This window comes from Diadema antillarum, unplaced genomic scaffold (assembly GCF_040938485.1).
Source record: "Diadema antillarum isolate AM-2024a unplaced genomic scaffold, OU_Dant_1.0 seq00000103_RagTag, whole genome shotgun sequence".
Lineage (NCBI taxonomy): Eukaryota > Metazoa > Echinodermata > Echinoidea > Diadematoida > Diadematidae > Diadema > Diadema antillarum.
The window spans coordinates 1,523,038-1,648,111 of NW_027271190.1; the positions used below are offsets into that span (position 1 = coordinate 1,523,038).

A 125,074-nucleotide genomic window follows, 5' to 3' on the forward strand; every position below is an offset into this window, starting at 1 on the left:
GAACAATATAATATGATGAATACATGATTTCCAGGGGATTCAAAGTATTCATCGATAAATCTATAACACATGCTTAATATCCATAAATGCCCACGCAAGTGCATTGCAAACTTACAACATAATTCTGAAAGTGTATTCTGTTACATAGTCTTGTCATCCAGACGAATGTTATCATTTTAAAACTAACAGACTAATAAAAGATTCTTCGTGATCATTTAAAACAGACAGAAACACTGTCATTCTGTGTAAAAGTGCAATCTCAAGAGTAAAACTTTGCCTTGTCATGGGTAAGTACATCAATCACAGACACAGGAAAACACGGCTTAGACAAAACACATCACGCTCTACAGCAGACATCTGGAGGGTGTACGCAACATAGGGTATGTCCACAAAAAAAAAAAAAAAATGGTCTTGAAGGAAGGAAACGATGCAAAAAAACAACAACAAACCACACACTCTAGAGGAATATGGAACACGTCTGTTCTTTAAAGCAGGTCCCAGAATTTGGTAGGATTCAAAAGGGAAGGGACCAATTCCACAGACTATGTACTCACTACCTCACTTCATTTTCTTTATATTCATCCGATGATACAGATATTGCAATGCAGACATCATATGTTGGCAAGACAGTAATGCCGCCACACTTGGATAGACTAAAATAGTTTTGATCTTGCGAGAACACTGGGAGTGTGAACAAAGCTTTATACCATGTTAATGAAGACTCCAACATCAAGACATGCTAACATCAGTTTTAACATCCTGTTAGACCATCTCAAAGGAAACGTTACTTTGATGTTTTACATTCTGGGTTGTTAATGTACCTCATGTAAGTTTTGCTTTTCTAAAAAACACCAATTTCTTACTCCTTATCCTATCAGAGTTCAGGTTCACATAGGGCATCAAGTTTACATACTTTTTGTCCAATGTGTAGGCTCCACTATAAATGAGAGGACAACATGGAGCAGAAAGGCACCTGGAGTGGAGATAAACTTGGAATCTCGTCTTCACAATCAGTGTAGTTGACAAACAAGTTGTCTTTCTTATCTCGTTGTGCCGAATACACCTACCATTTTGAAGTCTGACCAGTAAATTTTGCCAGTATACATCTCAAGAGTTATGAAGCATGAAAGGGACTCAAAAAGAAATGCTCTGGTGTTCACATGACAGTCAACCAGTGGCAAATGTCTGTGTCTCAAGCAAATAAAAGGGCAGTAGCGACCGATAAGAGAATGATATCTAAGACCATACGAAATTCCTAACGCAATCAAGATATTACATCACCTGCAAGGCAAATTAAATAATCACATTCCAAATACACACATTTGAAACATTCATTCTCATCCATGCATTATACCAATAAGACTTGAAAAAAAAAAAGAGAAAGATCATGAAGTTATGCTTCTAAATCGGTGCATGATGAACAAAGTTTCATGTATTATACCAACCACAAACAATGGCTTACTAACAATGAAGAGATTAAAGACTAGTCAATTGCACTCTACACATGTGTACGATGCTTACTACGCTGCACTGAATTATCAGCTAAAGCATACCACAGGACAGCTCCTACTGGGCAACGTTGTCTACATAAATGTCTTGATGACCTTGACAAAAGCATTTACGATTCTGATGTTGCTCGCATAAGGCATAACCAGACAAGCAAGAAACAATATGGAGCATCATGAGCATCTTGTAACCAATATCACACAAGTATGAATACATCAAAGGACCCACTAGTGCATTATCCCCTCATCAGAATTACCTGCAACTAGTAACACTATAACAAAGAAACAAAATAGAAATAATCACATCAAGCTTCCATCGATTGGGAAGGCTAGTACTCATGGATTCAATCTGTTATCTTTAATCCTTGGATGATCTCCATGCAGAATGCAGAATAATTCTTTATCTTCTTTTTTTGCATAGGCTCGCAAAATTTCATTTACATTGTCGATCATAATACCACAAATCAGGCAATCATTTTTAATTCTGTTTCATTTCAGTTGCATGGCAAAAAGGACTATGGAGTCGCTAGGTTTGGGTTTTGGGCCAGGAACTCTCGTTCCCACTTTGATGTTCTAGGCTTGCTATTGGGTGTGGTGTCAGAGAACAGTTTCATCTTCTCTTTGAATGACATCTTGTTCATGTCTGGAGTCGGAGGCTTCTGCTGGAGCTGCTGCTGGGCAAGTCGCCTATCCCGAGGATCGTTGTAGACTTCCTGCGCCCCGATCACTCCAGGGGTGTCCCCAGTGCGGTACACTGGGGCTGGAGCAGCATTCTGCGGTGTGAAGGAGCTCTGGGAGTTAGGCACAGAAGTTGGTGGAGTGTGGTTGTACATGCTGTAGTTGTTGGTCGGCTGAGCCTGGTAAGAGTTGGAGTGCCCATTGCCATAGCTTGCTGGTGGTGTCTGGTACTGCTGCTTAGGTGGAGGGGCACCCCCAGAGTTGTTGGAGCCCACACTATGCTGGGAGCTGATGGAACCACGGTCTCCCACCAGATCTCGCTCATTCAGGTAGTTGAGGGGCTCCGAAGTGGAGCTGGGCCGCTGTCCTGGCCTGAAGGACACTCGCTTTGGAGCAATGGGAGGTGGGGCCTTCTTGAAGGGTTTGGGTTTGTTAAGGGAAGCAGAGTCGGTGATGCTGAACCCATCTGTAGGTGGTCTCTCCTCTGACGCATTCCTCACTTCTGGTTTGTCTGGCCCAGGGACATAGCCGGCACTGACTGTTGTATGCAGCATAGGTGAGGTGCGGAAGGCATGCATGTTGTTCACCTGAGGCTGTGGTGGACCACCGAGGGACAGTCCCTGCTCGAAGCGGCGGCGCTCTTGTTCTAGTTCAGCTTCACGGCGCTCGTATTCGAGGCGCTGCTGGTGGTGCCTTCGTTGCATCTCTTCCTCCTGCTCTCTCAGTGCCTTCATCTCTTCATATTTTCTGCGCTCCTCTTCTGCCTTGCGCCTCATCTCTTCTTGCTCTGCAATCCACCTGGCACGTTCCTCTTGCAGTTTCTTCAGCTCAAACTGCGCACTACGCTCTTCTTGCTGCCGGGACTCCTCCAGTTCCCTCTTTCTGTTCTCTTCCTGTTTCTGGCGCTCCAGCTGTTGTTGCCGCTCCCGTTCCCTCTGCAGTTCTTGCACCCGTTGCTGCTCTTCCTGTTGCTTGAGCTCCTGCTGTCGCTGGATCTCCTGCTGGCGCTGAATTTCCTGCTGTCGATGGAGCTCTTGTTGCCTCTGAACTTCCTGCTGTCGTTGCAACTCCTGTCTCCTTTGATATTCTTGTTGGCGCTGCAATTCCTGTTGCCTTTGGATCTCTTCCTGCCTCCTCTGCTCTTCCATCCTTCTCTGTTCTTCCGCCCGCCTCTGTTCTTCCGCCCGCCTCTGTTCTTCCGCCCTTCTCTGTTCTTCTGCCCTCCTCTGTTCTTCTGCCCTCCTCTGTTCTTCTGCCCTCCTCTGTTCTTCCATCCTCCTTTGCTCTTCCATCCTCCTTTGTTCTTCCTGTCTCCTCTGTTCTTCCTGCCTCTGCATCTCTTGTCGCTTCATCTCCTGTTGACGTTCCATTTCTTGCCGGCGCTCCAGTTCCTCCTGCCTTTGCATTTCCCTTTGACGCTCCATCTGCCGCTGCATCTGAAGTTCTTGAACCCTCCTCTCTTGCCTCTGCCTCATCTCCATCTCTTGTGCCCTTTCTTGTCCCATTTGTTCTCTTGTTCTCTGAACAGCAAGCTCTGCACTGAGATTGGCCATCATCATCTGTTCCCTGTATTCTGGCTTTCTGGTGATATCCTCCTCTTCATCCTCCTCATCCTCCATCATTGACTCCTCCAGTCGCTGCTGGAACATCTCATCAAGCTGCAGCTTACTCAGCTTATCCTGCTGGGCAGGTGTCAGGGATGGAAGGGAAGACAGGTACTCAATTTCATCACTGCGCATCTTTTTCACATGTTCTTCTAACTGCTTCTCCTGTCGCTCTTTCTCATCTCGATCCCAGGGAGAAGATTTTGATGAGGGGACTGAAGTAGAATTTGTGATGGAAGTTGTACCAGGCATGGCCCTCCCTGGTGGTTCCATACCTGCTCTCTGGGGGTTGAATCTATCACTGGCTGGGCCTACTGGTTTGTCCATTGTGCGCCTGTCAAGGGAGCTGCGTGCTGCTTCTGCTGACGCTGCAGTCCTTTCAGGAGGCATTGGCGGAGGAACTGGCTTTGGTCCCAATGGAGGCTTTTGCGGGAGGGCTGGGCGCTGACTCTCGCCTGCAACTGGAGTCAAGGATGATGATCTATTGATGCGTCCTTGGCGAGGCAAGGAAGCAAAGCCGGAATTTGGTGTCTGTCTGTTTTCCTCCTCAAGCTGTTTGGCCTTCTTTTCCTGCCACTGCTTGTACTCTTCATCTTCACTCAGATGCTGGGGTGGTGGTGGAGGAGGCAGTTCATCGATGCTACCACTGTTTGATCCCCGACTGCCAGCCATTTCAGGAGGTGGTGGTGGGAGCACATCTGCATTTTGCGGCCCATTCATGCCATATTGCTTAGCTTGATTCTCCATAGCATGGATTCGTGGTTGCTGAACGTCATCTCTCACCATCCGCGGGGCAGGCTGAGGACTGTTTGTGCGATTCTCAAACCTTCTGTCTGCAGGACTCTCTGGACCCCTCAAAACATTCCCTTCACTGTACACTCTGCCTCTTGGTTCGGGGAGATCATCAATCATATCCCCCTGGCTGTAGTTCCTCTGTCTGGGTGGCATGCCTGGATTTTCTCTAGGATCTCTTGGACTCTGTCTCCCCTGCGGTGCCATTCTGTAACCTTCTGGTGCACCATAGCGATTAGGCGGTGGCTGCTGCATGATACCATCTACCATATGCTGGTTGGGTGGCATACCCCTTGGACCCCAGCCCTGCTGTGGTCCTGGTGGACCCCGAGGATGAGGGATTGGCATCCTTTGTGGTGGACCCCTTGGATCCTGCCCGGGACCCATCGGCCCACGAGGGTACTGCCCTGGGTGCTGGGGTGATGGTCCCCTTTGCCTCTGCTGCATGTGCATCATTTGTTGCTGCACCTGTCGGGGCTGAGGGGCGGGCCTCATCTGGTTGGGTAGGTCTCTCTGTTGGGGCACTGGTCTTTGGACTGGTGACTCTCGTCTTGGATCCACAGGTCTTGGACCTGGTTGGCGCCGGTGAAACGGCTCCTCATCGTAATTCTCCAGAGGCGGTCGGTCCCCTGGCCTGTACTGGGATTCCTCCTCTCTTCTGAAGGGTGGCTCCTCCCTTGGGGCGTGTCCTCGGTAAGGTTGCTCATCTCGCTTACTGGATAGATCCATGGTAGACTTAGCTGACCTCTGGATCTCATTTTCGCTGGCATCTGGCTCTAAGTTGGACACAGACTTGGATCTTTGAGAAATTGGTGGTGTTGGTGTGGATTCCATGCGGCTGCAGAAAAACAAGAAACCAATATTACTTGCATCATAAACACTTTTGACACATTCTAATTTTTCTTTTTTTTTCTAGGCTAAAACAAAGAATTATGAACACATACATACAAAACGGTTGGTTTTGATAATGCATATACACTTGTATATCGAACTGCAAAACACTTATTCCGAGAGGTTTGCCATGAAACTAATAGAGTAATTCATTAAATGTTCACAGAACTAAAATCCTGCAAGTATGGTAGGTCTAAACACATGCAGGAGCATGGTGGATAAGGACCAGGAAACCAAGTTTGTTGTTGTTCAGGGAGAAATTGGAAGGGTATGGGATTGGTTTTGAAAACCTGGCATTCACCTTGCCTTTGGTATCATCAAAGTCCTCCTTTCTCTTCGGAGTGCACCATATATCAAACACACTAAGCCTTTCAAGAAGCTATCAAGATTTTATCTTATGGATATGAGCTGAAACAAAGTTGCAAAATGAGATGACAACACCACTTCCCATGACACCCACGGCAGGCCTAAGTTGGGATTACAGGCGCCCTTCTCAAAGAATTGACATACCTTCGTGGGTCAGGTCTCATTCCCACTGACCCATGTCGTCCGTAGTCCTCCCTGCTGTTCATCGGCATGTAGTTTCCACGTTCTGGTGGCCTCTCATCAGCTACAAAGGAGACAGGAGTCGACATAAAGAAGGCATGAACATGAATTTGAAATCATGCCAAGAATGGATGCAAAAATTAAACAAGAAACTTCAGAGCAAATCTTGTGCCTTACTAGTTGACTTCTTGCAGGACTGGACCTCTTGCCAATGTCAAATATGTAAGCATTACTTACCACTTTTTATACCGTCAGAATGTAGATATTTCCCACCCACCTAGAAAACAAAACCAGGAACAATTTTTGACATTTCCTTTTCACTGGAAATGATTTAATATCGTATGTTCAAATAAAAGTACCGGAAATGTATGTCAAGTGTCACTGGCATTAGCCATGATAGCATATAGAATAATAACTTGAGTTACAAACACGCACTGATAATAACTTGCAGAAGGTTGGTTGATGGGTTAAACACGTTATGGGGCCCGCAACAAGAAGCATGCTGCACAAACAGAATGAGGATAGGTAGCAGTACACCACAGCAAACATTAAAGGGACTGTACAGTACTGGTTGAGGTGAGGGATTCATGGTTTGAACATTCCTAAGTGAGATAATGAGAAACCTCTTATGAAATATGAAAGAGCATGTAATTTTAAGAAGGATTCAACGTTTATTTGATGAAAATTGGTTTTCAAATGGCTCAGATATCCAAAAAAGTGATAATAATAAGGTGATAGGCCACAACTTTATTAGGTTCTCTTTGTTTCACCTTGTTTTGGGATATCTCAGCCATTTCAAAATGGATTTTCATAAAAAAAAACTTTTGATACCCCTTACAATTGAATGTTCTTAGACATCTCATAGAGTGGTTTCTGAATATCTCGCAAAACGATAAAGCTAAATCCTTGCCTCGACCAGAAATGTACACACCCTTTAAAATGAAAAACACAGAAAGGATAAAGAAGTAAAATAGACAAACATAAGAGCAGAAGGTTCATACATGCCTTTTCAAGAAAAGTGACAAAAATTGGAGAATATCACAGGATAGAACCGAACTTTCCGAAAATGAACATTGCAACAATGAACCATAGATGAGGAAGCAACCAATTGTATTTACTGACAACATATTCCTGATTTATCAAGAGCATGACTTAAAATATATATTTTGAATAGATAGCACACTGCATAAATGCAGTGGTTGTGTAAAAACAGTGATATCACAGCATACATTGACTCTGTCTTTAAAACATTGAGCCTCAAAATCAATGCTGTCAGACTGTTAATGCTGGCAGAAGTGAATTCATACACCAATTCTCTTGCACAAATCCCTAATGGCAAAACAATCCTTTTTGGACTTGTTCATCATTAAGAATTTAATTACAAAACAAAATAAAACACAACAAAATACAACAAAACTAAACTAAACATGCATATACTAAACTAAACATGCATATACACACACAAATAATCAATGTTGGTTTTTTTCTTTTTCTGATACAGAGTAGCTTTGTGGGACAAATGAATTAAAGACACAGTTCAACAATGTGGTGGATCAACATTCACAAAGCCCAAAGTTTTGCTGGCTGAGCTATTATGATAATGCTCATATGCATGAAGAAAAATCTAGCACCCATAAACAGATGATAATCATGCTGTCACAGTGAAGAGATCTAAAGACAAATGTCACGATGCAAATAAATAAAACATTTATTGTACGGTTTATACTGAACACTACTATCTACAGCATACAGAGAGTATGGCAAATCTGGTCACTGAGACATTTTCAACTTTTTGAAGCATTTACCTGCATTTATATTCAATCCATGTTTCTCATAGCTTCATATTTACATAATTTGAGATGCTTTGGTTTATGCAGATCAGCTTTCAACCTCTAAATGTTGTTAACCTAATCCATACTGAATTCTGAAATCCCCATACATGTAGACTTAATACACAGGCCACCAGGTTCCCATTGGGAAGGGGTTACACAAAGCTTAGAATAAATATGAAATGTAGTAGCTATAGGAAGGGCACCCATGATTGAGCACTGTAAGACAATCCCACGAAACATTCACTCTGCTGTATGAAGGATTTTCTTTAAAGGCAAATGCTTTGCAGAGACATGCATGCTGGCAAACCACAATGCAAAAAAACAAAAACAAACACAAACACATATGCACACACCCACACATATTTACAAAAAAAAAACCCAAAACAAAAAAAAACCAACAAATTTTACTTACAAACACTGCAGCTAACTACTGAAAATTTAACTTTATGAGGGACATAATGACATTCCATAACTGACGTGATAAATCTTTCCATTCAATCTCTCACATCACTCCTGTGCTTCACATTTGATATATGAAACCTGACTGAGGTCTCACTTCAAATCAGGAATGACGACGAACTGACATTTAAAATACAATTTACTTTAAAAGCAGTTGTGCGCAGTTTAGCATTTATGGTAGAACTTTTTGCGATGAGCTTGAATGACTGCTTTTGTTTGTTTTTTCTCCCCGAAATCCCAGCATGGTCAAGAAATAATGGAACATTGCAAAGACATTTGGAAGATGTAGAGAACAATGAAATGTTGCACACACAAAAAAAAGTAATAGAATGACACCAAGTTAGTTATCAAGAGGGAAAAACTCCAGTGGAAAAAGTGAATATGGAGATGTCAAGAAAAAGGAAACTGCCACAGCACGCATGAGAGAAAAGACAAACTGACAAGACAACACAACAACTCTTCTCACCAAGATTTGGGGAGGATCGGGCCTTATCCGCCTCTCTCAGGCCCACCAGGGGCACGCCAATCACCCCCCGGGGGAGCGTGGCGGTGTCGCGGGGGTCAACTGACTCCCTGGGGGGAGCGGTGTTGTGGGGGAGGGTGGCAGAGCGCCCAGAAAGGTCCTCGCTAACGGGTCGGGGCTGCCGCTCTCCCTTGTTGGCTGGTGGGGGTTTTGATGAAGGGAGTTACAAAAGGGGGGGGGGGGAGAGGAATAGATTGGGAGGGAATTCGTCATAAGTAATCCGTAAAAGATACTGATGGTAAAAGTTATTTTTTGACAAACTAAACAATGCCCCTTATTTTATAAAAATCATTCTAAACAGGGTAAGGGCTATCACACACACAATTTTAATAGGCATTTCCTAACAAACAATTCAGTGTAACATTTTAGGAGCTTGATTTCCACCCCAGTCTCAAAAACAGACTCTCATTTGCACAGTGTGATGGCGTATTTGAAATTAAAGGTCTCGTTGTGATAAGAGAGCAAAAAAAAAAAAAAAAAAATCTACATGACCTGAGAGCCCAGGTCTTCAGATTCTAGACTAACTGATAGATTATCCACTTGTGGCTAAAACTTAGTAAGATTAGGGAAAGACAACGTCATTCCTATTTTTCTATCTTTCCTACACAGTGCTCATAGCTGTAAAATGCTATTGATTTTCAAGGGCTTACAAATTTGATCACATACTCTCATCTGCTGGGGCAAGACTACAGATTGTCTTAATCAGCCAACATTCCTTTTGATGCCCCTAGCCATTGCTGTAACTATTTAAAATGGCCTTGGTACATATTCATATCTTTGCATGAAAACATATTTCGAATCATGTGAATGATTTTTCCCTTTTGATCTACGATTACTTATCTTTTGAATATACTGTGTAAGCAATTGCACACTTATCAAGACTGAAAACTTGCTCAATCAGAACTTTAAAGAGCAAACTTTGACTTGAAGGTCTCCTGTGACTTAATCATAAAGCAATCACTCAATCAAACACCAAACCAATTGGCAACGATCAAGACCAAATCAATCAAGTCTTTCCCATTTGTCAAGACGTTTGCGTGAAAGAACCACGTGCACGCAACCTCCCAACTTTCAAACATGCACACGACCATACCACCTCTTGGCATGCATCCATCCTCATAAAACCAATACAAAACACCCATACAGTCATCACCCATGCACCATGCAGATGATTCTGATGAGGGAATTCCCAATCTTCAATGACAGGGGGGAATCCCCAATCATAGCGGAGAGGGAAATTCCCTGCATTCCTTACCTCTCTGCTGAGGGGGTGTGGTCTGGCTAAGGATCTGGGCTAGCCCGTGGAAGATGGCCCCCTGCTTGGCGATGGTCATTTCTACCACTTGGCCGGACTTGACCAGGAACTGGGCAGCTCTGTGTCAGGACAATGAGAGAAAATGATACATCTCTATAGTCTTTTCTTCAATGTTTCTCAAAACATACAAGCGAAGAGTTAACAGTTTACTCTACAGTGCATTACATCTGGATTATGGTGATATCGGTTATTTGCTCTGCGGTTTTATTGTCTTCCTACATGGTTAAAGATAATATAAAGTTTTGGTACCTCAAAAGTTCCCTGAATTTTTGTGTTTCAGGTTAAAGTACCTTTCATATAACTGTCACTGTGAGACTTACTCGCCCCAAAGTGCTTTCATGTCTCAGTAATCATGCAATTGACTGCGACCAGCAGCCCCATACGCACAGCGTATTAATGGGACTTCGCATTTTAGCATTCAGGATCATGACAGATTTAGTATCGCGGATAAATATCAACTTAAAATCCAAAAATTTCTTCAATTTGAAGACTTACCAATTAAGTTGAAGTATTGAAAACAGGCTTCGGGCAACGTTTGATTCTGCCAATAGTCCCTTTCTGTCCGAATTGATGACTGAATGTGACTCGGTCGAGAGGACCTTGGGAGAGCTACATACACTGAATACTATGGCCGGCGCATGCGCACACAAACATCTTATCCGTTCATGGATTTGAAATTTGTGCCCACGTGATGTGTGTGCATGCACTGGCTGTAGTATTCAGTGTATGTAGCTCTCCCAAGGTCCTCTCGACCGAGTCACATTCAGTCATCAATTTGAACAGAAAGGGACTATTGGCAGAACCAAACGTTGCCCGAAGCCTGTTCTCAATACTTCGACTTAATTGGTAAGTCTTCAAATTGAAGAAATTTTTGGATTTTAAGTTGATATTTACCCGCGACACTAAATCTGTCATGATCCTAGATGCTACAATGCGAAGCCCCATTACGCTATGCGTATGGGGCTGCTGGTCACAGTTAGCTATGCGTACACGTGTTTTGTATGGGGCTGCACGCTGCTGGTCGCAGTTATCATGCAATAATGGTTTCGTACAATACGTGTACTACCTCGCCGCCGTACGGCGGCGGCTCTGGTACGAAACCATTATTGCATGATTACTAAGACATGAGAGCATTTTGGGGCGAGTAAGTCTCACAGTGTTAGTTACATGAAAGGTACTTTAACCTGAAACACCAACAAAGACAAGGAAATTCAGGGAAACTTTTTAGGTACCAAAACTTTATATTATCTTATAACACTCATCTTCATTTTTTCATTCGAAACATGTTCCAATAATATGATGCATCAATGCTGGTGCATAGGCAAACACATGGAAATGTACAATATCTGCAAAATGTTACCAAGGACCTTTACAAGTTTGAGAAAACCAGCTAATATACTCTGCTTGTGTTTGTCAGATTGTATCATGTAATAAACATGTACCATCACGGACCTCATGAAACTCGTAACTCTGAGCACAGACAGCTCTGGTACAGACTTTTACACTGAAAAAATTCACTTTCTGAAATGTATACTCAGAGAAGTTCTGTACAAACATTCATGTAGCTTGGGCCCTGTTGCATTAAACTATGGTAACTCTGCAATCAATGATTTACTACAGCAATCCATAGCCAATAAAACCTAAGAAATCACAGTCTGTGTCCATTGTCTTCAGAGTTATCTATGCCACAGGGTCCTGGTGATTCCACTGCCAATTAAAAGCTAAGAAATCACTGATGGTTACTGCTGACTGTAAAGTTACCATAGTTTTTAGCAGTGGGGTCAAGATAATGAATGTGTGGGTGCTTGTGACAGAGAAAGAGGGAGGAAGGGGGGGGGGGGGGGTGGAAGAGAGAGAAAGAGATGTAAAGTATATCCTTACGCATCTTGGTCCAATCCAATGAGGCTGTTACCATCCACAGAGAGGATTTGATCACCTGCCTTCACTCGCCCATCCTGACGGTGACAAACAAATATGAAATGAATAAAGTACATTCCATTCATTGGTATACAATGTGATGTCAACCACAACCTTTACAACAACAACAACTATAACAACAACAACAACAACAACAACAACAACAACAACAACAACAACAACAACAACAACAACAACAACAACAACAACAACAACAACAACAAAAAAAAAAACCTGCAGCAGCAGCAACTGTAATAACAACTCACAAAAAACTACCCAACCTCCCTCCCCCCCCCCCCCGCAAAAAAAAGAAAAAAGAAAAAAAAGACACCTTCAAGAGAGACACAAATCAACATTTATCACAGCTCCTTTCGCATTTGATGCAATTGATACTGGTAAATATGCTCCTGAAGTTGCAACATCATTTGTCATCAAAATACTTTGCTGTGATAGGGACAGTAGCTAAGAACTACACACCAGGAGTACTGCTACATCAAATCTATACAAAAGCAACAACTATCTTTTAAACTCTTAAAATTTCCACAAGTTACATATGAACTGATCAAGAACCCCTTTCACTTTTCATGCATGCCAATTGGCACACAAAGCACTGTCAGGCTTTAACAGACCAGTGATCCAGGTATGAAATGATCCTGAGAAAGAAGAGTACTGTAAAAGCTTTTATTTTTGCGAGGCTTTAATTTTTCTGAATTTCACAAATTTTGAATTACTGTTGGCCTGCAAATTTAACACCATGTGAAACACTGCCAGGTTCAGTAAAGTACCTATGATGGACTTGCGTCAAATCGCGAAAACAACATCTCGCAAAAATGTCTGTGACCTCCTCAATCGCGAAAATAACAGCTTTTGCAGTAACTTTTCTACACTTTGATATACTATTCACGGCCAGTTTGTAAGATCTCGCCTGCCTTACCCTGTCAGCTGCAGAGTCAGGTACCACAGCCTTGACGTAGATACCAATCTGGTTCTGACCAACTCCCTGAAAAGATGACACGAAATATACTTTGCATTTGATTGGTTTTATGCCTTTCTTCCATTGCTTAATTAGTGTAACAGAACATCACACACATTGGTATACTTTGTGAAAGGCAGAATGGAATCTCTCTTTTTCTCTAACCCAAGCTAATTTGCACTGTTGTATGACTAGCAGTTCTACAATATTAAAAAATAAACCAAAAAATAATAAAACAAATGCACATTTTAACTCTTACCTAATTCATATCATAAAAGAGGTGTTCCACATGAATAACACTTTGGCTCTAATCTCTCCCTCTAAAAAAAAAAGTGAATTTCTAAACATTTTCAAAATATAATTTCACTTTCTGTAGAAGTCCAAGAATCTAAGTGTGCAGCATACTGCAGTAATTTGTCTTTGCAAGATCATTACTATAAGCTGAGACAAAATTCAGTTGCTGAGCAATTTCCGGTACCAGGCATATACATCAAATATACAAATAATCATCAAGTCTTCCTTTAACCTACCGTTGCAGCTACGATGCTCAGTCCCATGCCTGGCTTTCCATGTTTGTCCAGCTGGATGTGAATGATCTCTGGCTCTTTACCAGGTGGCTTGGCGTCTGGCTTCACCTGCGGCTGTGGAAGAAAGGAAACAACAAAATCAACAACAGTGACATTAATTAACAGCTAATTAATTATTAATCAATTATCATCTGTTTCCATTTTAGTCTCGGAAACTTAAGAACCAAAGATATACAGCATCATAGCGTCCGACATCCTTCATCCTCAAAGATCTTTTTTTTTTTTCCACATATGAATACTGAATGGCCTTAAAAGGTTGTTGTTTAATCATCTGTCAAGAAACATTCTGAAGAGACTGTTCAAACATTAAAATGTTCATTTATAGTTGCAGCACAGGGTCCACTTTGGGCCAGAGCATTGTTTTGGGAAACAACAGAAAAGATCACTTCTTAGAACAACTTCAAGTTTCCACATTTAAGTGGTCTAATCTTTCTTACAAGTCATTTGTAGAAGTTTACCAATATTAAAATTATTCTTGTGTCACCATCGTCATTCAGCAGGGCCCTGTTTTATGAAGAATTATAACGGATTACATAGTTGATTTCTATGGTAAGTCTAAGGCAGCCTGTGTGGTAAGGAAATTTATAATGGATTATATCTTTTGATAAAACGGGGCCCAGAACTTCTAAGTAGCAGCTGTGGGGTGACATGGAGCATCTAGTCACTAACTTTTCTGTCTTTACCTCTATGTGTGGCTTGGAAGGAGGTTGTGGAGACTCTGGTGACTGTGGTTCAAGAATGGAGGGCTGGTTGCCGTACATGTGGACAGTCCAAGTCCCATTGGCCTTGGGGTGCGGCGTCAGGCGAACTTGTGCTGGGTGGGATAAAAAGAAGCCACATTTATGCTGTTGGTACCTCTCTATCTTTGTGTGAATCTCACTCTCCCTCTTTTTCTCTTCATGAAAAGCAAGGAAGAAATAATCAAAATACACAGATAATGGATTTTAATGGCTGTAAAATCAGTGAGGGCTTAAAAGCAAGAGTACGAATGTTACTTGCTGATTCTAAACATGGGACTTTACCTTTATTATGAAAACAGTTAGAGTAATAATCTAACTCTTTTGTGCAGGCAGTTACTACTAACATTGGTTTGAAAATCGATGTAACAAAACATCATACTTATCAAGACATCTTCTTAAATCTGAGTACGCACAATGAACGATACAGGAGACATGAGTCAATATTTGTTTGTCTTTGGATAGTTTGCATTCTGTGTAACGACCTGTGGCCTGCATGAATGCAAATTTATAGGAAAGTTGTGGAAACCACAGATCGCATCAATACATTAATATCCCAAACACCCAGAAGCTCTGGGGGTTTCAGTACTTAGAGTGTGAATTGGCACAATAAAAAAGAAAAAAACAAAACAAAACTGAAGAAGTACTCTGAGTTCCCAATATAGAAACCTTTTGTTACGTCATCAATGCCAGCGCACGGCGCGCCTTGTCCTGGACAGAAACTACAGCACGCTCTCTATTGCGCGCATGACAACCTCAAAAATATGCAGCTTGAACTCCCAAGTTCATTGACCCTACCTGCCAAAATACGGAAATATCCTTCATTAAATCCACAAAAATTGCTTGATCACTACCAAAATTTCATCATCTGTTTCTTGTGTTATCCTCAACCTTTTCTGCAAGTTACATCCAAATCCATTCACAGCTTTTTGAGTTATTTTGCACACGGACAAACAAACCAACAGTAATGAAAACATAACCTCCTCCCTTGGCGGAGGTAAAAACACCCCATAGTATAGTCAATAGTCTCTGACATAGAAAAGTTTAAGAGACTCACCAGCCTGCACCAGTGGGTTGAGGAACTCCCTCAGTCCGTTAGGGATGCCCTTCACGATGTCACTGGAGTATCCGTCTTCGGGCAGGAAGGCCGCCACCCGCAGCTCCCGCTCCTCTTCCAGGAGAATGGGACGCCCCTCCTGCTGTGCCTGCACCTCCTCTGGGGATGCAGCATTGGCGGTTGCCTAGGAGACAAACAGGTTAAATCCATTTATCAAACTTGCGTGACATAGCAGCGAATGACCAGTGCACCCAAACTGTATTCCATGTATCTGCAAGTATCAACAAGAATGTGTGTAATGAGTACCACAGTACATCATTTGTATTGGGTTTTCCATATTCTTTGGTGCAAAACAGTTTATTATATAAACTCACAAAGTGATGCTATGCCGCATATTGCTTTAGGCAAATTACAAAATACCTCATTTGATAATGAAATCCATACAGCCGGGGGGGGGGGGGGGGGGGGGGGGGGGGGTATAATTGAACAATTATAGGGAACTGGATGCTGGTTTGCATGATATTACCTTAGCAATGGCTTCAGGGGGGATCTCGATGGCCCCCTTGGGAGGGATGTAGTTATCAAGGAGTGCTTTCAGCTGGCGTGTGTTCAGCTTCCAGCTGCCAGAGATGGCAGCGTTCAGCTGGGTGGAGTTCTCCTTGGGGGTGATCAAAAGCTCCAGGGCCTGTCATGGATTCAATGAATAAAAATATTCATGAATAAGAAAATATGTTGATGGATGGATAAACGAGAGAATGAAATAAGTGGAGAATGAATGAATATATTGACAAATCAAAAATAGTTTCACAATAGCAATGATAAAGAACTTCTGAACAAGCTACATGTATTATAAGTTGGATTCACCTACAACTGTAGTATCCATTATTTCTTGGGGAATTACTTCCCCACTGAGATCAATTCATGACAAAAATGAAGTAATGGTGCAATCATAATCTCTCCTTTAAGTGTGCAAGTTGAAATGCCCTTGTTCATGAAGCTTACAAAGGGGGCATTGGTCCTACACAGAACATTAGAGTATACTTGGTAAATTACTGAACAGCTCATCACATGAATACCAAGGAAGTACACTTTGCCTTACAGAGTCTGAAGAATTGACAGGCATGTTTTCAAAGTTCTGAAAATACTTATAACTCACTAGATTTTCACACCTCTGCAAATAACATACTCAATATGTGACCCTGCACCACAAAACCACCAATAAGTCACCAAACGTGGATTTTTAGTTAAAGGCAGATTCTGAAAGAGCAGATTCTAAGCTTTAAAATGATGTATAACTCATTTCAAATGGATTCTCCCAACCTATATAGATATTGGAAAGGAAGCGCACACTCTAGAAAGTGTGAACTGAGAAAAGAGGCTCTGAAGTACAGGGCCTACTCAAGTGCCTAATCTTATACTAAGCCGTGCTACCTGTGCCATGAATGGGACAAAAACATGATGTCAACCACTGTAGCACCAACAATCAAGGGATTATAAGATTAAGCTGTTATTGAGCATGGTCTATTACCCCATTCTGACCATTTTAAATGTCAACTTTCAGAGCAGTAGCATCATCCTTTCAAAAGTTATTACAGTTGAAAGTGAAGAGGGTGCAAAGGATTTTCAAGAAATGAAAGGGGCCTCTAAGAAAAACCTGATCACAATACTCTACCAAAAAAGGGTTGTAGAAAAACTGCTGAAAATCCACTTTCCCATTCAATTTATGATCCCAAACTCAAGAATAATGTAAAAGAAGAATAGCTCTTTCAGAAAATATGGAAAACTAGAAATTGACCAGGTTGACCCATTTCCATTTCAGCTTTCTTGAGTCCTCATGTAAAATCAAGGGGTGCGACTTTTTATTTGTTTTGTGATACACGGTCACATATGACCTCCCCCAATCTGTTGCCTCAAAAACTACAAGGGTTCTTTATGTTGTTATTCTAAGTTCTGATTGGAAATTTGCTCAAACTTTTCACTGTCCTGTTCCTGATTTTCTGCTTCTAGTCATACAAACTAATATTTAGGGTGGCCTTCTCCTCTTTGATGAAGAAAGAAAACACGGATAGACATAGGCACCTGCTTCAATTTCTCCAGGTGGGCCTCTGCGGCCAGCTCCAGGCCCTGCTTCTCGGCCCAGGCGTCCACGCGGGCCAGGCGGCGCATGAGGCGGCGGCCCCAGTCCTGGGTGCAGAGGCCGGCGTGGCGGGGCGAGGTCACCAGCCGGTTGAAGAGGCTGGCGCTGATGAAGTGGAAGAGCTGGGAGAAGAGCTGGATGGTGAGGGCGGCATTGACGCGGCAGACGCGCAGCAGCGTCATCGCTGACGACAGGATCTGGAGGACGTCGCCTGCAGAAAGCAAAAGGGATGAAAGGCAACGAATGATGTCATATTGAATACTGTAAACTATTAAAGAATTCATGGCAATAGGAAATTACAGTTGTACCATCCCCTTTCAGTACAGACATTTGTCATCACCTCTTAGCACAAGGAATCTACTGTCTCCCTATTTGAAAGAAAAAAAGGTATCATCTCACCATAACTATTACAACGAAAATTATGGGCTCATCCAGGTATAAAGAACTTGAAGTCTTTTGTTCTTGTTCTTCTTTCATCGAGTATTTTGTCACTATAAAATTTTTCATCTATACTATCTACAATGTATTTCTAAAAATGGTGACGTGCTAAAATTCTATTTTTGTCACAAACATGAGGAAGAAAGACATCATATGGCATATGTCCAGGTACGATCAAGAAAGGAAAATTACTGTAAGAGAAATATTGAACAATCAAAGTACTCAAACATTACCAGAAGAAATAAAGTCCCAGATGCCATATTTGTGATTACAGGACAGTATGCATCTTCTACATGTCTTGATACAAGTTTTACTCTCCTTTATCACATCAAAGTTCACTCATCCCCAAAATGTAGTTATCTATATTCCCATGTTCAATTTACATGAAGAAAAAATGCCTCCACAATAAAAAAAAAAAAAATGTCCTAACCTACATTACAGCAATGACCATCACTGGTATACATATCATTGTGTGAAAGACAGTGGAGAGCACCATAAAGAAAAATAAAGCATCTCCTTCTACTATGGAACCATATCTTTCCTTCAATTAAGCAACATCTTTCCTTCAAGCAACATGTCTTCCTGATATATCCAAGTATCTTTCTCTTGACAATGTGGGAGCAATGCACTTCTGACAGCTTTTTCAACCTTTTGTCTCTTGATAATGCATGTTGCAGTTCTTAAATACCAAAAAATGTATACTTTATAGTATGAGGAATCAGTGCATATCAGTGTCAAACTGTTTTCAAAGGCGACCAGGAAATATGCATCTTGTATACTCGCACATGGACCATTTGTAAAAACGAAAAACGAAAAGGTTTGGGTGAGACTTTTAAAATCTTCACTGGCAAAAGTCTGACTATATGTCACATGTTTCTTGTTTTTCCACTTAATTATTATAGTTTCATAAGCAAACTAAAATGATCTTTCCTTTTTTTTTCTCTAGTAGCAATTGCACTCAAGTATGAAGTGTCTGAAGCAGCCAAAGCGTAATTTTCCAACATGAAATGAGAGAGAGAGAAAAAAAAATAACACAGAACAAGAACATGGACTACAATGTATGTCCTTGTGATACAAAACCCAGGCCACTGCAAGGAGACAAGGATGATTTCAACCATCAAGTTTTTATTTTTATTGCGGAACTAAGAGAGATGGTTATTACTGGCACAAAGGGAAAACTACAGGTACATACTAATTACTACTGCATCTACAGAAAGGTGCATCTATAGAAATGTCTTACATGCATTAGCAGCAACTACATTTCATGCTGTGTCACCCATACAATAATTACTGGACAGGTCTGAGTAACAGACTACAAGAGAAGAACTCATTCTGTTAGAATATACCAACATTATATATACAGAAATCTAGTCTCCTTCACCATCCGTTGATAGCCACCAGTTCAAAATAGCATCGCAATCCTCTTCATCACCAGAAAATTTCAGTTAATCAAGACTACCACAGCATCTGAACAGCACTACTCTACTGGCAAAGGAACAATTCTGCCTGGATTGGCTGGGAGCATTTATCCTACATGCATAACTCTATCTGGGGCAGCATTCACAATTGCACCCAATTCTGTAGCCAGAGTGAAAACACAAAGCCTATGCAAAAGGCAATACTATAGTTAAAATAAAGCAAGCATTTCTACTGAAAGCACTTCTCTGAGTATTACACATCATTCTCTTTCAAAAAGATAAATATTCTAACATCAGTCACAGGCAAACAATAAGAATATAGGAGGTGCAATCTTATAGCTTGACTAAATCTACCTGTAAAGTTTAGCAACACTTGGCAACTACAAGTGTAGCTCATGTCAAATGCATGCATGGTTTAGTGAGAGTAAAAAAGGCAAGGTATTCAAGTGGAAACTAATAGAAGTACACATAGCACAGGTTTTGGCCATGGGGTCAGATTCGATCTACTCATGCCTGTCATTCTCATTCTTGCAGGAGGCAAAGTTAATTTAACACTGCATGACTACTGACATTAAATACCCAGGTATCACTAGACTATGTGTGTCATGGATGGCTTGTGACAAGTATGGGACAGAATAGACCCGAGACATTCCAGACAGTGGTGTACAGTTACAAGAATGAGGTTCCCTGTGGTTAGACTGTGTGGGCATGCATGAGTTCGGATGTTGAGAGGATGTGATGGGGATGGAGCTGTGTTGCCATGGATACAGGGAGATGAGTGAGTTGCTATGGATACTAAATGGGGTGGGGGTGGGGGTGGGGTTAATTGGTGCCTACCTATTGTTGGGCGTCCACTCATGGGGCTGCTCGACGGTGGTCTCATCCAGCGCCCACTCTCAACACTCTTTGAATCCTCGTCTGGACGGGTCAAACGGGAAGATTCAGTTGGACACTCAATGTCATATCTGGCCCGTGCTGCCTGTGCCCTCAATCCCAAAACTCTTACAAACACTTTCTATCATCAGTAACCAAAACAGGTTCACAAACCCGTGGCACTCTTGTCATACTGTTCTTTGTGATAGATATGCACTTAAGTGACGAAACGTTCCTTAAATGATCTCATCGCTTTTGACTTAAAAGAGAATAAAATTACACTCTGTCTTCATTATACATTGTAGGTCAAAAGAAGTAGACATGCTCAAAACATCATCACATTTTTATCTTGTATCATGTGCATTCCTTGAGCAAGTGCAGAGACTGAGTTCTTGGATAACCTATATGTTAGTTAGAGTTAGTAGAAAAACACTGTGATACACTCAAAGGGGCTTCGACAAAAACTGAAGAGAAATTTCCAGTAAACAAACTACCAGACTAACAACATTCCCAAATCAACCAGTTTATAAACTTATTTCCCTATCTTCCATGTGAATGGTAAATTGATAATGACTTTTGTTTGATACTCAACATTTTTTATATTAAACTGAATCCACTGCCACCCTCTCCCTGGGTTCCTTAGTATGTCCAAAAAAGTCCATTACATTTGGCAATTAGAAACATAACCCCTTATTCTTCATGTAGATATGATGTTAAATTAAAAACAAGTGATCTATACTCAGCATTTTCCCCATTAACTGAATTCCCCTCCCCTCCCCCTCCTCCAGCAGTTCTTTGGGTCAAGAATCAGTTCCAGAAAGTTTTCTAGACTGATATAAATCAGTGAGCAGACGAAAGGCGTCTATGATATACCATGCAATCAGGCATAACAGTAATCTAAACAGAATCTGATTTGTATGTAAAGTCACAGATTTTTGATGATCTCATATCATGCAGGATGCAATATGGCTGAATGATGTTCTTGTGTCAAAATGCTCATTGATACATGATAGATATTCATGTCAGACAGACTGTGGAGACTTTGCTTGAAAAAAGAACAACACAACAAAAAATGGCATTCTAGATTCTGAATTATCTCAAATCAAAGTCAATGATAGGATCAAGAATAAGGATCCATGACATTTTGACGATAAAACACACACACACACACACAAACAGATGGAAAATGAGTACTAAACCAAGTTGTCACAATGCAAATGACTTTTAAATGATGTGCAAGACAAGGTGACACAGAAAGTCATTTTCACAGTGAGGAAGATGGTTGTCTTGATGTGATGACATGAGTACTGTCATAATTTAAAGCAAAGGAGTAGAATGAGAGTGAGTCCTGGAGGCATGGACCACTGTGGCTTAGTGGTATATGTCTCGGATACATCGTACAAAGTATGTTTGTGTGGTTCAAAGCTTAGCCTTCCCGATACAAGTAGCGGAACATCCGTCATGTACTCATCATGTTAGTTTGTCTTAGCATTTCATTGCCAGAGAGTGTAAACAATCTACTACCAGGAGATTTTGAACTTCAGCAGAGATGTGGATGTTTAGTACAGTATTCTTTGCCTCATTGCAGTGCTGGTAAGAATTGATTTTACCAAATTTACCAGAGGATACCCAATTAAGAGAAATCGCAACAAATTTGATGAGAAATCCAACAAAAATGATGTACGATAGAAAAATGTATACAACGACCTCAAATTCTGAATCGTGTCTACAGTCTCTAGCCTTAGGAATCTCAAGATGATGAGGTGTCATGTAGTATATCAATAAATGAAAAAGAAAACTGCTTATATTATCAATATATCATGTAAGAGTAGCTAATTTATGAGCTCCTGACTTTCCCTTTGCCAGTAACACCAGTCTTGATTTTCCAGTTTTGTAGCAATGATCCTGCTCCAAATTACTCCCAATCAATACTATGTGTATTCATCAGAACAAGGAAACCTGACAAAAAACTTAAAGGTTCAGAGAATGTCTGCCTGATGACATTTCTCTTTAAGAAAAAAAAAATTGTGTTAGTAGATATCTTTTGCAATAACTGCTTTAAACCCATTGAGGATGAGTCCTAAGTATACTCGGCCAAGTGTCTGTGGGAAATGCGTGTTGAAGCAAGATCAGTCCATCCTCAAGGGTTAATGAATATCCCAAACTAAACATTCATCACTCTCCTTTTCAAACTAGTAGGGCAAAGTACAGCCCAGGGGGGTGTTTCATAAAGCTGTTCGTAAAGTTACGAACAACTTACCAGCGACTGGTGATCAGTTCTGATGTGCTATATTCATCAGAATTTCCATAATTCAGCACAAGAACTGATCACCAGTCGCTCGTAAGTTGTTAGTAACTTTACGAACAGCTTTATGAAACTACAGCCCAGGTGTCACATGACTTACCTGCTGAAAAGTCCCGCTCCATATCTGCCTCCTCGCTGGGATCCAGAAAGGCAGAAAGGTTCTTGTTCAGCTCAATCTGCATGGCACGCACAAGATGCCTGTTGGTGTGGAAAACAAAGACCATTTAGTGCATTTTGACAACGAGAGCGAGTACAATCATATTTTTAGGTCTCATGCAGAGGGACCTGTCTCCACACCTGATCATGTCAATGCGAACCAAAAGAGATAAAAATTACTAAACAATCTGCATGCATCTCAACACTATCACCATACCCAACAAATCCAACCCTCTTTCAAAGAGGCATTTCATAAACAATGGAAAGATATCCTCCTCCACATACACAGCTTAACAACCATCTTCAATATCACAGTCATCATCACCATCATCTTCATCACTTTCATCACTTTCATCACCATCACCATCATCACCTCTACCACCATCAAATCTTAAACAGTGCATATCAGAACGCAATGTCAACATCAACACACAATGACATATTTAGTGTGAAGACTGCACATATGCCAACTACATACAGAGAATCTGGTAACCATGACAACACTGGGCAACCCCTCATCCCTCCTCCCTCCTCCTCACCTGAAGGTGTTCTGGATGCACGACTGGAGGATGTCTTGGGCGTCGTGGGAGATGCCACCAATGTCACGGTCCTGCTGGATGAAGTGAAGGAGCTCCGAGACGTTGGCCAACCAGAACGTGAGGGCGCCAGCCACTTGGGACTCCTCCTGCAAACGCAGGTCACAAGCAATTTTGGGTACATTCTTCTTTTTAAAAAATTTTTTAATACTGGTACAGGATTCACCCCATTGCTGTAACAAAAGGACCAGGGGAAATTCCATACAATATTTCATGCCAAATGACTGCCTCTAAAGAATGGCCAGATGAAAGCATCAGTTGCGTGAATTTGGTGTGGTAGTGTAGAAGCATAGTGTCATAAATTGATCCAGTGAACTGAACTAATAATGGAGGGGAGTGGAAAACATTTAGAACAACTACCCAAAAAGTACGAATTAATCAACAAAGGATCTCTCTCTATCAATATCAAACACAAGAATAATTTGAATGAAATATTACATGGAAGCCGTGTCCACATCAAATGGTACACAAAGCAGACATTTGTATGGATATTGGAATGGTTTGCAAGAGAGGGGTACGAATTATGGTACAAAGACCTCATTTAATTTTCTTAACACCTTCCCCATATGTGATTAAGGGCAAAAAGGCACATGACTCGGAAGTGATGAAGGTGCTTGCCATACCTCAACCGTCCGGTCAATGATGTCGGCCATCTTGTTGAGGAAGGCAGAGAGGCGCTGGGCCCTCTCTGTTGGGCCCATTTCTGGGCGGTAGAGCTTGGAGAGGCGGTACCGACAGGCCAGGTAGAGGGCGTAGGTGGGAGCAAGCTTGAAGTACAGCTGGGCGCCATTTACATCGTGTACCACAGTCTTGAAGAAAATCTCCTCGGCTGATGGACACACAACAAATAAAAGGAAAAATGATTAGTACTTTGAATACAAATGCTAGAAACAATCCAGTCTATGTTACAGACTCTAAAACTTTTTTTAACCACGCATATCTCCTTCAGCTTGAACCCACCAACATTAAAAAGTCAGAGTTCTAACTTCATAGATGCTTTTCTCAAAATCATGTCGACTGCAAGGGGGAAATTCACACAATTCTATAGCGTCTTTTGCTAAAGGGGCAAAACTGGATTAATCCTACATGAAGGAGAAATCAAATAAATTGGACAGCCTAAGCAAACATATGTCTACAAGCCACTTGAGACACAGTGACAGAAAACTGGAAACTGCGTGCTAACAACCAAGACTTAAAAGGGAAAGCGGGAATGACAATTTTTGATAATCCTACTTAAGAAAATCATCACTTTATAATCAGCTGTCCACATAACAAGCACAATGGCACAATTACTTCCCTTTTTATGAAAAAAAAATCACCACCATTTTGGTTGGAAGCATACAAAAATTAGACATTAAGTGGGCAGAAAATTACTGGAAGGTTTGAATGTTGTATCACCCACCTGTATCTCTGAACTCTAGACTCAGTGGCAAAACTTCAGTGTTGGGATCACGTACCTGCAAAATGACAAGACAGGTTTGGGTATTGAGCATGAGCACAAATTTTAAAGACCTGGTAAAGTGGGGATTCATCTGTGGCCCGATTCATTCGCTGCCCACTGGGGTACATCATGGATAGCCCTGGTCAGCGAATGCATGCACTGAAGCATACGTGCATCAGTATTGTCCACTTCAGTCAAAATTCTTCAGATGGATGTTCCTAGACATAGATCAGTGGTAAAGCTGTACACAAGATGTTACGGGAATTCTCAAATATATCTGAGCCGGGCCAGCCTTTCTACTCCATGGTATCCCTACATCTGCAGGTGTTTATTCTGAATCCGAATTTATCACTCAGCACCCTCAATCTTTCCCCATAGAATTACTATAAAATACAATATTTTTGAGGCATGAAATTTTCGCGAATTGGAGCTGATGGCCTTTTTAGCGGCATGAAATTTTCGTGAGTGTCCACGAGCATTCAATGCGTAAAACGTAGACAACAACTTTCGTGTGCGTTTTAATTTCGCAAATCTTGGCTCTCGCGAAATTCGCGAAATTAAAATGCACATGAGCATTCTTCCTTTTACAGTAAACTGAAAATCTTAAATCATTTGATCATCACTTGTTTTCCAGTAGATCAGTGGACACCAACAATAGATGCAAAGTATACTCTTCAATTCATGTATATTCCCATACTGCAAATAAGAATATGGGGACAGAATAATGTAAATGACTGCATAACCTTTGTGTTCAAATGGTCTATCATAAACACACTGGGGGTATTGTAATGAGACTATTTGAACAGACATAGTGTGTATCACACAACATTATTGCTACAAGCGTGCGCTTGTGAGATTATATGGGAGTATATAAGTAGCATGGAGAGCACATGAAAACCTACTCATTCGCTTTGAAAGGTGTCAGCCTTACAAGAAGTTTGCCCCGACAGAAATAAGAAGATATTAACTGCAATTTGAGGTGCTGTGAGGTCAATTTTTGTACACCTGCCATGTGTGTGGATCAATAGAAGAAAGATTCATACTCTTTCTTTATTTTTCCTAGATATTCTTATTAATCTCTTACCCTTTGCCATCAAACAAAAAAGCTCAGCCATTTTTACCGACACTGACTTATCATTCCTACACCAAGGCACAATTTTGTTTTGGACAAAGAGCACACAATAGTTTCTACCTAGGCATCTTTCCGTCAGTTCATTTACAACATAAAGTTTAATACAAGTAGGGTAGATAATTATGCTGAGAGACTTAAGCGTGATTCTTGCAAAAATCAAAATGACAGTGTCAGTTTGTATGACATTTGCAAATCATAGTATTACCACTCAACTAGGTGGCATAACAAGAATGAAAGAAGAAAACAGGGGGGGGGGGGGAGAAGGAAAGAGAGGGAGGAAAAAGGGGAGAAGGGGAGAGAGACTTAAACAGTACGTTATCAACACTGAGGTGTGGGCTTGGTTCATGAATATCTTTTCCTCTATCAAAAGGTCCACACAAGAACTGAATCATCTTCTTAAATGAGCAGAATACAATGAGCTGCTGGATAAATACTGTGAGTAAACATGCACGGATGAGGCAAAATAAAACAGCTATCATAAATGAACTGTAGCAGAGAAAAGAAGAGATAATTACATAACATGCATCCTAACAGGTGAAAGTTATTCCCATATCTGAGAAGGACTGTGTAATCCTCTTTTCAGGACACAAAGAGATAAAGATAGATGAGAGACAGATGTGAGAAAGAGATAGATGAGAGATAGATGAGAGATAGATGAGAGATAGATGTGAGATATATAAGAGTAGATGAGAGATAGATGAGAGATAGATGTGAGATATATAAGAGATAGATGAGAAATAGATGTGAGATATATAAGAGTAGATGAGAGATAGATGTGAGATATATAAGAGATAGATGAGAGATAGATGAGAGATGGATAAGAGATAGATGAGAGATAGATATTAGAGGTAGATGAAATATATCTTGCAGATTTAGGAAGACTTGGATACTCTATATAATTCATCTAATACACCAATAACTGCAATAATTCTTGAGTAAGAATGTGCAGAGGTCAAGACAGCTCTGAATTAATTTTAAGAAAATGATAAAGAGGAAGTGCAGTTTGGTTCCCTCACTTCTACCAACCCCAATCCCCCTACCCCCCCCCCAACAAAAAAAAAAATGTACCCAGATGACTAGCAACAGTCAGCAAGTGATACCATACCAGTATCTAATATCTTTAGAGACAAATTCCTTTCACTTTTTTCCACATAAATGCGAGTATTAAATCAAGGCTATTGGTGACCATGCACTAAAGGGCATTATCAAATACTCTGCACTGCTAGATGCTTGTGTGCATGTTTTGAATATGAATGTGGACAAACGAGGGTGCGCTTGAATTCTCTTGCTCATAAGGTGAGGGAGGGTCAATGCAAGAGGCCAGATAATGCAGTGAAGTACAAACACACAGGTTGTCTAACTGTTACCATGCCAACCATGCAGTGACACATTCAAGACAGGAGCACAAGGCAATTAAGGATGATGATACTGGACTGTGCACTAGAGATGAGAATACTCGAGTCAATGATGGGATAATAGGGTGATCACAGAGCTATCCTTTTTGGATTCATCTTATTCATTTTGAGTGCATATTTTGAAAGATGGATGCAGGCAGTTGCCATGGTGACGCAAACCAGAAAAATACGTAGGAGACGGGGACCGAGTTGGGACCCGTCTCCACCTGATCCATGCTACCACTAACCTCCGCTGGGGGCGCTGAATGCGTCGCTATGTGACCGTTGGCACCAAAAGTGGTCTCAACAGTGTACGTAGTGCTTCGAGTGAATATCTGTGGACACACGTGTGTGTTAGGTCACAGATAGGGAGGGTTAGTGGGTTAGGTTGAAGTACTGTAGAATCTGAGGAGGAGGCTCATGTGATTAGAGGAAAACTGGTCTCGTGATCCTAAAATTGAGCAAGTGCATATGCATATATCATACTCTGCTTCTCCCTGTATTTTTCTTTTCTCTTTCAATTCTACGTTCTCAGATTCCCCCACCTTTCTGACTGCAAAATAGGGATGGTTTGGCTCAAAAGTAGGAAAGAAAGGCCAGTTTTATTTACAAGCGTGTGTAATAAAAGAAACTCCAATTGAAATAACAGCTGGGAATGGTCAAAATTCAGATTCTTTCCTCCAAATTCAGAAAGCTTGGGAGGTTTGCTTTATATCATTACATGCTTGAAGTTGGTTTTCTAAATAGAATATAGAAAGTTATAAATGGTGGACTGATTTGAAGTTAGCCAGAGGTACCTTGGAGGTTGTGGACTAATTGACGTGTATATGTATTCAGATTCTTTTCGACCACTCCTAGCTAGCAAGTCTTCCTATTTCATGCCTAGAACCTTCAATCTCAAAGTTAGGGTAGAATCCTCTTCTCCTGGGCTTTGTAGTTTGTATTTGATTTTATCTGACAACATCATTTAGCATTAGAAGGACCTATGTCAACTTTCTGCTCTGGTGATGACAGCCTTTAGTGATGTTGTATACAAGAATTCTTTTAATTTCCTTCCCCCCCCCCCATACGAAGACACCTTTGTAAAGTGTAATTAAGATTAAAGATTCCATCTCCCCTTGTCTTTACCACCAGGCCTATTAGTGAACTTTTTGTACACAATATCAGTATTATATCTGACATGTTCTTTGTCTTTCTATCAGGTTCTCTCTTCCGAAAAATTAAAAGAATAAAATTTTCAATTCTGCCTTCTGAGAAGAAATATTTAGGAGCTGTGTATATTTGTTGTTGTTTTGTCTATGTAGAACAATTTGGTGTCGGTATAAAAGTCCCATACATAACATAGTACAATATCCATTAAACACTATCCCACAACTCTTACACATGCAAACACTCATGAGGTTTAATGTCTGAATAAAAAAGTACTCAATATAGGGCCACTACAGGAGCACGAGTACACCGCATACAATAGGTTTAAAGCATGCACATTTTTCTCTGGGTCTAAATTAGTATAAAGCACTCAAGCATATTTTTCTGCCACAAAAAGCTATAACCTTGGGTCATAGGCTTTGCTGTTCATGATCATCTCCAAACACAGATGAATCCATGTATGTGGTTGAAATGCCCATAAGATGTCAAACTTTTTTGTGTGTGATAACTATTAAAATTTTTACAAATTTGCTCGCTGTTGCTAGGGTAGCTGCACTGATGAAACTTGCCAGAAAGTTCAAGGGAGAAAGGGATAAAAATGCAGGGTTACATATTTTGAGAAAATTTGGACTTGTAATACTGAGAAGTACGCTCCAGAATTTGATCAGTGCAAATGTAGTTACTAACCTTGAAATTAGGACAAAGATATATTTCACTGTAGATTCAGGCATCACTAGCCAAAGCTCCCCATTCAAATGTGCAAAAAAACTGTATATCAGGTGAGATACACATGTGATCATGCGGTATGGGATATCAGAGCCAGTAGTCTATTAATACCCAACAGCATTCAGCTACAACATATATCTCTTCACTCTTGTCACTATTTATAAACATCAGGAAACCGGATAATTCCTAAAAATGGACATACAACAAAGAAACCAGGTTAACTGCTTTAGCACACCCTTGGTTTGGACACAAATAACATAAACATGCTCTTGTACAACACAGTTCCAGTGCTCTAGATACGGATATAGAATAACACTCCTACATACAAAAGAACAAAACATTGACACATTTGGACTTATAACAATACTGATCTGAGTCATAAGTCACTTAGATAAAAATTCCTTGGTGTGATAATTTTGTTAATCTTCCTTTTTTTGTTGCTGTTTTCACACCCACTCTCTCTTCCTCTGGCTCTCTCCACCTATCTATCTATCAGTCTATCTATCTATCTATCTATCTATTAATCTATCTATCTATCTATCTATCTATCTATCTATCTATCTATCTATCTATCTATCTATCTATCTATCTACAGTATCTATCTAAACTAAGGAAAAATTAAACAAGTGCAAGGGTGCGTCACAAGAGAGAACTGAACAGACACAGACAAACAGACAGACAGGTAGATGGACAGACAAATAACATTGCCACGGTGAAGAGACCTTGTATCTCAAATTTTGGTGAAAATCACTTTATTGGAATGGATTAATTGTCACATTATCAATAATCAGTTAAGTGACATCCTATTCAAATCCTAGCTGTCTTACTCCAAAGAGTAAGTCACCACAGCACGTGAAATCAGAGGCTCTCCCATTTGTTATAGTGCTTTGGCTGCCACATATTCTCGCTCTCCAGAACACTTGATTTTTCTAGATATAAGGTTTTGTTGACCCACCAGCGATAAGCTTTCTAGACAATTAAATGGAGGGACAGATAAACACATTGCTTGAAAGATAGATGAAAGAGGATAAAGATATATAGATACACAGAATCTTGATTAATAGACGGATAGAAAGACAAATACGTATATAGAATTAGACAAAAGGGGAGGGGGGGGGGAATTACATGTACCTTCTCCTGTTTGCTATTGTATGTCTCGATGCTGCCATCGGCATCAAATGTTGTCTCCACGTGTGATGCATTCCTGTCCTCCCAGTCCTAAGCAGAGAAGAAACGGGACATGGATTAGTGAGAAGACACGGCAAATCAAACAAATGGGAGATTATGTAATCCATTGGGCCTGAGTATAATGATTCATTCTGAAGTAATCACATAATCAAGCTATAAATACATGTCTAGTTTAATGTCCTTTGTGCGCATTCACTCTGAAAAAGATGCCGGCGAGGGTTTGAGTCCAGTCGGGATGGGGGGAAGGGGGCAATTCCCTCACCCTCCCCCCCACCATACATTTATGAGATTTCCATTCAATTCATGCAAAGGATAGATTATGTAACAACGACAACGACAACAACAACAGCAGCAGCAACAACAACAACAACAGCAACAACAACAGCAGCAGCAACAACAACAGCAACATTAACAACAACAATAACAACAACAACAACAAATGCATGTCTGTCCTGTTCCCTGCATACTGATAGGCTCCAAAACATGATTTATGAAAAGCTGTATTTCTGTACACATTGTATTTTATAATCATACCTTCACTTGCACTATACCGAGATAAGATTAAAGCTCTCCAACACTCACGTCAGTGGGTCTTTGATGCAGGGCACACTAACATTTTACTCTGGTGGCCCGTCTGGGCAAATAAAATCATTATTATTTTGTTTTATTTATTCATTATCATTTTGATGGCCCGAAAAAGAAATTTAGTGGCTTGAAATATAAGGAAATATGAAATGTCATTTTCGATTTAAGCTGCCCAATTGGATCACCAAAGGATAGCCCTTTGGAAAGTTGGTGGCCTGACATCAATTTTTAGTGGCCCCAGGCCACCGAGCCACTGCAAATATAGAGCCCTGTTGATGGTAAAAGAACTATGACAAAGAAAGGAAGGTGACAACTCAATCTAAAGGACAACTCACAGGATCTTCCACTTGTGGGTCACAGAACCTGAAGGTGTACTGGCGACCAAACTGCACGACGGCTCCGTGCTGGAGGATGGTGGTCTCAAAGATGCGTTCCCCGCCGACATAGATCTCCGCCTCGGCACTGGATGGTGTCACCGTGACGATGCCCTCCATCTTCGCCACCACGCAGTGACGAGGGAGGATGTCTTGTGCCACAAGCTGAAGGAGTAATCAAGACTCTGGAGTTTACTTTCCACCCTGAGTATGTACAGATTCAATTTCTCCCAACTTCCGAAACCTGTTAACCCTTTCTGTGCCGATAAGTTGAATGTGCACAAATTTCACATACATACCCATGGACGGGAAATCAATGTAGCACACAAAAGGTTAATACATCTTTAGCTTCTAATATCAGATCATCTACTGACAGTCAAAAACAGCAAGAAATTCCTTTGATAATAACATCTTCAAAACCTAAATCGGAATCTGAAATAGACTCTCTACAGCATACAATCCCATACAGGCAATAATTTTCCGACGCAAATTTGATTAGCAATTTCAGCTGATGAACAATATTTCATATGGTATCCTGTACACTTCTATGGAAGAAAACTGCTACACAAAAGTTAGCTTGTGTAGCAGTGGTGTAAAAATGCATAGCAAACTGCGATGCGATACCAGGAAAATTATTCCCTGCCAAATTGTGCATAAACCACTAAATGTCTTGCTACATGCCAGTATACTATTCCCCATAGGAACTTTGTCACACAATAATGGTTGTTTATCATTCTGTTATCACTCTTCAGACAATAGAATTGACAAGGATGGTATATCTTGTTTTTTGTTTTGTTTTGTTTTGTTTTTTTGTTTTTGTTTTTTTTAATGGAAGAAGCACTTTGGTCATACTCCAGGTGCTTCAATGTTTGAAGTAAAGAAATATCACTGCATCACTGCAACGCTATACAAACCTGGAAATACTACAACCTAAAACAGGATCTCCTTTGCAATTGTAAAAATTTTGCAGTCCTTACTATATTCACGGCCATCCATTTCTTTCCAAAACTGAACTCTCAAGTCTAACTACCTACACGACGAGGCATTAGTACAGCTGAGTGCAATGTGTCATTTTGATGTCCTGGGAGGCATACCATTCTTTTCTTCTTCTTTTTTTCTACCTTGAAAAGGTCATGGTTTCTCGCCCAAATGGTTTGTGAATTTCAAACCAGATACCAGACATCTCTTGAACTTGTGACAATTGACCACCATGACAAGTATATTACTTGCATGTCAGAGCTACTGACACGACCAATGCTTGAATATAGGGCGAAGTATGATACTGGATCTCTATTGGCTCACCTGGAGGTAAGGTCCGCCCACATGTGGGTCTCGCTGGCTACCCACTTCTGTGACATCCATCTGGAGGCGATAGTGCTTGGGCTTGTAGTCAATGATGTCGGTTCCATCTGCAGATCAACCACCATGGTCAGTGGGTCAGTGGTAAGTGCGTTCAGCAATATTGTCACTCATAAAGGAGTGGCATTATGTCATCATGCATTGGTTTACAACTAGAAAGTGTCTGAAAATTCTTGAAAATGGAATTTCGGTGTACCTTTCCTATCACCTGCACTGTCTACAGGACGTATGCTTCCTTAGCAAGTGGCATCACTATAAATATGGCAGAGAAGCACATACACATACAACATACTGTAAAAGTGGATATTTTCGCGTGACTAATTTTTCGCGCTCTGCGGGGTTAGAAGAGTTTCACGTATTTCTAATTCCGCGGAATCAAGACATCATCTAATGGAACATATGGCAGTCAAAAATATTTGTGTGCTTTTATTTTTGCGCTAGTTTCTGGATGCGCGAAATGCGCAAAAATTTAAGCAACGCAAAAATTTCAACGCACAAATTTGCACTTTTATAATAGAAGTCTCTCAATGCAAACTTTTCTCTAATGCAGGTATATTCAAAAGTGCTTTTCAACTACATGTGATAGAACAATGAGGCCGTACATGCATACTCTACAAATTGAAGTGGCAAACATCCCCTTAGAACTGAATTATGACAGTAAAGGCACAGCCAAAAATGTGAAACATACATGTAGTTACATGTACATGTTGTGACTGCTTGGGTAGCTATTCAGAAACAATGACATCCATCAATAGTGTGTGTTCATGCTTAAAGGGATCGTGTAGTTTTGGTTGAGACCTTACTTATGGTTTCTAACATTTTTGTCGAGATAATGAGAAACCTCTTATGAACTATAAAAGAGCATGTAATTCCAAGAGGAATTCAATGTTTATTTACTGAAAATTGGTTTTGAAATGGCTGAGATACCCAAAACAGGGAAATCCTAATAGAAGATGTGGCCCACCTTTTATTATGTTGTTTTTGGATATCTAAGCCATTCCAAAACCAATTTTCATCAGATAAACTTTGAATTCTGCTTTGAATGGTAAGCTCTGTACTATGTCACAAGCAGTTTCTTGGTATCTTGCAAAAAGTTAAGAGACCAATCCTCACCTCCACCAATACTATACCATCCCTTTGACATGTGTACACTCCTGGAATGGTTTATGTCTAGCAGCACGGAGAAACATACTCCTAAAATCTTTTACAAATCCCTCCATCTGGTAATGCACAATGAAGCATTACTTGAATATGAGACCATTCTGAAGCAAATAATTTTCGCACCAGAATAGATATATAGTGTACTCTTAAATGAATCCCACAAGGATTGGAACAATCATCCTCCAGCATTCCCACTGATTCCCACTGATCAGTTACTAGCCATCCCCTTTAACATCTTTATAAATGCCTGTTTGTGTGAATGTCTTACTTCAGTTTTTGTTTTACATCTAAGTCAATGTCCTATTTATATTCTTTTATTCATGCTCTTGTGTTTGTTTTATTCTATTGGTCATAATTCATTTACTTATAATACACTTATGACTCACCATTATTGAGTTCCAGGAAGTAGGGGAGTCTGTCCGGTGGAAGGCTGTTGGGGCTCTGAGGGACACCATCTGCCTTTCTGTTTGGTCGCTTCAGGCGTGGCTGGTGGTCGCTCGACTTATGCTTCAGCTCAAAGCACAGTTCACCTGCAGAGGTCAAAGGTCAAAGGTTAAAGGATGATAACTCGTAAGACAAAAGATTCCAATCCACTTCAAAATCATTCAGTCTTGTGAAGCACATACATATGTACGTGCAGATGGCATTTTGTGTTTTTTTATTTGGGGGGTGGGGGGGACTGTCCACGTTAAGGTTTATTAATGGCCTTTCAAAGGTCTCCCGTTGAGTACGAGTCCTGAGTATACTCGGGCAAGCGTCTATGAGAAATATGTGTTGTAGCAGAATCAAACTGTCCTCAATGGGTTAAAATAAAGGATTTATATGTCTCCAGGAAGAAGCCACTGACCACTCAGCATGGATCTCTTACCCCTGTTCTCCGGCCATCTCAGGACAGCGTCCATCGGATATTCGTCTTCGTCCAGGAGGGCCTCCTGGAAGTTCTCCTTCCCGTAGTCCTCAATGCTGCGACCTGGTGGCACCACGACCTGACAGGGAATAAAGAGAATTGATTGGGATAATCAATGAAGGCTATTCTCATTACAAAAAAATTATGACTTGAAAACTAATGTAGTGTCTTACTTAATTCAATGTTATGTTAACAGTTTTAAAAACTTGTAATGTTTTACTTTGTGTGTCCTCATTACTCTGAAAAACACAGATTCATGGAGTGGTATAAAGGCTGGTCCGGTTGGGATATATTCAAGGCTCCCCATAATGAATTGTGCACAGCTTTATCTTGATTTTTATGAAGGTATAACCCAGTGCAGAAGAATCTTGAATAAAGTCGACTTAAATACCGATGGAGCATAATTATGCTTCAATGTACATATTCACTGACAGGTGCTATTCGTGGTATTTTGAATGCACCCGGTGGATGATAATAATTATAATAGTAGCCTCTTATAAAGGGCTGAAGTCCATCAAAAATGATGCTCACGGCGCTGTTACAAAACCAGCATGAACAGTACATTACAAGCATACCTTAATCAAACATGATAACTTATGGGAACAATGAAATACAAATTTATACACACAAAATGCTACTTATACAAAACAAAATTGATGTCAGAGCATAAGAGAAACTGAACATTAGCAAAGAAAGATTGATACACTCGGATCACCCATGTTCCCCACGCTACCGAGTCTTCAATGAAGTACCTTGGCAAGGCAGAAGTCGGCAGGGTTTGCCTTGACGGCACCAAATTTCTCGAGAGCCTCCCGGACGATCTCCGCGGCCATGGTGTTGACAGAGACAAGGAGAGTCTTGTAGGGAACCTCAGGGAAGGTAGAGTGGGCGTAGACCTTGAAGGTACCCCCTGTCAATAGGAGATCGCAAAAAATTTATTGGTGAAGGCAAACATTGTCACATGAATAACTTGGTATAAATGGGGCAATTAATGAATGAGACATGATTTAATACAATACACAACCTCTTATGATTCTGTGATTTATACTTCTGCAATCAACACGACTGGAAATACTTGATTAGCTTGACTAATCAGCGACATCATATAAAGCCAACAGTCTGATTCAAGTAACTACTGCTACCTAAAATCTTACAGACATTGCAGAATATATGCTTAAATTCAATGTACAGTGTATGAACATCCTGAAATTAATGAGCAGAACAGTATCTGGGAAAATATCTTGATCCTGTACAAATCTGCAATAACTATAAACAGAGATGCGATGTAGACAATTTGGCATTCGACTTGGTTTTTTAGACAGAGTTATCCCATTCTTAGGCTGAATCAGATCTGGGCTGAATGTTCAAATCGAGAATGGAAATTGACCTGGGGGGCATTTCATGAAGCATTTTGTCCGACAAAGTTGTCAGACCAATTTGCTCTCAGCCAATCAGATGCAAGGATTTCAGTAGCTTGTAACAGTTTGTCAGAAAAATATCCGACCAAAACACTTCATGAAATGCCCCCAGAATGCAGAATATACCTGTCCCTTGAAGTTTTCTTGTAATTGTTTTTTTTAAACCATTATGACTTATACTTTAATGTAGCTTACCAGAATAATATATATTTTTTTAAACAAAGGTATCCTATTCTTAGGCTGAATATTCAAATCAAGGATGGAAATAGACCAGTTTGCTTTACCCACCCCTCCCCCTAACTACCACAGTTTTTCACGAGGTATTTCACAAGGTATTTCATTCACAGTGTGAATGGCCCCATAGTACAGTGCTCTTACCAGACAGAGGACGGTTCTTGTATTTCTCAAGCTGGTCCTGTTTCTGCTGCCTCTTGCGTCGTAGAACATTCTCCGGGTTAGAGATGGTGCGTGTGAAGTTTGACTTTGCGAGGGCATCATATGCCTTGGTTTCACCCTTTCAGTATAAGACAGATCAAAAACGGTTTTCACTATTTACATGTGACAAAGACAGAAAATCATTCATGCAGAACTTTTTAATTTTCTCCCTTCTTGGATTAAAAAACAACAACGACATATTGTATAAAACGATGGATACAACGAACTGCAATGGCTACTTTATCCATGAAAGTTTAAATGCATGAGCAGAGAGAGAATTCACAGACAATATCAACATGACCAACAAGATACACTAAACCACAATTGAGACTTTATATTTGTCAATACTTCTATACTACAAAACTTGTATGTGCATTTCATTCCTTTGGTATAACATTCTCTACACATGTAGCATGTCTAATTCTTAAAATGCAGCAAAGCTGGCATCTGAAAAGTTTACATGGGCTCAAAGGTCATTTCCCAGTAGTTACGAATGTATCTCTGCTTAAAGAAATGGTATAGTTTTGGTCCAGATGGGGATTCAGGTTTTAACTCTTTGTGAGATAATTAGAAACCACTTAAATTGTAGATGTGATATTACTAGATATCATAGAGCGTACAATTCTAAAAGAAATTGAAAGTTTATTTGATGATAATCGGTTCTAAAATGGCTGAGATATCCAAAAACAGACAGGTCAATACAAAAGATGGGACTCATCTTCCCTAAGCACCACTTTGTTTTCCTTTGTTTTTGGATAGTAAATCTAAGCCATTTCAAAGCCGATTTTCATCTAATAAACTTCTAAATTTCTCTTTAGAATCATATGCTCTTTAATATGTCACACAAGTGGTTTCTAATTACCTCACAAAAAATGAAAATCTAAATTTAAATCTCCACCAAAACTATACCATTACTTTACACATTGTAAGTTAAAGATTCTGGCCACCTCCATGGGGCTAATACCAGTCACAGAACTCCAAATTCTATGTGACTTCTCACCTTCAGCTGAGCAGCTTTCCTCTCTTTCTTCAGTTCCCTCTTTTCTCGCTTGGAGAGACGCTTGGAGGAGTTCTTCTCAAAGTTCTGATCCACAGCATCTCTGTTGTAAAATTCCAACTGCAAGGGAGAACGAGATATAGAGAAAAAAAAAAGTAATATTGGCATTTTCACCTGACATTTGACCTCAAACCTCATGGCCCAAAACTTTTCGAGAGAATCTTTATCTGGTAATAAATCTTGTGGCACAGACATTTTGAAAGAAATAAAGACACAGACAGAGATACGAAGAGAATATTACACATTGATTTTCTTGACTTCTTTTTTTCTGTAGGCCACAAGTGTACATACATTGTACCTTGCTTGGTACTACATGCAGGCCTACACAAGTTTGTATTTGTGAGTCAAACCAGCTACCACCAATTGAAAAGAATTGTTGGTAGACCTTATCAGGTCTGTTTTGATAGAGAAAAGGCAAAGGGATAGGTGAAGAGAGATAGGCAGAAAAAGTAGAACTAATGGAGAGAGAGAGACAATGTTGACTAGCATCGCTATACAATCAGGCAATCCTTGGAAACATTTGATATTTTATGCTATATGGCTCTCATTTGGATAAGAATCTTCAATCAAGGAGATATAGTACAAAGAAATCTGAGCATGCATTTTTCTCATAGTTACTTCCTGCATAAAACAGTCACACACAAGTGCAAACACACATACACACACCCAAACACACATGATTACTCCAAACAGAATAATTCTACACAATATACATGTATGTGCAACTGCAGACTGAGGAATTTCACACAATGCAAAACTACAGACTGTACTTCAGTGTCAATTTGTGGGTCATGGCATGCAAGTACAATCGTCATCGATCACTCCAAACTCGGACTTGTGCGACTTGGAACGATCTCTCTTTCGACTGGCTGCTTCATCTACGCCAATGCACTTTGTCAAAAGATCAGTGCCTGGGATCACAAACCCTATGTGCTCTTGACAATAGCTGCCATATTTACTATTTTGTTTCCCATCTCGATGAAAACATCAGGCATGGGGAAAGAGAGAAACACAACTAGTGATACACAACAGCAGTATTGTACCTTGAGCTTTGGAAATCTGATTGCATTATGCTGCGTGGCTTTGACAAGCATTCACTGGCAGTGATATAGGGTCAAAGGTCAACAACGGGTGCACACCTGATGCAATGAACCTGTCTGTGTCACAAAGTCTTTTGTGTCCATGGATGGAGAGAAACCGAACAAAAATTGAGATAATAGAGTTTTACTGCCGTCAGCTGAACGATGATTACAGGAAAAGAATTCAAACATAGCATTGCAGAATCAGTGCCATGAGACATGCAGTTTCCACAACACAAAAACTACAAACTGTGCTTTGTCATTGACTGCCAGCTTTGATAATGGTATAATACTCTTTAACATGTAGGCCTACAAGTATGTTACAACATCTGCAACACTATGTACTTCAACAACACAAATGTGTACTGCTTTGTTCAGGTAGCTTATGAATGTCTATACAAGCAATGGATGAAAGTGAAATGCTTATTTCTGGTAGCACAGAACAGTAAGACTAACACATTTCCCTTCCTGATTTTCCAATGTTTCCATCCAAAATGCTAAGTTTACAATACACTACGATGCCAGTACCTGAAAACAATTCCTAACCAAGAGTGATGCTACAATCACAGAGCAGATGACCATCTGAATTAATGGAGACATGTGTGGGAGGACTGTAATTGTAACAGTCATCAAGCCCAAAATAAAACCAAAGCAACAGGTGACTAAGCCCCAGATTGCACCCCACCCATAATTACCTCTTCTTCAAGGTATGGAATACTTCTGCTGTGAACAAGCCAAGTCCTCTCAACTGATTAGTGTGTTATTTCTATTCATGTAAATTCAACATATAGAATGACATGGAATGGAAAATTGAAGAAAAGAAAAAGAAAAGAAAAGAACAAGGCCTTGTAAACTACAATACTTTGTTTTTCCTGATAATTATGTATCTACAGACTTCTTGAACGAGTAATAATGTACTGTGTCTGCCCTTTTCTATTTTGTAATTTCTGAATCTTAATACAGGTAAACAGGAAAAATTCACCACAAATCTAATGAAACTTGTTAAAATGAATTACTAAGTGCTATATCAGTGTAATACAAAGTAAGTACAGCAGGTGCATTACAATCCCACTTGCACATTAACTATAATCTTCCACCCTACATTTGGTATTTAAGCAATTAAAGTAGTCGCATTGGGAAAATATCTTTTCTGGTTTCTTGAAGAAAAAAATAAAAAGGGATTTTCTTTTTATTTCAAGAACTATTCACTATTGAAACAGAGTTTTATAGCATTCCTCACACGCAAACAAATAGGCAGATAAATTCAGTCTAAAATAGACAGAATGAAAAACAAATAAAACACAGATAAATTACACTCAACATGGTATTTTTCTACAATCAATCTTATGAAGGCTGGATTAGTCCATGGATTATGCCTCAGGCACTAACAAAGCAAAAACAAACTGTTTGAGATCGACAAGACTCTTTCTTTTGTTTTGCCTTACTTTATGTCAAAACCATTCAAAGTTTATCAAGTATTTCATATTATGTGGCTGATGATTATACTATGAGACAGAAGGGCCATTTATCTTTAAAATTCGTACGTAAACATTGTGTGTAGACAGTGACTGCTGCAAGGATAGTACACACACCCTTGCTCTGTCTCATTTGGACTTTGAACATAGTGTACTAAACACTGGGACAATTCTACACCCATCACCCATGACTCCGGCATAGGCAAACAGAAGCAAAAACGCAGGAATAAAGTCCACTTTCCTCGACAAATGTTTGGCTTAAAAACTATAAGAAGAAAATCTACCAGTCAACTTGTCCCTAGAATTCAAAAGTACTCTGTATATGGGGAAACTTGTACTTTGTTTTTGTTATATTGAAGACCATGACACATTGCTTTCATTTAACAGCATTTAATAAATAGGGTCTCGGTGTTTTTGTTTTGCTTGTTTTTGACCGTTTTTGGCATGATATTCTTGTAAAAACATGTGTGCCATTTTCTTTTGATGGAAAAAAAGACATTGTATGACTTGAAATACTTCTTATCTTTCAATAATCAATTCACCCTATTCCATGATATTCTTTGATTTCTACTTTACAGTGTACCAAAACTTTGTATACAAAAGTACTTTCGAAGACACATTTCCAAAACATGATTTGTGTGTGTGTGTGTGGGGGGGGGGGGGGGGGGCTGAAAAAAATGAAGACACTTTCATGATAACGAACTCTTATAAAGTGCTCATTCTACCTATCAAAAAAATGATACTCATGGTGCTGTGGAAATCAGATAGTTAAATAGGATATGTTATGTTTCAAAATAATATATCATAATAAGATCATAAAAAAGAACATAAAACAATAATTTTATATTTGAATATTATCAGTGCAAATTAAAGAGATAGATTTTTTTCGTTCAACTTGTAAACATCAATATTGAAGGTGCTTGTCCTGGAGATACAAGGTTATTCTAAAGTATTGGGCCCATGTATGAAAAGGCATGATCACCACAATTATGTTTGGTTTGAGATATCTGTAGAATTTAAAAGTGAGTTTATAGAAGAGAGGGGATTTGAACATGGTTCATAAAAATGAAGAGTATCTCGAAGGCACACACTTGTATTCCTATATTTAAAGCGCAAGTCCGTGCAATGCATGGCATGTACAAGGAGGTGTCTCGTGCAGTCTTCGAAAGTTAAACTGCATAAATGTTTGCCAAGTAATCAGTTCTTATTGCTCTACTAAGAGCAGAGGATGTACATGTTGTCATGTACATGTCAGTAGGGAAAAAATACAGATCACAATTTTTTTTTTTAACATCGAGAAGGCTTACAAAGGACCATTGATGGATTCAATACCAATCTGAATAGTAGCTTAGCTTTGTCCTGACATTCCTTGTGATCTGTAGCCATGCAGAAAAAGATGGGAGGGGTTAGGATGTGGTGGAAATTCGGCTGGGTGGGTGCTAATCCCCCAGCTGTCAAAGGGGTTTGGCTATTAGGAACAGACCTCCACCAAGCCACGGGAGCACAGGAATCGTTTCATCAAGTATTAAGTGGTTGATCATCGCTTGGATAGTTGGGTGTTCATTGGGGCATAATTGGCTCATTAAAACCAAATTATCCCACGTCATTAGACCTGTCATATGTCTAGAATGTTGGAGAGTAGTGTAGTACTGCAATGTCAGAAATGCACTGTTTGAAATACTGTGGTTGCGTAAACTACAGTTGTTTGATTATTCTGTATCACCAGAATTAGAAAACATGCGTTTGGCCCTTAGAAGTAACTTTATCGCTATTAAAAACAAAGATTCAGTGCAGCTTTCTAAGTTTCCTCTAATCCATTCCATACTTTTTTGTTTCTCCTGGATCACAAAAGGTGAAAAAAAAAGAACAAGTGTCACACATCTTGATGTAAAATTGCAATACTAAACTTGAAGACTGGATACATCAAGAGAACATTTGAAGCATGATAGTGCTTTTCTATGGCTGTTTTAGAATTTTGTACAGAAAGACACTAAATTACTATAAAGTTCTTCAATTAGTATAAAGATGAAATAAACTTCCTGTGGAGAGTCATGGGATGATGTGGCATTACGTTTTAAATCCTACTACACTTTAAATGCCGGTCATAATACGCCAAAAAAAAAAAAATAAATAATAAAGCTAACCAATCAAACTGACCAAACTAGGAATTCTAGTTGGCACTTGCAACATACACTGTATCTATTTCCAGCCTCCAGAGAACTTCTGATACCAAAGTGGTGGTATTTTACTCCACCCCCCCCCAATATTTACTTACTAGTGGCGTGTGTGTGTGTGTGTGTGTCATCCATTGTAGAATGAGCTGTCTGTTTGCCATACACCCACTCTAAGCAGTAAAGGCATTATTGACTAGAAGGTCATCAACTCACACCCCTATTGAATTCATATACATTTGTAGTGTAGGAAGTATTGGAGAGTCTTCCTACCGTAAGTACATGTACATATATCTTTAATCCTCCCCCTGAAACAGAAATATTATCATAAGAAGGTAGCTCTTCAGTACCTGTTTTGGCATTGTATGCACAGACAGATACAGTGAAGCTTAAAGGTCCTGTTTAGTGACCTTTGGGAGCAATGATTTAAAAAATGTTTGAATTATCACATTTGATGCATATGATATGCGTAGGTCAGTTGTATAACAAAACATCCTACCATAGTTTTTCTCTTTTTTTTTGCAATGAAGCCTAAAATATAAGGAGATATCACTATTTTTCTCACTAAACCATAACTGTAGACGGTTTAGTCTAGAGACAATATTATTATACCTATAGTTCACAATTTGTATATTTAACAATACTTAACACTGTTCATACTGATTAACTTTTCAGAACTATTCTGAACTATTCTGAAGCACTTAAGCTGCATTTTTGCTTCATCTGCAAATGATAAATAATGCCTTTAAATGTTCTAACAACATTTAGACAATAACAAGCTATTGTCTAAATGTTACTGCAGTAAGGGAAACAATAATATGGTGTTCTAGAGGACATCTGTCAGTGGTAGTAGAGTCAAGACTGTTTTTATTTGATTTGTGAGAACATCCATTTCCCACTTTTTGGCATGGTGTATTATAGGGAAACTTTTTCCTGAAAGAAAACTACACATGGATTGCACATGTACATGTAGGTGCCTACAATCATGTACAAGTTACTACAACAAAGAGTCCAGACTATCGTTAAACTGCATGATCACACTGAATCTCTGCAAAGACCTGGACTAAATAATTCCAGGCAAATTGTAGAGTGATTGATACCTTGAAAATTAGATACCACATTGCAAAGTGTGTTCAGGTCTATTGAAACATGAACTGCTGAACTCCATTTGATAAAGCCGACTGAAATAGACAAAAAAAAAAAAAGAGAAGATGAAAAATTCCAATAAACAAGACAGTCAAATTCTTAGCTTCTGGCCAGGCTGAAGGTGAAATATGGGTCAAAATGGCACTTATTTACAAATTTTGTATTGTGACTGGAAATCATCTGTCACAAGAATAATCCAGGTGTACACATGAATGCACTTATTGTTTTCTTGTAGTTTTCTATAGAGACATATGTCTGGCGTGCATTCCTAGGCCATCAGGGATTATATTGGAAATTTGCCCTATTTAACTGAATGGTGAACTTTTGCCCTCAATAATACGAAACAAACTAATCCACAGCATCTTTAAATACTCACATCTCTGTAAATATTCTGATTGTTCGTCTTTACTGCTCTATGAATGCATTTCCGGTGAACAGGCAATAGCAATTTTCAGTGTTATTTTTTTCGTCTTCTTTTTTTCCATGTAACAAATCACTGAAAAATGTATGATTCCAGCACGCATTCTGTGATTATAATTTGCAATTGGCTTGTAAAACACTGAAGATGTTTGAAGTGTTTTTGTTTTTGTTTTGATAGAGAAAGATGAGTACAGTGGAAACTCGATATAACGAGATGGTCGGGACCGAGTCATTTTCCTCGTTATAGCCGATATCTCGTTATATCAGTAGGCATAAAAGAAAGCATAACATAAAGACATTAATTTGCACATGTGGGACTACCCATCATCTTTCAATCAATACTGATAACTTGATAATGTGTGTGAGGGAATTACTCACCTTATGGGTAAGATGTTTTTCGCCAATGAAATCCAATATCAAGAATGTGTTTTTTATTAATTGTAGATGTTTGAATCTGTAAATTATATAGCTTGCGATTGTGTCAAGATCGTCTGTGGATTAGTATGTGGTTATGGTATGGGTGTGTGGAATATATATGGTATGGTCTGCACAATGCTGTGTGTGTATGTGACACATTCTGTATGTACATTATGACTGCGTGTGTGTGAAGATGGGGAATTCCCTACGTAGAAAGCCAATCACAGCATCAGATTGCCTCACACCTGCTAAACGTCATGATGATGTCATGTCATAATGTCATGTCATAATGGCCGTCCCACCTTTTCTGCATACAAGTGTGCGCGCACACACACACATACACGTACAACATGCGGTGCTAGCTGGAGTGCACCGAAGAAAATATGTGTATACAAGACAGTTTTTGGCGCATCGAGCTTTACAATCTCGGAAGGTGATAGCACAGGCGAAGTAAAGCTTTACCCGAGGACATTTTGCTTTACCTCGCTATAACAGGTTTGATTGGCTATGTTTTTCTTTGTTTGGAAGTCACAAAATTTATCTCGTTATAGCAGTTATTTCGTTATAGCCGATCTCGCTATAAGAGTAGCATTTTACATAGACTTGTGTGGAAGGAAATTTGGGACCGGGAAAATTTCCTCTTAATAACCGATATCTCGTTATAGCAGTGTTCGTTATACCGAGTTTCCCCTGTATTAAAAAAGACTTGATATCGAATAGCCAAAGTTACAAAGAAAAATAATCTACCAAGACTGAAATGAAATGAGTCTGCAAAAATGCCAACCATGTGGCTCAACAGATTGGAACTACACTGGAGCAAAATTATTAAAAAAAAAAAAATTTTGTCCATCTCTCATACTTTGAGAACAGACACTTAGAAAATAAGAACACAAGGTGAAATATTTTTTCTTTTTTTTTAATGGAAAGTATTTTTTTTCCCCTTTCAAAAACACACACCCACCTCAGTATGTGAGTAGGGGCCTACTGTACAAATGTATGTGTTAAAAGTTCAAATTGTATCGGGGGGGGGGGGGAGTGATCCACAATAGAAATGCAGAAAGAGTTTGTATCATTTATTGACAATTATTGCAGGGACTCAGAATTGATACGGCTTTGATGGTGTGTTGTATCTCCTTGGCATCTAGGCTGGTACAGGATTGTTCTCACAGCATGGCGCTTCTGTACAATGAGCAGCCAACTGTCCTTGCATGGAAATATTGGAGGTTTGTATTGTCCTTGTCCTTCGACACAATGCCTCCCACAATATCCACAAAATTTGCAGAGGACAGAATAGTAGGACATTGGCTTTATTTGCAATTTAAGATTTTTGTTTTTTTTCCTTTCATTGCAGCTTTCTTTATTGTTAAAGGGTGACTGCTGACAACTTGTGCCATCAATATTACAGCCAGATTTAAGATAGGAAGAAGTGGGAATTATTGAGTAAATTTACATAATACGTGCAACATTCATCCACTCACATTCCCATCACAAGAACTTATTCACACAAAAACACATCCACATTATACACATACCTCCACATCCCCATGGATACACAAATCAATGCTGCCCTCCTTTTTTTTTTTCCATACATGAACGTGTATAGTACAATATTTGTGACTTTCAGAATCCTGTACCTTTGTGGGGTCATTGACCTGTCTCAGGAGAAAGCGTCCCTCCTTCAAGTCTTTTGTCCAGTTGAGCTGGACGTACAGTGGTCTTTCCTCATCCTGCAGCTTGCGGTCATCTAATGGAGTGTGGATAAATGAAATAAACATACTGTAAAACACGATATATTCGCGGCATGAAAAGTTCGTGAATTGGAGCCGACTGCCTTTCTCGCAGCATGAAACTTTCGTGACTTGCCGCTGGCATCAAATGCATATTGTGTCTACAGGTAAGAACTTTCGTGTGCATTTTAATTTCGCGAATGTTGCTGCTCACGAAATTCGTGAAATTAAAAGCATGTGAACAATCGTTTTACAGTACATGGTTGTATGACAGAGAAACAGAATTGTAATGAGCCAAAAATATTGTATGAAATTGTTGGTGGTATTTCCCACACTGCGAGTGATGTTACAGTACTTCTAGATCAGCATCTTACACTGCAGTTCAATGTTGTTTCTGGGCAGTTGCAGCATGCAAACTCATCGAGTCATAGTGTGTTGGAGAAGTAAAATATAAAATTGGGCTGCATGAAACTAATTATACAGGCAAAATGCAGGCAGTGCATCATTGCACAAAATTTGGGTCATAAAAGGGAAATGTAGGCCTACTTTACACTATAGAAGAGCATTATAAAACTTTGATAGACACAGCTACACTGTACAATGTGTATGTGAAAGTCCTTTAATTGACATCAAGAATTACTGTCAAAATAGAGCAAAATGCAGTATTGACCAACATTTTCTTCACTATTAATTATACAATTTTTAACAATCTTTCAATATCCGAGACTAATATCTTAAATTTTTCTCCATCACTTTGTCACATTATGAATTTTCTACATAAATAATCGCAAGTTTCATGAAAAAACATGCTAACCTCTGTATGAGCATACTGTATACAATGTACATGCACCATTTCAGTTTCCATACTGTACAGTTGTAGGTACTCATGCGCATATCACCCATATCCAGAACTGCTATCCAAGCAGTTCACATCCAATTCTAGAATTTATCGCCACATACAGCCCCAGCAAAATGGCTAGATGTCAAGTATGTCACCTTTCCACAGGCTGCAAATTTCTTATCACCTTTTTATCTCTTACCAATCAATCTTGCAAAATGTACGTGTTGTACATGCAGGCCCGTAAACTACAGTTCATGTTTTACATGCCACAGTCAACCCAGACTCATCCTCTATAAATACTAGAAGATCAAATGGAAGACCCCAATACAGTAGGCCTAGTTTATCATGGGGAGGCCCTCATACTCTGCAATTGAGGGGCATTGCTAAAAAAGAGTGTGGCTTGGCACCAGGGTACAATTGAAGGTGGGGTTGTGGTTCAGGCAGGGTGGGGCCATGGCCAAGGGCAGATAGGGCTAGTTGTAAGGACTCCTTCAACAATGTTCAAATTCACGCTAAGGATTCTTCGTACAGGTAAATCCTTTAGATGCAGTATACAGTAACTATTGTACTGTAGCTAATCATAAATTTTACATGTACATGTAGCACAATACCATTTTGTATACTGTAATCCTATATAAAATAAAAAAAGTAACATATTGAATGGTGACATCAATGTGTTGCCCTTCATTGCTTTTTTCCCTCTCTTATTAGAATAGGAAAATATTTGTAATGTTCAGAAACTGGCATTAAACACAAGCACAGAAATCTCTGAAAAATTTCTGTTCACATAAAATACATGTAGGCTGAAATTCTTTGCCAGTACAAAAAAAAAAAGAAAAAGAAAAAGAGGAAGATGATGAACATTACGGCACAAGCAAGAAGAATTTTGATATAATTCTCTACTTATGACTGGACCTGCCATAAAGTCATAAAAATTCTATTGAAATGAACATGTTCATGTCTATTATGAAAATTAATTCAACTATTTTCACTTATACAACTGTAAGGTGTTAAGCTCATCAAAACCTTCATTACTTTCAATCTTCCACATAAGTATGCTATTGATATTTTATTCACAGCTTTGTAAAATCTAATATCTGGTTGATGCTTAGCCACATTTTCTCTGAGTGATGGTTTTCCCTACTACAATACAACCTGTACTGTGTTTACTATCATGGTGTACAGTGTCAGTGCACCACAGAAGTAACATTTTCCCCGATTTCTTACTCTAGGGGAAGTTCTACGGAGTGACTGGGACGTTCCCACGCTCTCTGCAGTATATCTGGTCAGACATACCATCTCTATGACCTTACAGGGATCTAGAGGTCACTACAAGGTTACTGCCAGCTATGGGCAAGCACTGATAAACTGTAAGGGCATATTTCACTTCGAATAAACAGGTGCTGGGGACAAGAACCAAGCTCTTTAAATGAGATACTTGTTGCAAGCTTGTTTCTTTTCTCCTTCTCGTACATCATACAGTGTATTGCTCTTGATAGCAGTACTGTACACAGAAACAGTGTTCCCAGCTGTGAGAACTTGTCCACTACACTTAGTGAAAAATTAAATGGGATATTTCATCTCAGTTAAAATTATCAAACTTTCTCCACAAAGTCAGACATGATGTAAAAGAGTAATCAATATCATTTCATAAAACTGAAAGCAAACTTTTTTTCTTCAGCAATGAGTTACTTGCAATCAACATTTTGGCATCAAAATTTTCATGAAAAGAATCAAGTAACAACTAACAATGTAACTTTGAGGCCAAGTAAAAAAAGAAAGTAGTTTCTCGTCCGGGTTTTTTGAGCAAGGCGATGAGGGAGGTCCTTACTATTTGATATCTTACTATTTTTTCGAGGATTGTCAAAATGAAAGTAACATGTGTTTCTCGTCCGGTAATTCTGAGAAAGGTAACGAGAGAGGGCTTTACTATTTTCTATATCCAATTTATGAAATGAAATATCACTCTGGTATGCGGTAGCTGTGTTATGAGAGACCAGGTCCCAAGTGTATGTCTTGCCAGCACTCTGTGCATTTTCAAACAAATAGATATAAATATGTACCATACTTGAAATGAAACTTCATGCATGCAGAAATACATTTGCTTTTCCTTTCCACTACAGATGTCAAGGGAAAATGACCATCGTAATACTGGTATTTAGTGTTGTAATGGCATTTCTGATACCAGTGTACTTGCAATTCTGATGTATTGTGCTATTAATTGAAACAGGTATAAAACACTCTATCAACAAATGTACGACTGAAATAAATTCCTTGATATTCAAAACACTGCTTTATTTATCATTGGTGTTTGTGACTTTTTTGTGTCCACACAGCTGCGCTGTAGGCCTATCTGCATCTCTTCACAGTACAATTGTAGCACATTCAACTGGAAACTGACTGGTACATGAATGTCAAAATGATACTGATATGGCATTATAGCATTAAACATTTAAAGATGTTTCTTCATGTTCTAAAAAGACATTTGATAATCACTCATCATTTGGATGATGAATGATTCAATCACACTATATAAGTACAGGTGATTCGACTCACGGCCGTGTCCATGAATTTACATCGTAAAGAAAAGTATCCCGCAGAAATACGAGACAAACCAGAATCCGTGGAAAAGTTATTCATTTTGTAGATACACCCATTTAATAATTCTACATTTGCTGGAAAAGCGCATTCATATTCTCTTCAAAATAGAATACTAGTATATCGCCGTCAGATGCAACGTTACAGAGCGAGTGTTTGGGCCTCTACACATTCGAATGTGTTCATGCGTGCGTGCAGACAGCTGACAGACCAGGGGGGGATGGGGACCCTGACAGCTACAGACACGCATACGCGGCCGGCACGGCCACTGCACTGGCACCATACCTTCCGACACTGCACACACATGCACATAGTCACAATGACATGAAAATGTATAGATACAAACTCGATACAATCCTCACAAGCATTTGCACAGTACAATTCATCCGCTTAAAATATGAGAAACAAATACGAACAATGCGCGAAATATGCGTGGAATATCAGCGATTGTTCGAAAAAAAAATGTTGCCGCTATCGCGTTCACGACGTACCGAGTGCGCTGTACATATACATCACAGCCGGGCGCCCAGGCCCGCCGCGCGCCCATCCAACTACAGTTCGACTGCTTTGTGGGTCATTCCTTCTTGCCGCCGAGCTCGCAGTGTGAAATGCATGCGTTATATTACATACGCACTACAGAAGCTACAGCTGCACTAAGTAGAGGACGCAAGGCGTATTTAGCAATGAGAAATCACGATTGGTAGGTGAATTGTCGATATTTTTTTTTTCGGCAGCCGAAAAAATAGTAAATATCAAAAAAGTCGATGCGGCAACTGAAATTCGATGCGGGCGGGGAGCGGGCTGGGACGAGAATTATGAATTTCTTGGTATTTTGAAAATAGTAAATAGTAAAAAAATCGATGCGGCGGCCAAAATCGATGCGCGCGAGGACGAGAAACTGGTTTCTTTTTTTACTTGGCCTGATATTAGAATAATAAATGTAAGTGATACCTTTTTTCTGTTCTGAATGTAGGCCCGAAGACGCAGTGTATTGAAGTTGCTGCTAGTTTTCTTTTTTCTTTTTTTTTTTACCATGAAAACTGCATAGTCAAACTTCATTCTTTAGTCAAAGAGAAATGTTACTTTTGGGTAGTGAATGTACACAACTGGCACGGTAGTCTTGCAAAGACACACATATGAACTTGACATTCTATAATAATGTAATATCTGGTACAAAATTTGGTCTCATACACACATGAAAGTAATTATCATCAGCTTAAATGTACTTTCTAGAAGCATGGTATATGAAACCACAAGGTCATTATCAAACTCCAATTGGTGTATAATGAGTGCTGCCACATGATTTGCTCACACAAAATTATTTCCTGGAGAAATTTGGAACAATGTGTAAGTTTCCTTCTATAAGACTACAGGTGTCATTTTTTGTCTGCCGCGCCACAGCCGCTCCGGTGCGGAAAGGTGACTGGGGATGAAATTTCACCTTTCATCCGTCTCTCAGCAAGACCCCATTTCTTTGTGGGATCACATGTCCCCCGTCACGTGACCCTAACGAAAATACTCGCCCTTGGCTCGCCTTTTGTTTAGGGGAGACTTGGAGGAACGCGACGGTTTTGAGTCCTCCGACAAGATGAGATGGAAAGCATGGGATTACACCTCATGGACTGCCTCTTAACCAGGCTCACATACTTGGTAATATAAGGATGTAATAGGCCATGTACAGTACATTACTTTTAATAAGCCTTGGTGTGCTTTGAGTACTGATTAGCACATAAAACCCCATAGCATTGTAAACACTGTCCAAAGTCCCTGGCACATAAAGGGTTAACTGATGCTTTCACAAATTGCTTTCAGATATCAAATTGTCCTTTTTGTGTGGCACTGCATGTCATATATCATAAAATCAAGGACAGATGAAAACATTATAATTCTATACAAGTGTGTTCGTGTGTGTGTTGAATACCTAACCGGACCGTACACACTATTACCATGATATGCAGGCCTATAGTGGAAAGTAGGCACCTACAATTTGTACATGTGGTTGAATTTATACAAGAATCTTATATTTAGGCCAGAGTGGCTCAAGAGAAATATGTGATAATCCTTGTGGGATAAGATTTCGTGCATGCATTTCTGTAATGTAACATCTCTGAATGTCACAGCAAAACAGATCAGTATGCTACGAATACTATGACGAAATACTATTACAAAATATCAATATTAAAATACACTGTACATGAAATAGATACAAATTGTGTTCCTTGGAAATCCACAGGAAAAGGTGCTGTACACCATAAATTTTGCGGGGTTTAAATTTTGTGGCTTCCTGAATTTCGTGAATGTTACAAGACGCAAAAAGTATTAACTTTGATCTTGACATGAACGCAAGGTACACACTATCTTGATTCGCTACTGTACTCTACAATCATGGATTCAACCAAAAAAAAAAAAAAAAAAAATTCAGGAAGTCCTTATCTGTGAAAAATTTAGACGCCCTAATTATACAGCATATAAAGTATAGGCCTATGAACTGTCAGTGACTGCAGCCAAAGCTTGCTAAAAGTTTGTTTGGTCAAGTGGTCATCCAATTCTGTATACATGTACTTCTTTTTGGTGCATGCTGTGTGTACAGTTTATAGTTGTATCAAATGAAAATGGGACACCCAGCTGTGCACCGACCAATAAATATCATAATTACACGATGGCTACCATTGCCTCTGACATCGTGTACCCCGAATGGGTTGTATGGTTATGTAGCACCTTATTCCATGTGCCTGCTACACTTTTGTTTTGCTCCCTTCACTACTGAAGACTGCAATTTTGCTTTGTTTTTCCCCTCTCAATAATAATTCTGGCAGACAAATGTAATGAGTGAAACAAGAAAGATGCACTTTAATATTTGTCATTTGTATGAACTACATTCAATGATTCTTTTTCTCTGTTCAGTTATTTGCATCACTATCACTACGATCAATATCAACGGTGCTATAAATTCAACACACCAATCATTCGAAATGAAACTGCGACTGAAGACTGTGTAAGAGATTACAGGTACGTATTGTATACTACAATGTATGTACACAAAACCTTTGACTGTTTCCCCTATCCCCTACCCATTGCCCCCCTCCCCCCCCCCAAAAAAAAAAAATCGTCATCACATTTTTTTTTTCCATTTCCTAAGACCGAATTTCCTTTTACTATTCATAGCCTAATTTCAAGAAGCATTTTTTTTTTCCACAAAGAATATTATCTGTCTGCATGGGACCATCACAACCGCACTGCTCATGATGCTAAGTCACAGACAAGGTCGACAACCTCCCCCCCCCCCCACAAAAAAAAAAGACCGAGCTTGAACCAGCATGGAGTAAGCCAAATGGACGCACGGAGTATTCCCAAATTGGACTGATTATTGGCGATCCCTGGAGCTGCATGCCGCCATGATGAAGTAATAACTACGGCCAATTAGGTCGCAGTCATTGGTAGCGAGCCAAGCCCCAGCTTCAGGCTAACTGCATTTGGTTCTTCACTCGATACGTAAATTGGCCACTCACTGCACAAATACTCAGTAAACAAAAAACGAAATAGACACACGCACGTGATGCGTGCCTGCTGTCTGTTTTTAAACGTTTCTTGCATGTGACATGATTTTGAGCAATTTGTGAATTTCATGTAGAAAGTGGAGACTGTCTTTAAAGCTTTGAGAGGTGCCTGAAGTTATCCCCATTTGCGAGGCATTTTATAAAGTAATCTTCTCGAAAAACCCAATCAAAATCACTCAGTTTTTCTGATTTTTGCCCCGATTTTGCTTCCTCATTATCATAATCATCATTATTATTGTCACTATTATAACAAAATTTTTATTATAGTTTACTTCTACTCAAATCATCATTCGAAAACCCTACTATCATTCATATTATCGTGACCACTGTAAAATCAGAAACTTTTGGGGGCATGAGAACTTTCGCAAACTGCAGCTGTCGGCCTTTTTTACAGTGTGAAACTTTCACAAATTGCCCCTGGCATCCAATACAGTGATCAGGTAAACACCTTTGCATACATTTACAAAGTCCTGTAGAATAGAACTGTGAATCTTGGCTCCTCGCAAAACTTAGCAACGATTTATGCATAGGAAAATTTTTAGAATTACACTGTACCTGCAGACATGGGATTCAGTGTAAAGTCCATCAGTGGTTCCAGGGCAATTACCCCCTCCCCCCCCCCCCCCCCCGACAATTATTCTGGACCCTTCCCCTGACCCTAATCCTAATCCTGAACCTACTCCTAACCCTAACTCAAAACTCTAACCCTAATCTTTTCAATACTATAACCTTATCACTCATCAGTATTTAGGGGGGAGGGGGTGTAGCCCTGACACAGCATCAAGTCCATTGTTGTCTTTGGCCCAAAATCAAAGGATATTCAACCCTTCCCCCCCCCCCCCAAAAAAAAAAAAACAAACAAACAAACAAACAAAACAACCAAACAAACAAACAAACAAACAAAAACAAAAAAACAAGCAAACAAACAAACAAATGCTACCCACCTTGGTCTCTCTGCAGTTCATAGAGGGCATAGTCGGGGATTGAGAGCATCCTCATATCAGGGTGAAACTTTTCAATGAGACTGTTAATGACATCCCTGGCGGTGGCAGTGCTGGAGACGCGGATACACTTTGAGTTGGAGGACTTATCGGCATCTTGGAAGAAGAATCGCATAACCCCGTGAAATTCCAGACTCTGTGTACAGCGAGTGAGAGAGAAGGAAAGTTTATGAAAGTGAGTAAATTACATTTTGACATCGTGATATGTTTGGGAGTACAAACGACATCAATGCAACTGACTCTGTGCACACCATATATTTTGCACACTGGGACTCGTTACGACGAAAAAGAAAATGAGCAAAGGATTCCCATGTTGTATCGACAGAATCTCGTCTGAATCAAACCGACACATTTCTCTCACCTGCAGATCATCTTTAGGGAAATTTTGAACAGTACATTTGTAGTTGCATCATAGGGTTACACTTAGTTCCAAACCAATGCTGCACACTGGCACTGGTCCGACGGTAAAATATTTGTATGCGAAAATAACAGCTTATGTACAGTACTTTGTGCAATGCACATACCACAAGTACACAATACGTTGTATGTCCAGATTTTTACTCCAGCATCAAACCTCAAACTACGGATGAAACAGACTCCATACATGTACAGGCCTACAGTACATGTGCTTCACACAACAGAAAATGAATAGAGGAAAAACTGAGTCAGATCACTCATCGGGTTGACCCTTTGCTGCTCGATGAGAGATACTATCCTCCCACATACATTCCACACATGTACACTATCAAATCAGATACATGTACTTTCTACCACTATTACCAGAATATCCCCCCTTCATTCCTTCTTCTACAGAGAAAGTGGTGGTTATTTGTGACTCTACATGTAAAATGTATCCAAGTGTCACAACTCACAACCATACCTAAAGCAAAATATCTAGACTACAGAAATGTACTGTGTACAGTTGTTTTAGTGTATAGGCCTACAGTAATATCAATGAAAGCGCTGTCGTTTTACCGGTATGATTCACAAATGTACAGTGTAGCTTTGTTCTGTTTTCGTTCTGGTTTAAGCTACTAATTTGGCATGGATACATTGTAGAGTATTGTATGATTCACCATTACCAGCTCTGGCAAGCATTCTTGGAAGATCAGAGCCCCATGTCAATTCTACAATCAGTCATCAAAGAGTCATTGGTCAGTAGGCAGTGGTCATCTGATTCTGAGCCAAAATCACAAGGCATTTCCTGCTATTGCCCAAAGTTCCCCCTTGTATTATGTCATGAAATGGAATGTGCTTTTACAATGTAGCTCAGCCAAGAATGCAGTAATTAGTCGTTCTTTTAGTGTGTTCACAAGGAAGCATTTTTTCTTTGATCTCTTTGAGAGCATAAAAATAATATCACCTGATTCTAAACTTATCTCAAGCCACCAAACTCATTCTGAAATGCAATAACTGACATGCATGCATGCCTCCCCATAAAAAAAAGCATCTGTAATTGTCCGAGCCCCATTAGGCACAAACTTTTATCAACACTCTTCACTAGCTGAGCATAATCTTCTTGTGTACTGTACATGTAATAGTGTGAGAAAGCACTAGACAGTTCAAACAAGGACAGTTCCATGTAGAACTCTGAGCAGTCATCTCAAATCGTTCACACGTTAGTAAGTCTGGCACTGTGTCATACAAGTTTACAATAGCATAGCATCAAAGTGAGCCCAGGAGTATTGATCTGTCAGTTCTATGTTTTGTACTTGTTGACCATCAAAAGTCCTCACGCTGTGAACACACACACACACACACACACACACTGACACATAATACACTCACACGCACACACAAGCCACGCTGCACTGTAGCATGACCACATACCGTTGAGGGAAACAACTGGGGCAGGGTCCCCCACACCACACACACCCATAGCAAGCTGAGAGGAAATCTCCTCCATTCTCTACACCAATCCAAACTCAGAATGGCTATGGAAGAGATTAGCCAACAACAATGGCGCCTGCAGTTGGGTGCAAAAATAAGGTCTTATTGACCTGTTTGTTTGTAACGGCCTTTTTAATACACCTAGCTGAGTCAGATCTGGAGGATAAACACACAAAAGGTTACATGGTTCTCACAAAAGCTTGAATCTCCCCTAACCAATTCTCCCTCCCCCCCCCCCCCCCTTTTCAGTGCTCATGGCGCTTCAAGCAAAGTAGTTCTCATGTACAAAACATGAAAACTGGGAAGAAAATACATGCAACAAACAAACTAATCATAACAAGCAGACACATACATTGGAATTACAAGTAAGAACACAATTTTCTGAACATTATGGATTGCAGTAATTAATGATCTCCTCAAATGTGAGAAGATGCTTTCAGTTTGGTATTGAATGTTTCTGTTGATGTCAGTTGAAGTAATTGAATAGATACAATTGTAACTGATTCCAAAGTTTTCCAAAGATCTATCAAACACCATGATTGTGCACTAAGGTTGTTGTTGCTACAGTACTTATAGTCATGTAGTACCGGTAAAACATATTACTGCATGGAATCATAGACACTTAACACACCAAACTTGCTGGTTGGTGGAAAAGGATTTCTACTGTTTGATTCATTGAATAATTTCAGTAGAAGTACACCATAAAAGTAGATCTACACTTTGTTCTTTACAGTACACAAAAAATGTTTGTCTTGATTTGGTTCAAGTATTTGGGAGACATTTAAAATTCAAATGATCAACTTAATTGCTTTAAACCTGAAAATGTATTACATGGTTTACCCAATGGGTAGACCTACAGCTTGTAGAGTGTACATTGTACAGTCGATCTATTACACATTATGTAAACAAGAAAATGAATAGACGTTGCTTTAGAACTGCCTATTTTTTAATGTACAGTGTACAACGTATACTGTAAATGGTAATAAACAGGCGTCCGGTGTAGAATCAACACTACTATAAAATCGTGAGTCAGAGTGCTGAGTGTACAAGTGTGTACATTGCTTCGCACACTTCAGCTCCAGGCATGCATGTACTGTAGATTCCCACCAAATGATAGGCCCACTGACTGCACACCTTTGCCCACCTCCCATGACCTCATTGTGTGGGACACAATGGAACTCCCACATAGTGGGTACAATAAACAACGCTTACGAGCCTACAGTATGCAGAATGCTATGTGAACTGTAAGAAAAAAAAAAGACACTGTACACACACTCGTTCACACAGTAGACGTGACTTCATACCAACTAAAATGCCACTTTGACATCAGTATGTTCCATGCTAAAAACTTTCATACATCACGGTTTAGGCATCACACTATCACACATTGTAATTATGTGGTGATCCTCGAACAATATTGCGATGTCCAGAGATGCATACTCCTCTGAAGTATACAATTGTAGCTGTTCATACATAAAAGCATTCAAGGCTGACTACACATTGTACAGTACAACTGTACTATCACATCAAAGAACTCACAAGAGCAACCTTCGTACCATTATGTGTAAACTTTCACATCTGCTCATTTCATACACAAGTGGAGCATACACTTGTAAAAACTACAATGTACATGTACATTGTACAATGTAGATCTTTGGTAGAATGAACAGTGATCATACAGTCCTGGTGACATCATTGAAATATGACATTTCAAATAAATATGATTCATATATTTTTCTGAGGAGGGGCATCTATTCTTTGCAGAGTAAATCACCACCTGAACATGTTGCACTTGTACTTTGAAACATGTATCAGTACAGTCAATGACCCATATTTACATTTTTAAAAAGTGTGACAGGAACTTATCTGGGTATACAGTACATGTACACTGTACATGAATATTTTACATATTTGTGAGATGAGTCTAATCTTCGCAAAAATGTATGTTCTGAAATATATTGTAAGTACAAGATTAGACACAAAATTTACATACATGTAGTACATGTACATTGTATAACATGAACAAGTGGTCCTGTAAGAGTGGATATTTTTGCGTGAGTAATTTTCGCATTTGGCCTGGTGAGAAGAATTTAGCGTGTTTTTTATAATTCCGTAGAATCAGGACATACAATGTAAACTATTGGAACATCACAGCATGCATATATATTTGCATGCTTTTATTTTTGCACTACATATGTAGCTTCTGGTTGCGCAAAAATTTTCCTGTTTGTATCACAAATATTTTCACTTTTACAGTATTTGTAAAATTATAATGTAGCTGGCTAGTGTCAATGGCCATTCATTATCATACAGTGCATCAAGAGGGTGAATTTACAATATTAAAAAAAAACTCTTTCTCTGTGATATCGGTTCTAAAGAGTACATGGAAAATGTGTACATGTAACAAACAATGTAGGCCTATACACACACGAGTGCACAGTCAGAGTGAATGACATTCCCATACCACTACAGTGTAGGTTGAGGTGTGTGTCTTCAATCAGTGTCAAGTCAAGGGGTGAAACCTGGCTCGTTGCTGGTATAGCCATCATCTGAATTGAGTGACAATCTCAATATCAATGTCTGTTACAGCACACCCTTTGGCAAAGCGTTTTCCATTTAAAAAGTAAGCCTACTGTATTTGATATCTGAAGAAGTGCACTCCTGACAGTATGGTGGTTCATACAATGTATCATTAATGTGAGGGGGTACTAGGAAATGAAGGAGAAGACAACATCTCGATTAGCACAAGATGTAAAGTTCCAAAACTTATACTCTGGCAAGGTAAATTTTAGCAAACATGATGTACAGTTAAATGCACCATGCAAAGAAAATGTACAGTGTAGGCTGGTACAATATACGGTGGTAGCCCTGGGTATTCACATGATTAAAAGAAAAACAACAACAACAACAACAAAAAAAAAACCAAACAAACAAACAACTGTTCACAATCATTAAAAAATACTACACAATCTACAGTAGGCCAGCCTGTATACAGCTGTGTTGTTGCTGTGTACTACTGCAATACAAATGTACCATTTCAGCATGAATCATTCCGTTTTTTTCAATGTGATTTTATGCAAAATGCACAATGTCTATTCACATTTGTACAATGTGCACGTGTACAAATACTATCGATACAGATTATCAAACCTGAAAGAGGAAGCTACAAATGTTAATAAACAATGCCCTACAACACCAATGATTCTTACCAGGTAGTCACATTTCAAACTAGTGTATGGCAGGGGAATTCAGGAATCCCGTGTACAATAAATGTACAATAATACACAATTTTATACATGTATATATGGTCATCTGTACAAAAATATGAAATTGACAATTGGGCTACTCAATTTGACATGATGGTGAAAAGGATGGTACTAATCAGAGTTGAATTGTACTGAATTGTATGTGAAGCATCATGCTCTCGGAGTAGGACTGCCTCTATTGACAAATTGAGTATTGAGATCCCCTCCACACCCTACCAGCTGACCCAAAGACAGCTGGGAGATGTTCTTTATCAGACACCTCCCTGACAGGGCAGAGGCTACAGAAACTGATGACAGTGCTGATTGGATGGGACTGTCATCACAATATTTCTGGCCATGTTCGCTGACTCTCTACAGGACACATGCACTACAAATGTACAGGTTAGAATGCAATGTTCACAGTAGGCTTTGGGGACTGGTACAGGTCAAGTTGTAAATGCCCTCCCGTGGCTTTCACGACATATCAGATCTTACTGTAGTATACGACCTGATTCATGACAAGGAAGGACTGTTCTCCAATACACAAACATAGGTTCTGGGCTGCTCTCACTTGTTTAAATGAACAAGAAAACAAAACACATCCTCTTTTTTCTTTTTTTTAGGCATATGCTGTATAGGCAGTGTACAGGTACTCTCAGGAGTATGCATCAGCAATACATTGTACACACTAGTGTGTATTAACAAAAGAAAGCACAGTCCTTTGAGACACCAATGTACAATGTAGGCCTACAAATCAATGTGTACAGCATACAGTGTAACACTGGAACGTACAAAATGTGAATTGTATTTTGTACTTACACAAGTACAGTAATGCACTCAATAATACCGTACTACAGTATCTCATGAGATAATTTCAGGAACTATTTGTTCACATTTACCCACAGAACACAATACATTTATGTCACAAACTACATGTAATAAATATCACAACACACACTGGTAGGGAATCAGCAACCACTCATACAACTGTATAAAAAGTAGATAGCCTCTATTGACCAGGGTTCGAAATTGGCAATGGTCCGCTGGCCATTGGCCACCCAAAATCACGTCGGACTAGCTAAAAATCATAAAATTCTGAAGTAACTAGTCCGTCTGGCTAGCCAAAATATTGCTTCAGTGTCAAAATTGATTCTAAGTAGTCCGCCTGGCTAGTCAAAAAAAAAAGTTAAATGCGACCCCTGTTGACAGTCATTATTTTCAGCAACGGTCACGGCAGTTATAGAGTTGGCAGTCTTGAGAACTTTAAGTAGCACATATTTTGGGATGACGAGTGCTTGTCACCTCAATGAATCTGCAATTACTGCCATCAAACAGTCTGCACATCATTAGCAATGGCAGCTGCAATAATACTTGCCTTGCTCGGAGAACCTGCCAAGTCTGGTGCGGATTTCGAGATGTTCGTGGGAGGGAACGAATATCGGAGGGTCTTCTTCTTCTGCCCGCGACGCAAAATGGACTGAATGCCCATATTGGGCTCCACTAGTTCAGTTTAACAGTGAAAATAGATTTAAAAAGAATGCTAACAAGATTTTACGATCAAGCTACAATTCGCGTATGATACAGTACAATCAGGATCTCGCTACATTCTATTCTGCCCTATTACTAGCAATGCACTACAAGAGTGACAAGTGCTTCAGCAGGAAGACACACAGCTATGTAATCTGAGCTTCTGTATTGCGGAAATTCTGTTATTAAACCAAACACATCTTGACTAAAACCTTTTCAACTCCTTCCTCCTGCTGCAGTCATTGTGATTAGCCTCCAGAAGATTTGTAGCACAACAATGTGGAAGAGACTTTGGGGGAGCTGAACACACCCTGAACTCCCTCTACAGATGTTTCTGGTACAGTCTCACCCATGTCACTTGCTTCCTCATACCAGTCTTTTGTCTGCATCCATAAAAATGTATCTCCTTTTTTCTATCAACAGCATCCTATCACTCCTCTTCCTCCTTCCCAGACACCTACCAGTGTATTCCTGCTTCTTGTTCATTAAAAAAAAAATAGTACATTTTATGCACTACCAGATTTAAAATTCACAACAGGAACAGACAACTGCACATACAGCCAAGGAGGAACTACAGTAAGATTCGTAACAGCTAAATATTGGAGGGACGGGTGTGTGGGGGAAAAAAAGGGGAAAAAATGTAGGCATATGACATGGAGCATCTGGCTGGAAATTCCATTTGATTGTCTTAATATAAAACATTTCAGGCTTCTGTGTCTGAATGTCAGGATTAATGAACTTGGTCTTTCTAGGGAAATACAACTTTGTACAGTGATTGCAAGTGATGTAACAACAAAGATTTTAAAACTTATCTCATTTGCTGGTACATTTCCTGTAGATGTACAATGTGTTTAAAAAAACAACAAAAACTTTTCAATTATCAAATCACAACACTGGCCAATCAGAAGTTTGAATATTAAATGTGATGCCAAGAAATCGAAAAGCAGTTTCATATTGTCAGAATCTGGGTCACGTGTTAGTAGAAGCTGCAAACAGGACATGGGTGACTCTGAGTACTCATAATGTACACTGTATGATAAAAGTGGGTTTAGCTCAACTACAAAACTTTAAATTCATGGCAACACTTTCAAACTGGATAAAATTTCATGAGATGTCACCCTTATTTTTGTATCTTGTGGACTGACAATATTCACACAAACTACACTTACTGCCTATATTTCATAAAATTGCAGTACATGCAGAACAATTTGTTGTCACGACATGAGACTGGTCTATTCTACTGTCCAAAGCCACTATTCCACCACTGTATCTCTCAGCTGGCATTGAAAATAGGGTTTGATCCCTAAATCTCATTTCTACCAATAGGCATTCCAGGGGGAGTACCTAATCCTGTGTGGTATTTTTCAGCCCACATTCCAATGCCATTCCTTGACAATTGCAGCCATTGTCTGACGTCACAATACAGGTCTTCCACAGACATTTACCCACACTGTCATCTGTTCTTTTTTGCCCAGAAAGATCAAAGTTTTATCTAGAACATCATAGCTCAATAATTAATCCCTTCTTCTCCTCAATCAAAGGTTTTGTTCTTCACCAAGCTTGTAATTTTTAAGCCTAAGGCAAATGTAAAATGTGCTAGACATTTTTCACTGTACAGGGTACTGTCACTGACTTATTAAAGCCACTTCTCATACTGTATTATATACAGCAATAGGCTATTAGGCCCTAATACTCCAACATTTACATGTACAATGTATATGCAAACTGCCGCTTTATTGCAATATTGTTTTATATGGTAGGATGTTTGTGACATAACTGTCCTACACATGTACACTTACCTGTACAATTGTGACAACTCAAACATTTTTAAATCACTGCTCCCAATGGTACACAATACCTTTGAAGTCATACAGTTGCAGTTGGAAAAAAAAATCAATTTGGCTCAAACTTCCTATGGTAGTACCCCTGTACTTGGGTCATATTGAATGTCCGGTTTTTGGTTTGTTTTTCTTGTTTGTTTTGATTGCTGCTGTTTTTTTTTTTTTTTTGTGTTTTTTGTGTTTTGTGCTTTGTGTTTTGTTTTTGTTTTTGTTTTTGTTTTGTTTTTTTTGGGGGGGAGGGCTTTATGCAAGTTCTACGTTGCAACAATACAATGTTGTATGAACAATTGTAGTTTATGAATGCTCATCTACACGTGAAATTGGTTAGAGTCTCCATGCTACCTTGTAAAGTATGCAATTTATACTTTGCAATCACTGTAAAATATAACAGAAATGGGGGGAAAGTAGAGATAAAACTGTAGCACGATTATATTAGCAATGATTAAATGCCCACCTGGGCAGCAGTACTGAAAAAAGAAATTAAACTTTGAAGTGTTGACATAATTACACAAACACATTATACTGTACTTTATGTGACTCACAGGCAATGATGATTGCATATTTGTCCACACATACTTACAGGCTCACCCACCACGCAGGAAATCAATCAAATGAATTGCTTCCCCATGCCCCTAATACAGTTGTCTGTTCGCTGGGTTTGGAAACAGCAACCAGAACCTGGACTGACAGTGACAGTTTTTTAAATTCAGAACTCTCATGGTACTTTGGTGTCAAAAGTATGGGTATCATTATTTACAACAAACTACAAAATAAAATTTGTTTCAATAGGCCCCCTTTTTTTTTTCTTCTATTTTTTGCAGATATCTCATATTTTCTAGAATTTTAATAAGAGGGCTTCTACAGTACCTTACATGCATATCACTATACAAATTTGTGCAGATTTCTCATGGCTGCAAAAAGGTTTTTATTCAATAAAACTCACAAGAAATACTTTATTCTTGCAAGTGTTTCTTTACGTTTGCCTAAAACAAGACTGGTAATTTCCATAATTTCAAAAATACATATAGTACAATGCATCCAAGTCCAATATCTACAATTTATGCTAGAATCTTTTTGCTATTTACATACTTTTTGTCATCAAGTTTGCATGAGTATCCTCAGAAATTCATTACATTGGATTGATTTGTGATGACGACAGAACTTTCCTAATTTGTACTTTTGGGTAGAAAGGTAACTTACCATGTACATGATCTACTGTACTCAGCGTGGATCTACTGCATGGACATGACTCCTACATTTCTTTAATCAGGTAGAACCATAGAAGATAGAATTTATAAGCCAGTTTGTAGTCACTTTGCGCATGAGCAGAAACAAGGTCATTCGGACCAACAGGCATAATGGTTTTTAAATTCACTGGGATATCAAAGCATCTGTAATGTAATGATTATTCATGAGATACTTATAAATGCTGCTTGCCAGCACATCCACGTGACAGCAAAAGTGGTATTTGGCAATATCAACAGAAAGAGATTGTCAATACATTCAATGCAAAATAATGAAATGGATGCTTTCCCAAGTGTAAATTGACGGATCGTTCTGCTCATCTGGTCTACGCAGAACAGGATTGTGAATCCCATAAATTGTTATGTAAAGCTTATGCATTATGTCGCTCTAAAACGAGTTATCTGTAAGTGCCCCTAACCGACTGAGAAAAGAGAAAGGTCATTCGTACCAATGCGCCCATGAGCTTTAAGAACTCCGAACTAGCTTATAGGAATCCTCTCTTCACTTCCACTTTTGTTTTATTTCTCTTTGTTTTTCTTTGTTTATTTTCGCACAATGATTTGAAGAAGGATCCATGCAAGAGAAACTACTGTACATGTAGGTACAGGTGTTACACCATACAGTGTACAGTACAATACAGGTTGTCAGGGAATACAATATTCTGGATACATTAAATATACGGATTTGTACGTAAAGAAGAGCTGTTTTCTGAGTTGGCAAGATGATGAATTACTGTTATTGAACAATGTGGGCTCATTTCTCTCAATCAGGTTACTATAATGTACAAATGTATGTGAGGGACTATTTTGAGTTGAAATGGATACATTGTACTGTACATGCTGTAGGCATATTCTGCAATAAACTGAATGTACATTTGTACATAATGCAGTCTACATTCTTTAATGAAAAAAGCAACAAATTCTGAAAGCACTAAAAGTACAATGGAGAATACATGTATATTAAAAGAGTGGCAGAATACAAGGGGAAGAGAATGAAGACCTGCATTCAGAAAGCTAGAACTTTGTGGTACATGTAAGAATGTTACAATACATGGCAATATGTACAAATCAACTGTATTCATAACCATATTTTGTCAAATTTTACAAGTGACTGTAAAGATTGTATATTGCATGTGTAAGTCAGTACATCTGTACGTTACACACTTGAAGTACTGTCCCTTTAACTCTGTACTCTTCAAGATTTTTACTTTTTGTGATTTTTCTAAAAGTACAAAAATAGATTGTATCTTTCACCTCTTTTGAACATTTCTATTGTTGTTATTGTTGTCATAATTAGATACTTACATTTGTACACTGTATATCTGTACCCTGTGCAAAATCTTTAGGAGCACAACTGCTCATAATTTTTCCTCGCATACAGTACAACTAAATGTACTACAGTACAAACATCACAAGTGATAACTTCTGTCCACCAGTATTCACAGTAGAAACAACACATCACCCTATTAAAGGGATGGTAGAGTTTTGGTCGAGATGGGGATTCAGGTTCCCCGCTTTCATGTGAGATAATGTCAAATGGGAAACCTCTTTACGAAACCTCTATATTAAATATGATAGTGCATACAATTCTACGGAATTCACAGTTTATTTGATGAAAATCGGTTTTGAAATGGCTGAAATACCAAAAACAAAGTGGTCTTGATAAAATGTTGGACCTACGTACCTTTTATGATAACTGCTTCATTTTACTGTGTTTTTGGACATCTCAGCCATTTCAAAACTGATTTTCATCATATAAAATTACAATTCCTTTTAAAATTAATTATATGTTCTTTAATATTCCATTTCAAGAGGTAGCCTATTTGAATCTGGTTTCAGAATCTTAATCCCCCATCTCAACCAAAACTATGCCATCCCTTTTAAAGTATGAGGACTAAGTGTACTCATAAAAGAAATATCCGAAGCAAAGTAGATAGCAACTGCTGATTTGCTACAATGTACATGTAACAGCCAAACTGCATTGCGAAAAGTATACTGTACTGATTAGTTGAATCACTGTATGTTTTGTACAATTGAAGGAGTATTTAAGCCTACATATTTCCCTGCCATGTTTTAAATACTTGGACAAATAAAGAAAAAAAATGAAATGAAATGTACAATGTACATAAGATCCATCTCTCCTTTTTAGAAATAAGAGGACAACACACTAATGTCTAACCATAGGTTGTACAATGAAAATTATTTGGGAAGGGGCTGGAATAGTCACTTGTACATTGTATGCTATACTCACTATAGTATTTAGAATACTATAGTCTGTAGTCCTTAGTTAGTATACAGACGGTAGATGGAGGATGCAGTGGTATGGTGAAACCCAAAGGTCAACTCAAAGACAGCACATGTAAATGTGAAAACATCTTTTATTGCACTGAACCAATTTAGGAGTCTTTTAATTACTATCATTTTTTTTTTTACTTTTACGGCTCTCCTCTGTAGACAGGAGGGGATTCCGCGGAGCCAGACATACACATGTATGTGTTAATGGTATTGTATGGCTCCGCGGAACATATCCCTGACAACAACAGACCAATCTTCCGGTCAGTAATTTCACAGCCACGTAGCCCGACCAGACGCTGTTACTACGCTGTGCGAATACTACGTACCTATGTACAGTGACTGGGCTGTGTATAGTTACAGCCACAGGCACCAGCACACAGGTGGTGAAAGCTGTAACTTGTAAACCAAATGGTTAAATTATAGTATGGTACACGTCATGTGATTCAGCTAGTTTGGCTTCAATCATCACATTGTCGAGGCCAGTAAGTAAATAGACTCTAACCGTTACTACTCTACTCACTAACTCAGTTTGCTTGGTAAATTTAAGTCTTCTCACTTCAACTTGTTCGACATGTTTGAGTGGACTTCCGAGTATTTTGCAATCTGATTTGGGTGAGTGTAATGTACACACGTGTAGCTCTAAAATAACTGAAAAGTTCCTCATATTGACCAATCCTTGAAAACTCAGTTCGATACTGACTGAGCACCCAAACCTGCTGGAAGCTGCCTTACCCCTATGTAATACTATTAAATTTACTATTTATTAACGTTAGGGGTAAGGCAGGTAAAAATCTCACAACATACAATCACACACTGCATCACATCAGCTGCACACATCCAATTTTTGAACTTCACTGGACAAAAACACATAAATTTTACACACCAGTTGTTGTGAGTGTGTTTTTCTTTATATCCTAGTGTAGGACGCCAAATACAACAGCAAACCAGATCCCAAACAAGCTGATGCTAGCAAGTAGCATGAAAGATCAAGAAGGAGATGACATTTACGGACCAAGACACGCATCAATCACACCAATCACACGTACCATATCAGGGTCTGAAATTTCAAACAGGTCCATTCGGGTGGCATTCCAATCCTGAATGGCCCGCTGCAACCGCATTCTCTCCTCTTCCCTACTTCTGGGATCCATTTTTCCACAATTTGGCGTCACTCGACGTGTTCCGAAATTCCTGTTAATATCCTCGAATCAGCTGTTGTGGTCTGTTAATCCAATAAAACGAGAATTCATCGCTGGCTTCTCGCCGCAACAACTTGACGGAGATCACAATTGGTTTTCAAGATGTTTTCCAATTTCCGTGCGTGGTTTATTCTGTGCGTACAATGATGCAGTATACAGTGTGGGTGCGTGCTAGCTACCCGACGATACAATCAATGTACGTGAGGGGTGGTACGGCCACGACGGCCGTGCGTTGGTAGAGGTATGGGAGCAGGGGCTGCTAGCAATGCACTTCTTACGTAGATGACGCCAGTGTAGACGGGCGAGACAAACATCGCAAGGTAAACTCGAGTTTGAGGCAAACGAACGGTTGATGAAGGTGCGATCACTTTACGCCGATGGACGAGGTTATGGGGCCGGGTTGTATCGTTTCTAGTACGCATGCGCACGTCAATTATTTGAATGGAATGTGTCTCTCCTCTTTAGCTCACAAGACGGCGCTATCTACTGGTATATCGCCACTACGTCACAGATTCTAGTTAGGCTGCTATTTCCAACCTGTTACCAGTACAGTATGTGGTGGCTATGCAAGTACATTCAGGTGGTAATGGATTCCCCAAACTATATGACGCATAAGTGAGCAATGTGTACCAGCGTGGCTTGGCCATGGAACGTCACAATTCTGGTTACTAACTGTTTTTACAAAGCAAAGAAGATATGCCGCGATACTATTTTTCCGGTTGTGATGGAATGTTGAAGTATACTGAAAAAAAAATATATATTGCTCATTACTACATAGATAACGGCTTCTAAATCAACCCGGAAACGCCCCACCCAATAATGATGACCTGGCCTACAACACTCCCACCTACTCTTTTACATCACAAAAAAAAAGGGGGGGGGGGGGAAACAACAACAACAACAACACATAAGTGATCACTTACTTTGGGAACGATCTAAATATTATTGTTCTTGCATGTATCAAATGTCATTCGAGTCCGTTTCCTTTCCCATCGTAAAAGAGAATACATTTTCTGTAGCAAAGACTTCATTTGAATGTAGGCCTACGAGCGGCGTCTTCTGTAAATGTCTACCAGTAGGCCCTATATAGCAAGTTAAGAATGCGCGACAGTGGGGGGGGGGGGGGGGGATACGATTTCAATGTCTAAATGCCCCAGTGAATTTCATATTGTTGTTTTTTTTGAGAGGTGGTTGTTTTGGTTAGCAATGTAGATATAGGCCATGTGTTCAGTCATTTTAACTTTACATTAATTTTGTGATCATGACACGTAAATTGATATTATTAAATAATATGTCTCATGCGTCTTTCCTGCGTCTAAAATGATGACAAATTATGGCACATAAAATTACATAAATTACCATGGAATGTAAAATAACGCATATATTTATGAACGTGCTGAAAAGACAAAATATCACGACTTTGCAGATAACGCGTCGTGTAATACGCGGCGGATCCTACGTATATAAGAGCCTATGAATGCATAGAGATTCCTGCTAGTGCGTGTTTTTACCTGGGGAACATGCGAAACCATCACAATTTGCAACTTTTCACTCATGATAAAACTAGCCTTCAGATGCATCAATTACCTTGCACGCTTGTTCATACCAGTCGTTTTATTCATAGAAAAACCGACGAAGTCTGTCATAATCACGGTAAACGTGAGATGTAAGACTCATTTAATGTACCATTATGAACAGTGGCGTACCGTGGGTCAAGACATTGGGGGGGGGGCACCTCATGGCAGCAACATCAGAATTGCATAACGGTACAATTAAATGCGAGCGAGCGGAGCGAGCGAGCTTGAAAATTTTGACATTTTACAGTCTCCAAACTGCCGTTTGCATAGCTATATATAATAGTATAAATAAATATATATATATATATATATATATATATATATATATATATATATTATATTTGCTTTGGAAATTCAGGGGGTTGCACCGGGCTCAACTGCTGGCAGTTGCTGGCAGTAACATCAGGAGAATGGCATAACGATTAAATGCGAGCGAGCGAAGCGAGCGAGCTTGAAAATTTTGACATTTTACAGTCCAAAAACTGCCGTTTGTAGCTATATTTTTTCGCTTTGGAAATTCAGGGGGGGGGGGGGGCGCACCGGGCGCAACTGCTGGCAATTACTGACAGTAACATCAGGAGAATGGCATATAACGGTTAAATGCGAGCGAGCGAGCTTGAACATTTTGACATTTTATAGTCCCAAAACTGCCGTTTGTAGCTATATTTTTTCGCTTTGGAAATTCAGGGGGGGCGCACCGGGCGCAACTGCTGGCAATTACTGACAGCAACATCAGGAGAATTGCATAACGATTAAATGCGAGCGAGCTTAAACATTTTGACATTTTTCAGTCCCAAAACTGCCGTTTGTAGCTATATTTTTTCGCTTTGGAAATTCGGGGGGGGGGGGGGGGCGCACCGGGCGCAACTGCTGGCAATTACTGGCAGTAACATCAGGAGAATGGCGTATAACGGTTAACTGCGAGCGAGCGAAGCGAGCGAGCTTGAACATTTTGACATTTTATAGTCCCCAAACTGCTGTTTGTAGCTATATTTTTTCGCTTTGGAAATTAAGGGGAGGGGGCGCATCAGGCGCAACTGCTGGCAATTACTGACAGCAACATCAGGAGAATTGCATAACGATTAAATGCGAGCGAGCGAAGCGAGCGAGCGCAACTGCTGGCAATTGCTGGCAGTAACATCAGGAGAATGGCACAACGATTAAATGCGAGCGAGCGAAGCGAGCGAACTAGAAAATTTTGACATTTTACAGTCCCAAAACTGCCGTTTGTAGCTATATTTTTTCGCTTTGGAAATTCAGGGGGGGGGGGGGGCGCACCGGGCGCAACTGCTGGCAATTACTGGCAGTAACATCAGGAGAATGGCATATAACGGTTAAATGCGAGCGAGCGAAGCGAGCGAGCTTGAAAATTTTGACATTTATACAGTCCAAAAACTGTCGTTTGTAGCTACGTGTATATTTTTTTTTCGCTTTGGAGGGAGGGGGCGCCCGGTGCGCCCCTGGATCCGCCACTGGTAGTCAAGGGTGTCGGTTTATGTTCATGATTGGGGGAGGTATGACCAGTGAAGGGGCGTCGAAGTGACCAAGCGGGAGAAGGATGTCCAAAATCTGCACTTTATATAGAGCATCCCCTAATTTGTTTGTGATTGTGAGTGTGTGTGTTTCATATAGATGGAAAAGTTAGGAAATAGCCAAGGTCAAGTCTTATTATTGGCAATGCAAGGCATTTTGATATAGACTAGTATGACATTGTAAAGCAACACTGCAATATCAATGATCAAGCTTTGATAGCAAATGTGTACAACCTATCAAACATCACATTGCGCAACATTGCAGCGACTCTTTTTGCCATTCCGATGTTCTGAGTACACTGCGCACATCCTGCTTGTATTCACAATGCCAACCAGGAATCACGCTGAATCATAATCTTTTTAATTTGTCGTCCCCGGGTTTTTTGAACAATGTTTCATTATATGATATATACCTCTTTAATTATATGGTTAAAAGAAATCTTAGAAAAATATATTTTTTCTTGATTATCCTTTCATGTCGATTTCAAAAGCAGTTTACTAACCCTTGAATTACCATTTTGGTAGGCTTTTTTTTTCATTTTTTTCTTTTTTTTAACCAGCGGATTGGGGGGGGGGGGGGGGGGCACGTGCCTCCCCCCCCCCATGCCCCCCCCCCGTAGTTACGCCACTGATTATGAATAAGTTTGTTAAGTGGCCACTCATTACGTGTATATAGTCCCTACCGTTATATATGTCGTACAGTATTCTATGAGATACTGCGGCACTTCCGACAATCAGTTTGGGCTGGTGGTTGTGCCTTTGCCCTGCAAGCATCATACTGGATCACATCTTCGAGTCACAGGATCGACTTTCACGCAATTTTTATCTTTAACCAGTCAGACATCCGACCGTGCAAATGATCGCCAATAAAGTTACCTTGTATGGTAGTTATGATAAGAATGCTGTCAGTTTTAACCTGAAATACGTTCACGTCAGATAGAAACTTGGCCGCGGAACGTTTTTCAATGTGTCTGTGTCTGTGTGTAGGGGGGGGGGGTCAAGGTCAAGCCCCTCGCTTAATAGACGGGAAGAATCTAACTAGGGCGGAATCTTTTGTTCTTTCGTTTTGTTTTTTTCGATTTTCCCTATTGTTGACGAGCCAAAAGTGTGTGTGTGTGTGGGGGGGGGGGCGGCTGCACCCCCCCCCCCCGGTTCCGCGGTCCCTGCAATAAACTGAAGAGCTCAACTGCAGCTGCAGGACTGATAGGCTTACCGTGTACTATGGTTCCTACACCGCCGACCACACCCACTTGGCTAGAATATTATACCGTAGAGGGCAGCATTTCATTTCATGCTAGAGACGACATACAACCATAGACGTGTATTATTATTGCTTAATATACTCTGCTAGGGGCATATGACACATTTTTTTCATTTTTTCCCTTTTTTTGTGTGATTCAGTCGCAAAATTCTGGTATTAAAAAAAATGATCTGCTTTCCGTTCCTTTATTTTCTTTCCTTCTTGCCCCCTTAAAAACAAACAAAAACAAAACAAAACAAAAACAAACAAACAAACAAACTAAGTAACAACCAATAATAGTAATCCAAAATGCACTCTTTTTAAAATCATTATTATTTGTAGGTCTACCCATGCTAAGATCTTTTCTGGTGACATAAACAATATTCTAGTCCCTGAGGAAAAAAAAAAACACTCTTCCTCTTGTTTCTATGGAGGGGGGGGGGGTGCAGATTTTGAATCCTGGCAGGACATGTCAAATAGCGGAGAAAGAAAGTAAACAATATTTTTTATTTTATTATTTTTTTTTTAGGAAGGGGAACGTGTTATGCAGAAGGACGTTTGACCCCGCCTCCCCGGGGAAAGTATGACGATGTTTCTTGTTCACTTTAGATTTATTTAATACCATCAATTCGGGATGATCCGTTTCATGAAACATTATGACAGTGAAGATAACTCGATTGTCACTTGTTCTATTTTTGATATTGACATGAACAGAAGAATTACCTCTTTTTATATTTACGTACACTTATTCGCGTGTGTTAGCCCCCATATGTATTCATTATGATAATATTTTACAAAATATGCATATATACATTTATGATATATATTATATGTATACATATATCATGTATGTATCCAGTAGTACCTCACTTGTAACATAACAAGGAATACTCTAGAAATTACGAATAAAAGCAACCTATGTTTTCTTATCATTCTTGTTTTTAAGCAGCTGTAATCACAAATATCTCAACTTAACAAGAATGGATTTAGCTCGCTTTTGCGATAAGACCCTCTCTCTCTCTATATATAGGCCCATATATAGAGTTATTATATATTAGCGTGTGTATGTGTGTGTGTGTGTGTGTGTGTGTGTGTGTGTGTATGGTTGTGTGTGTATCATTTTATATACAAAGACTTCTATAGTTCACTTACTCTTATCGCTTGCCTCGATAAACAGCGCAAAATTTCTGATACTCTTGCAGTGGTCCACATCCTGCACGCACGCATATATATAGTGTATCTCAGATTAAAATTTCAGGTATTATAATCTTCATTGATCAATTATGGATACATTGAAAATGATTTTCCATTGGCTTTAATCGGTATTTAGAATGCAATACAATAACGCACACTAATTGCAATAAAAACGTAGACAGTAGTGCAGATGATTGCTGTAAAATTTTTGTTTAGGAACAAAATGTGGATTGACGACATTAACAATAATACCAAATATTGACAACAAGGCATGGAAGAAATATTTTATTCTCATTAAAAAAAAATGATGCGTTGTGACAAAAACAAAATAAAAAACGAACGAGTATTATATGATGAATAATGTTTTCACTAAACATTCAAAAAATAATTAATTTCAAGTAAAACGTTTACAATTTAACGACCAGTGGAAATCAAGTGAGTGAGAAATAACGACACCGTTTGGTATGATGAGGACATAATATTGATAGGAGGACTTTTCGGACGAAAGCTGGACATAAGGTATCAAATTTAATATGATATTCAACATCATGAATTACACGTGTACTAATCTCAGGATACTAAGTCTTAGTGTTAGGAAGAATCAAGTGGGGAGTCAGGCGAATAGAGTTTATTATGTAATTTAGTGATGATACAACACACATGATTATGCTGAAATGAGGATAAAACTTATTATTTTAATTCATGAAATTCTTCCGTCGAGATGTTGTAGGGCAATTTGTCAATCAGCTGCAATGGAAAACATCTTGACGAAAGAATTTCATGAATTTGAATAATCAATTACGCAGTATATACCCGCTCCATGCTATAAGGATTCAAACCAACATTTGCTGTCGGGTCGAAGCTTAGTGGTTTCGTGGAGATGACGCCTGTCCGGAGATCAGGAGGTCGTAGGTTCGAATCCTGCTCAAATACGTACGCCCATGATTTTTTTTATCATGGCTACTACTAAAACACTGATCAATTCATTGCTTATTTAGGCCTACGTCGATGTATGGCAATTTGTCAATCAGTTGCAATGAAAAACTTACTGTTTCATTAATAGAAGGACAAAGGGTAGAGGCAAGCTACCCAGGGTCGGAGTATGATAATAACCAGGTTTAAAAACAGTTTAATGAATAACAGCTCATGAATTTATAATATACCAATAGTATCCTGATAATCAGTCATGTCTCGTATAAGAAAACTGATAATTTGATGCTGGTCGATAACTACATTACAAACACAATCGCGGTCATGCAGCAGTATATTGAATTGGGAACACTGAAACGAGCAGCGTATCCACAGCCAGACGGGTTGTTTGGTGGAGGAGGTAACCGACAAAGGGCGCCAACATACAATTAGTTGGATAAAAATCAACTGTCTGCAAGCCGTCTGAATGCAAATGCCTGTTGACTGAATATTACGTTAAACGAAGTGAAGTCATATTCAAGCAGTGCATGCATGCCTTGTAGTATAAGTCTGTATATCATATCTATGATCAATACGCTTATAACGGCATTAGTATCAAGACAACTAAAAATCCTCTTCTTATACAAATCTCGATTAACTCCTTGAGAGTTGGTTGTAAGTAAATGAAAATTTTCTGCACTATGATATCGTCTGTTGAGAATGAGAAGGGCATTAAGTTGCCCCAAACACTGTGGGTTTAGAGGCAACTTAACGCCCTTATCATTCTCAACCGACGATATACTCACGTGCAGCCCTGTTCATCAAACACTCTTAAAACATCCAAGTCAGAAATGACCCAGAACTGGGTCCGTTGGGGTCACACACCGTTCCGGGTCAGAAATGACAAGGAATGGGGTCAGATATGACCCATTCAGAGTCATGAATTGGGTCAGGGTGACCCCGAATGGGGTCTTCATGACCAAATTCCAAGTCATTTTTTACCCGGAACGGTGTGTGACCCCAACGGACCCAGTTCCGGGTCAGTTCTGACTCGGATTTTTTTAAGAGTGAAACCTGAAAACAAATGTTGTCCTAAAAGCCATTCCTGAAACTTGAAAAAATAAGATTAATAAAGTAAATATGTTTGTTATCAAGTTTTAAGTAAGACGTTAATTTGTGAATAATATAGAACGGGATTATCATACCAAGGAGATTTTATACATGGAGTTCCAACTGGCTGTATTATTCAAACAGTTGTCAGATTTCTATTGATGTACAAAAGAATTCCACAGGTGCACTTGTGCTTTTGATGATCGATGTTCGATGCCGCCGTCTTGCTGAGCAATCTGAAGATTCATTTTGGACGTTATCATAATGTTGGCCATATTTTGCTTATTTATTTATTCAATGAAGTGAAATTTCTCTTAATGATAAAGCATGTAAAACGAAAGTCAATTCCGTCCAGAAATTTGCGCAAAAGTGTAAATCAGAGCTGTATCATGTGAAAATGTTTAAAACTGTACCATCTTGGAAAGCTGGTTTTATCACTTTTCCGCTTAATTTCCACAAATGAAACTAATATGGAATAATCTTCAAGTATATTCTTTATAGATAGATATATCAGATTAGTGCCCGGGTATGCCCAGTCGGGTAATTTTCATCTTTATTTCAGCATTTTTTTTTTTTTTTGCTCAATTTCTATTCGCGCATCCTCGTGTCTGTACCACCTACCTTTTATAAGAAGGGATAGCGAAAAGTAATTACCATCACAAAGACATATCTCCCTTTGAAAGTAGATGAGACGTGAGTCAATCGTCTTCGTGTCTGGGCGGCAGATCCTGTTTGGCACATGCTTCAAATATTTCTTAGTGGCGGCATCAAACATGGGATCAAGAGGAATAACAATGTTGTTACTCCATCTCTATGAACCTCCTTGATTATACACACAGTTAGCAAAGGCCAATTTTCCCGCTCATTCATGCATGCACGAATAACAAAGAACATATACACTCTTACTCTTGATTTGCGTACACTGTTTGAAATACTATGTCTATATATATATATATATATATATATATATATATATATATATATAGGGAATAATACAGTGTATAACAGTGAGTTAACACACTGCACTGTACTACTTCTACAGCATGGCTGTGTCTCAATACAGAAATTGCCCAAGTTTTGCTTAGAGTTGTTTTGTTATGATATGAATATTCGTTTCAGTCAGATTCAAATCAGTTTCAGACCTGCATATTCAATGCTGAAATTGCAACGAATTAATATTTCCTTGGAAAGCTACAATTCCTATACAAGCTTGACAGCTTTTCGCGGGTATCCCTTCTTGTTTCTCTGTCATTTCTCTTTTGCATCTTAATATCAGCATAATGATTGTCAATATATAAATGCAATCAATTTTTACTGTATACGAGACATATTTGTGCATATTTTGTGTTACAACAACGTATTGTCCATTTCTTAAAAATATCAAAATAAACTGAAAATGAGACTGAAACTGAAACTGAAACTGAAACTTAAAATGAAACTGAATACTGTACGGCTGCTATAGGATCTGCAAGCCGATGGGAAACAAAAACTAGGATTTTACCATAAAGTCGCTGATTTAGAAAACAACAACAAATGAAAAGCAAACAAAATATTTCAGGTAGGCTGCATAGAGTAAACATGCTCAAAATATCCCTCTTTGCCTCTTTTTTGTTGTTGTTGGTGCACTGCATGTCGAAAAGTCGACGTAGGAAGCGTGTCACAGTTGAATTCACCCGACTATTATAGGTTTATAGCTCAAATCCTGTATCAAATCCTGTTTACAAGGACAGTAAACGCAGCTTGATTATACTGGTAGACACATGTGTACCCGTTGCATTTAGGACCTGTACTGCCAAGGGTGAAAGAGTGCTACTACCTTGTATATGTATACTTTGCTTTTCGACGCCTTCCGGTATCGGTTAAGATCGAGATTGCGCCATGGCTGCTCGGGAGCAGCCGCTGGGAGCAGAGGATAACTGGAACGAAAGCTGGTTGCACAGTGGTCTTTCCAACATCGATCAGTCTGTGTGGCTTGATGGTTTGGAAGGAGACAGTCCACCAGGTCAGGCGAGATCGTCGTCACCAAACAAGAAAAAGAAGGAGAAAGCACGAAAATCGATTGTTCAGGTATCCTTGTAGAGCGCAATGAATAGATCTTCGCACATCTTATACTTTTTAATGATTACATGTCTTTTTTTTTGGTGTAGATTTTCATGGCGAAACTCGAAACATCTGTTCGGATTTGATGCGAGTTTCTTGCCATTATTCTGAATTTGGAAGTCGGATCTATTTTCACAGACTACTCTCTAAAAAATAGAGTGAAAATATTCACTCTTGAAGGAGTGAATACAATAAAGAGTGAATTTAGAGTAAAATTGGGGTGAATTTTGAGTGAAATTGGGGTGAATTTTGAGTGAAAATGTTCATTTTCACTCTTTTTAGAGTGACCTCAGGGATCACTGCGAAATTTTCGAGTGATCCCTGAGGTCATTCCAAAACGAAAAATTCACTTCAGTTTCACTCTAAATTCACTCTTTATTGTATTCACTCCTTCATGAGCGAATATTTTCACTCTATTTTTTTTTTAGAGAGTATGGCACATGTACATTGTTCCTTTATTATTTTTGAAGTTTCATATAGTCACCTTTGACCTTGGGTAGCGAATTTGTCTTGCATCCTCAGAACTGGGTATACAATGATCACGGAGGTTTTAGACCAGGCACGGAGCGTTACTTAATGCTGATATACCATGAGGTTGCCCTGCTCTCCTCTCCACTCCCTTCACCTCCCCGACTTTACTTCTGTTTTCATCAGTATCATTGTTACCGCCCTCACCGAAAGGGTTCTCGAATCAAAGAAGTTAAAAAAGATAATTAACGTCGTTGTCGAACGTTTTGATGGTTCACCGGAGAAGAGAAACGCATTGTAGAAATTACACTGATTGTGCTCTGCAGAGATATTTGGAACAAAGTTGCTAATTTCAGGTTGCAACACAGAGACAGCTGTATGTATCGCGGCGCAGAAGCCAGAAGTACATCAACATTACGAGTTTCGACCCGACATCTGTTCATTGTGTGAAGAGTTCTAAAATAGAAGATGAGATCAAAACCTGTTTCAAATTTCAAGAGACTATTTCTTTTGTTTTAAGACGTTAATTACATATGATTGATTTGTTTCTTGTCGCAGTTTTGCTCTTGTTGCAATGTTAAAGGGAAGATATAGTTTTTTGTTGAGATGGGGCTTCAGGTTTCCAACTTTTTATGAGATAACGAGAAACTACAGTCTAAGTTACGAAATATAGAAGAGAATGTATAATTCTTTGAGGTATTTTAAGTTAATTTGATGATAATTTGTTTTAAAATGGCTGATATATCCCAAAGAAAGTGATCTTAATAAACTAGTACAACCCACCTTATATTAGAATCCCTTTGTTTTACTTTGTTTTTGGATATCTCAGCCCTTTCAAGACAGATTTTCATAATAAACTTTGAATACCTCTTATGCTCTTTAACATTTCATAAGTGTTTTCATAGTATCTCACAAAATGTTAAAAGCTCAATCCTCATCTGAATCAATACTATACCATCCTTTTAAGTTTATTGTAAGCTATAGATATACAAAATGTACGGAGAACTTTGCCAACTGAAAATGGCTTCAGTAAAAGTTGTGACGTGTATAGGGCCCACAAGTTTAGACGGGGAATGATGTGAAGAATTGTAAAGGTAAGGTAAATATTTACTTTACTTATATTTACCTACACTCTTAAAACACCCGAGTCAGAACTGACCCGGATCTGGGTCCGTTGGGGTCACATACCGTTCCGGGTCAAAAATGACTTGGAATTTGGTCATGAAGACCCCGAATGGGGTCACCCTGACCCAATTCATGACTCTGAATGGGTCATATCTGACCCCATTCCTTGTCATTTCTGACCCGGAACGGTGTGTGACCCCAACGGACCCAGTTCCGTGTCAGTTCTGACTCGGATGTTTTAAGAGTGTATAAATAGGTATCAAAAGCTATCTTCGGGTCTTCACATCGACCTTTCGTTGATTTATTTTCATTTATCGATAATCGATTTAGTTATCTTTCCCTTTAATGTAATTATTATGATGTATACCTCTTTCTGTCTCTCTTTCTATCTCTATCATGTCACGTTTCAAGCTTTCTGCATCTCTTGATATCTCTAATCCGTCTTATCATCTACATCTATCGGGCTATTGACATTTTCCCTATACCAATCTAGTTTTATTTTATAAATTTTTATCAAACCTTTTTTTTGTTTCTCTATATATCAGTCCTTACATGGTTTGTGTTCACATGCTCATTTTCCTATTCATATTCTATCTGCGATGCAAGTATTATGCAATATGGAAGGAGCCAGACAATGAACATCCCCAAAGTGTAGGAATGCGGTCATTAGGTGGGCGTATATAAGGTTTCAATACCGTGCATTATCATGACTTAGACCTACATTTCATTGTGTTTCGAAGTGAAGGTCATATGGAGGTAATATGACAATACCTTATATCCGGACCCCATATTGTGAAGCTCGGTCACCCATCCGTAACTAGGATTTCCTCAATGAAATTCAAAATGCGCGTCCACGCGGAAAAACGGGGGAAAATGCCTGCACTCCCGCCGGGTGAACGCGCATGTGTGCATGACATTCATTTGCATGCAACATCGGAGAGGACTACTTGCAGTAACGCTATGCTGGATATCATTTGTATGTATTGCTGCACAAAGTTCATTCGCTAAAAGAGAAGTGAAACTCAAATTAATGTACAATGTGTATTGCGTGAATGCAGAAATATTGGTAGAACAGATCAGAAACTTGGATGATCCGTTAAGTAAAGTTATAAATTCTTCTAGTTTCAATGTTATCGCTAGATGAAAAATACTCTAAAATTTCATGACGACATCGCAGGGTAATGATCGATAGAAAAATGTGAAGAGAATTCCACATTTTTATTTTTATTCTAATGAAAGGTAGGACCTAGCCATTCCCTGGCTGCATTTACTCGACGGAAAGTATCCCCCCCCCAAAAAAAAAAGAAGAAGAAAAAATAATAATAATAATAAAATGAAATAAAAAATACAATCGTATTTTCCGCATTTATAACTTAATCAAACAATCTAAAGGTATTTCAGAATATAACTCTCGGGATGAAAATGTTGCTTTTTACCTAAATACAATCTTGCAGAAAACTTCATTTAATTTGGTTCAGTCATCACGGGGAAATGCTGATCTTTGTATCAGGCAATTTATGGATCCGTTTCTTCCTAGTTTGACACTCGAATGCTTTTGGCATACATGACATGTGAATGAAAATGTTTTACTCACAACTAGCAGAGCAACCAGGGAGATGTAGAGAAGGAGAAAGAAGAGAGAACCACTCTTTAAACCCATGCTCCTTGCGCCCACGGAGCATTATACAACGTAGTTCACGGGGTTTTCTGTTTGTTGTTGTTGTTCATTTCCATCTGAGAAGATGGCTGGATAGCCCATATTCAGCTCCGTTAACCCTAACTAGGCCGGGGGGGGGGGGGGGGGGGGGGGGCTCCGAGGCCCCCCCCCCCCTCGACGTTCCGCACGATGTATCGAAATCGCAAAAAGCTATTGCCGTGACGTTTCATGACTTTTTTCTTTCCAGTCTCCCGCATCTTTTGACACCAAATTTGCGACGCCCGGGCGCGCAGTTCCGAAGTTACGCATAAATATGTACATGCATGTCAGACCAAAAATTGCTCAAAAACGTGAATTCGTGTACAATTTCAATGCAAACTGTGCTTGCAGGCAAATTTCATAAAAGCATGATTATTTTGGTGTTTTAATGATTAAAATCAATGAATAACATGTCTTCTTGTTCGGAGCGATGTCGCGAACAAATTCCATCGAAAAAAACAATGAAAAACATAAAGTCGAAAAAACAAAGAAATACATAAGAAATTCAAAAAAACAATAAAATACTTAAGAATTTTTTCTGATATCACAATTTTTTTTATTACATTTGCTAAGGACACTAAAACGAATATTTACACAAAAAATGTGCCTGTTTTGAGCTTTATTTTGTGATTTATACCAAATAGAAGAATTTGCTATATAACTGTATATTTGTACTTTTTTTTTTTTTTTTCTCTCTTATGTTCCGGTCATTGTTGTACCCGTGCTCCCCTTCTCAATCTTAAACTCGTTTTTAACCGGGACCTACGCTCAACAAGCTCGCTTTTTAAGTAGGTCCCTTCATATTTCTTTAGCATTCATTCACAGATTCCAAACTGAACAGATCGACCACTATTATGTTTTACATATTTGCAATATTCTATGTATGTCATGTATTTCATTTAATTTTGTTATATTTGATGTAATTTTTCATCGAGAAATATGAAAATAAATTGAAATTGAAATTGAAATTGAAATAGTCTGATTTCATGCATCATTATGCATAAATTAGCATAATTTAGCATAACTTATAATTTTTTTGAAAAATTAACTTCATGGTATTTTAGATTACATCATAGGCAATGTGTGTGCCAATTTTCGTTGCGATCGCGCGGTCGACGGCCGAGATCTGGAGGGGGGCCTGGGAGGCCCCCCCCCCCTCCCCCCCGGCTCTATCAACTACCTAAATAGCCCGGCCTAGTTAGGGTTAAGCTGGTCTTCCATGGGGTCCAGTTGGATGTGAGGTGGGACCACTTCACCGTGTTAAACACCCTGCTCGTTGAGATGAATGAATGAAGAGGGATCTTTTACTTGCATGAGTTGTTGCTCTCTCATACACGGGAATTTCCATTTTATGTCCTATCCGAGGGACAGACTGTTTTGCCTCTTGCTAGAGGGGGCGGTGTGCTTACACACAACAATGGTCAGTCCAGACTCGGGTTCGAACCCGGGCCCTTAGGATCGTGAGGCAGACGCGCTACCGACTGAGCCAACTCACCGCCCTGTAGGTAACAAGTTATAGTTTCATACCCTTAAATAGCATTTTACATTGTTAAATTATTTTTAAAGTTATCAGGGCGACAACTTCAAATATATTTTTCCTCTTTTTTTATTTGGGGGTGGGGTGGGGAAGGGGGAGGGGGAAGGGGTGGGGTAGTGTATAGGGTTTGATTCTTGCACTCTTAGAATTCTTTCAAGCAACTCTGGTGTAACCCTCCGAATAAATGCTACCATCATTGCCCTGTTCACAGCTCGCCAGTGCTGGACAACTGGTCAAACTCAAGGCCCAACTCGATGAACTCGACAAAGATGACGTCAACAGAGAGATCAATGAACACGACGGGGAAAACTACAGCGCCCTCCATTATGCAGCCGAGAGTGATAATGTGGAGATGGTCAGGCTTCTGGTCAACCGGGGAGGAGGTAATTATGCCCCATTTTCCTATGCAATTTAGTTTTACTCCAAGTCCACATTGCGTTTAATGTTAAGAACACGAGGAAGATAAGTTGGAAAAAAACACACCAAAAAACAAAGCTTTGTCGTTTGGCGCTGTATCCTTTTGTTGCTGTCAATATCATTTAGTATACAGTAACATTTTATATTATTTTCTTCACATTGAGACATTGTTTTTTTTTTCAATTTCGGTCGAAGAATTAAAGAGCCTTTTAAAGCCCCGGTGGCGTGGGGGAACATTTGCGGTCCGACTGAATTCGCTGTCCACTGTAGGGGCACTCTAAAATCACGAATAGCGCTCGTCAGCCATGTGTGAGCGAATATGTGCCTCCGGTTCATCGGTAAGGGTCGACTCTAGTCGGGATTCTTGGACTGTTTGTCGACTAACATTGAGATCAGTGATAAAGCTGTACACAACTCCTTGCAAGGATTCTCGAATATATGCCTTCCCACTTAATGGTGTCCAACCCTAACGGGTCTTTGATTGTATTGCTCGTTTATCATTGATTCTTCGGTTAGCTACACATTTTAGAAGATTGAAGTTCCCGTGCTTCATTGCCAATTTTTATTATATTTAAAACTACTTTACGCGTCTTCAATGAATAATAACCAGTTTCATCTAATTTTTGTCAATGTATGTATTGATGGTGAACCAACTGAAGATTTCCATAGGATTGCGACAGAGTTCCATTATTTTCAGTAATGTTAGCAAATTATATTTTATAGTAATAATGCCAAGACTGATAAAACTCAGCAACGACAAAGGTGTTTGAATTATGTCAACCGTACACAATCTTCCTTTTCATTTGATGAAATAAGTACAGATTTTGTTCAAAGACAAATAAATACGGAAGCTGGTCTGTACAAAATCTGTTCGTTTGTGTGAACTTCATCCTAAACTTTTGAAAAATAATCGCTCATCTGATAGCCTCACCCTTAGCGCATATTTTTGATCAATCATTAGAAAACGGGATTGTTCCCCCGCTCATCTAAGCTTGCTAAAGTTTGAGAGTGATACACGCAATTATCGTCCTATCTCACTGTTATCCACTGTAGCAAAAATTTTCGAAAAAGCGGTCCACTGGCAACTCCTTAGTTACTTGGATGAAGGCGAGCTGTTGACGGAACGCCAATCGGGTTTTAGACCCATTCACTCAACCACAACGTGTTTAACAGAAATTCGTGATCTTTTTGTCTAATAACCTTGACAAAGGCAATGTGGTTGGGGCAGTCTTTTAAGACTGAAATTAGGCCTTCGGTGTCATACCCCATGACCTGCTTTTGCTGAACTTATCCTACTTCGACAAAACTGAACTAAAGTGGTTTTAATCTTTCGTAATAGAGAGAGAGAGAGAGAGAGAGAGAGAGAGAGAGAGAGAGAGAGATGCGTTTCTTTTAAAGGCAAGAGATCCGAATTTCTCCCCATCCAAACAAAGTCCCACAGGGTTCAATACTAGGGCCGTTGCTCTTTTGTATGTTCATCAATGATGTTCCTAACTTAAACTTTAGTCCTTGGACTAAAGTATCTCTTTAAGCAGACGACATGGCCATATTTCACCCAGGATGCGACGCTTACAAAATACAGGAACAAATCCAAGCAGACACTCTACTCATCAGTAAATGGGTTTTCAGATAATGGTGGGATTGTTAATTTAGAAAAACACGAAAGTCATGTTATTCAGACCTCGCCGAGGAAAACAGAGACATTCTTTTCATTTTATTTTTTTAAATGAATGACAGGCCTTTAGAAACTGTCACGAGACTCAAACACATTGGGGGTAATCTTTGAACAAACTCTTGACTGGTCTCCCCATGTCGATGAAGTAGTCATGAAAATTTCTCGTTCTATTGTGTGTATACGAAGAATCAAATCGTGTTTGACACGTAAAATCATGAATCAGTTGTATTATTTTTTCTTTTACACTTCCATATGTTGATACTGTTGTGCCGTATTGGGGTCACTACCAAAGACAAATTAAACAGATTGCAGCGTTGTCAAAATACGTATGCTCGTGTGTATTGAATGGGGGTTATTAAATGTCAGCGCAAACTCTTACTCATGCATTCAAATGGCAGTTGATTGAGCAAAGAATTCAATACCATTAACCTGTGTCCTGGTGTACAAATTGTTACACAATTTAGCCCAACCGCATATATACATCGTCAAACTTGTGACCAAACGCCCTACTACTTATGCCACTCGATATGTTCTTTCTTGTCAATTATATATACCCAAACCTACAACTGAATATAAGAAATGCACCCTCTCATCATAATGCTGCAAGCAAACCATTTAATGAATTACCCAATTTTTATTCACACAGCCTCCTCATTGCAAACATTTAAAGAACCGTGTACGCCAACATCAATCTCTCATATATGAACCCTTTGTATACTAGGTATGCATTATTCAGGTATATGTTTTCTCCGCTCGTTTAGATATGTTCTTTCTTATGTGTTTTATGCTCTTGCGAACCGATTGTTCTTTCGCTGTGCCATATCTATGTTCGTTTTGTTCTTGTATTTCATTATGTGCATATGTAATGTAATGTTTATCAACGCAGGGCTCCCTTGTAAAGCAGACCTTTGTGTCACTGAATTGGACTATCCTGCTCAATAAACAAATGAATAAATAAAAATGAAGATGATAATAAACGTTTTGGTTAAGAGGTGCCAATTTTGCAATCACAACTCAAGCTGGTAACATTTGCAGCCCCAAGATTCAATGGGTAAAAAAAGAGAAAATATCTCCCCATGCTCAAGCTGATTCACATAAATAGAGGAATATCATTTAAAGACAATTGCAGACGTTTCATTAGAGATTCGCATAAAGCAAAAATAGTTATATGGCAGAATGTTAATGTTTTACATGTACTTGTTTTCACGATCAGTAATCACTATCGTCATCAGCCACCGCCCTTTATGAAAATTAAGTGAAGTGATGATACTCACACGTCACAGGTTTGCCAGTAAGACATTATATTTCATGTAATTTCGTGAATGAAAAGCTGGGATAGTCGTGAGACAATAACATTCTGTTCTTATAAATTATGCACTGACTCCAACAGTATCCACTCTGTGAAACGAGATTTCCTCCTCCGACAATTACTCCAGGCTTATTTTCTCCAAGGACTATAGGATTAGCATAAGGGTTGGGATAGGGATTTAGGTTTAGTTATGATGTTTTTAGGTTTAGTTATGGTGTGAAGATTTTGATAAAGGCATGTTTGTGGATAGAATTTATGTTAGGCTCGGCGTGCAGATATTTCACAGGAGCAAATATTGTCGCAGAAGCAAATGTCATGGAATCTAATATTCTTGTCCCCATGGTCACCCTGTTTGACTGTCAATTTCCTGTTATAATGATCTGGTGATGTGAAGATGCGAATGACATTGGCAAAGCTTCTAGAAGACCTCTTCACTTCGCCGCAGCAGCCAGGAAGGGAAGAGACCAGACCAAGGTAACTTTGATGCAGGGATTACCAAGACCGACCACATTTTTTTTATATTTTGCTTTGTTTGTTTGTTTGTTTGTTTGTTTGTTTGGTTTATTCAGAAAAATGAAACAAAACAACAACAAAAAAAAAAACAATAGAAAAAGAAACGGAAAAGAAAAGGAAAAAAGAAAAAGAAAAGGAGAAATGAAAACGAATAATAAAAGAAAAGAAGTCCCCTTCCCCACTCACCCTCCCCCCCCCCAAAAAAAAGCAGAAAAAAGCAACGAAGAAATGGATGTAAACGAAAAGAGAAGCGAAAAGAAAGAGAAACGGAAAAGAAACCCAAGAAACGAAGGATTTCGTTTTTTGAGGGGTTGGGTGAGGGGACTTTCTTGCTTATCTTGCCCTATATACTAGTATACCACGGCACCGACGTGAGCGCCACTGTCGCGCAGTAGTCGTGAACTACTCGTGAACTGCTCGTGAACTCGTCGTGAACTGCTCGTGCCATGCGCAAACTGCATGTTCGTGAAGTGTGTGAACTAGTCGTGAACTGTTCGTGCCATCAATGCGTGAAGTACACGCGACCGTGTCAGTGGGAAGGCACGGCCACGCTGCGACCCGTACCAATTCGTGAACATGGTCGTGAACTACTCGTGAACTCGACGTGAGCTGTTCGTGAACTATTCGTGGCAGTTCGTGACAGTCGTGGCATGGCGCGCACTGCCACGCCCTGGCACGCATTCTACCGCATCGACCCGACGAGTTCACGACGAGTTCACGAATAGTTTGCGCACAGTTCACTACTCGGTCGCGAAATTTCGGCGTGACCAACATTTTGAACATTTCAAAATTCTCGTCCCGACATGGCACGCAGTCACAAAGAAAGGTCGGCAGGAAGGAATTACATACAATGGTATTAAAAGATGAAAATAAAATCATATCATCCATTATGACAGTGAAAACAGCCCGTAGAAGTTGTGTATGTTCATCGAATTTCAAATTCAAAGTGCAGAGTTATGTTCCTATAAATGAAATTGAAACTGGCATTTGGCACGAATGTGAATATCCATCCAGCTGGCGCGAAATTGAATGTCAACTTTGAGTCGTTAAATTAGATTAATATTTCTCTCTAAATCTTTGAATAAAATAAGATCTAAAAGGAAGGACATGAAATGAAATTGAACAATCAATAAATTGAAATAAACCATGAGAATAGAACAGTGACCAACATGACCAAAATCGCTTGAATTTGAACGGCTTTTCATCATTATACTTTCATCGTAATACAAGTGAAATTGTTCCTCCTCACAGTCCGGAGAGGGGGATAGGCTGCCGAAAACTCCGGGCGATAACGTGATAAGTATTCTCCTGAACGGTGGTGCAAAGATCAATGCCGAAGACAAAAAAGGGCGTACCCCACTTCATATAGCCGCTTTCCATGGGAACGTCGAAACGGCAAGTCGTCTGCTGGAGAGTGAAGATATAGATATTGAGGTATGTATATCTAGGTCTAACCCAGTCCTCCGCTGCAACATAGTGGATATCGAAATGGGATGCAATGTACAAATTCAAAAAGGAATGTAGCTCATTTGCATGATCAGTGATATAGCATGTTGATTGTGTAAATGCTATTTTGACCAGCACAACTGCATCAACTTTCAACCTCTCACAATATCTCTGTCTCCTCTAGACATATAATCAACTGTTTATTTAGTCTATTGTTACTTTAGCTTCTCATTAACAATGACATGCACCACTCATGACGAGAAGTTGATTCTGCATTTATTATAAATTCTGCTATGACGATTTAGAAGACAATTGGTTTAACCAGTCCTCTGACACGTCCATCATCTCGACTAAAGCTCCAAAGAATTAAAGGAAAATGCTTCCCGGTTTTCATAATTTACATCACGTAGTGCATGAATCGACAGCTCTATTAGAGAGTTATGGAATTTATTGTGGACCTCTTACTAGCAGAGAAACCTATACTCTTGAAAAAATACAAAAATAAACAAATTGCTTTGACAGAGGATGATGACGCAGGACTCTCACAATCTTATCTCAGAAAATGTAACAGTGCAATATCATTACAATTCAATTCATTTATTTTCAATACCATTTGCTTAAGAAGTTCACATTATATATGTAGAATTTATGCATGCATTCTTTTTTTTAGTCAGGGCCCTCTTGCATAAAAGTTATGATCAAACGCAAGTCAAGAAAACCATACGCAACTTGATTTTCAACCAAGCAGGATGGAGCATTCGGGACTTATACGTTTGATATTCATGACTTGCATTTGATCGTAACTTTTATGCACCAGGGCCCACTGGCAGGTTCCTACAACCATCAATCATGTTCATGAAGCTGCCATGTCATTATCCTTGTCCATTTTGGTTGTTATAAATTTTGAAAACGTGGTTATTCCTCATCCCAATCACTATGGAATTCTGAAACTCTGAAGCCCGTGTACAGTGGTGAAACCAAGTTAAAGTTGTTCAATCAAAGTAAAAGTTTGAAAACCGTCCGCAGATTTTCTCTAACTGCCCAGCAAATCTTACTTGAAAGCGTCCCATTTTAACTTTGCAACATGTGCGGCAACGATCTGATTTGCGAATACTGTCCTAGGCTAAGGACCAGCGCAGCATCACGCCTCTTCTTACTGCCTGTATCGACGGGAAGACGGACGTCGCCCTCATGCTCATCGACAAAGACGCCAAACTGAACGTGTGGGACGAAAACTTTGACACGCCGCTCCACTTTGCCTTCAGGGAGGGCAACAAAAAGGTCGCCCGCAGAATCATCGAGAAGGGAAAGCAGGAAAATTGCCTGTACAAGGTGAGATTGTCACTGGTATGATACATCATTTTTTTTCCTTTGTGTGTGTGTGTGTGTGTGTGTGTTTGAGTGTACGTATGAAATTATATAGATGTAATGATTCTTGGATTATATGCTAACTTTTTGATAAAAATGAGTGCAAAAATTGCTATGACTGTGTAAATCTCGGCGCACTCTCCGGGATCGACACCCATCTGTCACACTGCCCTCTAATCAGACAGCCAGCCAGGTGAGCCAGGGTAATAACCCCGACGTTACCCAGACAACCCTTCATTTAGAACGCATGGTTCACCCGCGGAGACATTTTTTGACACACTAAACACGCATGCGGAACTCTGTGTCAGCTTTAAACAGCATCTCATCTAACAATTCTAGCGAGAAGTACTATGAATATATTCCATGTTCTGTTTTATTCCCAGCTGCTGACGGAAACCAACCAGGACATTGTTGCGCCAATTCACGAGGCGGTGAGATATGGCCACGAGGACCTGGTCCTACTCGCTCTGGAACTCGGTGAGGTCCACCAGGCACAGAACCATACCCTCTTACTCTTTTCTTGTTCTTTTTCATTTCTTTTTCTATGAATTGGATTGAGACTTTTGCCATTACTAAATCAGTCACTTTGCTACAAACAAGAAACGCTGGGGAGATTAACCGTACCCTTTTACTATTTTCTTGTTCTTTTTCATTTCTTTTTCTATGAATTTGATTGAGATTTTTTGCCAAAACTTCGTTAGTCGCTTTGCTACAAACAAGAAAAGCTTGGGAGATTCACCAATCTCTTAAAAATGAATAAATCACAAAGGCAGTGCATCGCAATAAAAACTACTAATGTCGCTATGGTGACTACTTTGCCTTGCATAATGCATGGTTCTCCAAATAGGTCTATAGTACAATGTCTTGACAACATGTGATGACAGTTTCACATAACTGACAAAATAATGAAATGACAGGTTAGTCACTGTCAGCTCTAAGATCTGTGTTTATCTACGACTGACGATAAGTATGGTTCTGCTATGAGATACACTGTAAATAATACGCTTCAACACTCCGTGAGTTTACTGAACAAAAAATGCAGCTCTTATGCTATTTATTTTTCCAACAAAAATCCAATCACCAAAACTATATATTTACAATAATTTCCCCCAAAAAACCTAATACAATTTCGTTCATATTTACACCAAAAATATTGACATATTCAGAAGCAATTCAGTGAAATAATAACGTTCAGGAGCAAATCAATAAGATTCTAGTAAATCCTAGGCTCATATAAACACCTCCTAGACTAATCTTATAAACACATCCTAGACCCGGGTTGAATCAAACACCTGTGGTTCAATACTTTACTGTGCGCACGTGTGGTTTTACTTTATATTATCCAACGGGGATGGGGGTGAAGCGGGTGGTGAAATAGTCCGTACGGTAATGCAGACGTTGCCAAGATAATCGCGATATCGAGGATGTCGTCCGGCTGGCGGGAATTGTCGTCGACCTAGATGCCACCGCGTGCACCGGAGGACTACCAAGGTACGGGAATTCTGTACGGGTAGCGGGAATTGCCCTCACGCTAACCGAGATGCCGTGGAGGTAATGGTGATGCCGTCAATATGATGCCGTTGAGTAACCTGACGGTGATGCCGTCGATGTAGTGATGATTCCGTCGAGCGTATTAGCTATGCCGTCGAGCGTATTAGCGATGCCGTCGAGATAACGATGATTCCGTCGAGCCCAGCTCGTCGGTGTCGATCTATATGGGGATATTATAACCACCTCTCATAACATTTTATATTCACAGGGTAATATCAATCATGAACCACGGTTCAATACTTCCTTATACTTAACCAATAATGCTCCTGTATAACACTATCACCACAAACCTATATATACATTCTACAGAAATAAACCATCGCCATGTATATAATCATAACTCACTTAACATATAAACATGACAGATCATCTCCTATAAACTATCTCACAACCGACAACCAAAAGCCAACTAAAACTGTATTCTCTTAACATATTATCCATTTCTCGTTAAAATCCTTCAACAACCAAAATTACATTGTAACTTGTCCCATAACAAACTTCTAACTTCATTCACTTTAATTATGAACAACTGAACCTGGATTGTATTTTCCTGATACCACCATAGAAAACCAAAATACACTGTATCCACAGCTATCGCTGTACATTTAACCATTCCACCTGTAACATTCACCTGCTGACTTAGCCTGTCTTCCTGCCAAACTACAACAAATCCTATTGCACTCTTATACAACATATCCAATCTGATATGTAACACAATCTTTACTCTAACATAATTAATCCATATAATAGTGAACCAGCGAACATAATATAAATATCTATATACAAAAAATAACAATAATGACAAACTCAGAATATTACAAAAACAAACTTAATACAGCTACAAAACTACTTACGTCTGATTTGGTGTTCAGACCCTGAAGTAATGGTGAGGAGGAGACTTCAGCTGTTGTCAGTGCCTGCAGCATGTCTTGCGCGTGCCCTGCCCTTATGCGTGGGGCTGCTGTGCCATGACTCTCCTGCCTGAAATGCAGCGCCAGTGCGTTGTAGGCCGATCAGCTACCTCTCTACTCCTATCACCAGTGAGTTAGAAGAGCATGTCCTGCTCTGATCGATGTTCAGATCCAAGTGATTTTTCCCTGCAAATTTACTTTCCTTGTCGCCTCTAATATAACTCCACCCTCTACTGTGCTTAAACTGTTTCCAACAAGCTTTCCCCTTTTTATTACATGTCCCTTTTCTTTCCAACTAATTCCCCCTTTTGGCTTTAAACCTATCTATCCCAACTATCTCCCCCTAACTAAATACCGATTCTTTCCTACCAACTCTCCCTTTCTACATTAGCCATTGACTCCACTGAGACTCCCTCTTTCTTCCACACTGTCCTTTCTCCCTAACCACTTCTCTCCACCTGGCTTGCCCGATTCTAAATTTCTATGCTGTTTACGCCTGCTGTCCCAATTTCCCACCTGATGGCTTGCCTGAACAAAGGAATCTCACACATTCCACACTCGCACTCTCAGTCACATCGTGACAGTCACAAATGTGTTGAATGTTCACTTTCCCTGAACCATAGGTTTGGGAATTTCAGGATTTTCACTTGACTTTTGACCCTTTCATAAGTTTATGCATTGAGTAATTTCTAAGGTAAGAAGAAAAAGTGCATTTTCAATTAACAAGTTTGCATTTTAGCCTGACCTTTGACTTTTGACCCTATGACTCTAAAATTCCCAAGAGAATCACTGTCAGGTATATGAACATGCATAAATATGTACTAAGTTGCATGATACCTTGAGTCGCTTTCAAGATATGGAGGAAAAAGTGAAATATAGCACTTTCACTTGAGCTTTGACCTTTTGACACTTGACCTTTTGACATGAAATTTCCAAGAGAATCTCCATTAGGTAATACATGTATCTGTATAATGTATAAACATGTAAGTTTCAAGAAAAATCATGCATGCATTGCATAAATATGACGGAAAAACTAGCATTTTGAGGAGCTGACATTGACCTTTGATCTATGACCCCTAAATTTCCTAGATAATCCCTGCTAGCCAGTAGGCTACATGCATATGTGCCAAGTTCCATAAAGATACCTTAAACCATTTGCTAGATATGGAGACAAAAGTGAAATGTCAACATTTTCACATGTCCTTTGACCTTTTGACCTATTACCTAATGATCTGAATCTCTCTTGGGAGATTTTTTTTTTAATTTGGAAGTGCATATACACACTAAGTTTCAAGAAAATACCTTCAGGCATTGCATAGATATGGGGGACAAGTGACATTTTGAGCATTTGACCTTGATCTTTAATATTTGACCTCTTACCGCTTCACTCAAAAACTAGTTTACTAAATAATCCATCATCCGTCATCCTTGGACCAGGTTTGGTGAAGTTTGCTTAATTCAGTCATGCCACAAGCAATACTTCTATGTAGATTCCTCATATTTAACATGTTAAAAAATGAGTTCTCGCGTAAACGGATAGATTTTAGGATATGACCTTGACCTTTGACGTCTGATCGATTTCACTCAAAAAACTGATCAGTATTTGCCCCATCATGCATACTTTATCATAGGACAAAGTTTGGTGAAATTTGCGTAATCCAGTCTTGAGTTATTACGTAAATAGATACAAATTCATGACATCGACATACAACCTTTGACCTCTGGTCGATTTCACCCAAAATCTAATCAAGTATTTGCCCTATCATAGTTTATACTTTAAGAAAGTTTGGTAAAATTCCACTCAATATTACTCAAGTTATCGGATAGACAAATGGGTACGGACGAACAACCTGAAAACATGATTCCTCCGGCACTCTTAGGGCGGAGGCATATCTAATCTCTATCATTTAGACTCTGATATTTTGCCAACTCACGCCACCCTACTTGCCCCATAACTGCAGTTGTTCTTTTCAAATATGAGTACAGAATGACCAGTCGGTGTGATTATTTCATTTGATGAAAAAGACAAAAAAAAAAAACCAAAACGAATGAGCTTTATGCCTGTATGTATTCTTGTTGTTATCCTTCTTATCTCCTTTAGGCTTTTTAATTATCGTTTTTGTTGGAGAGCGTATCAAATTAGCATCGTTGTAATTCTTCTAATTTATTATTTCTTATCATCACTATCAAAGCCTGCTTTTGAATATGATAATATATTCGTGTGTGTGTGTGTGTGGGGGGGGGGTGTATGTGTGTCTTTATGCGACTTCATTTAAGCGTCTGTTTCGCAAAAGTAAGATGCATGGAAACAAAGATTCGGAAACCGACTGTCCTTTCTTTTTCTCCTGGTAGTGAAAACTGACGAGCATAATGAAATAGACAAAAAATTAATCAACTTCTGCGGGGAGAACGAAGTCACTCCCCTCCACGAAGCCTGCCGTTTCGGCCGTCTGGAAATGGTCGAGATGCTGTGTGAAAAGGGTGCGAGAATCAATGTCCAGGACTGGGATGGTTTATCCCCACTGCACTTCGCGTGCGCAAACAACCATCGAAAAGTGGCCGACTATCTGATTGCAAAGTGAGTGAGGGAGTGTCAAGCCCCGTGGTGTAAAAGACGAAAGGTGTCCATCATACTTCATCAATACACGTCAAGTGGTCACCAAACAATCGGGAGCCGCTTAAAGGTGAAATCCAGTCCAAATACAAGGAAAAGTAGATATTACGCGGTGCGTAAAATATGTCCCCGCCGGAAGTAGCATTTAGTAGCAAAATGTACAATATCGGTAAAAAATCAAGGTCAAAGGTCAAAGAAGTCAAAGGTCAAAATTCTGTGTAGAAGTTTTGAAGCCCTCACCTAGTGCCATCACAAAAAGCAAACGGAATCGAAATCGGGTTAGAAATGGCGAAGGAGTAGCATTTTGTAGCCAATGTACAAAATAGGTCAAAAATCAAGGTCAAAGGTCAAAGAAGTCAAAGGTCAAAATTCTGTGTAGAAGTTTTGAAGCCCTCACCTAGTGCCATCACATAAAGAAAACGGAATCGAAATCGGGTTAGAAATGGCAAAGGAGGAGTATTTTGTAGCCAATGTACAATATAGGTCAAAAATCAAGGTCAAAGGTCAAAGAAGTCAAGGGTCAAAATTCTGTGTAGAAGTTTTGAAGCCCTCACCTACAATTGTACAGACTGTAGTGCCATCACATAAAGCAAACGGAAATGAAATTGGGTTAGAAATGGCAAAGGAGTAGCATTTTGTAGCAAAATGTACAATGCAGGTCAAATATCAAGGTCAAAGGTCAAAGAAGTCAAAGGTCAAAATTCTGTGTAGAAGTTTTGAAGCCCTCCCATAGTGCCATCACATAAAGCAAACGGAATCGAAATCGGGTTAGAAATGGCGAAGGAGTAGCATTTTGTAGCCAATGTACAATATAGGTCAAAAATCAAGGTCAAAGGTCAAAGAAGTCAAAGGTCAAAATTCTGTGTAGAAGTTTTGAAGCCCTCACCTAGTGCCATCACATAAAGCAAACGGAATCGAAATCGGGTTAGAAATGGCGAAGGAGTAGCATTTTGAAGCAAAATGTACAATATAGGTCAAAGGTCAAGGTCAAAGGTCACAACTGAAATTCTGTGTACAAGTTTCAAAGCTCCCATGTAGTGCTATCATATAAAGCAAACAGAATCAAAATTGGCTCATAAATGACAGAGAAGTAGCAAATTGAACGTTTTGATCACACACGGACGCACAGACAGACAGACGGACGGACAGACAGACGGACGGACGGACACACGGACACACACACGTACGGAGCCCGTTTCATAGTCCCCTGCTCGAACTCGTTCGGCGGGGACAATAAGTTAGTATGATAAGAAATAGTAAAAATGTTACGAGTTCAAGGGTATAAATATGGTAGAATGGGATGAAAAATAGGAAATTATGACATTTTTAAGTTTCGCATTTTTTTTTTTTTTTGGGGGGGACAGCTCTTGAACAGTCAATATTATGAATATTCAAATGGCAAAATGAGCATGCCATTCCCTCACAACTGTCTTACCATATGGTTTGTGCATAAAATTTGGAAATTTCCAGTTTGTCATTAAAACGCAATGAGGCCGGATCGAGGCTCAAATCCTTGTATCTGTAATTGGACACTATTCTGAAGTTATTCAACCAGGAATAACGTTATGTTTCAGATGTCATTGACAGAAACAATGAATCTTCGTCATTTTTTTTTACACGATCAATGGAAAATTGTGAGAGTATGACATGGTTGGCTCACTCATTGGCACATTCATATTCACTGTAAAAGAACTGTTTTGCAGAAATTAGCAAAACTTCAAAAAGGCATTTTTACTTCTTTATTTTTCATCCAATTTCAGTCAAATTTTTACCGTTGAACTTGTAAGATTTTTCACTTTTTTTATCGGACTTACTTATATTTGGACTGGATTTCCTCTTTAATGGGAGGAAAAAGTTTTTGCCTGACCTTATGGAGGTACAAGTGTATCACATACATGACATGCCTCCTTCCCGACTATTGCATCATGGAGCCGTGCATCCCTATGTTCTTCTAATATTGTAACTAGTTGGAAATCCTAATAAAGCGAGTACTTGTTGCTCATTTTTGTCGATTGCTATTGCCAAGGAACTAAACAACAATAATGAAAAAACATCAACACAGTTGATGATGTCATTTATCGTAAACTATGCGATTCGTGTATGTTAGGGGAATTCGCAATACATGCAATAGCAAAGTTAGTAGTCAATCAATGTCACTGCCAACAAGGCCCATCAATGAAAAATACTTGCTCTTCGCAAATATTTTCTTTTTGTTTTATCGTGATAGTAAGGTAACCTCACGGTAATAATCCATATATCATCTCACATGTATATAAAATCAAAATTATATTGTGATGGAATTACCATTGAGATCACGTTGTTATAAGCATGAATTCCCTATTTAAACAATAAAGTTTATGCAGCATTGGATATTGACTTTCTTCCTTCACACCATTTGTTTATTGATTTGACTCGATGAAAGTACAATCACTGAGATCAGATGATAAAATATATTAAAATGAAATAACGTGACACGCAAAGAAACGAACATTTGCAAAAAAAAAGAAAAGAAAATGAATTGTGAGACACCCTGGACCATTGAGAAACATGGAATAGATACACGCGTTTCTTAATGTTTTCAAATAGATGTTACAGCGAAGGTTGCCTGCATATTGCATGTATATTCAAGTGGGTCCCTCCATTTTTTTTACACAGTGCATATTGACAATTATTTCACTTTCGTTACCCCAGCAAGTACTGCAATGTATCGCTACTGTAAGTTTTTCAATTATTGTTGTTTTCTCTGTACAACTTTACATGTGTTGTTTCTGTCACTCAAGAAAGTGAGATTTACATTTATATATTATTTTATTGTGGAAAACGAAATAAATTTGAACTTGAACTTGAACTTGAATTTGAATATTGCACCAAGTAGCAAAAACCAACTTGCGCAATGGGCAGCTCCTAGATTTTGAGTATCGCTTATATTTGGCAAGGGTAGCTGGACTACAGAATTTGGTAATACGTTGCTGAATCAAATGTGCCCATGATAACCTGAAAGCATTAGTAACTGGGCTGACTGTGTTAATTTCTCAGGGGGGCAGACATAAGCCTCACAGACTACGAGGACCTGACGCCTCTACAGACGGCGGCCAACTCAAATAACTTCGACACCCTCGTCGCCCTTCTCTATTACCTGCACAACCTGAACATGACCACACTTGACCAAGACAGCCACAACGCCGCCGAAAAGCTACTCACATGGGCTGCAGAGCAGAACAAGGCCGATACTTTGCAGGTAAGTAGCGTTTGTCATTCTTGTTCTACTGCGCAAGTTATGCGGTATTATTCCTTTTCTTTATTTTCATTTTCTCACTAATAACGGTACTCTTTCCAATACATCCTTTCTTTCCATCTTTTTCCTCTATTTTCAAACTTTCCTCCGTTTCGTCTAACATGTCTGACATCGTCTAACTTTTTTTCTCTCCACTCTCCCTTTAGACTTTCCATCTGTCCGACGTATTCGTCTCTGTACAGTCTTATGCTTAACCGGAGCGCTAAATTTGATGGTACATCTTTATATACTATGGATTATCAAAATATCTTGTCAGTAGTTGTTCCTTCAGTTCCAATTTGAGTCTGATATTTAATATGTTACTCCGTGGCCGTCACCCCAGTAAAGCACACTGCTGACGGTCTTCTCAAATTGGTACCTCAAGATGTGTACACGTCAGCGTTATTTCTTTCATGTACTTGTATGAGTATACCATTTGTGAGTCTAGTAATCACCGATTTTTTTCACGTTATTTACAAAAATTGTTAATAATGTGAAAAAACCAGGTGATTCTTCCAGCAAAGGGTGGAAACTTTGATCGGTGATCAATGAATATTAATTATTCATTAATCTATGAACGTATTTATTTCTGCAAATTGATAAAGAAAACAAACAGAAACTGACATAATGCCTTAATGTTCTTAATCGTCTCCTCCGTTGTTTTCCTGCTCTGTGCTACTCTGTTTTCTTGTTCTTCTATTTCTTTCTTGTTTTTCCTTTCTTATTCTTCTTATATGCTTCCTCCTCCTCCTTTTATTTTTTGATAAATTTATTAATCTCCTCCATGTTTTCATCATCATCTTCTTCTTCCTTTTCTCACCAAGTCGACTCTTCTTCATTCTTTTCGCATTTGAATGTACCATTTTATTTATCATATGCAACGACTGATGAGTTCAAATCCTCCCTCTTATTGATGTTTGTTGTTGCTGCACCAATCAAAGGCGTGAAAACAAATTTTCCCTCTATAAAAACAGAAAAGGGAAAGGATTTCCATCTAACCCGGAAGATGCGGGAAAGGCAAAGCTAATGATACTGTTATCATGATTATGGCTCAGCCTGGAGCATATGAAGTTCCATGGATTCTTCCAGCAAAGGGCGGAAACTTTGATCATGTATATTGATGCTTTATTTTTTTCTCCCTTCATGACTTAGCTAATACTCCACCAATGCCGCAGTCTACATGGTATAAGCGACGAGTGTATTGCCGAATACATCCACCACGCGTCGAAGAATGGACACACTGAGTGAGTCGTATGTAAATCATAATAGTGCGAACCGAACTAACGAAAAAAAAAGAGATCTTGCCTAGCAACCAGAAAGAAATTCGAAGATTGCCTCACAAAATAGCAACATATGTAAATATGTTCATTCAGAATAGATAAATTGAATTGCCTTCTCGAAATACGGCTTATAGGAAGGGATATAATCGTGTAAAAAAAAAAAAATCACCGAAATATTCGTGCGTGTACATTTTCTAATGGGGAACCGTTTTATTCGCTCACATATTCCTTTTTTTTTCTCTTTCTCCCCTCACCCTCTCTTCCCAAAACCTCTTCCCATCTCTCCTTCCCCTTTCTCTCTCTCTCTCCCAAACATCTCTCTCTTTCCCTCTGTCTCCCCTGCCTCCAACCCTCCATCTATCATCCTCCTTCGCTTTCTCTCACTTATGTTTTTCCTCCCTCATTCTCCCTTTCCGTCCCTGCAGAACGGTGTCGGTTCTCTATCGTTGGAAACGGGAAGTGGTCGAAGTCTGTGACGTTGACGACAACACGCCACTCCATCACGCCGCCAAAGCCGGGCACGACGAGACCGTCGATGCGCTCATTAAGGCAAAGGTCGAGGTCAACACCCCGTGAGTGACCATAGATCCAATTGAGGAGCCTGGGCAGTGTACTAAAAAACAATAACACACGAAACAATGAAAATCGGACAGTGCTATGCCTGGTTTAGTTATATGTAATTTAATTTAATGTAAAACGACTATTATATTGTGAAACAAAAATATTGTTAAAATGGTGAAGATTAGCAAGAGAATGAATACACCTGTCAGTACAGGGCTTCATCAATTTTGAACATGACAGTCATCTGCTATTATGAGTTTGATTGAAAGTTGGTGCGTGTCACTTCAAAAATTAGCAACAGAATCTATGACTTATAATCTGTTTTCATCATTTGCCATTCGGTAAAATTTCGGTTTTCTTTCTGGAAAAACATAATTTCTCGCTCATTTCTCCTCGTGCCGACAGAGAGAGAGAGAGAGAAAAAAAAAAACGGCGTGAAAGTTAACTTTGGGCTAATGCCAAGACATGGTGTAGCCTTTTGTCCCGTCGATAGCACATTTTTGATGCTCTGATCGTTTAGTTTAATGGTATTTTTAAAGCCAATTCAAGGTTTCCATTACACTAAAAAAAAAAAAAAAAAAAAACAACCCAAAACAAATGTCATGTTACCTCATAACACACTCTATCGAATCCTACGGATAACATTGCCAGTAACATGATTCTGCGTGAGCAGAAGAGTTTGAGATAAAGTCTGCGGGTGGTGGAGGTGTGCGGAGTGTGGAGGGGGTGTTGTAGAGTGAGAGTCAAGGAGAGAACGTTTGATGACCAAATTGAGGGCGGAGGAGAAGAGCTTGCGCCGTAGGTGGATGCAGGCAGAAGGTGAGAGAGCTAGTCTGTAGGGCCTGTATGAGGATCTGAAGAAGAGGTATGCGGATGTGAGGAGAGCTTTATCAGCGTAAGAAGCATGCGAGTAGAAAGATACCCTGGGCTAGGCGGGAGTTTTATAGTAATCCGCACAAGTTCAAAAAGAGACTGTTCGAGGAAGGGGTATCAGGAAGTTTGGAGGTGTTGAAGGAAGAGCTCGAGAAGCATCTGAAGGCTTCATAGTTATTGTGATGGAAGGAGAGAGAAGCCTTTTGCTGGGGTGGCAGGGCCCAAGGTGGGAGTGCAGCTTGGCAGAATGGCTTTTCCTACAAGATGTTCAAGTATTGTCCTCGTGTCCGAAGGGTGTTGTGGCGGATCCTTATAGGGTGGTATTGTTCCAGCCAGCTGGTGTGTGGCAGAAAGGGTGTATATCCCGAGAGGAAAGGACGCCAAGGGCATTGGTCAGTTTATGGACCAATTTGCGCGTCTCAACGTTGACGTTAAGATCCTTTTAGTGTCATAGCGAGGGGGTTCATAGAGTTTGTGATGAAGAACCAATTATAGACACCTCTGTCCAGGAGGCAGGAATCCCGGGTTTCCCTGGGCACCCGGAGCAAGTCCAGAAGATTTGGGAGTAAATTAAGAGGTGCAATCATGAGAAGGAGGATGTGGATGTTATTTGATTGGACTTTGCAATGGCGTTTGAATCAGTGCCTCACAGTTACCTCAGTTTTGCTCTGGAGTTTTTCCGGGTGCCTAGGATATGATCCAGGAATTGGTGCAGAACTTCTACAACCAGTTTAGGGTGAAATTTACAATCCAGACTTACACGACAGAATGGCAGTCGTTAGAGATTGGCATCCCCGTGGGGTGCCCAGTCTCACCGCTGCTGTTTATTGTAGCGATGAAGTTATTAACCCAGTGTGTTGCTTCGAGAATTGAGGGGTTGACGCGGGCTGCAGAAGTAGTTGTACCTTTAGTAAGGGCTTTCATGGATGATCTCACCATCGTGTCTGGCAATGAGACCTAGGTTGGAGACGGTCTCCATACAGGTTACAGGAGTTGGTGGCCTGGACACGGATGAAGTTCAAGGCCAGGAAAAGCCTTTCAGTGCCAATGCGAAAGGTAAAGGTGGTCGCAAGGAGGTTTCAGATTAGGGAGAGAGGATATTCCGCAGGTTTCTGAGCGGAGGTGGAAAGCCTTAGACGATGATATGAGGGCAATTTGAATGATAGGAATCGAGGTGTTCAGATCTACGACAAAGCGGTGGAGTGGCTGATTAGGATGGGTACGGTGCTGTCAGTTTGGCTTGCTACCACGGATCATGTGGCAACTGCAGGTGTACGAGATGGCAGTGACCAGGGTTTAGAGGATGCATCAGAAGATAAACTCGTACTACCGGAAGTCGTTAGGCGTTCCTCGAATGTTAACAGATCTGGCATTCCTTTGCAGATCACGTAAGCTGCAATTGCCTGTGACGTCAGTGGTAGAGGAGTTTAAAGCTGTCAAGGTCAGAATAGTGATGATGATAAGAAGGAGCCACGGCGACCAGACCATAGCAAGAAATAGGCCACCGATACGCACGGGAAGAAAGTGGAGGGCAGAGGAGGCTGCTTATGAGGCAGTAGCAATGGCAGAGTGGAAGGAGATGAGGGGTGTTGTTCAGGAGGGGCGGAATGGGGTCGGGTTTCATCAGGGTGTGAGATGGTACAGCAAGCGAGGCAGGAAGGGTAGGAGGGAGTTGGCGGTGGAGGCGTGAAGGGGGAGGGGGAGGAGGAGGAGTACCGGCTAGGCAAGGCTGTACAGCAGGAAGTACAGGGGACTTTGACTCGATGGGAAGAGGTGGAGCAGAGGAAAGGTGTCGTGAAATAACCCCAGGTCAATGTCGTTTGGAGCTGTGCGCTACATGAGCAGTTGCACCTTTAATGTTTTGCATTCGCCATTAAATCTGAAGAGGTGGGCCGTTTTAGAGGACGATGGATGTAGGGTTTGCAAGAAGGCGAAGGGTTTCGCTAGAGCACAGGTCATTCTGTCAGTGTGTGGAGGATTATTGCAGGCCTATACATGGAGGCACAATCAGGTGTTGAAGGAGACTGCGGAAGTAGCAAGGATGGCAGTGGAGGCGAGAAGGAAGAATGGGTCCCCTAGGTGAGAAGAATCTGTTTTGTGAAGGAGGGGTGAGATGCAGTGCGAGAAGGAAGGGCCAAGGTGATGACGTTGGAGGGATGCTGGGGTGAATGGAAGGTGCGGGTAGACGAGGGGATGGTGGTGACCCGAGGAGATGGTGGTGACTGCCTTGCGGCCGGACATGTTGTTGGGTGGCTAGGTCTAGGGCAGTAATGGTGGAGCTGACAGTGCCATGGGAAACGAGGATGGATGAGGCAAGGGAAAGAAAGTTGGATATGTGTGCTGAGTGGAGAGAGTAGTGTGAGAGAAGGGAGTGGAGAGCAGAGGTGCATACTATGGAGGTGGAGTACGTGCTGGGGATTCACTGGACGATCGACGAGGAGGTGGGTCAGAGTGCTGAGGTAGGTGATAGGGAGGGAGAAGGTGGATTAAGAGGATTTGTGCAGCAATGGAGAAAGGATCTGCATGGATTGTTGGAAAGGCATGGGTGGTGGAAATAGGGGGTGTAGAGAGATTGGTGCCAATTTGAAATAAAAGAGGGGTTATTAATGCCGAGTGTTTTGAGATGCCATTGGGGTGCTGTCTAGGAAATCCCAACGCACCAACAGTCAGCTAGGGGGAGGTGTCCAGTACTTAGGCTAAATAGCCGAAACACTGGTGATCCCTGGTGTTCAGCTGACGACCCATTGGCATTGGTGAAAGCAACGTTTTTCCATTAATTACCCTGCTCAACTTGTTAACATGTAGCACCTATAATAGTGCGATTCAAACTTGCATTGCAGGAATGGTAAAGAAGAGTACGAACGAACACCTCTTCACTATGCTGCCGCCAACGGCTGGATCCGTACTGTTAATCTGCTCCTAGAGGCAGAAGCTGATGTCAACGCTATTGACAAGCTACAGGTATTTATATTTCTTGATGTAAACTTTCTAATCTCAATTAGATAGGGGAGGGGGAGCATAACATTCAGCTCACTTGTGGATGGAAAATTGATTTCATAATTAGGATTTTGTAAAACTGACTGCCTGCAGTATAAAGTAAACTAGATTCACTAACTACATGTATCAAATATGATGAATGCAGTAAATAATGAATGCAACACCTGGTGCCATCGATACATTGTACAGTTGCACATTATGAAAGTGTAGAGAACAAGGAAAGGATAGAAATATGTAACATATAAGCTATTCAATAAAAATTAATATTCAACCAAAACAAGATGCGAACATGTAGCGGCTTTAGACGCTACGTAGATGCTTCTGCTCTGCTGCTCGGATCGTCGGTGGAAGATCATTCCAAGGAGCATGGGACTGCATGATAAAAGGCCCTTTCCGAGTCTAGAGATGCTCTTTTGACTTTTAATTGTTCACTATTACATGAGCGGACATTTCTGCTAGGAACATTTTATGCTGCCAGGTTTTGCAAATATTTCGGAGACCAATGGAGATGAAGAATATACTGCTTTCCAGGCGTGGAGCAGAATTTTGCAGGTGAAGATTTTATAAGAACTGGGGTAATGCTGGAGAAGCGAGACGTTCCACTGAGGGCCCGAGCAGCAGAATTTTGAGCTTTCTGTAGTTTGGCCAGCTGGTAGAATGAATCAATAATGCATTTTAATAATCAATACAAGACAGGATATAATCAGTGTATGACTGAATAGAAGAGGCTGCAACTTTTCTCATATTTGAATGTTTCGTAATTGCAAATATAGATAGACATATGGTACACGTGGTATGTGTCGCCATTGACTTTAAGGGTCAAAGTAAACTCCAAGGTTCCTTAAATTTGATACAGATTGTACATTGAAACAGTCCTCTAGGGACACCATACAAAACTTTACCAGAGAACGACATGAATTCATTGATCGGAACATCGTAACTGCTTGCGAACGGTCAAAAACACAGATAAGAAGATATCAATGCAAGAGCACATCTTTCTGATCAATGGAACAAAACCTTGTGATAGATATATTTGTGCAACATAAAGCGAGAAGAATACCATTCTTCTTTCTATTTTGAAAACCTATCGAAACTCGCCGAACACACACGATATGCGTGACGTCACTGACGGCAAGCAAAAGCAGACTAAGTTCTATAGACAAACGTACATAATCAAAGGTGTATCCGTTTTTCTAGTTTAGCGTTTGTATTGATATTTTAGTCGGTATAACTGCCATAATGCAAAATGAATCTAACGATTTTCAGTGTCATATTTGAATAATCTGCTGTAAAACAAAAAACAGTAACGACAACCTATCAAACGAAAGATAGAATTCTACGTCTTTCATATCACTTGCCCGATCAGAACACATTGGTAAAAAGTCATCGTCAGCATTCACTTGGCCCTACTACTGTTTTAGTTATGCATGCAGGTGCATGGTTGGTTTGCTGTTCATTTTACATTCACCATGTTTAGACGGACTTCTTTTACTCGAAAATGCGACGGACCTCGCCTTCTAAAAACGTATATGCCTTTCCAGTGATGGTTTCTTAGTTGGGCTTTGGTGTAGCAGCGTTCTGTACCAACTTTTCTTGAATAATTTGACGTCATAAAAAATGCGATATTCTCCATATCATAGATGACACCTCTGCACCTCGCGTGCAAAACCGGTTACATCGACATGGTCAAACTCCTCGTCTACAACGAGCAGACCGACATTCTTCTCCGAGACATAGATGGTCTAAACTGCCTCGACCACGCCATCGAGAACAGACATGAGTACGTACTCAATTCAATATCAACCTTTGAAAATGATTACGTGATCTTCTAGCGGCGGCTTGTATGACTCAGTCCTGTGTGCTAATGGAAATCATATATCGCTTCCTTTTTCGCAGACGAAAAGATAATTTTACACATCTAATTTCTGCACAGCAAATAACCAAACAAACAGTTACAAGTTTACAACAACAAAAAAACAGCAACAAAAAATAAAAACCAAACAAAAACAAAAACCAAACAAACAAAAACAAACAAACGAACAAAAAAATGTTTTCAGCGCAAAAATATAACCCTACCGCGCTCACAATTCACGGTCTCTATCTTTTTCTTTCTAATGCCACTTACGCACTTCCGGGTTAAAAAAAAAGTGGGAGGGGGACCCAAAGTGGTGATACCTTATGTATTCCTTTGTATGGTGCAAAAAAAGGGGGTGGCGAGGCCCCGTGTGAGTGTGTGTGTGTGTGTGTGTGTGTATGTGTGTGTATTCGCGTATAGAAAATGGTACCCGAATGAGGGTATGTAGGGACTGAAGCGAGTATTGCATGCTCACGACGACTATTGAGCAGGTTCGCTTCGAATTGTTGAATCCCCGGGTGCAGGGGACAATATGATTAACTATTCTCATCGTTTGAAAAGGAAAGAAAGGGTGTCGATATTTTAATGTAGAACAATTTCCTCAGACAAATAAAAAAAAATCTATAAACACTCTCAAGAGGAGAGATGACACAATGGCGTTATGAGTTCCTCTTACACTTGCGATCAAACTTGGCAAAGCTGTCGTCTGAAAGAGATTAGAGTTTTATGACCACCCTGGGATGATTGAGATTATTACTCTGTCCATCTCGTCCAAGTTGAAAAAAAAAACCGGGTATAATATATCTGGCATTGTTGTCGTGACAGTGATGGCAGCACCCTCCTCAGTGTTGTGATCATAATCCCCAATATAGTACACCTTTTTCCAGTTACCATTATCATCAGTATTGTCAAAATCTTATGTTTAATTACCCTCTTCTTGCCATGGGTTAGCGACATCGCAAACTTTTTCGTGAGGCATGACAAGTGGAAGGAGCTGATGTCCGTCTGTACGTGGGATAGTGAAAAGAAGAAAAGGAAAACGCCAATGAGGCAGCTAATCAAGCATATGCCAGGTAATCTCTTCTTGCCTTTAAACTATCCAGACTTTACCGGTTCTCTAGGTTATGGCAGGCTAGGTATGCGAACAGCGTTATTATCCCTCTGCGTTCCATACAAGAGGTTGATCATGTCAACTCTAGATTCTGCCCGGTTACCTTTCGTACTACCACTGATCAACTACTGGCCAAATGATGAAATTGTTTGTTGACTCATGATAATGTTACTTGACAATATTATACAAATATTGACTGCTCATGAGGATGATGGTGGAAATTATCATTCCCGAGGTGCTTTTCATACCGAGCCTTCTATCACCCCGAGGCGTTAGCCGAGGGGTGATGGAAGGGTCGGTATGAAAAGCACCGAGGGAGTGATAATTTCCACCACCATCCGAATACAGAGCAGTTAATATTTGTTTTATATACCTCATCGTTTAAGACTTAACCAAGATCTAGGGCTAGGCAAATACGAAGTAAATTCTAACTGTTACGCCTAAACGTTAGCCCTAAAATCAGGCCACAGCCTGCGCTTGCTTGCATGGTTTTCGTGCATTTCGTACACTGTCCAGTACGCACGGTACATTGTACTCACTCACACGGCCTTCGGCGAGCTCCTGCATAAAATCTTGGCAGAAGATTACAGTATACATCCAGTTTCCCGTCGCTCGTGTTTTAATTCGATATTTCCGACATGCTGAGATTTGTCTCTGCTTCGGGATCCTAAGAAATTCTAATTGCAAAGTGTACGATCTTTGATCCAGCTCACTTCAAATCACGAAGGAGCGCTCGATCGCCATGCCACGTTGAAACATGCCTGCTGTGCGCTAGTGCGATGATTTTGCATGTGTTTATACGATGCGCGTATAGTGAACGTCCTTGGGTAAACGGTGGAGGGGTTAAGGACACCGCGCGCGAAGTCTAGTGTACTTGTTATGTGTACAAAAGTCGCGGAGGGTTTACGAATTCTATCACGAGGGATTTGCCTTTCTATCACTTACATGAAAACCCTAAGGCAAGATAGCCGGGACTACACCTTGTCACGTGATATACTTTTGACCAATCAGTGATACGAATCTCACTTATGAGGTATATAATATTGATTACATGATTGAGTGCTATGATGATGGTATGTGATTGAATGATTATTGAATTCCTTTCAGATGCAGAAAACTTTGTCGACTTTGCGATTAGAGTGTCATTTTTCTAATTCGTTTGTTTGTCTTAATCCCTCTTAAAAACAATGTTGCAGAAATAGCCAAGCAAGTGATGGACCGTTGCATTACGCACAATCCCGAGGTGGAACCGAATCACCCCGATTACTGGGTGGAGTTCGACTACGAGCTCCTGGAAGACTCATTCTCCAACTGGGAGAAACCAGTTAATCTCGACGGTGAATACTATGTCTGTTGCCAAGTTATTTATCGTCATAGATATCATCATTACTTTGTAAATTGACGTGTGTCTTTTGGCGGTTGACTTCCATTCAACAAAGACACTCTCAAAGACCCTCCGATTCAGCTCTTCTACTCATTTGGTATCGGTATTAAAATGTAGTAGTATAGTGAGCTCAAGTTTCTTTCTTTTTTTTTTTTTTGCTTAAGGGATGGCAAAGTTTCGGTTGGGATGGTGCTTCAGATCTTTTTTGTGGGTGTGAGATGAGAAACTACATATGAAATACAGAGGAGCATAAAATGAAATGCCTGGATACTGAAATTCAGTAAGAATTGTATACTCTTTCATATGCCATATTAAGTGGTTTCTCATTATCTTGCAAAACAAAAAACAAAAAACAAAAAACAAAACAAAACAAAACAAAAACAAAATATGAAGCCACATCTCAACCCAACCTTAACCATTTCTTTGATACATTTTTAGCATGTGATTAATATATGATTTTTATTTCTTTTAGGATTCATGAGATAAACTCCTAGAGATGCACAGGTAGATACAACACGGACAGTGACGGAAGGGCTTGTAAACTCGACAGGGATTTTGATATAAATATCAGTATAGATGTACAATGTACTTGGGAATGACTAATCATCATCAAAATATTGATTTGTGAAAAGAATGTTCATGCAACGCCCACAAAACTATACATATAAGACTGTTTGCGAAGTCATAACGCCATTGGTGAAGAGAACAATGACAGTCATTGATATGTCAATCCCATCTGTAGGTGAAGATGGGAACGAGGAAGAAAAAGAGGAGAACGACCAATGTGACGCTTACGGTATAGAAGCTGATGATGCTATCGGCAACGGCGAACACAGGGAGACATCATTTACCAACCAACCAACGGCAAAACGACTTCGAAAGAGACCGATGACGAGGTCAAGAAGACCAATTCAGTGCCTGATGACAAGGAGTCGACCCCGACAACGACAGACCAATATGACTCCGAAGGACACCTGAGAAACGACGCGACGCCGTACACAACAGATTTCAAGGACATCGCACGCAACCATCCTCTCAATATCATGGTAAGTTAACAAACTTGGGTGGAGAGCACTATCGCATATAGTGGATAAGACCCTTGACTTTGAGAAGTTCCGAAATCAAATCATGGCAAGTGCCTGCGTCCTTGAACATTTTTTTTTTCACCCACCTTGTCTCTGTAGACCCAGGGGTATAAGCATGATAAACGGTACCTGGCAGCGCTATTACGTGGCGAGTGTAATAGCATTGTGTGATTGGATTATGAGTATAATCGAAGTGAATTGAATGGAAATGACAGGGCCCTCTGGTTTCGCAGTAGTAACACAGGTTAAAGAAGATCCCATCTATCTTTTCAGATTATCTCAGTTTATTGTAGTGTACCAGCAGAATGGCAATAAAGGTATAAATGCTAAGTTATTCGTAATTCCCATCCTTGCGAATTAAAGAAAAGTGCATGGATTTCGATATTATTTCGTTATTGTTGATAACGTGTCTGTCTTTGGCTTTTTTCTTTAATGAAACTGATCTGGGTTAGGCGTGTCTCTAAAAAGTTTCAGATGTTCCACCACAGGTATCCGCAGAGCGGACCAATCTCCTTACACACCCCCTTGTGACCAGCCTCATCAATCTAAAATGGATCAAGGCGGGACGATTGCTCGTGGTGGTCTCCCTAGTCTTCTGCGTCCCCCTCGTGGTCATGCTCACGGGCTACGTCCTCATCATTCCACCAACTTACTTCGTGCGCTTCGCCAACGACACCGATGGCGTAACATGGTTTGCAAACGGCGAGGATCGATGGGTTGGAGAATTCTCCGAGGCCACTCTCTTCTTTTTCGGCCGTATTGGCAACTGGGTCATACTTGTACTTGCTGTCTTCAATCTCATTCGTGAAGTAAGTCTGTAAGCAGAAAAAAAGCCCGTATAGTATTAAAGGAATGTATTCTTTTTTTCCAAAGGTTTATTTATCCAAAAATGAAATAAACTTCGCTATTCCGAAGGTTCGTAATTCCGCAACACACAAATTCCCTTCACCTATAGTTTAGATATTTGTCAATCCCGAAATGAAATAGGGTGTATTAATTCCAACATTATTTTGTGGCGTTATTCCGAAGATTCGTTAATCTTTAAAAAGAAGGTCGTTGAACCAAAAATACAAAAAAGGTTCGTCCACAATTGTAACCTTAGAAATGAATAAACTGATGAAGTCATCACCTCACAGTTTTCCCCGAGATCATGTACAAAAATAAAAAAAAGAACTTTTTGTATACCAAGAGAGCGAAATTATTATGCTATTTCCGGCTCAATAACTTTGAAATAATAAACAATTTGATATAAAAATTATCAGGATTTAAGAGTGTGGCATGATTACTTTTTAACAACAACATCAAAATCTGGAAATTTCGAGACTTTACTTACAAGCTATATGGCAAGTTGTGAAGCTATAAGCTCAGCGTGTTTATATTGGATGTTCGCTGCTGTTGAAGAACTGTTATCGCCCTCCAAAAAATAATGATAATAATAATAATAATAATAATAACAATAATAATAATAATAATAATAATAATAATGATAATAATAATAAACAGATGAACAGAATTAAAACATACTTCTTTACTTTCTTGCTTCTTAATCGATTTTGATCAAATTTTCACTGTTGTGCTCTTTATAGTTTTACTAGCCCGACCAGACGCCGATTTATACAGCGACTGGGCTGTCTATAGTTACAGTTTTACCTTTCCTTTTCAGACTAACTTTTTGACTGGTTTGGAGTTCCCTTTCGGTTGCCCGGACACGTTGTTGTAGTTCCCATTTCTTTTTATTTATTTATTTAGTTTTTTTTTTGGCAGGGTGGGGAGGGGGTTGGCAAATCATTATAAAACATCCTTGAAGCACTGATTTATCCGAGCAGAACTGCACTTATAGGCCCGAATTCACGAAGGTGGTACAAATGAAACCATGGTTTTAACTATGGACAAAAACCATGGAGCGCCAAGTGTCGCACGAAATATTTCGTTACGAAATTTGTCATTTCGTCGACAAAATGACCGTTTCGTTAACGAAATTATCATGTCGTGGACGAAATGTTCATTTAGTTACAAAATGTTGTCATTTCGTTACAAAATAATCATTTCATCGACGAAATGACTGAATTCTTAACGAAATATTCCAAGCGACACTTGACGCTCCAGAGTTTTTGTCAATGATTTAAACCATGGTTTCGTTTGTGCTTCCTTCGTGAATTCGGGCCATTATAGCGTTTCCAATTTTCTTATACCGTTGTGGTAACATTTTGCTGAAATCAAGTCGTTTCTGTCTTCTCTTTCCTTGAACAGCTTTTCCAGTTGTACTTTCAACGCAGGTCGTACTTTACCAGTTTTTGCAATCTGATAGAGTGGGCCCTCTACGTTCTCGCCATTCTACTCGTTCTCCCTCTAAGCCAGATTCGATATCACAGTGGAATACGCATACCACTGGTAGGTGAATTTCCAAGATTCTCAGATCATCTCAGATTTTGGTTTTCTCTAAAATAGCGTTAAAGGGATGATTTAGTAATGGTTGAGGAGAGGATTCAGCCTTTAACTTTTTGCAAGATACTTAAAAAACACTGAATGTAATGTAAAAGAGCATACGGTTCTAAGAGGAATTCAAAGTTCGTTTGATGAAAATCGGTTTTGAAGTAGCTGAATTGTCCAAAAACAAAGTAAAGAAAGTGATCATCATAAAAGGTTTGGTCCCACCTTTTAATAGGATTGCTTGTTTAGGATATCTCAGCTATTTAAGAACCAATTGTCATCGAATAAACTTTGAATTCTTCTAGAAATTACATGCCATTATATATTTCATAAGAGGGTTGTCATAATCTAAAAAAATTAATCACAAAAAGATACCTTTAGAAACCTGAAGCCGCTTATCAACAGTAAACGTACCATCCCTTTAAAGATTGCAAATCATGTAATCAAGAATATCACGAGCTGGCGTCAACTTCATCATCTTGAGTACAATCATTACACTTATTTTTTGCTCTTCGCGTTCCATCTTAATAGGTAGTTTATGGAAGTGTGCTCTTGAGGGAAAACGGTAGATAAAAATAACATACTTTCGCTCAAGTTCTTGAGATACATCAATCACAGGACACAACTGTTCCTCGTGTTCGACACGACCTTGTTAATTGCGACCCAATTTGGTTTGGTTTTCGACAGAAACATGTCACAGTGTTATTAGCAATAAAGTGTTCTTAGCAATGTGCTAGCAATAAAGTGGCACACGTAATAGATACCTTAATCACTCCCACTCATTCATTACTTTCTTGGACTTCTCCAAGGCCTTTTTTTATTCAGCTTTATTTTCATTTTCATTAAATAAACAGGAAAATTATATACCATGCATTTACAGAACATATTTGTGATAATTTCAAAAACGGAAATTGATCAAATACATGTGGTCATGAGTGACAACAAATGTATTAAGGCATAGTACATGGATGAGAATGGAAATGGAGGGTCCCACTCAAAAGCAAAGCTTTTACAACATGGGACCCTCAGAAACACATAAGAGAACTGATAATGATCTAATGAAAAATTTAAACAGATATATGACACAAAATCAAAGAAACCAATGTCATCTGACATTATCAGTTATTACACTTGTTACGAACAAAATTCTTCTCAAGCTGTCTTGTTATATGGCATTCTATTCGCGTAACACCTTGGTGTGGTTCATGAATCTATACCTCTATCAACTAGAAAACAGTGTATTTTCTTGAATGATCATAAGACCACATTCCACAGATCTCTAATGACCTATATCATTGTATATTGGTATAGGTTTCCCCACCCAAATTTATCAGATTTACATTCGATTTCACGATGCGGTCATCATGGTCATTTAACTTCGAGTGAATTTGAATGATCACCAAGATCGAAATTCAAAAAGGTAACTAGCTCATTTGATTTAATTTCATCGGAAAGCAATTTATAGGGGTGTAAAAAAGGCATTCAAATCAAAAATACAAGTGCGACGCATTCAAATTCGCATCAGCGCCGCCGTGGAGAGCGTTTACAAATTCACGATAAGGCAAACAGTTACAAAATATGGGCCGTCTTTTTCATTGTTGCTTTTATTCTTTGTAGTTACTCATATGTTTGAATAAAAATCATGCAAACTTAAAATACAGTTGTACCTTGAAATGTGATTTTTCACTCGTAATAAATGGTAACTCGTATAACCTCACTTTCAAACACATACATTTACACTTTACACATACACGATTTTAGCTGCTGCTACATTACAGAGTATGCGTGAACATCTGGAATACGGACAGAATTAGTGGGTGAAGCATGACCTTGACAACCAGCAAAACTGATGATATAACCCGCTGGTGAAATAGGTCTATCTACAGCTGATCCGATCGGGGAAACGTATATGGACGCGGGGAACTAAGGAATTGAATCAAAAGGGATCAATATGGATTTGGACGTACAGGACCCCTAGGATTTTCTGGAATATTGCGATTTCCTAAAATGTTACATCCATACTGTTAGGGAAGAATTGAAAGTGACAGAAAGGTCGACAGGAAAGAAATACATTGAATCCATACAATTACTATAATTAAATGAGACTTTGAAGTAAATGAAATTGTATCATACAATCGTATGACAGTGAAAAAGGGCGCACAGAAGTTGTGTATGTTGATTGAATTCGAACGTTCAAAGTGGGAAGTTGTGTTCATATAAATGAAATAGAAACTGGTATTTGGCACGAATTTGAAAGTCTATCCAAATTGAATGTCAACTTTGAATTGAATGAATTTCTCTCCAAACTGAATGAAATACAATCTAAAAGGAATGACATGGGATGATATCAGTTTCCTTTATCGGAAGTGATTGGAAGGATGACAAAATCTACTTTCCAGTAAAGGTGAAGTTCAAATATTTTCACAACGTACAGCTCAGATTTACACTTTTTGACATAATCCTGGACAGGAGTTACTTTCTTTTTCACATGCCTTATCATTAAAGCTGAAATTGAATTTCCTTTAATACAAAAACAAACAAACAAACAAAATATAGCCGACATTATGTAAAGTCCCTTTTACACTTCCACGGATTGCTACACGGATGACCACGGATCGTCATCCGTGGTGTTCCGGCATGCGAAATATCGATTTTCCTCTCAATGCCGGCGCGAATACGATCTAAATTGGGTTTCTACACGGACAAGTACGGAGGCTACACGGACAAGTATGGTGTCTACACGGACAGACAAGGAATGAACACGAACCACAGCGGAAAAGATAAGGAGCTAACACGGATATCAAGGAAGAGCACGGATGTAACTGGGTCCCTTCGCGGTCCTTACACGGATATCCCCAAAATGTTGACCGATGATTTTTGCTTTTGCTTTTGATACTTTATCATTCTCGGGCTGCATGCCTTCAGAGCTAAGTATAACAAGCACACCAGAAAATCTGTAGCAGCCTACATAGCAGCCTACATTCTCTACTTGTCGACACCATCAAGGCAAATCCCTTTGTTTCAAACTCTCATTTTTCTGGAAAATAATGACTCAAATGAAGCAAAAGAAAGCAAAAGAAAGCAAAACAAATCAAAACACGAGTAAAAAACAGAAAGGAGGTGGGGGTGTGTCACTTAAGCTTCTCAGACGACCATTATATGAACAGTATGAGGGGTTGATGGCTGTACTGATGGGGGAAGATCTGAGGAAACTTCATTGACTTTATGAGCTTGTATTGGCAAAATACACGAATTTTTCATCCTGGATGGAGCCGATGCTAATACGGACGTCCCGATGTCTTTACGGATTGTCCCGGAATGAGTACCGAGGAAACACGGAGTAGCCGGTGCCTATACGAGGAAGGAATACGGAGGCAACACGGAGTAGACGGTGCCAAAAAAAAAACAAAAAAACGAAGAGTTTGTATAGCATGTATAGATTTTCGTCCGTGATGTCCGGATGAAAAATTAAGCAAGCTTATTTTTTTATTCATTTTTTTTTTTTTGCCGGATGAACAAGGATGATGTCGGATGACTTCACGCAATTAACACGGTCATGCCGGAAACAGTACGGATGATCCCGGATCGACGATCCGTTGTCATCCGTGATGGGATCCGTGAAAATGTAAAAGGGGCTTTAGCGTTCCAAATGAATCATCACATTGCTCGGAAAGACAGCGGTATCGAACCTCGATCATCAAAGGACAAAATGCACCTGTAGAATTCTTTTGTACGTCAATAGAAAAATGAGAGCTGTTTGAATGTTTACAGCCAGTTGGAACTCCATTTCTCAAACCTCGTTGGTCATTCAAGTTCCTATTCCGAGCATTCGATTTCACGCATTCCACGCTCGCAGCACCGAATCAGCGATCAAATTCAAAATCCAGTCATTCGAATTCACTATCGGAGCGTTCAAATCCACTGTCGGAGCAATCAAATTTATGTCATGCTGGCTACGGAATTTCGTCGGTCATTCAAATTCGTGAATATTTAACCATGTTCCATATAACTGCATTCAATTTGAAAGAGGTCCTGAAGTTTGTTGGTTTGGGGCCGTATATGTGTCTTGACTTCTAATCTTTAGCTTTGAATATATTGGAATTTATGAAGAAACATCCAACTGGACCCCATGGAAGACCAGCTATTGCACCTGAATATGGGCTATCCAACCATTTTGCTATCCAACCATCTGGAAAATAAAATAAAACAAACAAACAAACAAACAAACAAACAAACAAACAAACATTAGGCACTGTACAGGCCTCAAGACGAAAATAATACGAAAGGTTGGTTGACACCTTCGGGGGAAAAATCGACTACACTGAAACTGGTAATATGAACATTGTTTCGTCTTGTTTGTTGTTTATCTAATTCATTTGTAATTGTTTTATATTTGCAGGACCACTGTGTGTGAGATCATTGTGTGTCAGTTTGTCTTTAAATTGATGCATTGTCATTATGTGGTCAGTGTCAGCGTGCAGTGATATCAAGAAATATGATTAGGTTGTCGTTGTGTTGTTTGGATGCAATGCTGATTGGACCTTTCAATTTAAAATTTATTGAGATGAAAAACAAAGAATACATGAACATAGGACAATGTGGAACCTGAAATGGCGGTGAGTTGGCTCAGTCGGTAGCGCGTCTGCCCCCGACCCTAGCGACCCGGGTTCGAACCCGAGTCTTGACTGAGCAACGCTGTGTGTAATCATACCGTCCCCTCTAGCAAGAGGCATAATATTCTGTCACTGGGATAGGGCATAAAATGGAGGTCCCCTGTGTGAGAGGGTCACAACTCATGCACGTAAAAGATCCCTCTTCATTCATTCATCGCAAAGAGCAGGGTGTTTCACACGGTGAAGTGGTACCGCCTCACCTCTAACTGGACCCAACGGAAGACCAGATTAGCATAGCTGAATATGGGCTATCCAGCTAACTTCTCAGATGGAAAATGAACAAACAAACCTTTAAACGAACAATCATAATTATACTATATGCAATCCTTCATTGGTTGTGTATGCCCTCTATCCTTTCTTAAGAACCCCAAAACTACTCCATTTTCCTCGTTAAATTGATTGCATGAAGTACGAACTTGATCGTCTGAAAATGAAATCGAGCGCTCTAAAAAGTCTCGTCGGGACTGACTATCTCGTAAATTTGAATGCACGAGTAGGAAATACAATGCTCGCATTTGGAAATTGAACGCCCAAGAGTGAATTTGAGTTTAAATTGAATGCAGCTATTTGGAACATCATAATCTGCTTTGCGCAGTTCAACCCAAGAAGTAGCAAGAGGGCCTTGACAAATAGAAACCCATGAAGCAGAGGTCCACTGAGGCCCGTGTTGTCACCTGGGGTGTATACAGTATGGGATCTGACCTTGGCAGCTCGGTAATATACTAGTAAATGCGTTTAAAACGAAATTGCGTTTATCTATCGTGGTCTTAAACGCGTTTCCTAAACGCAATCCTAAACGTGTTTGAGGCATTTTCGGGGGTTAGCTGAAGGCTTGGTCTGCACCTGACAGTACCTAGTGCGTATTTCGCCGCATATCTCTCCTGTAGTTACCCGGAGGTGCGCACGCAAGTCCGATTTAACCGCAGCCAAGTTTTGAGCATGACCAAACTTTTTCCGGGTGAGTCGCGGGGATGCCCAGAGAGGTCAAAGCAGAACGCCAGTAGGAGGCCGTGTCACACCTTTCCGGACAAGCCTTGCGTGCGACTTGCAAAGAACAATTTTGACAACCCGGAGGTCCCCGTAGATGATCCGCACATGACAATACCGGGCACGTATCTTAATACCCGTAGTCGCCCGGAGGTGCGCACGCACATTCTTTTTACCCGCAACCATGTTTAGGCCCTGTAACACCTTTCCGGGCAATCTACTCGGGCTTGTTGCGTGAAGGAATTTTTCAGCATACGGGACAATTTCTGAGGGCGGACAAGGATTTTGGCGAGTCAGTGCATGTGTCTTACTTGCTGAACGCGTTCTACTTAAATTCTACTTGCGAGTATACTGTGTGACCTTTGTACCAGTCGCGTGAGGGCTGACAACTCAGTGAAGATGAAGGAATGGCAGAAGTCCCACAGAATGTCATTATCTTGGCTGCATACGGGACTACGAAGTACCTGCGTGGGGGCTGCCTGCGAGGTGCTGCCGCTAAGGGCCTCCTACTGGCGTTCTGCGTTTATCCACTCACAGAAAGGCGATCGTGGTCTCGAACGCGTTTCAAAACACCCTTTGAATGGCGTTTCAGAACGGCGTTTCTAAACGCGAATGAAAACTGCGTCAAACGGATTCTGGACTATTCTGCCTCAAAACAAGTTTTTCGATAAACGTACCCTTTGAGAGGGCGTTTTGAAACCCGTTTGAAACCACGATCGCCGTTCTGTGAGTAGATAAATGCAATGCCGTTTCGAAACGCGTGAATATCTCAAGGTCAAATCCAGCTGTTTCCGGTTGTGCTCTCTACCCATTATTTGTGCCTGACTGATGATGAGGCATGTTTGGTGGTACGCAGTTGACCTTTACTTCCCTGGTCTACGGGCGCAAAGTAACTGCGCAGCGAAAGACACTCGAATCGCGATTGTATGATGGTTAGATAAACGCGGTACCCCCAGAATAGCGAGTCAAACCACGTTCGCAAACACTATTCCAAACGCGTTTTGAAACGTGATTCTCTCTCTCAAGTTGGCAAACCACGTTCGCAAACACTATTCCATACGCGTGTTGAAACGAGATTCTCTCAAGTTTGATAAACGTAGCCAACGATCGCCTTTCTGCGAGTAGACAAACGTAACGAAGTTTTGAAACGTGTTCATGTCTCAAGGTCAACTCCCAGCTGTTTCCGGTTGTGTTTCCTACCCATTATTTGTGTGTGAAGGATGAGGCATGTTTGGTGGTATGTAGTTGACCTTTACTTCCTGGGTCGAGTGGCACAATGCAGCTGAGCAGTGACAACACCCGAATCGCAATTGTATGATGGATAGATAAACACTGCCAGAGAATAGCGTTTCAAACCACGTTCGCAAACACCATTTCAAGCATGATTCTCTCTCAAGTTATTAATCGGCGTTTCTGTCAAAACGGTCCATGAGTTCGGCATTCAGTTAAGGTACGTAAGTCATACAACCCACAAGTCATACAGCGCAAGAGTTTGACACTAGCAAATAAGGCCTGTGAGTCGGACACTAGGCAAACAAGGCCCACGAGTTTGAAACTAATTCAAAAAGCCCATGACTTCGACACTAATAAGAAAAACCGACGGACGAGTTCGACACTACACCACGGAGCTAATTTGTCCGTCTCGTGGGCCTTGTTTGCTTGTAGTGTCGAATCTTGTATTTTTTGAAATGAAAAATTACTTTCTTCTGAGGAAGGATGACTCGTCGTAATCAAGGGTTGAAGACTATTATAGGCCTTAATGTGTTTGAAAACACGGTTGAGTTTATCTAATCCCTGAAAATGCCTCAAACGCGTTTAGGATCGTGATTCTTCCTCAGAAAATTTTTAGCTGAACGCATTTTCGAACAAAACAATTATAACATCATGCACTAAGCTGATTTAATGATTCAGTTACAATCAAGCGGCGTAGAAAACATTCGCTCAATACGACTTCGCCATTTCACCTTCAGCCTTGTCTCGGTTTTCATTTAATTTTTCCTTTTCGTTGCAGGCCTGGCAGTGGCAGTGTGGGGCGGTTGCCGTGTTCCTTGCTTGGATCAACCTCATTCTCTACATACGGCGGTTCTCGGTACTCGGAATCTACGTGATTATGTTCACAGGTGGGAAAGGAAAACTTAAGTACATTAGTCCTGCAACGAATTAAATGAAATGTGATTCGTACTGAAGACGGATGTTGGCATCCTCTTTATACCCTATAATTGTAGGAATGGTATAGAAAAGTGCAATAGCTCAGCGTTTACACCTTACCATTCAACAATCACAAACAGCAGCTAAAGACGCATCTTGGTCGTGTTGGTGCTAAGTAGAAACCATTCTCACACTTGGAGATGTTCAAGGAGGCTATGCTCCTATATAATTATAGAAGGCGGATGTAGTTCACCATTCATATTAGATTTCATATATCAATTCAATATTTGTGCTTAAAGAACTTTTTCGAATACTTCCGGCCTTTGTTTTTTTTTTTTTTTTTGATGGGAGGGGGTCGGGTGTGAAATTTTACATTTCACACGAAACAATACTTCAAGATAGTTCTAAAATGTGAGTAAGGGATTGAAATGTTAATCAGTATAATCAATGTTAAGTATATAAATATAGAAAATAAATATAAAAACTGTGAACAATAGTTATGATAGATTGATAGATTTGCTTTTAGAAAAAGCCATCAACAGGTATGGTTTCTTGAGTTTCTTAAAATTTAGGCTATATTGTGAAATTGTTATGTAGGATGTTTTGTGATACATATGATCTCCACGTATGCATCAACAATGTGATAACTCGAACATATTTTAAATCACTGCTTCCAAAGGTTAACAATATCTTTTTCCACAATATTAAAAAACAGTGAAATATATATTATGCAGATTTATGGAGGTACCTTACTGTCCAAAATATATTGGCTACACACGTCCGAAAAGACTAAAATGAATAGAAGGGGAGTTCAAAACCAGGATAACATTGCCCAGAGTAATCGCCTCATACTAGTTCTATGTTTTATTTTTCAGCATACCGTAATGTAAAGTGAATCTACACGTTTTTCTAAATTGTTACTGGCAGACGCTATGTTCTTCCTTTCAGAAATTCTTCGCACCTTCATGCAGTTCGTCTTGATACTAGTTCTTGTCCTTGTGGCTTTCGCCCTCGCCTTTTACACCCTTCTGATGAACCAGGTACTGCGAGTGTTGGGTCAATTGTTACAGCACACTGAAATGAGTAAAAGAGAAAGTTGAGGGCGCTCCTGATTCAGACTTTGACTCGATTTTGAAAGATTGCAGAATGTAGCCACTAATAATGGCAAAATATGATTCAACTAACTGTTGAAGAAAAATGTCTGTTATCAGAATTTTGGTGTGTATTTCACAGAATTAAATAGACGGGTTAAAAGATTAAGATTTTTCAAATATTTAGGATAACCATCTCGTGCTTAAAAAAAGGAAACAATGAGCCAGGTTTGTTGAGATTGAGAGTGAAACCTGAAAGCTGAATTTGAATCGCAGTGCTATATATCTACTCGCTATTTGTAAAAAGGCTCGTGGATGAATAAAAGGGTCACTTTTAGGGGAAATTGATGGGATTCAAAACGACAAATCAACTAACGGAGACGTAAAAAAAAAGATAAGGGACGCCTTAGCAGAAATACTCGAAATAACGTTCAATTGCTAATAAATACAAAGTTCGCTTACTTAGTATTATCTAAAAGGTCGCATGTTTCCAGGACTTAATACACTTATTTTGCTGTAGGGCTATAGTGCAAATGCATCTTTACTAGAATTCATTATGATAGCCTTTATACCACTTAAAGGGCGAGGCAAATATCTTGTAAATTCGTCCCAAACTGTTTTACGTGTTTGATTTTTCTACTGGTTTTGTTTCGTTACTTAGCTACACCCACACACAGCCTTCTAAACAAAAGGCTGTGCTTGTAACTAAACATCTGTTAATCAGCGCTAAAGTAGTAATATTATAAGTGGAACGCACATTCCCCAAGACCGAGGATAACTGACATTGTTCCCTGCCATGTATTTTGTCAGTTAATGTTAGTGACATGGAAATGTGCAAGTTATGCTCAATATAACAAGAAGAGGGTCCATTCTAATGTCCTTTTGTTAATCACATTAGTCTTCATCAATGATGGACAGATGAGGTCACAAGTAGAATTTCGGTTCGGAAATTTTTTATTTGCGCATCAAAGCAATCTGAAGTGAAGTATCAGAAAATTATTTTATGATGTGGAACGTATTTAGATATTCCGTCCGCCACATTAGTGATGTTAAGATTATTTCAAGCAACACAAGTTAACATGCGTTGACATTACATAGTTCATTACATAAAACATTATCTCTCATTCGTTTTCACAGACATTGTTTTGCATAAAGGCCCTTTATACGGAATATCTTCCCACAGAGCGCGAGCTCCTGTACTTTGCAATATATTTGTTTCGTTTTTTATTTTTCTCATGCTGTAGGAACCATTCCACCGTATCGAATATTCTCTTGCCAAGACGTTTGTTATGATGATCGGCGAGCTGGATTTCGGGGATATCTTCCACAGTCAAAACTACCTCAACACCGAAAACACACTGGCGGATGGCGAGGAAGACTACTTCTTGTCTTCTGTCTTCTATCAGAGCATCACCTACGTAATTTTTACACTCTTCCTCGTTGTCATGCCAATCCTCATCATGAATCTTCTGGTAAGTTCTGGAAAAAAACTAGATTCTTGGATTGGAAAAGGCATTGAGCCATTGACCCATCAACCTCTGAAGTCATGAACATGTAAACCTATGAGATTGGTCCGACTGCCATAACCATAATATTTATGTTGAATTTATTCTCTTCAGTGATAGCACTGTTCACTCGAAGGATCCCGCCCTTACGATTAAAACACAATTACAAGGCTGGAGAGCCTTATATCAGCTTTACACTTGATATATTGATATGACATTCTCTTAAAATGACAAAACATGCGTGCCGAAAAGTCGGGAGTGGGTAGTCCCATTTCAGGGCAACATACAACGAGGTGCACCGTTAAGCCTTTATCTTACCACTCCATGTAAGCCTTCAAAGATTTCAATTGATCTGTCTGTCTGTCTCTCTCTGATAGGTAGACAGACTGATAAATTGATGACTGATGTAATCAAAGATCTGAGCAAAACAAATCTGGCTTCAAATTCATGCTTATACTTTGTCTCCCTGATAGACGAATAGATAGACATAATCATAGATGTACGGTACAGGTCGTTCGATACATAATGTACTCGAAACGCTTTGAAAAAAAAACCAAACAAAAACAAAAACAAAACAGAAACCCGAACCTGGCATTGAATTTCGGACCACTCCCCTGGCATGTTTACATCGGCAGTTTCAAACCAACATGACGGTTACTATTGTAACCGTTGGATCTGTCATTGTAATAAACACTGCTAATAGCTTTAGATACAATGGTCTTTCAGATCGGTCTGGCGGTCGGTGATATTCAAGCCATTCAGGAGAAGGCCGAGTTTACACGTCTTGAGATGCAGGTATGAACTCACTCTTCTCATCTCAACTTTGTTCGTTGATCACTGGTAACTCAGATGACATTATTGGGGGTCTCAAACAATACTGGAGCTGTGCACAGACATAACAGGGACACAGATATTTTGTACCACCTGTTATATAATTAGGGCTGCATGGTAGCACTGGTTGGTCAATTAATGATCTATGTAAAGACTCAAGAGACTTCCATCCGCTCTAGCAGATGTATTACTAATTGTTTTGTGGAGAGTGTGATGATCCTACCCATCTGGTTTACCTCCGCCACATTTGAAGTAGAGGTCGAGTGGCAAGAATAATAAACGTCGGACATCGTAGTGGTGATGAACCAGCCTATGCGACATGCCTTATTGTTGAGAGCAGCATCAATAAGTTGAAAGAATTCAATTTTAAAGTGTTCTATAATTTATTACCAGTGAAGACGAATTTGTTCAAATTTAAAATAAGTTATAATCTATAAGTGTGATGTTTTGTCAGTTAGATGAGGATATAACACAATGTCACGCTTTTATTACATTTAAACTGAACAGGAGATCTTGGAATTATATTTCTTGGTTAATTCAGCAAGTTTTGTATGTTTCTGTTGACACCAATATTGTATTTTTGTCAAAGAGCAATGAAGAGGAGGATGTAGATGAATTTATCAATATAGCTTTTTGGTGCTTGTATACACAAAGGGGTTGAGAGAACGTAGATTGCGATACACTGTATATGTTTCGGTCAGAATTACGAAAAAGACTTGAAGTAAACAAAACACGTTGTGCAAACCTTTGCATAATCTTCCAAATGATTTATTTGATTATGTGTCAATTTCTCTTAAATTTATGCATGTAAATGAAATTCTTGATGTTATCTCTGTTGTTTGAAATGTGAATAAACATTATTTGAAAAAAGAAGAAGGTATTTTCACTTCGAGGGGTACACCATACAGGAGACATTTTACGTGCACGAAAGTGCCCTAGATCAAAACATCCTAATTTATAATTTCGCTGGTGCCGTCAACAGGTGGAATTTGTGATGGAAATCCTGGAGACTCTTCCGTTAGTTTTTTGGCGGTCTGCCGTCAGACGGCGCAAACGTTTCTTTTTGCAGAAGTGGTACCGCGCCCTCACCGATGACAAAAATGTATTGTGTCGGGCTTCCAAGATCTGCATCAAGAACCAACATGACCAAGCACGAGTGAGTCGAGCTAAAACTGTCATTGGTCTGTGAACATTGCAAAAGTCATTGTATCATTGGATTTACCAACCAAAAATCCCAGTTTACAAAGCCAATATTGCTAAATTATTACAGTTATGGAGCACGTTCATGTGAAAGAGGCAAACGTTGTTCTTAGTAATACTTATGCATAAATATGCATTGTATTAAGGAAAACAATTCAGAAAAAAAAATCTTGCGCATGTTTCATTGAGTCTTTGCTAAGTTGACATTATTACATACATGTAGTACCTCATACCATTTGAACGTTGGCTTGCGAAGGATATCACCGTCATGAGAATTCAAGTCCAATTCTAACTTTCAAGAACTCCCACAAGTTTTTTCCTAAATTTCAAATGGACTTCTTGTATTGTTAGGTAGTTCAATCCATCGTACTCCATACTTTAAATCTAACTCCTATGTGCCCAACTACAAAATTTTACGGCTGTTTATAACACTAACATGAATCTGATTTTGTTTTTTAATCCATCGAAAATTAGGAAACAGAAACACATATCATATTGCTTGAAAAATGTTATGCTGGTTGCATTTGCCAACAACAACAACAGCAGCAGCAGCAACAACAACAACAAAAACAGCAACAAATGAAATAAGAAATAAACATTCTGTACCTGACCCCTTTTTTCACTCAATATTGTTATCAAGATAATTGTTAAGATTAAAACATATGCCAGATGAACATGGAGCACTGGAAAGAGGTGTGAATTGTGTTGCGGGGACTCTACATGGCGTGTGTTACAGTTTCATTTTTTTCTTTTTTTCCTTTTTTTTTCGTTCCTTCCTGTTATTTCATTTTATGTAAGTTGACATTGGTTCCTTTGATTTTGTTTAATATATTTGTTTGTAGTTTCATGAAGTCAGTATTCGTTTTCTTATGTATTTCCGAGGGTCCCATATCGTACAAGCTTGGTTTTTTGGTGGGACTCTCCATTTCCATTCCTATCCTTGTATGTACTATGCATATGTATATACCTTATAAATGCAATATTATGTTGTGACTCATGATCACATGTATTTTGTTAATGTATTTAATGTACGTTTTTGAAATTATTACAAATATGTTCTCTTCATGCATTGTATATATCAAAATTTTCCCTGTTTATTTAATGGAAATGAAAATAAAGTTGAATTGAATTGAATAAAGCCATTCTATTTGCGTTGACATTTGTATCCTAGGGCGAGCTACGACCTAGAGCTACAGCTACGACCGATCAGCTCCTCCCCGACATGAAATATCGTCTGAAGCAGATCGATAGCAAAGTAGAAACCATTGGCGGTACTGTGAACGATGAGATGACAAAGCAGGCTGACGAACTGGCCAAGCAAGCCGACAAGCAGGAAAAACAGTCTGACGAACTGACAAAGCAGTCCAACGAACTGGCGAAGCAGTCCGACGTACTGACAAAGCAGTCCAACGAACTTGGAAAGCATTCCGACGAACTGACAAAGCAGTCAAACGAACTGACAAAGCAGTCCAACGAACTTGGAAAGCATTCCGACGAACTAACAAAGCAGTCCAACGAACTGGCGAAGCAGTCCGACGTACTGACAAAGCAGTCCAACGAACTTGGAAAGCATTCCGACGAACTAACAAAGCAGTCCAACGAACTGACGAAGCAGTCCGACGAACTAACAAAGCATTCCGATGAGCTGGCGAAGCAGTCTGACGAACTGACAAAGCAGTCCGACGAACTTGGAAAGCATTCCGACGAACTGACAAAGCAGTCCAACGAACTGGCGAAGCAGTCCGACGAACTAACAAAGCAATCCGATGAGCTGGCGAAGCAGTCCGACGAACTGGCAAAACAGTCCTACGAGCTTGCAAAGCAGGCCAATGAGTTGTCTGGCATAAAGGATCGATTTGATCGCATAGAGAACAAGATAGACGAACTGCTTAAATATATTCACGATAGCAGATCAAAATCAGAAGAAGAATCTTGAGAAAGATTTCAGGTGGCCCAATTTCTGGGTTTGATAACCTACTTTAAAGCGATGGTATAGTACTGGTGAAGATGAGATGTGGGCTTTTAAATTTTTGCGAGATACCAGGATATTCATTTCAATTCAATTCATTTATTTTCATTCTTCTTCTTTTTTCTTTTTCAACATCACTTAAACTGTAATACAGAGCATACCATTCTAAGAGAAATTCCAAGTTTATTTG

The 125,074-nt window shown here is 39.6% G+C and overlaps 1 protein-coding gene and 1 pseudogene across 1 annotated transcript; one reads left to right on the forward strand and one right to left on the reverse strand.

Moving 5' to 3' along the window:
* Positions 1-1,997: 1,997 nt before the first annotated feature.
* On the reverse strand, positions 1,998-67,469 carry LOC139726906 (uncharacterized). Its single transcript, XM_071637899.1, has 28 exons — positions 67,186-67,469; positions 54,041-54,233; positions 46,008-46,117; positions 37,609-37,725; positions 36,552-36,687; positions 35,508-35,665; positions 34,717-34,834; positions 34,235-34,378; positions 32,631-32,737; positions 31,290-31,493; positions 30,313-30,399; positions 27,555-27,641; positions 24,742-24,796; positions 23,963-24,168; positions 23,283-23,428; positions 22,688-22,785; positions 20,247-20,327; positions 17,496-17,764; positions 15,943-16,101; positions 15,417-15,600; positions 14,306-14,436; positions 13,566-13,676; positions 12,997-13,062; positions 12,027-12,100; positions 10,086-10,204; positions 8,774-8,968; positions 5,981-6,080; positions 1,998-5,417 (listed from the first exon to the last, which is right to left on the reverse strand). Exons 1-28 carry the CDS (start codon positions 67,288-67,290, stop codon positions 2,021-2,023), a joined length of 6,957 nt encoding a protein of 2,318 aa, XP_071494000.1. The 5' UTR covers positions 67,291-67,469; the 3' UTR covers positions 1,998-2,020.
* A 9,309-nt stretch (positions 67,470-76,778) lies between these two features.
* LOC139726886 (transient receptor potential cation channel subfamily A member 1-like) lies at positions 76,779-124,851 on the forward strand (annotated as a pseudogene).
* Positions 124,852-125,074: the final 223 nt, after the last annotated feature.

Excerpts from the sequence above, each read along its gene's own strand:
- LOC139726906 (XM_071637899.1), bottom strand. The coding sequence starts at position 67,290 with ATGGATCCCAGAAGTAGGGAAGAGGAGAGAATGCGGTTGCAGCGGGCC. Across the intron at positions 37,726-46,007 it reads AGGTCAATGACCCCACAAAG|TTGGAATTTTACAACAGAGA; the intron begins GTACAGGATTCT and ends TCTCCCTTGCAG. Across the intron at positions 14,437-15,416 it reads CAACCCACTGGTGCAGGCTG|CACAAGTTCGCCTGACGCCG; the intron begins GTGAGTCTCTTA and ends TATCCCACCCAG.